The 116,737-nt window shown below is 32.6% G+C and overlaps 7 protein-coding genes across 16 annotated transcripts; 5 read left to right on the top strand and 2 right to left on the bottom strand.

The window, feature by feature from the left end:
• Positions 1–640: 640 nt before the first annotated feature.
• LOC148274910 (dnaJ homolog subfamily C member 28) lies at positions 641–11,979 on the top strand. 3 transcript variants are annotated; one of them, XR_015824164.1, is made up of 7 exons: positions 641–748; positions 6,341–6,584; positions 6,748–6,853; positions 6,932–7,156; positions 7,934–8,424; positions 10,731–10,878; positions 11,577–11,979. XR_015824164.1 is itself a non-coding variant. In XM_088236418.1 (7 exons), exons 2-7 carry the CDS (start codon positions 6,580–6,582, stop codon positions 11,961–11,963), a joined length of 1,080 nt encoding a protein of 359 aa, XP_088092544.1. In that variant the 5' UTR covers positions 641–748; positions 6,341–6,579; the 3' UTR covers positions 11,964–11,979. The 3 variants fall into 3 exon arrangements, 2 of the variants coding, with proteins under 2 accessions (XP_088092544.1, XP_088092545.1); XM_088236418.1 differs by having other exon boundaries at positions 8,216–8,424; XM_088236419.1 differs by lacking the exons at positions 6,341–6,584; positions 6,748–6,853 and having other exon boundaries at positions 728–748; positions 8,216–8,424.
• Positions 11,980–13,299: 1,320 nt separating this feature from the next.
• On the top strand, positions 13,300–43,707 carry LOC148274909 (uncharacterized). The gene is made up of 13 exons (XM_088236453.1): positions 13,300–13,462; positions 17,566–17,699; positions 18,610–18,878; positions 20,588–20,726; positions 21,372–21,595; positions 22,378–22,535; positions 23,360–23,622; positions 32,718–32,831; positions 33,673–33,935; positions 41,366–41,504; positions 42,334–42,557; positions 43,021–43,178; positions 43,441–43,707. Exons 1-13 carry the CDS (start codon positions 13,445–13,447, stop codon positions 43,591–43,593), a joined length of 2,256 nt encoding a protein of 751 aa, XP_088092579.1. The 5' UTR covers positions 13,300–13,444; the 3' UTR covers positions 43,594–43,707.
• Positions 43,708–44,985: 1,278 nt separating this feature from the next.
• LOC148274908 (glycoprotein-N-acetylgalactosamine 3-beta-galactosyltransferase 1-like) lies at positions 44,986–51,710 on the top strand. 2 transcript variants are annotated; one of them, XM_088236413.1, is made up of 8 exons: positions 44,986–45,156; positions 45,473–45,597; positions 46,778–47,043; positions 47,146–47,193; positions 48,051–48,189; positions 49,032–49,255; positions 49,813–49,970; positions 51,222–51,710. In XM_088236413.1, exons 1-8 carry the CDS (start codon positions 45,145–45,147, stop codon positions 51,486–51,488), a joined length of 1,239 nt encoding a protein of 412 aa, XP_088092539.1. In that variant the 5' UTR covers positions 44,986–45,144; the 3' UTR covers positions 51,489–51,710. The 2 variants fall into 2 exon arrangements, with proteins under 2 accessions (XP_088092539.1, XP_088092540.1); XM_088236414.1 differs by lacking the exon at positions 47,146–47,193.
• A 444-nt stretch (positions 51,711–52,154) lies between these two features.
• On the top strand, positions 52,155–68,113 carry LOC148274907 (calpain-7-like). Its single transcript, XM_088236425.1, has 12 exons — positions 52,155–52,506; positions 52,651–52,793; positions 54,406–54,607; positions 55,116–55,426; positions 56,116–56,292; positions 57,627–57,773; positions 58,851–59,078; positions 60,749–60,993; positions 62,396–62,598; positions 64,520–64,725; positions 66,349–66,581; positions 67,789–68,113. The coding sequence occupies exons 1-12, from the start codon at positions 52,311–52,313 to the stop codon at positions 67,931–67,933; spliced, it is 2,436 nt and encodes an 811-aa protein (XP_088092551.1). The 5' UTR covers positions 52,155–52,310; the 3' UTR covers positions 67,934–68,113.
• Positions 68,114–70,303: 2,190 nt separating this feature from the next.
• kraken (serine hydrolase like 2 kraken) lies at positions 70,304–81,816 on the bottom strand. 2 transcript variants are annotated; one of them, XM_088236410.1, is made up of 2 exons: positions 81,678–81,816; positions 70,304–73,453 (listed from the first exon to the last, which is right to left on the bottom strand). In XM_088236410.1, the coding sequence occupies exons 1-2, from the start codon at positions 81,739–81,741 to the stop codon at positions 72,555–72,557; spliced, it is 963 nt and encodes a 320-aa protein (XP_088092536.1). In that variant the 5' UTR covers positions 81,742–81,816; the 3' UTR covers positions 70,304–72,554. The 2 variants fall into 2 exon arrangements, with proteins under 2 accessions (XP_088092536.1, XP_088092537.1); XM_088236411.1 differs by lacking the exon at positions 81,678–81,816 and adding an exon at positions 79,193–79,640.
• On the top strand, positions 77,677–90,479 carry LOC148274905 (uncharacterized). 6 transcript variants are annotated; one of them, XM_088236403.1, is made up of 11 exons: positions 77,677–78,314; positions 82,644–82,769; positions 82,915–82,999; positions 84,510–84,583; positions 84,721–85,114; positions 85,741–86,203; positions 86,281–86,393; positions 87,184–87,450; positions 87,725–87,827; positions 88,535–88,757; positions 89,767–90,479. In XM_088236403.1, exons 1-10 carry the CDS (start codon positions 78,182–78,184, stop codon positions 88,715–88,717), a joined length of 1,941 nt encoding a protein of 646 aa, XP_088092529.1. In that variant the 5' UTR covers positions 77,677–78,181; the 3' UTR covers positions 88,718–88,757; positions 89,767–90,479. The 6 variants fall into 6 exon arrangements, with proteins under 6 accessions (XP_088092529.1, XP_088092528.1, XP_088092530.1 ...); XM_088236402.1 differs by having other exon boundaries at positions 88,535–90,479; XM_088236405.1 differs by lacking the exon at positions 77,677–78,314 and adding an exon at positions 82,212–82,365 and having other exon boundaries at positions 82,631–82,769; positions 88,535–90,479.
• On the bottom strand, positions 89,408–109,553 carry Hpd (4-hydroxyphenylpyruvate dioxygenase). Its single transcript, XM_088236409.1, has 10 exons — positions 109,472–109,553; positions 108,457–108,546; positions 104,443–104,547; positions 102,860–103,075; positions 99,215–99,315; positions 97,730–97,834; positions 97,551–97,638; positions 94,704–94,823; positions 91,363–91,602; positions 89,408–90,593 (listed from the first exon to the last, which is right to left on the bottom strand). Exons 1-10 carry the CDS (start codon positions 109,472–109,474, stop codon positions 90,519–90,521), a joined length of 1,143 nt encoding a protein of 380 aa, XP_088092535.1. The 5' UTR covers positions 109,475–109,553; the 3' UTR covers positions 89,408–90,518.
• Positions 109,554–116,737: the final 7,184 nt, after the last annotated feature.

The raw sequence follows: 116,737 nt of genomic DNA, 5'->3' as shown, positions 1-116,737 counted from the left end.
ATATTATAATATTAGCTTTTCATCAAAATATAACCTGAATCATAAGAAGACGTGTGGTAAAATTTTGTGTATAATTTTTCTTGATTTAGTTAAGGAAAATGAAGTATAAAAAATACTTTACCTACAGTCAATCATTTACAATATGGGTCCAATCAAACTCAAATCTTCGGAAGGTATAAGTTAATGCTTGATACTTTATCGGCGTTGCCAACTCTACCGATTTTTCGGTAAACCTACTGATTTTGGGAACGGTTTTGAAGATTTGGAACAATTGTCAATTTTCAAAACATAATAGCAGCTACTCCCTCTTCCCACCGCTCCCCACGGTTTTTGAACTATTTCTGATATGCGAAACTGTTTCGTAAAAAAAAATTGTAGAGTAGCGTGGTAAAACTGTAGCTGCCAGGTAATGTGAAACTGTTTTTACCAGTGAAACAGTTAAAACAGTTTTTAGAGCAGTCTGACAAAATCGTAGTCACCTCCTCCCCCTCCTCCTCCCGTGAAAATAAAAAAACTCTATCTTACATAATAGTTTTTGGCAGCGCAGCTCGTCACAAGTCACAAGTAACAGTTTTTGTGAAACTCTTCTACCTGGGCTGGTATTCCGAACGCGTTTACAGCGCGCTATAATCCGTATTTAGTACGTAAAAACGCGCTATACCGCGCTATAATTTCGTTTGGAATACTAGCCCTGATAACGAATCTACCGATTTATTTGTCGAAATCTAGCGATTTTAGCTTGATGGAGGTTGGCAAGGATTGTCTATGACTAACAGTGGTGGCGGTCGTTTTTGTTTGTCTTAGATAATAATTATTGTGTTTTTTCCTTAAAAAGTCGAAATAATTCACTAATTGGGTTAAAAAAAGAGTGGTGTACATACAATTTTATCTATTATTAAGTGTTTTCAGTAGTTTGTGTTTGTTTTCGTTCTCTGTCCCGAAACCTAATAACCAGGTAACAATTATTTTTTCCATACACGTGTAGCCAAATTTTTTTTTGGTTTTTACAACTTGTTATAAATGAACGATAAAGAGAAACCTCCGGATCCACCGGATGGATCTCAATTAGATTCGTCGTGCGGTACAATGGACACTGTTCCAGATCCCGCCGAATTTGTTACAATAAGGCCTAAATCAAAAAAACTCAAACTTATAAATTCGGAGAGGAAATCGAGTTCTGAGTCAGACCGCCCCCTCCCACACAAAACACCTAGCCCCCGACCCTCAGCTTCTACAAACCCAGGTACTCCAGAGGTCACAAACACTTTATCGCCTATTACCACACCTACCAAAGTCCAATCCCGCATGTACAATGGAATGGATCGTGCTCCATTTATCGTACATGTAACAAAAGTACAAGTAGACGGCGTCACCCAAACCAACTTGTACGATATTGACTTCGGTCGATTTCTTCATAGAAACAATATTCGGACTGCCTGGAACGGAATCAAGTCCGTCGGCCGTAACCGTATTTCTGTGGAGTTTAAGACGGCAAACGAAGCCAATACGTTCGTAAAATCAGAAATAGCTAAAAAAGATAATTATAACGTTTTCATTCCGACTTTCCTAGTAACTAAACAAGGTGTTACCAAAGGCATCCCTTCGCACTGGTCTGAACAGGACATTGTGGAGAATGCCGAGGTACCTCATGGATTCGGAAAAGTAATCAAGGCTCGACGACTGAATTACAGATCGAGTAATGGTGACGTAGTCGAATGGAAACCCTCCCACACGGTGGTTTTGACCTTCGACTCAAAATCTCTACCTTCCCACATTTCCATCTTCAATGTGTCCCTCTCCGTAGAACTCTACGTATTTCCGACAATTCAGTGTTTTAAATGCTGTAAGTACGGACATACAAAGACTGTCTGTAGATCCCTTGTGCGCTGTTACAAGTGTGGCTCCTCACACAATGGGGAATCCTGCACGGTGGCGGCAGAAGATATAAAATGCCTCAATTGTTCTGGTAACCACTCTGCCACCAGCAAGCTGTGCCCTGAGCTTAAAAGGCAACAAAACATAAAACACACGATGGCTGACAGAAACATTTCATATATTGAAGCTTCTAAAATGTTCGGAAAAGCGACGATTTCCTATGCAGAAATCGTCTCTAAAACGACAAAACCGAATGTCAATGTTGTTATGCCCGCGCCCTCCGCGCCAATATCCTACAAAAAATCAGTAGAGAGGAAGTCGAGGTCAAAAAAACTACCTTCCAAACCTAATGTTCCTCATCATGACCCTTCACTTCTGTATTTCCCGAATGGACAACTTCCATCTGGTTCTAATGGGAATGCTTTTCCTAGCACAGTCCCAACATCGAACAATACAATTATATCTACCATATTGAGTATTCTAGTATCGATCCTTCAAAACAATCCACAAATACCGTCCAACGTCGCCCATCAACTTCTAAATATAACCTCCCTACTTAACCACCACCATGGCTCCTCAGATGAGGATTCTGCAGTGGAACAGCCATAGCATTTTTAATAAAAAAGAAGATCTCTTGCATACATTGCAAGAAGAATCTATTTCAATTGCGGCCATTTCGGAGACGTGGATGGTCCCGGGATCTACTATTAGATTCCGGGGATTCCACTGTCTGCGAGATGATCGTGAGGATGGGAAGGGTGGCTCTGCCCTCCTCATCAAAAACTCCCTTCCCTTTATCCCTATTAATGTCAAGACTGATGGCTGTCCTTTCCAAGTGACAGCTGCAAAGGTTAATGACTTGACCATCCTTTCCATGTATATCTCCCCAACCAACAAACCCTCAAAATCGATACTTTTATCTTTGTTCCAAAAATTGACCCCTCCGTTCCTTATCCTTGGTGACTTTAATGCTCACCATGCCCTGTGGGGTGCTCCGACATGCGACAGGTTGGGAAGAGATATTGTTGATCTCTTGGATGATCTGAATATGTGTGTCCTTAATGATGGCTCCGCGACGCGCCTTCAGCTTCCAAATCAGCGACCCAGTGCAGTGGATCTCACCATCTCCAGCGCTGCAATGGCACCATCTGTGCAATGGTCAATTAAGGATGACACTATTGGTAGTGATCATTACCCTATAGTAGTCAGCCTCATATCCAGCCATAGATATTGCCAAAGTGGCCTATCCCCTGGGGGAAGACGAAGACCGAGATACATTACAGAAAGAGTTAAATGGAGATACTTCTCTGACGACATTGAACTTAAAGTGAACGAGCTGCCCACCCCGACGAAAGAGAATGTAGTGAAGTGCTATGAAGCATTGTCATCATGCATCGTCGAAGCAGCAGACAAACATGTCCCTGTAAAGGAGAAAGGCAATAGAAGTAAACCCCCCCCTGCCCCATGGTGGGATAGCGAATGTGCGGAGGCAGTTTTGAAAAGGAAAAAGCAAGCTAAAGTTTACTCCTTAAACATGAGCCTAGAAAACCTGTTGAGTTTTAAACAGGTTGAAGCTAAAACAAAACGCCTCTTAAGAGACAAGAAACGACAAGGATGGAAAAACTTCTGTTGCTCTTTATCACGAGACGTGCCTATATCTACTGTTTGGAGCATGATACGTCGATTTAGAGGTTCTTTCACTCCACCAGTGAGACGTCCTGAGACCCTAGGGTGGGTTGAGGAGTTCGCCAACAAATTAGCCCCGCAGACCGCAAATAACTGGAATGAGTCTCCCTATTGGTACCAGTTTACAAATAGAAGCTGGTTAGATCATAGCTTCAGTTTAGATGAACTGAAGACTATTCTGACCCGGCTCACAGACTCAGCTCCAGGGATGGACGGTATACTGTATAGTTTTATCCAACATAACAGTGATCCTACCCTCTCCTACATCCTATCATTGATCAACATGATCTTTGAATCAGGAAACATCCCCCCTTCATGGAAAACCCAATCCATTATCCCTATCCTTAAACCCAACAAAGACCCAAACTTTGGGTCTTCCTACCGCCCCATAGCCCTCTCCTCCACACTGTTGAAAGTGGCGGAACATATGGTGAGACAACGCTTGGACTGGTTTGTGGAGAGCTCGAAAACTCTCCCCGAGTCTCAATTTGGATTCAGGAAAAGAAAGAGCACTATTGAAAGCGTGTCGGTTCTGACATCTGATATCAGAGCCGCTCTTACTAAGAAAGAATTTCTTATAGGTGTCTGTCTGGACATAAGTGGTGCATATGACAATGTTATTATCCATATTCTAGAAGCTAAAATGCTACGAATTGGAATCCCGCGAAAACTCACTTCCTTTATAGCAAATTTGATTCTCTCCAGAAAGGTAGAAATCAGTGTTCGCGGTCATGCTGTGGTGGAGAGAGAGTTGAGCAAGGGACTACCTCAGGGTTCTGTCCTGAGCCCGATTCTCTTCAATATCTATACGCATGACATAAGCGGAATTGTTCCCTCAGAGACAAGTTTGCTTCAATACGCGGACGACTTCTTCATGTATACATATGGGAAGGACCCAAATAATCTAGAAAATACTCTAAATTTAGGTATGAGAAACATCAGGAATTGGTTAGTGGAACATGGCTTGGATCTATCGACTGGTAAAAGTAATGCCATAACCTTTTGTAGACAGCGAAAAATCCCAACCATAAAAATTCAACACGGAGATGAGATAGTACCTTTTACGTCCCAGATTAAGTTCCTGGGAGTAATTCTGGACACTCATCTTACATGGAACTCATACATAAATCATATAGTAAACAAGTGTCAAGCCGGATTGAATACGTTAAGAGCAGTCTCGCGAGTATGGTGGGGGAGCCACCCTTTTATACAGAGACTTTTTTATACTGCGTATATCCGGAGCCATCTAGATTATGCCTCGTTCCTTTTAGAACCTTGTTCAAAAAAGAATCTCCAAAGACTTGACCGGATCCAATCCCAAAGTCTGAGACTAGTCGTCGGAGCCATGAAGTCATCTCCAATTAACGCTTTACAAGTAGAAGCTTGTGATCCCCCACTTGGTATGAGAAGACAATACTTGGCGGATAGATTTCTTCTAAAATGCTCTATCCAAAAAAACAACCTGCTCCTCAAAAAGGTACAATTTCTCTCTGACTGCGTGACATCCTCATCTTTTTGGTTTCATAAACCACCCCCTTTACTAGTCAACAGTTTTCATTTTTACAAATCTTTCAAATCTAACATTTATCCTAAAGACCTTCTTCCCCTTTATCGTTTCCCATTTAAAACTTCTATTTATGCCCCAAGTATTGAACTCACATTCGGAGTCGAAAGCCACCTACAGCCCCGGTGTACATTCAACCGTATTCGGTCGTCAAGATGGATAGGTTGGAAAATTATCTACACTGATGGATCTCGGTCAGATTCGGCAACCCATACGGGTGCGGCTATATATTGTGAAGACAACAACTTTCAAAGATTGTACAAATTGCACAAGAATGCATCTGTATTTACCGCAGAATGTATCGCAATCCGAGAAGCTGTCAAATACGCCTTAAGCTCACAATATAGCAAGTTCCTAATCCTGTCGGATTCCTTGAGTGCCTTACAAAAAATCAAATCCCCTCCATCCTTTTATCCCGAGGATGAGCTCTGCGTGGAAACTCGATTTCTTCTTTCTATATCAGAGGCATCCAATAAGAGTATTGTTATGTCCTGGATCCCTAGCCATTGTGGTATTCCCGGTAACGAAAAAGTGGACGCGTTAGCAAAGGAGGCGGTCCACTCCGGGGATCCTGCCTATAGTAATTTACTACCACTAGGTGATCTCCTTGTTATGACGAAGGAGAAGCAACTTCGCGCATGGCAAGAATATTGGGTAGCCTCTTCCCAAGCCAAGGGTAAACATCTTTTCCAACTGAAACCAAATGTTACAGAAAAGCCTTGGTTTTCCAAAGTGATTCTGAACAAGTTTGAGACATCCTCCATATGCAGAATGCGCATTGGGCACTGCTGCAATGGTTCTCACCTGTTCAGAATCCATGTCCGGGACTCTGCCATTTGCGAATGTCAGCTAGATGAGGAAGATTTAAACCATATTTTTTTTGGATGCCCCATAAATGATTGTTATCCTGATTTCCTATCCGACCTCTCTGATATCAATATCCCATTCCCTATTCATATTCTAACTCTCCTGTCCCCACCCAATAAACGTGTATTTAAAATCCTATGTAAATATCTAGTTGTAAATGGTGTAAAGCTGTAAATATGTTTTATTATTATATGTATACATTATATTAAATACTAACATACTAACTTTTACATATTATATTACTAACACATGTGTATATATGTAAAAAAAAAAACAAAACTACTCGACACTGGCCAGAACACCCAAGTTGAGATGTGAAAAGGCCATGAAAAAACGAAGAAGAAGGAGGTTGGCAATACTGTACAATACAATAATATTATGATATATGATCAAACGTCAAACTGACAAAAATCTTCCAATCATAGTTTTTGTAATATTCGTGTGATTGGAATGTATAAAAACGTTATTTTATGAAACTGTGTTAATATTGATCATTATAACTTTGCCATCTTTATGACATTATTTCTTCTAATTGATCATTTATTAAAATTATTAACAAATATATTTCGTGGTTATCACGATATCTAATGAGGTAAATCTAATATATTACGTAATTTATTTTACTGTGTTTATTATGTAGAGCTGGTAAATGTATATTTATCACAATTTTTATACATTTGTGTAGGGAAAAAAAACAACATTTAATTTAAATAAATACTTATGCTTTTATATACCTACTTCTCTTCTTGTTGCAGATTCCAAAAATACTTAGGTTTTAATAGCCTTTTACTCAAATGTGACAAATGCTTTTTTGTAAATAATTATTTTAAATCTAATTATCAATACATAATAAAACTCAAAGTAAGGATCAAACAAGTAACTAATGATAAAATATTGCAGATGAAATTTAAATCTTAGTGTATTTTGGTGTGGTTTTAGCAATGCTATGAAGTGCTTAATGTTAGTGAGAATAGCGACCAAGAGACCGTCAGGAAAGCATTCCTCGATTTGGCCAAAAGGTTTCACCCAGATTCGGGATCTCCGGAAGCTGATGCTGAGAAATTTAAAAATGTTGATTCTGCCTTTAGATTCATTAACAGGAAACATTCCCAAGATAGATGGGATGTAGATGAAAGAGTGCGAGCTAATGAGTTTGATATAAAGGTTTATTTCCACTTTTAATTCTTAAAAATAACCTAGTCGTAGTAAAAACTTTTAATAAATTTTGAGCATAAAACAGTTTGTTTACAAAGACAATAATATATTTATTAAGGAAATAAAAATAACCCAGTCGTAGTAAAAACTTTTAATACATTTTGAGCATAAAACAGTTTGTTTACAAAGACAATAATATATGTAGTGCAATCTCACTTTGTCTTCAAACATTTCATGCCAGGAATCGAACCTAGGACCACGAGCATGGTAGACGTTAACAACTACCGAATTATTTCCAACTGTCTTTAAGACAAAATCAGATTTTCTGTACAAGAATGTGTATATTTATATAAACATTTGAAGCACATTCCTCAGTAACCTGTAAAGGAAAATGTTTCATAAAAATAATTATATTGAGATTTTATTATTATTATATTAATGATAATAATAATATATATATATTTTTTATATTTTTCATACATAAAGTTCTATTTTACATATACAATTCAATTGTAATGTGGGCTTTGGTTATATTTTACACCAAAAACTGAAGGCTTATTCTGTCAAAATTTTATTTTGTAAGTTTGTTCATCATACTTATATCCATCCTACTCTAACACAATCAAAATCGTATTTCGTTCTCGTTCCCTCTCATATGATACAAAATGAATTAGTTACAGAATAATGCCATCGTATTATTTATACGCCTAGACACAAACATAATGAATTATGTTTATAAAACATATTTATAATTCACAATGATTAACTACTCACATGTTTTTTCAGAATGAATCATATCATTTATAGATAATTATTATCATACCTACTTAAAAAAATGTACATGTATCAAACAAAAAGTATTTTGAGTGTTCTTAATAAAGAAATGTGGAAGTTACATAGGCAGAATAGTAAATGTAAGAGGGTATGTAAAGTTCTCAAATCGGCCAATAACAGGTCATCAGCCCAGTAAATATCTGTACTTTCATATTCCCATTCCCTAAAAATGTCTTTATCTCTTGAGATACCAGTTGTTTATTTAGACATTTACATGTTGATTGTGTTCTGAAGCATACTGCACCGCAGCATCGGCAGTACCTAAGTTTTGAAGGAGTTGGTTTTGGTTCACCAGCTCAGAGAGAGAAGCAATGGCTTAAAAAGCGAGCGATACAAGCTGCCATTAATGTAACAGAACACAGAATCTCCAAGTCGATTGCCGGTGATGGAGCACTTACAAAGAAAGAAGAAAAAAATGGCCCAAAACACAATATAAAAACACAGTAAGTTCTTTAAAATCCATTGAAAATAAATTACTGTAAATTTCTAAACTCTACTTTATATTTCATAAGTAATAAAATGTATATTTCATAAATAAGAAGGGATTAAGTATTTATAAACTGTCCATATAGAAACTAAAATAGGACAATACAATGGAGTATACATGTAAAATGACCTATAATATTAATAATAATATTTGGACGATTTATATAGCGCCATTTTTGTAAAAAATTATCTCAAGGGGGCTTTACAATTGTATACCTAAACTTACATTCTAACTAAAATAAAGTAATATATTATATTTCCAGATTTAAAATTGAGGGTATGATAGTCTAAAGAAGTGGGATTTTAGTTGGGATCTGAACTGACTGGGACTGTCGATGATTCATAAGTTTGAAGGCAATTGGTTCCAGGCAGGGCCGGCAGCGGCAAAAGCACGATCTCCAAATCCAGTGTTTGGGGAGTGCCGGATTTCGACAAGTTTTCCTCTTCCTGAATCAAATGCTGACCTAGGAGTAGATTTTCTTTGACATGTATTTTCCCTAATACAAAGGTCCGATAGGTATTTTGGAGCCATTTCATGAAGGGATTTGAATACTGTCCAGCAAAGCTTGTATTTTATTCTCTCTGGGCTTTTTAACCAATGCAAATCTCGAAGATGTTATGAGAAATTGGAGATCGGTCTAAAAGGTGTTGTCGCTTTTTTGTCGCTGTCAATAGAAGCTCAGTTTTAGATGGATTGAGTTTGAGTCTGTTTGATGACATCCAGTTATTGACGGTTTGGATGCATTGAGACATACGATTTTTTAAATTGTTTATATCTTGAGGAGAGCAGTAAAAATAGATTTGTTGGTCATCCGCATAACAGTAATCTGAATGAGTGACCGCACAGACTGAAGTTAAAAACTATACAGAGATTCAACACTGAAGTGAGATGCATTTTGAAAACTTCCTGAAATCACATGTATCTATTTACAATGCTTTTAAAAATAATATAAACCTTACCAGGTTTCCAACAAATGAAAAATAGTCAAATGAATAAGGAATACATTTTTTTCTAATAGTATAAAATGCCAAAAATGTGTTTTTGTGAAATAATTTTTATACTTAAAGTCTGATAATATAATAAGCAACAAATTGAATATAAATATTTAAATTAAGAAATAAATTAATATTTGTTTTGCTTTATCATTTTCTATGTCACTAATTCTGATGGGTTTAGAAACATAATCTGTACCATTATTGAGGTACTTGCTATCCACTAAATCTCTAAATGAGTTTTTATGTTTACATTTTCAAATTGATATTAGATTGTTAATTGCATTAATTGCCATTATTTGTAAAATTATTAGTATCTAAAGTTTTATGCTTTCCAAATGACAAGAATAGGAAATAAAATAATTGGGTTTATAGGATCTTGACAAAAAAAGTGTACATACATATTCTAATACTGGTCATCATAGGTATAACCTAAGTTATTTTAGTGGTTTTAAACTTGTTTTAATACAAATAATATTTATTTGAGGGGAATTATTTAGCTTAATACAGAAAAAAAAATTTATTTTAATTAACACAGTGTACAGAGTTTATTTTGTAAATAATTAGGGTGGCAAAGGTGAAATAAAACGAAACAAGACAATTTTCTACTTACCTCTGTTTTGATTACTTGATGTTCCTTCCAAAATTATCTATATCATTAAATTACACAAAGTAATTGTTCAGTAAATTCACTACTAGATGCTTTAATGGGGAAGTTCAGTGGTTTTTTTTATTTGTAAATAGACTATTAAACTAAGCCAATTTATTACGTTTATTTTTTTATATCGTATTATCAGCGCTATGACTTTTTAAAATGTTGTGTTTTTGAAATTACTCCGCCTGTGATGTCTCAAGTTCTCTTCCCCTCGGTGAGTTCTACTGATTAGTCAGATGACTTACCGTAAACCGGAAATCTATTACAACTATCTTATCATTGGTTGATTGATGAGAAATAGTGTCGTCGTCCAAAGTAGTTTTTTTTTTCATACATTCTCAAGCAACATTGCCATACAATTTAATGCTCTAATTTTTACCACACAATAGAAAACAATTTTTATATTCAATTTCACGTAGGGGTGAACTTCCTCTGAAGCTATTTTGTAAACAAAAATTGTAATGTGGACAGTCAAAAATATCTGATGATAATTTTTTTTAAAGTTACATTTGTACTAACTTTGTATTTTTTTCATATTAAACTATAAACTTAGTTTATTTTATTAGTTAGTGATTTAAAAAAAAGTGTTCTCATTATTGAAAAATTACATTTCAGAGTTGGCTTTGATCGACTGGTTGAGGATCTTATACAGGAAGCAATGTCGAAAGGGGAATTCAAAAATTTACGTGGCTCCGGTAAACCACTTTCGTCGTATCAAAATATTAATCCATATGTTGATTTTGTTACACACAAAATGAATCAGGTACCTAATAAAAGTTTTCACCATTTACAGTTACCCATTTTTTTTTACTACTTTCCCACACATTGTGTTGACAATTATGTATAATATGTCTAGAACGCCCCAGATATCAACATACAAGGTGGCTGACTTGTCACTCGAACTATTTTTTAAATATTTTTAGGCACTATATTTTTTTAAAATAACTATGTACTGAAAATCTATCTTCAGATTATGGATTAAGCTGTTTTAATTTTTATTATTAAAGAAAACTTTTTATAATAGCGGCCCCATTGTGTAGTGGCTAAGACGCTTGCATCAGTTTCTGGTTTCGATTCCCATGAGATCACAAAATTAAAAAGTGATTTTTCTCACGCTTGGATATTCTGTCATAATTATCCACTATTATCTGGCCTCTTGGCCTTTTGGCCTGTTGTGTTGAATGAAAATAAAATTGTATTGCTTAAAATTGGTATAATAATTCATGTTTTATTATTAATTAAATTATTGATAATGACTAATACTAAAATAATACAAATTACTAGTATAAATTAATAAAAAAAAATCACTTATAAAAATTATCATACTAAATCATTTTTTTACATTGACTTTATAATATTTAGAATACTATTTTATTTTTTTATAGCAAAAATGTATTTCTGGATAAATATGTATTTTTTAATAAAAGGACATTTGGAATAATGTTTTTTTTACCATTTAAGGTTTTGATTGACAATGGTTTTACACCAGAATGGATTACATTGCAAAAAGAAATAAGACAAGAAATAGACATCTTGAGATCAAGTCTTCTAAGTGAACGGAGTCAGTTGGGTCCTCTTCCACTAACACCCCCTGAAGAACACTCCTGGATATTGTCTTTGGAAAATCACATGAAATCCATTAAAAATATAAACACTAAAATCAATCATTTTAATTTAGTTGTGCCTATTCTTAATAAACAAATGTGTCTTATTATAATTGAAAAAGAAGCAGAACGTGCCCTACAAATTGGATTAGATAATACAAATAAAATCAAAATTAATAATGATGAGACACAAATTCAAAAATCTGAATCATTACTTGGAGTACTTTTTTCAATTTTCAAATAAACACAATATAATTTTACCTTGTATGTGTTTTATTTATATTAGGGATGTGTAGTATTAATCAAAGGTTTACAAGATAATAAACAATACCGAGACAATACTTATACAAAAAATTTAACGCTCTATGTGAGATCACTTAATTAGATAAATCTGGAGCCTGGTAATAATGGTTACAGCCCCCCATAACAAATTCATTACGAACAGATTTATTGGTTTGTACATAAATAACATGGTTGTAAGAGCCCAGTATTTTTAAAGAGGTCACCTTCACCTTTCATTGTACCAAAAAATGTACAAAAAAACTGAACTGAAATAATTTTATAGTCCTTCAGTAAGAAAATCAAACATAAATAATACACAGGTACAAACTTTGATGGAACCACCCTTGATACTTCTTTCTACTCATATTCTTACAAAGACAAAAGTCAGGCTATGTAAATATTTCATTATTTTCCTTTTTACACCAAGTGGTGCATAGAGCACTGTATTGGTCCTCCAATTACAGCGTATCTTATGCTTACACTACTGGTGCCAGTCTAGGAATAATAAAATATTGTAGTGTAGGACTACCTTTAAAACCAATATTTCATGTCCACCCAAAAGTCACATCCAGGATCTCAAGCATGGTAGGTGACACAAAAAAGTGTACAAAATAAATATTTATGGTACTTGTGGAAGGGGTGATATTTTTTACAAGTATGAATATACATAAGCTAAAAATGTAAAACGACATTCATAAACTTATGAAAATCTTGTACAAAAAATAAGGAACCTCATTGAAAAAGTAATGCTTTTATGTTTTTACTGTAGAAATTGTGGCACCTTTCATAATGAGCAATTCGCATAGCGAGCAAAAAAGGTTATGAAAAATGTGCTCCTTAACGAGCGATGTTTTGCATAACGAGTGACGCAGAAAGGAGAAATCCTATCTTTACGTCACTCACTTGTGAGCCGAGACTTCCACGCCAGTGCGTCAGTCTCTGGTTAGCACGATATTGCTGCATGTGATTACACATTTTTTCAAACCTCTGTTCAGACATTATTTGCAAAGTTAACCCTTGCAACCATGTCCCTGAAAAAAAAGTCACAAGAAGACAGCCATAAGAGAATGAAACCTAAAATAATAATAAATCAATAAATAAACAACCCCATGTTCATATGACTTTTTTCCTTCTATTTTATTCCCCCCGTGATAACTACGATTCTGAAACGAATCATTCTCGTTATGAAAGGTTCCACTGTATTCTGATTAGATAGTTGATAAAATATAGTTTTCATAGTGATTGGTGAACGTTTCCCTAATGATCAACTTTATATATTTTATCTATGGTAATTAATTAGTCAAATGTCAGTCAAAACTCGTCAGTTTTTAATATTTTTTATATCTTGGTTATTATTTTTTATAGGTACATAGTTGGTTAATCCATTATTATTAAGAAATAACTTTGCTTTCGATTTGTGCATTGTGCATGTGATGTATTTTTATGAATATGCGTTTTGCAGTAAGTTATTTTGTAATTTGTAAACTAGTAAAGATTGGTTTTCTAATAATATTTTTTAATTTGAATAATACTAATATCTTGGTGTCATAATTTATGTTGTTCTTACATGTTGTATTACATAGATGCGTAATTAAGCGCATGTTCGTATCGAATCCAATGTTTATTTGGTTTTGTTTTTACTTGGCATACACCATATGAAATTTACAGTAAATTTAACAATACTGTATTAAGAGTCAGGGATTTTTGTTATTGTTCTACACTATGTTGTTGGCACTATCGTATTGTCCCAAAATTAGAAGCGGGAAGAAATTATGAACTAACAGGGTTTTTATCGGTGTCGGCGATGTGATTTTTGCCACTTGATGGCATTTTTTGGTTTGCCAGAATTTTTTCGAAAAAAACTATTTCTTTTACCTAAGAATAGTACTATATAATTCTATATTTACCAAAAAAATTAGGTTTTTTCATTTGAATAACAATAAACATTGAATCATTGTGATATGGCAATGAATAGGTTGTCCAATTGTAATTATTTTTACAAAATAATTATTTATTTTAATTATCAGCGGTATTGGTGTAGTGTAATCTAAATAAACAAAAATGTTTGCTATTAGTAAAATTTTAAATATGATTTGTATGCCAAAAACATGGTGGTTCAAAATGTGTCGGATATTGAATAATAATTTATGGCAAATACTTTTCTTGAGAGGTGTTTAGTCAGAAGGCGTCTGATTAAATATTTTTACTAAGCATTCTTAGAACTCAATTGAAATGAAAGTGTTTAAATTGTTTCCTTGACTTTTGGGCATAAAGGTCATTCATGTATTACGACATTGATTTGAAACTACATTAGTCATTGATCTATCAAGATGGACAAAATATCTATGTACTTAAAATATAAAGAGTGACTTATTATATGAGTTGGCGAAAAGGGAAGATGCTGTATTTATTTTAGTATTGCCAAATTAAAATATTTTTAGTTTTTCATGGTTATTCAAAATGAGAATACATATTATTTTATTTTAATTTTTATTAACAAAAACAAAAGAAATTGTAAAAATAAATAAGTAAAAGTAAGTAACCGTTTGAATACAAAAAGATAAAGAGATTCTCGTGGTTAGGAAGGAATCCTTTTTTTAAGGAATATATCTAATAGTTTTTACATTAAAAACATTTTTTTGGTGTTATCTGTTAAATATCACTTAAACAACCAATGACAGGTCATACACCATGTAAATGCCTAGACTTCCATAATCTCTTCTTAAGGTTCAGAAGTAGTAATCTGTAGAAATATCTGTCAACAATTAAATTTTTTTCATAGTATTTATTATTTTAACCTTTCTTAAGAAACTAAACCAATAGTCAATTAATGATATATTTTAGCAATTTAAAAGTGCATCTAGTTGAGTACTTTCTTTACTTAGCAAAAATTAATAAATTAAAAACAATGTTTTAGCGTGTGCAATATAATATCCACTATAGTTAACTATAGTATTAATGACCATGCAAGATTATCTATGCCTACTGATAAAACTTATCTCCATTTCATTATACATTCAACCTTTTTGTGTTGATAATGTTCACATGTTCAATGTATAGTCCCATTGCTATCAGTATTCAGAGATGAAATTTAATTGTGTAACATAAAATAACTCGCTTCCTGCCTATGTGTTTTGTGGTACACAAAAAAAAGATGCATAGACAGTAAACTGTGGGAAAATGCTTAAACCGGATTATTGCAATGATAAGAATATTTATCATAATATCTCTTAGGATAAAATTCCGATGTTTACGGTACCCAATCCCAAATTTCTCTTTTGTTTAACGGACTAATTCACTGATATTACTGACGAATATTCTAGCCAGCATTTAGTTCTGGTCTATCAAATTATTATTTATACTGTAATTATGTTACTTATATCTACACGTCACATGCATAGATCCGGGTTGTAGTCCCGCGGTAGTATTGTGGACTCGTGGATCATAGGTCCGAGGTTTAAACCTTTTCTACCATGACTTTTTTCCCATTTTCTATCACAGTTATTTATGACTTTTAGAAAATGGCGATTGTACATTTAAAAAAAAATTCTTCAGATATTTCCATAGAGAATTTAAAATAGTAAAAAAAGAATGTATTACTTGAATGGGGAACGTTCAGTCTCCTACTCTGTTCAGAGAAGGTTGAAAAAACAGTTGACACCCCCCAGCCCATTTAAAAAAGATTTGATCCAATCATATCAACAAAATATTACTAGAGACGGATATGTTAATGTTGTACTGAGATAAATACCTAGAGATTAAATCACATGTGTATTTTTTTTTTTACCATTGTGCTTTCTATCAATTAACCTTAAATCAATCCTCGCAATTACATGCTCGCAGTCAAGATAATCATATTATATTTATTTTTTATACGTAATGCATGTCTGGCTACGATCAAGATTATTATTTACATGTGTTGATTACATATAATTAAATAATATAAATGCAATTATGTACTCACATAAATGCATGTGGAGTAACTATTAAATTTTAATTATATTTTCTTTTCTTGTAAAAACAATACCAAATCAAGAATTGTAGATGAGCAGTCATATCACAGACAGTATTTACTTATTTCGTGTAAGCTTTTTTTAAGTGATGATTAAAAATATTTCAATTTGTTCATATCGTCAGTATACTGACTAAAAACCCACTAAAAGTACCTTTTTTAAAATGTTTTCTGGTAAAACCATTAATCCCATTTACCAGATTTTTTTTTCAAAATCTTATCTCTTGAAACATTTTAAAGAAAATAAGATGGGTTCATAAGTATGTACCATGTCCAAATTGTGAATAAGGAAGACCAGTAATGACTTCTGTTAAGTCAGACATTCAAATAGATTTTTCTCAGTTTAAGCAATACCGAACACGGTGAAAGGTGATCTATTTAATTATATGGTCATTGACTGAGCCTACCTACCTCTGTTTTAAGACAGTATCTGGGAAGTGTGTTTACTAGGGATGGAATGACTGAGAAAGATATTGAAAGGAGGGTAAGTGCTAGGAACAGAGTGAACGGTGCACTTATATTGTATCACTGTCAATATTCCTCCCTTTCACACAACATTTGGACAAAGGTGCAAGAATTATTTTTCTGCCAATTTATTTAATATACTTCCACATAAAATTAAGTTAACTAATAACAAACAATGTTTCGAAAGATAAATCAAAATCAGTCTTTAATCGGCTGTCATGAAAAGTCGATGTTTTAAATATACAATAGTCTACTTAATTGCCATCGATATTATGATTGTGTTTTTCCATTATTTATAATACATTCATAGACCAGTTCATTTGTAGCATCCTGATTTTATTCATAAAAAAGCTGTTAAAACATTGTCTTTCATAAGGTCGTGCGCTGTAGCTTTCAACTGTGCTAACCTAACCTTACTTTACATTTCGTTATGCAGGTATTATTAGTAAATATTAAAGATGTAAAAATAAAATAACTTTCATTGAATGTGGAGCTTTACGAATGACAGTTAATGAAATTTACTAAATCAGTGAGGGAAAATATTTTTCAGATTTATGTGATATTCTATAAAATGTAATATTCTGCCTATGTTTGAATATCCACATTTCCTCAACTCTTCCATCTGTTGACTTTGAAATATAGATTTTTAAACATAGGCATAATGCTGAATGTTACACAGTGTGTAAAGTTATCACTTAAACCAGCCAATGATATGACAACAAGTTGATGCCTTGACTGTTGCAATAAATTTCAATCTTGGCTTCTTAGGGACTGGAATCTAGTCTTGTCTACAAATGTTTGGACGGTTATTGACTTTAACCCTTGTGTGGCTATAATGTCACATGACTCTGCAAAGAATGCAAGACTTGATATATCTATCTTATTTTTTCAAATAATGAAGTCGTATTTTGCTAGAATAGTCCTAAATTATATGTTGTTTTTTTTTACAAATTATGGAAAATATGTGTTAACTTTTTGTTTTCACATAGCTGTATTTTAAAATATGTCATCTTTGCTTAATGTAATGCGATGTTACAGCATGTTTTTAAGAGTTAATCCAATACATTTTTTAATCCTTTTTTTGTAGTGCCTTTTCGGGAGCCGACCTGCAATGAATCACAAATTCATCCTGACTCTCGCCATTGGCGTATCCACCGGTTTTAGTTTTGCTTATATTCTGCTTATCTCTAGTGAATATAGTTCGAGAAATGGTTGGTTTGGGTAAGTTTAAATTATTTATTATATATTTTTTTACCATCGAATCATATGATGAATGCCGGTATTTACTATCATCATTATCGAACCCTTATTCGTCGGTCCATCGAGTCAAAAACATTAATCAAAAACATTCGGTCAATAAAACAATTTACAGTCGAACTTCGTGTTTAAAAACATAATTTTAGAAATAAGAGCCTAGTAACAAAATACAAACAGGCAGCTAACTTATGACCGATGCAGCTAAGCATCTGGATCGGATTACGTTTATGACACTATACAAGTGTCTAAGTACCTAATTGGTGTTTTCGCTGACAGTATTGAAAAAGTATCACGTATATAGTTGAAATTGCCAAGCCTTAAGTACTGGTTGGACACCATATTACGATTTACAACTCCTTTTGAAGTTTGTGGATGACATTCAACAATATTTTGAGTATGTCCAAATGTTTGCAGACTGGCTGGATTTTCTCCCTAGAGAGTTATTTAGATCTAAATTTCGTGCAACAGAGAGGGAAAATATTTTTGAGAAGCGAATATTTAAATCTAGGCATTTACAGGGCTTATGACCTGTCATTGGCTGGTTTAAGTGGCCAGTTTACACACTGTGTAACATTCACCATTCTGCCTATGTTTTAACATCCACATTTCCTCAACTCTTCCATATGTTGATTTTTGTGAAGTAAAGTAAGTAGTAAAGTAACTATACGTGTAATTAACTAACTGGTAAAAGAAGAAGTATAAAAATTGGAAAATTGTTTTCAGGCGTTGCCTAGTAGTGAATTGGTTCAGCCGGATGAAAAAAAAAAAAATTTGGCTTAGTTTAATAGTCTATATACAAATACTTTCTTTTTTTAAAAACACCGAACTTCCTCATTAGAGGTTTTTACTTTCTAAAATATTATTTCTTCTATAGGAGCGAATGCTATTCGCACGATCCACACAATTCAAGACACCAGGATAAGGAAGGGCAGGTGGAAGGAACGTACAAATTTGGAAAACACGAACACGATGAGGAGTTCCACAAGTTTGAGGACACGTCTGTAGCTGATGCGATGGCTAAGAAAGTGAGAGTTCTCTGTTGGATAATGACGGGTCCCAATAACCACGTAAAGAAGGCCTTACATGTGAAGAGGACTTGGGGACCGCGCTGTAATATTCTTCTCTTCATGAGCTCCGTTGCTGGTAACTATTATTTTGATAAACATTTATTTATTCCAATCCAACCGATGGAAATCAATATGTTATTTCTCTTTATTATAATGTATGCACTCTTTATACCCAGGTAAGATTTTTAAGATACCGTGCATCCAGTTAAAATTCAGTCACTGAAAATTGTGATTATTTACTAACCAATATTTTTTATTTATTTAAGTAAATCAACATTTCAGGCACAATTCTCCTACCTTTAATGTAAACAATCGAGGTTTCCTTAACCATGCTATTTATTAGCTTAATAAGGCTACATATTAGAATAAGTGACTTCACAAAAATTATAGTATATAATATATGTACATACATATAAAAAATAATATTGATGTTTTTTGTAGATGTTTCTTGATGAAACTCCATAGTTAATAATTTTAATACACGGATAATCGTATCGACAACCAAATGCAAACTTACAACACTTTCAGTCAATGGGATAATTCAAATTTGCAACCTACTTCCCCTGTCCATTAAAATAATCAGCAATGAGAAAATATTTTAATAGGCTATAAAAAATGGATAGTGGAATAAAATAGATTGTGTCACTCGGCCAAACCAATTTTGAAATATCTGCTCTACTATAATACTAAAGTAAATGTTTGTTTTTATATTTCTTGTACGTCTTGTAATATAAATAATATATAGGTTTACAGAGAGAAATTAAATACACCAATGGTGGAAAGGAAAAGTTCTTTAGCGACATGCAACTAACTTTGAAGCAGAGGCAATGAAAGTATTTTTTTTAATTAATAAAGAATCTCTTGCTTTATTTTTTTTTTAAGTTATGTAGGAACCCCGCAAAAATAAAAGGTATTTGTCGGGTTTCTGGAACAAGTTGGTAATTAACATTTTACTAATTGTGAGGTATTGCACTTTTAAAGTTAAAAGCTCATCCCAAATCAATAATTGAAATAAAACAGGATGTTAAATATTATTTTTTGTATTCATGATATATTTTTATTTACTTTTAAAAAAAAAAATATTTGATGACAGTTATGAAGACATCTAATCATTTTTCGAAAATTTATAGTTACCAATTTGTTCCGGAAACCCGATGATATTATATGAGATTTTTTCTATTAATAAAAAAAAACTTTAATTGGCTCTTCTGTAAACCTGCTACATGTCACTTAGTAACTTTTTCCTTTCCACCGTCGATATGTATAGTAATTACTGTGGATTTTTAAACTGTTTTATAATTTGTAATTCTCCTTGTAATTTTTTTTTATTGGATGTATGTTGTTAAGCATTCTCGCGAGGACGTAAATCTAGTGAGAACACATTATTTCTAAGGTTTCATATTTCATATAAGGCTTCTTCTTCATCTTCTTGTAGACCTGACGATCTGTTCTTCTCAGACTTTCCAGTCTCCAGTGGTGAGGCCCAACTATCCTTACATCGCTTAGGGGGTCTTTCAGGTGGGAGCCGTCTGGAAAGCATTTTTTGGCTGCTATGGACACTAGTCTATCGCTGCTCATTCTGTTTATGTGGTCTTTCCAGAATCTTTCATGGGACCTGCTCAAGTGTATATTATATAATGCAAAAAATGAATAAATAAATACATAAAAAAATAGTATCTAAAATTAAGACAATTAAATTAAACTTAGTAATTTGATTGATCATTTGTATCGTTATTTTACATTTTTGATTAAGTTTATTAAAATATAATTTCATATTCCTTTCAGATGACAGTCTTCCTACGGTAGCTCTTCCTGTCAAAGAGGGACACAATCACCTTTGGGGTAAAACTAAAGCAGCTTTTCAATATGTTTACGATCACTATAGAGATGAAGCGGACTGGTTTCTTAAAGCTGACGATGACACGTAATGCATTTTAATACTTTAATTATTTTACACATATTGTTGTACTCCAAATTTGTATTTTGTATAGCATCTCTGTGTAGACTCATTAAACCTAGCTTTTTGCCTATGCGTAGAATATTTAATGTTTTGTTGCTATCTTTGTTTACTCTCATACTACTGGCAGCTAATGGCAGCTAATGACCAGAAGTGTTACTTTCAAAGAATGATTTTAAAACTTATTTCACAAACAACTTTGCTGTAGTGTCGAAACTATTATTTATAAAATTTGATTGTATGATATGACTTCAAATTTTAATGATACAAGATACAAGGACAATACAAGTACGGGCCTTAATCGCCCGTCATGATAAGATGATGCTAGCGGTCAGCAGCTTAGTTTTTTGTGTCACAGTGACATGGCTGAGCTAATGAATTCCGAAGGGTATTTGAGATCTATACACGATCTGTATCTATCGACGAAAACATTTGAAAATTCTTAATCTCAATCATAATGTTTCTTAGGTACACAGTCTGTCAAAAACCACAAATTTGGTTTGACAAATGCAGATCTTAAATACCGATCACCTGGCTGGCGTCCTTTCTATCTGTTCTATATGTTCTCATATAGATATCTAGTACTGGTGTTGATTCTGTATTTATTAACAGGTACGTGATAGTGGAGAATTTGCGGTACATGCTGTCTGCACACAGCCCCCAGGAGCCCGTGTACTTTGGTTGCCGCTTTAAGCCGTTTGTCAAGCAAGGATACATGAGCGGCGGCGCCGGATATGTGTTAAGTCGCAGCGCTCTGGATAGGTTCATTACTAAAGCCCTCCCCTCGGCAGATCTCTGTTCTCAAGGCATAAGCGGCCCTGAGGACGTTGAAATTGGTAGGTCTTTTCACTTACATTCTGAATAATGTGTTCTGACATATTAATTACAACAAAAAAAAATGTATGTATAAATATTTGTCTACAAGTACTGGATTGAACTTGATACTCATAAAGAATCTTACTAAGATATGAGTTATCTTCTTAACAAAGAAGGTTATGTGAAAGCCTAAGTATACAAGGTATGTAAACTAGAGATGGGTGTTTCGGTTATTTAAAAGAAGTAACAGTAACAGTTACCGATTCACAAATTAAACAGTTTTAAAACACCGTTTCTAAAATAACAGCTTAGAGCAGCATAGGCAAAAAATAAGGTCGATTAGCAGCTGAAACTGTTTCACAAAAATAAATAAAAATGTTTTTGCAACCAAAAATTAGTTAAGATATTTTAAATTCACAAATTAAAATGATTTTTCAAACTGTTTTTCTTTACAGCAAGAGTTAAATTTATTTTTGTGAAACTGTCTCAGCTTTCATGAAAATAACTGTTTTAAAATATCTGTTTTTTTTTTTACCATCTCTAGCGTAAACAAGTTTTACTTAATTTTTTTCATATGTTTAAAGTGTAAAATAATAACTTTAACCAACTAATAAAAAGTCTTGATGTACTATTAACTCCTATATTTACTTAGGCTCAAGAGAGTTTACAATGTTGAGAACAAAAGCATTGTTCCTTCCCAATTTTCCAAGATATTTATTGCATTGTAATTATTTTAAAAAAATGCAAATATATATTTTTTTTGAAAATATTTTATTTTTGTTATCATTCTAATTGATTATAGGCAAGTGTTTGTCCAACGTGGGAGTGAAGGCGGGAGATTCGAGAGACCCCCTTGGCAGAGGGCGATTCTTTCCATTTGTTCCAGAACATCATCTTATTCCAGGTTCAGTAGATAAAAAGAATTGGTATTGGAATTACATCTATTACAAAGCTGAAGAAGTAAGTACACACTTTTTACACTTAAACCATTGTCATATTTAAATTTTGATACAAATTCTCTTATTATCTTACATCAGTGCTATATTTTTTTAATTAAATACTTGTAGGAACTTTCCATATTAGTTTACAATTGAGTTATACGTGATCAAAGATGGTAATCTGTACTTTGGTTCATTATGAGAATTAATTGTTTTATTCAATTACCTTTGTAGACTGCGATACTGCACAACCTGCTTTCTTTACAAAAATGTTTTACTGCAATAAATTCACTGTAGAATTCACTTCTCTCTTTTCTCAATCCAATGAAGTACATATTATGTATTTCTTGATTTCTCTCTTTTAGCACAAAGATGCTAAGGCTACCAGAATACAGAGAGCGCCTTCGGGCAGCTTTTCTTGTTCGGCAATGAGCAAATTTTCCGTATATGTGGGCACCGCCAAGGAGACTTATGTCCTCAGATACGGTGTGCGGTATGTGGTGGGCAAGCTGCAATAAATTCACTATACGGACTAAAATAATGATAGGTTTTCTGATGTGGTATTTCCAGCGGTATTTTTGGTTGATTAAAATCATAAGAATTATATTAACAGAACGCTTTTTAGGTTTCCTTGGCAAAAAAATAAATGATCGTTACGCGGTATTGCAGTGTCACTGACAATAGGTCGCATTTGAAATAAAGTGCTAATGCATATTATGAGAGTTAGTTTTGTCCCTAATTTTGGTATCATATACTTAAATATATTTATTGAATATGTTTCTTTTTTGTTTCTTTTTCTCATAATCTAAAGATTCATATTGGTATAACCATATATAAAATTTCTAGGGTTTGGAGTGTTGTTCAGATAATGCTGTTTCCTTCCACTATGTTTACCCGAATGAGATGTATGTTCTTGATTACCTCATCTACCACCTGAAGCCTTACGGGATCAACTACCGGATGGAAGTTACTCCAGACTTGAATAAGAAAGAGGCGATATTGAAAGGAGCGCATTTTGTTTCTTCTGTAACGGCGCACAATGATATTTCAGATAGTAATGTAATCTCTATTCCAGTCTCAAATGTTACTCAAGCTAAGGGTACCAGATAGTGTATCCTGTGATTGAGGTCAATCATACGAGAAACAGACAGTCAGAGAAGTATATATGTATGTATTGAATTTAACTAGTTAATGAAAAATATAATTAAAACATTTTGAATGCCCAAGACACAAACTAACAGGCCACCGACGCTAGGTATTTTCTGTACTTGCACAGTTCCACATCCATATTTTGTGATGCGAAGTGATGTTTCTAATATCTGACCCTTACAAATACGTACATATATTTTCTTATCACTGTCGTAAGTTTGATGTGACCTGTCTAAAACTGTACTCTGAATCCTACCAAATTTAGGCTTAATTAAATAAATATTATAGTTCTAAAGCTTCTTATGCCATCATTATATAATATGTATATTTTTTTGTATATTAGAATAAGTAAAATATAGGATAAATATATTTAAAACAACTTAACATAAAAAATCATTTTTTTACATATAATAATAATTGTTTTTGTTTGTACTTCTCAATTTAAACAGTGCTATAATAATTATACGTATTTATAAATTAATTACTAGTCATAAAATGAATACTCAAATGAAGGAATTTGAAAGCATTTTGATTGATTTACATATTATGCATAAGTTTGGAATGAATTAAGATGTGTTTTTCTTCTAAACATGCTTAGTGGTGCTTGTTGTACACTGCTTATTTTCGACATTGATTCCCGAGTTACTTATTTTGATTTATTTTATTGGTGAACATGGCACAAATGCATTTTTGGAAACATATTATATATGTACATTGTAACAATGTTAAACAATTTAATAACATAAACCATTTATTTTTTAGAAAAAAAATACAAAACAAAGTAGGTTTCAGTCATTTAAATTTATTTTTAGTATCATACTTAACAATTTGAAGATAAAGATGCAAGTTAGCAATTTCTCGCAAAATTAATCTACTCAATATGTATTTTCCCATTTTTCAAATCTATTAATCAAAATCAAAACTTTGTTATTAGTGTTACATATGTAAGTTTGTTTTATTAAAGAACACGACTATAGTTTCATGTGTAATGCTAATAACAATGTTTTTATTTTAATAATTTATTATGAAGTGAATGCCGTTTCAATCCATAAAACAAAATATTTGACAATGTTTTGAGTATGTCCAAATCCTTGCAGACTGGCTGGATTTCCTCCCTAGCGAGTTATTCATATCTAAATTTGTTGCAACAGAGAGTTGCATTTCCCCTCTCAAAAATGTTTTCCCTCTCTTTTGCAACAAATTTAGCTAAAGCATTTGAGTTCACCATTCAGATTAAGAAAGACAAATAATGGTGTTAACATTGGTCAAACCTTGATGTTTTTGATTTGACTCGACAAAATCGACGCGAAATATTAAAAAAAAAAGGTGTTTTATCACCACAGCATTTCATAATCCCTGAACGTGATCTGGACTGATATTCTTGCCAGTGTGTAGTAAATTATTGAGCTACGCTGCAATAGATGCCCTATGCACCATTCGGTGTAGATAATGGAATAAAGATGATGTATTACCAGTTACGCTTAAAACATACATTTTATTTTATGCTGTTTTTATTTTCTCAGAAAAAAAGGCATTTGGTTATTTATTGGATCATTTGTAATATGATATATTTTTATATTTATCTTCATTTCTTTTTTGTAGAATCATTCTGGATAAAATTATACAAATATTATATAAATAGACGGAACAATAATAAATGCACAACTTGAACTTTATGTGATAATATTGTGGGGTAATTACTTATTACCAGGTAACTTCAAAATCAGTATTTTTGAGTTACCCACTTAAAACATGTATTTGTATATTCCTTCATGAATGCTACAAATAGACAAGTTGTGATTCATTGAACCATATATTGATGATTTGAATGCATTACTTGTCTATTTGTAGCATTCATGGAGGAGAATAAAAAAATGTGTTTTTAGTGGGTAACTCACAAATGTTGATTTTCAATTCAATGCGGTGTTCACCATTCCACTCACGGAGATATCGGAGATTAATTTATAAGGAATGTAGAATAACTTTTTTCAACTGTAGGTACATCTTGAATCTCGCTAGTAAAAAAAAATGGCTGTAAAAAATACTTAGAGCAATCAGTTATGATTATACATTTTAAAATACAGTAAAACCCCCTTTTTACGTTTTTCAAGGGAGCAAGAAAAAAAGTGTAAAATTGGGGAAAACGCTAAAGTGAGGAAATGAAAAATGTATGGAAAAAATAAGAATTACATAAAAATTAAAAATGATTTGCTACACTATAGTGTAAATATACTTCCAGAAAAATGTAAAAACAGTGATTAGTGGAAATTGAAAAAAAAAATTAACTTATTTTAATGATTTCACTAAAATTATTTTTATATTTTTCAAACAAAGTTATGCAATCTATTTTTTTATTTGATTTAAAAACAGCGTGTTAAAATTACTTTATGTGTAAATAAAAAAAAAAACGAAAATAGAATTTTGAATTTGCATAAAATGACATACAATTTTTTTCCCCCTAAATGTTGGGAATTTTTTTTATATGGTATCACTTTTTTCTATGGCATCACTAAAAACAACTGTCATATAGATCGCGGAAAAATTGTTTACACTTTAATGTCAACTTTTTAAACCATCTTTTATAACTTTAAATATTCTTATTGTTATGTTTTAAACATCGCAATTTAATGATTTAAAAATTGTTTCTTAACGTTTGTCAATTGGGTATCATGGTTTGTTCAAGTCAATACGACGTTTTTATTTAAATGAAAACTAAGACAACCCTAAAGGAAGACACTTAAACAAAAAGGTCAATTACACTGAACCTGCTTTGAATTTAGGTTGACAATAATTTATCCTTTATTAGTTGTTTACTTGTTTTTATTCCTCATTCGCGTGGCACACGCGGTGGCGCGCGGGCCGCGGCATCATTATCACGACATAATTTGTCTTTTTTGACACATCAAATGAATTCCGAAAAATTTTAAGCGTAAAACCGGGGTGATGATAAATGTAAAAAACGTTAATTGGGGGGAATATTTGCTTGAGAATGTATGAAGAAAAGTGAGTCCTGAACATTTCGGTGTAAAAAGCGGGAAAACGTAAAATCGGGGAATGTAAAAACGAGGTTTTACTGTACTATTTATTTTACCGTATTTTTTTTATTTGATGATGTATTTACCAAAGTAGCATAAATCTTGCTGTTGGAGTTTAGGGCATTTTAGTAAATAAGTTTATGTTAATTTATAGCCAATGTTTTAGTATATTGAGCGTCTATTCCATTAAACATGACTTAATTAAGATTAGTTCATTGTATTATATCGATTTAATGTTACCAAGTTTTTTTATGTGCTCATTTTTACTTTTTGTTTATTACTATACCAGTTCTAGAACATTGATATAGATGTTAGTGGTGCCCATTAAGGCCCATCATAATCAAAATTGAAATCTCAATTTCTTCAATATTTTATTTAAAAAAATTTAAACCGTGTCCTAGGTAAAAAAATAAAATAATGTATTGCAAAAAAATAGGTAGTGAGGAGAACTTATGCAGATAAATTAGTTTTATCTACAAAAATGTAAAGGATAAATAAATCTACCTAAATTTAATTTATGAAATGTTTTAAAGATATATACATTTTAGAACTGGTTATGAGAATAACTAACAATTTATCTACTAGTTATTATCGGTTATAGCTAAATTATTATTCAGCTATGGAAAAATAACCAGTGAATAAAATAAACTATTTGGAAAAATCTTTTTCTTAAATATATAACATACGGTAGAACTTCGTTTATCTGAACTCCAGTCGTCCAGATTGCCAAATATCCGGATTGTTATCAGTAAATCAAAAAAGGAAGGCGATGTTATAATAATAAATAAAAAAGGCCAATGAGTTTCTTCATCAAAACAATTAACTTTGCTGGACATATTTAAGTTTTTAATGTGATTCCAATTTGCTGTATTATTTCAAAAGCAACAAAAAAGTGATCTCGGAGTAAATTTTGTATTTTCTTTCAAAACATTGCCTTAATTTAATGGTTAATCCAATATCTGGATAACGTCTGGCACTCATTAATCCGGATAATTGGAGTTTTACTGTATATTATAATTATGTGATATTGTCTTTTCAAAAAATATAATAATTATGGAAAGCTTTTCAATATTATATTATATTTTATTTTTAACATCTTTTTTATGTGCTTACTTTTTTCTTCTTCTTTGTCTAGTCTTTACTATTTTTTTTGTAATTGTACTTTTTAGTATAATGTAGAAAAAAGTGCACAACAGACACCAGCCTTGCTATAATAGTTATGAATAAATGGAATTAAAAATACAATTTTCTTCCCGTACAATTTAACCTTCAATGATCACATTAAGATTTAGACAATACAAGGCAAAGAAACTTAATGCTCACATAGTTTTAAGTCCTTTCAACAAATAATTATATAGACGGTGGAAAGGTAAAAGTTCCTAAGCGACGTGTAGCAGCTTTACAGAAGAGGCAATCAAAGTTTTTTTGTTTAATTTTTATAAAAAATCTCATGTATGCCTATTTTTCGGTGTGCTTCCTATATAATTTAAATAAAAATAAAAATATGAGATTTTTTTATTAATTAAAAAAAAAACTTTCATTGGCTTTTCTGTAAAGTTAGGTCACTTAGGAACTTTTTCTTTCCACCGTCGATATATATCTTCAACTCTCATTTAATATGAGTTTATATAAACACTTGGAAATACTCTTGGATTGTTGTCAAGAAAATCGTAGATTAAAAAGATTGTACTAAGCAAAAAATATATATTATAGTAAATAAATTTGGTCATTAATTGAGGACATATTTATAGGAGCATATCTCATTTTTAAGTGTGTTAATTAAGTAAAAAGGCTATTATCAGATTAGAATTAGTTTGTACCAGAGAGAAGGAACAAAACTTTTGACATTGTTTGATATTTTTAAACATTATCACGAAACAGTAACCAAGTTATATTATTTTGATATTTATGAAAATCTATTACATTTCAACGCTATTACTTATTTACTAAAGACATCAATTTAATTCAATTCCTTTTTTTAAATCCTGGGGAGGAATTTGCCATCAAAATTTAGTCATTTAACCAAAAAAGAAACTTATTGGATTAGAATTTAATTTACATACGTATTGTATGTATGTTTATACTTAAGAAATCGCAATTTTTTTGTGTTAAACTGAAACCAGAATCTCCACTGTTTTATTTGTATAATATGCATTATTTAGGTTTGTTTAAAACGAGTAGCATTTGATAATTTCCCAATTTATAAGTGAAATGTTTACTTTGTAATCAATTATCTCTAACTAACTCTGTACCTACATACTGTCGCTGCAGATTTGTGCGAGTCATATATTATTTTGGGGTTAAATATATTATTAACTTATACTATTAATGCTTTTGGGCAAAATCTATGATTGATTACAAAGATTGGATAAGTGTTTCTCATGATTGTTCTCATATGAACTCACATTATTATGAGAAATATGTCATTGAGTTTTCACATTCACATTCACATTTCACAATCTCTTTATTTATACCAAATATCACTTTTACCAGAATTGTTATGGTATTATAAATTTGCAGCGACAATATTTAGTTAATACATATTTTAATTATAAATCTGATATTAGTTACCAAAAGAAACATTTGTGAATATTTTGAGTGCCATTATTTTATTTTTTAATTTACTACAGGACTTTAGTGTGATTTGCCACATATCCTGTATTAAATTGATTAAAGACCTATATACATATTTATATACATTGAGGCTTGCTAGGGGGGGTTCGAGTTACTAAATTGTTAGTGAACATTGTGACTGAAATTGAGTTATATTATATAACATCTCTGAGAATTTTAAGCTGCGTCATATAAGCCAACACCCATGGATATCTGACGCAAGTTTTAATGCTTGCATCAAAAATCCTCTTGTAAAACTTTAATACAATCAATGGATTTATATCACACAAAATTAAACTTATGTTTACGAATTGTCGGTTTTATATTAAAATCTGTTTTCGGTATTTATACTACATAGCCCTAATAGTTTTATATAACACCTGTCCTTACCTACATTGTTTTAGAATTATTGATTCAAAATAAATAAAAAGTTTGTTGATTTTTTATTAAAAAATATTTTATTGACTCTGTCATTTACTCTTTTTACTTTTTACCGTCAATATTTTGCATTCTCTTTATGGCGCCCTTATTAAGCGTTGAAAATTCTTATTTGAAAAATGCATCAATCTGCATTACATTACATAATATTGTATATTAATATTGCTGTCACAATAAATATTTAAAATACTAAATATAGTATTTTTTTGAAAAAAGGTATCTACCAAATTGCATCACCTTTTTATTTTTAATGTTTTTATTTTTATATACATCTTTATATAGAAGGTGACTGGAACTGAATCCGCCATAGTGAATTCGCACAGGAGGTTATTTGTTAATTATAGGATCCCTCTTTCCTGATTTGGTTGGGTTTGGGAGATATGTCAATTTTTATACTTTATTGATATTTTTTCCAAAATTTGACCTTCAAGCTGTCAGAACTTGAAGTTTTTTCATTATTTAAGTATTTTTATACTATTTGTTGGTAGTCATAAACATTTGTGATTGAAATACGTCGGAACTTCCCTCAAACTAGGGTTAACAAATAAGATATTACGCTTTTAAAATAAAAAACTTTACGATCAAATTAAACCTGAAATTTAAAAAAAACTAAGGTGTTTCAATAATTTATTCTACTTTAAGTTAGTTCTCTAGTTCGTCACCTTTTTTTTAAAAGCATAATATCTTATTTTTTAACCTTAGTTTGAGTTATTTTGACTACCAACAAATAATAAAAAAATACTAAAATAATGAAAATTCAAAGTTCTGAATGCTTGAAGGTCAAATTTTGGAAAAATCTCAATACAGTATAAGTATTGACATATCTCCCACACTATAAAACTTTAGCTAAATAAAGTAAGGTCCAATAATTAGCAAATGACCTCCTCTATATGTGAATTTGCTATGGCGGGTTCAGTTCCAGTCACCTGTATAATATGTCTTTATATTATTATTTTTAAATTTTTTTTTCTATTTTTCATTTTATCAAAATCTTGTTTATATTTTGATTATGTTATTTCTATGTGTGTTGAATGCGTTCTGGGTGTAAACCACTTAAAAGCATTGTTTTAATTTTAATTTATAGTTTTTTTTCATACTGAATAAATAAATAGTAAAATTCGTTTTTCCCCGTCCTTTTTCTCTATACAATACTTAGAGTATAAATGCTGATAAAAAGTTAATAATATCATATACTATCCTTATTACTGAATCTTATTATTTATCTATTTTATCTAAACACTTTATACACATATAATAAGAGCGGGCATATTGCCTTGATGCAAATTCTTCCTACCTACCCAAAACTAATTTGAGAAAATCAGTGGTGTATGAACATATTGTTGGTATATTATAATATTTTCACTATAAAACAAAATATTGAAAAACACATATATTAAGAAATATATAAAAAACCACTAAATATCTACACTATACTATGAAGTGAGGAGGGGGGGTAAAGAGGGAGGAGAAAGAAAAAGTTCAAATATCCAGGAAGTGACATTTCATATGTGACATAAAGAAGGGGCGACTCTGACGTTAGTGGGTAGATTATTCCTTTATCTAAGGCCTTCAAATGCGAAAAGGAAAGTAAGGTAAATAATAACCAATGTTGATATATAGTCAGTTCAAATTTCCTATTTAAAAATAATTATGTTTTAGATACATACCTACATTATAATTTTCTAAAATGACATATTTTTATTTTTTTTAAAAAAGAGAAATACTTGAGTTCTTATTATTTACTCAATGATTAAATTTTCAGACCATTTCCTAAAAGTCATAAATAACTTGCGCTGGAAAATGGAAATCAAGTTGTGGTAGAGTGAGATTTGAACCTGGGACCTTTGGTCCATGAGTCCACAATACCAGAGGACCACAACCCGGTTCAAAAATATATTGTATTGTCATATCCCTGTATGTTAGCGCATTTAACTTAACTTAATAGAGTTCTAATTGTTACTTTTAAAAACAGCATTATCTGATTTTAACAAAAAATATTTTTTTCTCAAAATATTTTGTACGTTGGTGTGGAAAAATTGCCGACATTTTATCACGATGTGAGCTCGTGATTCGCAGGTGTACAGCGCCCCAGTCTTAGTGAATAGGATATGCATAAAAAAAATCATCAAAAACTTGCGGCTTTATGTTAGATAGAGAGGGAATTATTCAGAAATATATTTTCTGATAAAAAAATGAAAAAAACATTTACCTATTATGGCATTTATTTTTAGTCAGATTTTCAGTAAATTAAGAACTTTTTATGATTAACCTATCTTGAGAGATTATTCAAAAAAATTATATTGCCTTCTATGATATTTGATAGATTTAATATATATACATAGTACAAAATGTCAATATTATTTTGAAAATTGATAAAATAAATTATATTGTTATTAATAACCTTTTTTCAGTAAGTTATTTTGTGATTTGTAATCTAATACACATTTGAACCAGGTTGCGGTCTTGTAGTAATATTGTGGACTCACAGATCAAAGTTAGATAGGCGGCCTCCGTGGTGTAGTGGTCAAGACACGACTCATGCACGAACGGTTCCGGGCTCCATTCCCGGTGAGAACACCAAAATTTTATGTGATTTTTCTAAAGCCTGGGTGCTTTGTGTTGTAATCCACCACTGTAATTGGGCCTCCTGACCTGTTGTGTTGCTAAAAAAAGTTCAATCAAAAGTCCAAGGTTCTAATCCCACTTTACCATAACTCGATTCCCATTTTTCCAGCACAAGTTATTTACAACTTTGGTCTGAAAATTGTAATATTTGGGTATATAATAAGAACATAAATATTTATTTTTCTTTTATTAAAACATTTTTTTGGTTAATTTTCTATGATAAATAACCAAAATAATTTCTAAGCATTGTATTTTGGTGATGCAGTAGATCTCATTGAAGTTTTTTAATTTTTTTCAATTACTTAATAATATTTTCAATGATTCTTCTAGTGTCCTTTTGGAAGTCGACTGACTATGAACCAAAAATACATTTTTATTCTTGCCTTAGGTGTGTCAATTGGTTTCAGTTTTGGTTATTTTATATTCTTCTCTTGCGAAAATAATTCACAAAATGACTGGTAAGTGACAGTAAATTAAGTAAATCAAATTATTATAAAATATTCAAAAATGAATACAATCGAGCCATTTGTTCCATTACTTGGACCTGGGTAGTCCAATCCAATGCTCTTTTCTAAAGTTTTACTTGCCATTAACTAATTTGATGTATTCAGCCTTATTTAAAACCATATTTAGATTGAGCCACCTAATCACTATCTATTCAATTGTCAACATTTCTTTACATTTTCGAAAAACAAGTAAAAATGCTGAAGACAGCAACTTGTCTGCTTGAAAAAAATTGTTTGTGTTTTATTAGGTAATGAAAATTAAAACTTAAAGGTCGATATAAGTATCAGACAATTCTCTGACCAAAATCGACAAAATTTTACCTTTTTTAACTTGTCAATCATTTTATTGTATGCATCAGTATTCTTATTGCGGTTTGAATATTCTTTACTTTTGATCTTCCATAAAGGCCGGTAACGATTTATACAACTCAATAAATTAGGTTAGAAATTGTTTCGAAGAGCACCGTACATAAGATATGATAATAGCTACTGACTCGAAGAAAATGTGTCACAACCGAGCAGTGGATATCTGAATGAAGACTGAAGACAGGGCTCGAACCCCTTCCACACAAATACGTACGGTATTTGTTGTACATACCAAATCGTCGACATCGCAGAAATTGCACAGGCCGCGCTTTTAGGACCGCGCGGCATACTGTCTTCCCTTCCATATGCTTCGGTATACAGACCGGTTTGTGCAGACAATACTTAAGTAAAGTCTGTACATGTACGAAAAAAGAATGCGCTTTACTTAATAGAAAAACCAAATTCACATATGTATTTATTATTTAAGTAGTGAAACCTATTTGCGTCATCAACACAATTCCAAATTCCACAACAAAGAAGGACAGGTGCAAGGAACATTCAAATTTGGGAAGCACACTGATAAGTTCCACAAGTTTGAGGACACATCTGTAGCTGATAAGATGGCTAAGAAAGTGAGAGTTCTCTGTTGGATCATGACGGGTCCCAATAACCACATAAAGAAGGCCTTACATGTCAAGAGGACTTGGGGACCTCGTTGTAATATCCTTCTCTTCATGAGCTCTGTTGCTGGTAACCATTTTTTTTCATGTATTTATTCCAGTCCTCAATGTGGAGGTTGGTGTTTGAGATCTATACTACAATATTATCATACAAATGGGTTTAATATAGATATAATCTTGCATTAAGCAATTTTTTTCAATTCATCCCGATTTATTCAAAAACAACAAAAAACTTATGCATGACTGTAATATGGCAACATAATAAATATTAACAAAACCAGTAAAATAAACTTTTTTTAAAAAACATATTAAATAAAAAAGTCTACACCACCTTTTTTCAGTCACAGGCATTAATCTAAAAATTAACTTTTTTTTATTTTCCAATTTCTACTAATATAAAAAATATGTTGCCGACGTAAAAGTACATGCACCAACTTGGCGGCCCTTCCTGGGGTTTTAATGTAGCATAGGAGGCTTCAGTATGTGTAAGCGATCTACCACCTCCTCAATAAAGACTAGTATTTGTCACTTTCGGGGGTGGTGATCGCCATACTGAAGCCCACATATAGATTAGAATTCATGAAAATATTTGTATGCCCATAATGTGTTTTTATGTTGTTCTGTATAAGTGTTGATCGCCGCGCGGTCGGCGGGGAACTGCGGCCGGTAGCGGGAGGGTGGGGACCTTATACGTGGCGCGAGAGAGACCGATAGAGCCGGCAAATGTGCTCGCTATCTCTCTCGCCGCGTGATTGGTCAACCTAGCACCGCCCGCTATTGGCCTAGCCCACCGCCGCACGGCAAAATGTTGTATATATAGCCCCGCCGGGGAAAAATAAAGTCAGTCATCTCACCACACTACTAAGGCTTTCTACTCTCCACTTCACCTCCCTACCTCGCTTCAAACCGGACCTCATCGCCACCTGGATTCGAACACCGCTACCCCCCTGGACTTGGAACTCGGATACTCTTTGGATTGGATTTTGGACCCCGGATAATTTGGACCCTTGGATACTTCCCCGGAACACACCCCGCCGTTCCCACCGACGGAGAGATACCGGCCTTACAACCCGGTTGCCTGACTCAGGATTGCGGCCGCCAGCGCTACTCGCTAGCGACCCCGCAAGGGATCTCTAGGCGACGATACCTCCCCCGGAGCTTATCGTTCGTCGGCCGAGGCCCGCCTACGCCCGGCCACTCTGCGTTTGACACCAGCACCTATAGAAATACAGTTCTTGTGACGGGCGCGATTGCTACGGACGAAGCAGTGATCCGCCGCGTCTGTTACAAGTTGGTCCTTCGAGAAGAACCGGATATTCATCGCAGAGCGCCTAGAGATGACTTCGAGAACCCCTTCACTCCGCTCGGGTCGAGGAGGCACGGAACCGAGAGAAGACCCTGCTACAGATCAGGACTCAGCCGAGTCGGACACATCCGAAGATACAGTCCAGCGGCTGAGGACGCAGGTTCGAACGCTCCGTGCTTCACTACACGATCAAGACCGACGCGTGCCCTTGGAGACGAATCCCGAGCCCGCGCCGCGTACTACGGATATGGACGGCATCATGACGGTGCTGTCAAAAATGGCGATTCTACTAGAGGCTTCGCAAGGAAGAAGCCCGACTTCAGCCCCAGAGGACGTTAGCAGAGTCGGCGCCATGATAGCGCGCCAATCTACTGCCAAGGACCTACCCGCCTTCGCCGGAGAGCCGCAGGAATGGGCTACTTTCAAATCGCAGTACACTCAGTCGACGGAGATGTGCTGCCTTTCGGATCCAGAAAACCTCCTGCGTCTACAGCGTGCGTTAAAAGGACGGGCAAGAGAATCTGTGTCGTCATTACTAGTGGATCCAAGCCAAGTGAGGGTGATAATGAAGACGTTGGAGCTACACTACGGCCAGCCGGACATTGTAGCGTCTTCCTTGTTGGAAAAAGTGAGAAGGCTCCGCTGCATACAGAACGACGGATCTACGCAAGCATTAGTAGATCTGTCTAGCGCAGTTCGGAACGCGATAGCGACCTTAGAAGGCTTCGGTGGCGATTACATGTCTACGCCACAACTACTAAGTGAACTAGTGAGCAAGTTACCGCTGTGCATGAAGTCTCTCTGGTGGTACAGCAGAAGAGGAAACCGGGTGAGGCCCTCCGCGAAGGATTTCGCGCTCTTCTTGGAAGATTTAACGGAATCTTCGATGATAGGCGGCGGAATAGAGCCGCAAGTGTACAGCGGAAAACAACGCGAGAAGCCACAGAAGCGAGAACAAGTGCATACAGTGATTTCAACAGAGGGAAACGGGAAAAGTGTAGCGTCATGTGTTTTGTGCGGACGAGGACATTTACTACAAACGTGCCAGGAATACATAGAGTGTAGTATTCCGGAAAGATGGGACATAGTGAAGCGAAAGAATTTGTGTTTTTCGTGTTTATCGAACACTCATCGGGCGATAAAGTGTAGAAATGTAAAAAAGTGCGGCCTCGATGGATGTCGCCGAACACATCACAAGACATTACACGACAGAAATAGTGCCGATATCAGTGAAGCTCGGTCTAGCGCCGATATACGAGCGCCAGATAATAATGCCCGCCGCAACACGCCTGCAGCGGCGGGCGCCGGGGGAAACAGACCGACCGCGAACGAAACCCGCGCCGCGAGTTCAAATGAAAGAAACTACGATTACGGCCACAGTTCGCGGACGAATAATATAGTGACGAGCACCTACGCTCGGGAGGAACCGGTCCTCCTAAAAGTGATTCCCGTCATGTTAAGTGGTCCGCGAGGACGAGTGAACGCGTACGCGTTACTAGATGAGGGATCAACCGTGACATTGATTGACGCAAAAATAGCAAACGACATCGGCGCGCCGGGAGAGACTCGAGGATTAAAAATCCACGGTGCCGGCGGAATGTGCGTAACAGATAGTGCATCAAGAAAAGTCACAATTAAAGTGCGCGGAGTTACGGAAGATTTATTCACTCTCCGCGCAAACACAATACAGAAGCTGAGTCTGCCGCTACAGCCCGTGATTGAAGGGGAAGGCAGGATGCGACAAGTGTGCCCGCAGTTACTCATCGGCCAAGATAACGCCTCTCTCATAGTGACGAGAGAGGCACGGAGATGCGGGGAATACATCGCCTCAGTGACAGCCTTAGGAAAGGTGATACACGGTGGGCGGACACGCCAGACTAACGCCAGCATACTAATGGCGCTTAGTACAGAACAGAGACTAGAAAATCTAGTTAAACAAAATTACGCCGTCGACGCGTTAGGTATAAGTTCGACAGCCAAGATATCGCGTCAGGAGGCGCGAGCCACAGAAACCATGAGAGCCACGACACGTTTCCTACCGCAAGGACAGTACGAGACAGGGCTACTGTGGAAAGACAATCGAATATGTTTACCGGATAATCGCCGTACAGCGCTGAATCGATTTTTAAGCATAGAGAAAAAGTTCAGTAAAAACAGTGAATTCGCCGCGGCTTACAAGTTAAAGATTAAAGAATATCTAGACAAGGGGTATGCCCGGGAACTGACGCTGGCTGAAAGACAAGACACTGCGAGTGGGCTTTGGTTTTTGCCGCATTTCGCAGTGACGAACGTGAATAAACCGGATAAAATACGGATAGTATTTGACGCCGCCAGCCGCTGCAACGGGAAGTCATTGAACGACATGTTGGCCAACGGCCCGGACCTTCTCTCATCGCTTATGGGAAATATAATGCGATTTCGCGAGGGAAAGATCGCGCTGGCAGCAGATATAAGGGAGATGTTTCTCCAAATTAAAATAAGAAAAGAAGACCAGAGGGCGCAGCTGTTCCTCTGGCGCGATAGTCCCGAAGAAGAAATTCGGGAAATGATTATGACGTCGATGACGTTCGGCGCGGCGTGTTCACCGAGCAGCGCACAGTACGTGAGAAATCAAGTCGCAGAAGATCACGGGCAAGAGATGGCCGCCGCCAGGGATGCTGTGCGAAATAAATTCTACATGGACGACTATATGGATGCCGTAGACAGTGCAACAGAGGCGATACAACTGCGCCACGATGTCAGCGAACTACTACGGCGGGGCGGATTCATCCTCGCGAATTGGGCGAGTAATGATCCCTCCGTAATGGAAGCGATTCCTTCAAGTCTGAGAGGGAAAAGCGCACGCGAAATAATTAGCGGAACCTCCGTGACAGAGAGGGTCCTCGGCATCAAATGGGACCCGGTGACAGACGAGTTTCAATTTAAATTTAAAGTGTCACGGGAGGTTCCAACAGAGAGGCCTACAAAACGGCAGATGCTAAGTGAAGTTATGAGCATTTTCGATCCACTCGGTTTCGTAGGGTGTTTGACAATACGCCCGCGAATACTGCTACAAGATGTGTGGCGCTCCCACATAGAGTGGGACGAACAAGTGAATGAAGAACACGCAGAGAAATGGCGCACTTGGGTGGACATATTACGCAATACCGAGTGCGCTATACCGCGGCGCGTATCGAGCGCCAATGGCCAGCCAGTAGAGCTGCACGTATTTTCCGATGCCTCGGAGCAAGCGAGCTGCGCCGTAGCCTACATCGTGGAGGAGAACGCCGCCGGAAGGAATGCGACGTTCATGGCTAGCAAGTGCCGAGTTAGCCCGCTACGAGCGCTATCAATTCCACGCCTGGAATTACAAGCCGCGCTCATGGCCGCACGACTGGCGGCCACAATCAAGAAAGAATGCGGAAGTAATATACGCGATACCTACTACTGGACAGATTCTACTACGGTGCTGTGCTGGGTCCAGAGTGATTCGCGCATCTTCACGCCATTTGTAGCCCACCGCCTAGGGGAAATAGATGAGCTAACGAACGCTCAAGAGTGGCGGTGGGTACCAGGAAAGAAGAACCCCGCTGATCTCGGGACGCGGGACGGCGAGATACCAGACATCTCCCCGGCCGGCATGTGGTTCAGTGGGCCGAGTTTCATAAAGAAAAATAAAAGTCAATGGCCGCCGCTCAAGGTAATAACGGCGACCCCGGATACAAGCAGTGAAATAAAGTGTGCGAACAGTGCCATCGTGATGACAGCCCTCCCGGACGAAAGAAGATTTTCCTCCTGGCGGAGACTGATCAGGACTACAGCGTGGGTGTTGCGCTTCATAAACCGCTGCAGGAAAAAGAATACAGGAAGCGCGACACTCATCGCCCCGGAACTCAAGGCATCAGAGAGGGCGTGGATACTCATAAGCCAGACAGACAGTTACCACGCCGAGATAGCCGCAATTAGACGGGGGGAGTGCCTCCCGCGGAACAGCCGCCTGCTGGGCCTCACTCCCTACCTCGATAAAGATAGCGTCCTCAGAATGGGGACGCGAATTATGGAAGCCCCCGCGGTGAGCGAGCAACTAAAGGCGCCCGTCATACTGGACGGAGCGCACGCCTATACGCGTCTATTGATAAGGCATTATCACGAGTCGCGGCAACACGCAAGTACAGAGCGGACACTCAGCGAACTCAGACAACAGTTCTTTATAACACGATTACGGACAAATATAAGGAAAATTATATACGAGTGCCGCTACTGTCGAATACAGAAGGCCCGCCCGCAGCCTCCGCTCATGGGACAGCTGCCTGCCGGCCGACTCGATCATCACGTAAGGCCTTTTACCCACTGTGGGGTGGACATGTTCGGGCCCGTATACGTAACTATCGGAAGACGCCGGGAGAAACGATACGGGGCCCTGTTTACGTGCATGGTTACGAGGGCCGTGCATATTGAAATTACACCGTCGTTGAGTACTGACTCGACGGTGCAGGCCCTCAGAAGGATGGCGGCCCGCAGAGGACATCCGACAACGCTCTACTCGGACAACGGGACGAACTTCAGAGGCGCAGACAAAGAGATGGCGGCCGCCATGAAGGAACTAGCCCACGATCCCGAACTACAGAACGAGGCGACAAGGAGAGGGATCAAATGGGTGTTCAACCCGCCATCGGCGCCACACATGGGGGGAGCCTGGGAACGGCTCGTCCGGTCGATAAAGGGGGCGCTTATGGTGATTCTAAAGGAACAAGCCCCCCGAGAGGAAACGCTAATGACAGCGATAGCGGAGGCCGAGTACACAGTAAACACTCGGCCCCTAACCCACGTCTCGCTTGATAGCCGAGACGACGCTCCGCTGACTCCGATGCACTTTCTCATCGGGTCGAGCGGGGCCCAGCCGCATCTGGCCGATTACAGAGACACGCCGCCCGAACTGTGCCTCAGAAAACAATGGCGGGTGGCGCAGAAACTAGCCGACGCATTTTGGAAAAGATGGATGAGGGAATATCTCCCGACGTTGGCACAGCGACGGAAGTGGCAACAGGCCGCCACACCGATCATGGTCGATGACCTGGTCATAATAACGGACGCCGCCCTCCCGCGGAATGAATGGCCGCGGGGACGCGTCATAGCAGTCACACCAGGGAAGGATGGACAAGTCAGGAGCGCCCGGGTCCAGACAGCCACCGGAACCTACACACGACCCGCCGTCAAGCTCGCCGTGTTGCAAATCAAGGACGACGTCGGCGCAGAGATGCCTCCTCGGCAGGGGGGAGTGTTGCCGACGTAAAAGTACATGCACCAACTTGGCGGCCCTTCCTGGGGTTTTAATGTAGCATAGGAGGCTTCAGTATGTGTAAGCGATCTACCACCTCCTCAATAAAGACTAGTATTTGTCACTTTCGGGGGTGGTGATCGCCATACTGAAGCCCACATATAGATTAGAATTCATGAAAATATTTGTATGCCCATAATGTGTTTTTATGTTGTTCTGTATAAGTGTTGATCGCCGCGCGGTCGGCGGGGAACTGCGGCCGGTAGCGGGAGGGTGGGGACCTTATACGTGGCGCGAGAGAGACCGATAGAGCCGGCAAATGTGCTCGCTATCTCTCTCGCCGCGTGATTGGTCAACCTAGCACCGCCCGCTATTGGCCTAGCCCACCGCCGCACGGCAAAATGTTGTATATATAGCCCCGCCGGGGAAAAATAAAGTCAGTCATCTCACCACACTACTAAGGCTTTCTACTCTCCACTTCACCTCCCTACCTCGCTTCAAACCGGACCTCATCGCCACCTGGATTCGAACACCGCTACCCCCCTGGACTTGGAACTCGGATACTCTTTGGATTGGATTTTGGACCCCGGATAATTTGGACCCTTGGATACTTCCCCGGAACACACCCCGCCGTTCCCACCGACGGAGAGATACCGGCCTTACAACCCGGTTGCCTGACTCAGGATTGCGGCCGCCAGCGCTACTCGCTAGCGACCCCGCAAGGGATCTCTAGGCGACGATACCTCCCCCGGAGCTTATCGTTCGTCGGCCGAGGCCCGCCTACGCCCGGCCACTCTGCGTTTGACACCAGCACCTATAGAAATACAGTTCTTGTGACGGGCGCGATTGCTACGGACGAAGCAGTGATCCGCCGCGTCTGTTACAAAATAAAAGGTCAGCTTTCTGCGTGAAAAATCCATCTCTTTTTTCTTTTCAGACTACATCCTTCCTGCAATAGAACTTCCAGTTAAAGAAGGACATGATCATTTGTGGGGTAAAACCAAAGCGGCTTTTCAATATGTTTACGATCACTATAGAGACGAAGCAGACTGGTTCTTTAAAGCTGATGATGATACGTAATTTCCATAATTATACTTTTCTAAAATTTATGCTTCTTGTGCTATGTATGTATGTATATATATATTTTTTTTTAATCATGACGGGTAGGTAAATTCTGCTATTAATATTGTTTATATTTTTCCATGAATGTCCAAAACATCACATGTTAATAGGAACCTACCAAATTACAATGCTACAGTTCATTCAAAACTTTAATACCCTCTGCTTTATGTGTGACTAACAATAAGTTTTCATAAAAATAATTTTAGTGTGCCTACTAACACAAAAGAAGTTAGTATGTTTACTGGGTTCACTGACAGGCAATAGAATAGCATAGGGTTATTAAACTAATGTACTGTATTCATGTATTATTCATTTTTATGTAGCAAGTTGACATATACTGGGTTCGATTTTACCTGGATATTTACATAATCGTTTATTAACACACATTAATTTACCTAGGGAAATTTTATATTCTTGGCAGTATCACTATACTAGGGAATAGTTAATTCAAATATTGTGTTGATTCATAGAAAGTCATATTTTACTCATCGATATTTAGCCAATTATCTAAGTGCTTCAGATTTTTTATGTGTAGCTGCATTCTCTGTGTTATTGTTTATTACACATTTTTTATGTTATTACTACAGAATAGAGGTGGTTGTAATAAAGATCTCCAGTATCCAGATCTTCCATATCCATAATAAATGTGAATATGAAATCTGTTATTTCTTGTATTTTATTAAAAGACAATGATTTATAATGAATAAATAATAAGTGTTTCTAGAAGTCAAAAATTGCTTAATAAATAAAGTACCTAAGTGTTAATTATGTATTTATTAACAGATATGTGATAGTGGAAAACTTGCGGTATATGCTGTCTGCCCATAGCCCCCAGGAGCCAGTGTACTTTGGTTGCCGCTTTAAGACATCCGCTGACCACGGATTCATGAGCGGTGGTGCTGGATATGTATTAAGTCGAAGTGCTCTTGATCTATTTATAACCAAGGGTCTTCCCTCATTCAATATTTGCTGTAAAAACGAATCAGGTGCTGAAGACTTTGAAATTGGTAATAAATTTTGGTGATACCTATACATATGTATTTATTTCTTAAGAATTTCATTGATATAAAAATATACATGACTTCATTATAATATATTTCTCACTGGGAAATACCTTGTCTAGGAATACATTTTACAAGTTATTTTTTTTTTACAAAGAACAGTACCAACAAACTTTGTAGATGTTTACAGTATTGTAGATAGTATTGGACACAGCAATGCTGTATTTTTACACAGCAAGGTTTATTATTGACACACCATAAAACCACTCTTAAAAATTCTACCATTTAAAAATATAATACACTTACTTTTACCTGCAGCTTCGCTTGCGTGGTATTAGGGAGAAATTAGTTTTGTTGTTTAACAATGAGAAATTTAGATTGCCGGTCATTTCCTTAAAATAATTGTGCATATCAATCAATTAGTATTAAAATATTGTGCAAATTATAATAATCTTTTCAATTATTTAAGGCAAATGTTTGTCTAATGTGGGAGTCAAAGTTGCAGACTCGAGGGACTCTCTGGGCCGAGGGAGATTTTTCCCTTTCCCTCCGGAACATCACTTAATTCCGGGACTAATTGGAAAAACTAGTTGGTTTTGGCAACATATTTATTATAAGCCTAAAGAAGTAAGTCGTAGTTGAAAAATATTGATATTTGATTTAAATTTTCGAATAATCATTTTTTTTAACTTGCATTTTGTAATTGATTATTTTTTTAAACAAAACATTGTTAAGCTAAATGAAAGAGCTATCTAGCAAAAGTTTTGATGTCCTACATACAGTTTTTTTTTATTTATCCAAAACTTTTTTCATATTTTATAGAATTTAAAACATTGGCTTGGCAAACAATTATTTTTATAAATTCGAACGATAATTACTTAAATTTTAGGGTTTGGAGTGCTGCTCAGATAACGCTGTTTCCTTTCATCATATCAATCCCGGCGAGATGTATGTACTAGAATACCTTATTTACCACCTGAGACCTTATGGCATCAGTTACCAGGCAAAATTAACTCACAGGAAGAGTGAATTAGATAAATAAAATTTATTTTATTCATGACTAAACAATCGAATAGTAATCAAATTTCTGTTGCAGTCTCAAAGGTTACTCATGTTGAGAGAAGTGATTGTTGTCTGGCGATTCAGAAAAAAAAAATATTTTACCCTGAAAAAAGACTGGACCAGTCTGACGATGTCGGTCACAACGAAACCCGGTCACTGGTAAAAAAATTATAAAATAATTATAAATAAAAGTGGAATAAAACTATAAAGTATTTTTATTATTATAATTAAAATGCAGTTCCACCAAGAAATGTCAGTAGAAAAACTCAATATATTAAATATTATTTAACATAAAAATAAAAATATCCGTTTTATGTAAAATAAAATTTGTTTTATATTTTAAGTTTAAAGTTCATTAATTCAATTACTCTTCTTAAATGACCCTTTACTTATCTACTCTGTTGTGTCAATCAATGTTTCCACGTGCACAGTAAAATTTTAGAGAAATTATACATTTGTGTTATGACTTTTTTTCCCACCAAGCAACATTACGCTGTGACCTCACGAATGCGCGCGGCGAAAGTAGGGCATAGTGGGGGAATTATTGGACACAGTCCGATGTATTCAAATATGATTCTACGCTCCTTCTGGACTATTCTTAATTCTATGGCTCCGAGTCACATGGCCCATATTTGATGTGCAACGACGATGTATTTAAAAAATATAAATAAGTACCTAGATACATATACTTATTTATGATTTATATTCTTAAACTGAAAGAAATAAACTCACTCTATCTACGATAAAATAACAGAAGTAGACGAAATGGGTTTATTTTGGAAAATTATTAGTTCTATGAAATAAATAGCATATATACGGACTATCTATAGGTATAGTAGGACCCATAGAATTATAAGTCTTATAATTCTATGGTAGGATCAGATCAATCTTTGAAGAAAAAAAATTATGTTTTTAAAAAATTGACCATTTAACAATGATTACAAAAAAATCATCACATTGAATTTGAAGATAAAAACAGTTTTTTTAAATTAATATCACATTTAAAAAGTTGGATGATACCATGCTGATACCAACTTGAGAAAAGAATGTCGTGACCTTGAAGTAACCAATCACAAAACAAGCCACATGTAATTCAGTATTGCCAGCTTCAAAATCAGTTGTTGATCAGATTATTTTTCAATCTCATTTCCATTTTAATTTTATTTTTATGAAAAATATTTCCGAGCTCCTTTGTTGATGATGGTAATAAATTATTTTGTTTCTGTTAGTTTTTAAAAAAGCTTTCCACTTTTTATAGCTATCAATAACATAAAACAAACATTAAATTAACATGGGTGGTTATTTAAGAAAACTTTTTTTTTAAATTAATATTCTTGAGAACATATTTAAATTCAATTTTCTATTATCGTCTATGGTGTATGAAATTTAAATCATTATTATAAATCCGGAATCAGTATTATTTTCATCCCACTTTAGCTTCTTACATGAAATAATTTATTGATTGATATTGACAAAATAACATACATAATATGTGGTTTTAAGTTTTGTACATGCAATCTATTTTTAAAATATGCGTTTTGCTGTAAGTTTGTGATTTTTTTACTTGGCAGAAAGTGACCATCAACATTAATTTGTTATTAAATTATTTCACCAGTAATTCCAGTAAGAACATTTTTAATGCAAGAAAAATGTTACATAACATTTCTAGATATTTTAATTATATGCATGAACTCAAAATCTGATCGATGCCGATAGATATGTACTAGTCACATTTATTAATATTTTTAAATCAGTGTAATATTTTAATCTCAGTGATTTTAGCCACTAAAGATAAATATTTTAGCTATTTTAATAGCCTTAATTCTAGAATATATGCATTTTCTAATTATTTTTTCTAGTGGTTTTTTGGAAGCCGTCCAACAATAAATCCTAAATTTATATTAACTCTAGCGTTTGGTGTGTTAATTGGTTTTGGATTGGCCTATTTACTATTTATCTCTAGTTTACAAAATGGCTGGCTGGAGTAAGTCTTTACTTTCTTTTATTTTAAAATTGCTATATTCGAATCTTTAAGGAAAGGCAAAGAATGGAAAGGAAAAAGTATTAGTACTAGAATTTAATAAAATGGAAAGGAAATATATGATTATCAACAATATTTTGAGTTTAAAATACTACAAGTAGGTAACTTCGACACCAGCATTTTTGAGTTACCCACAATAACATACATTTGTATCCTCCTTCGTGAATGCTAGAAATAGGCAAGTCGTGATTCATTAAAATTACATTATGATGATTTGAACGCATAAAATGTCTGTTTGAAGCATTCATGGAGAAGGATAAAACAATGTTTTATAAGCGGGTAACTCACAAATGCTGATTTTGATGTTACCTAGTTAAAGTTATTACCCGTGATATGTTTGTATTATCCTAATGGGTTTTTATTTTAACTTATGATATTTTGATCTACTTATGTTTTGGTATTTTGTATGTGAAAGCTTTTTTTTTTGGAGATCCAATTACAGCAGTGAATTACAGCACAGAATACCCAGGCTTGAGAAAAAAACACTTTTTTTTTTCTCACTAGCAATCGAACCCAAATCCTTCCATGCGTGAGTCAAGCGTCTTAACCACCACACCATGGAAGCCTTATAAGATGATATATATGTATATATTGAGTGTTAACATAAGTTGTGTACATTTTTTTCCACATTTAAATGTGAGCAGCAAAAGTAAAAAAAAACGGCAAAGGTTAACCTTCGCCGTTTACGTCATTCAAAAGATAATTTTTTGCTCTACAGGATGTTGTGTTTGCTTTTACGTTACATGTACTATTTTATTTGATTATGAGACTTCAAAATGGAATTTCAAGTAGACGAAGGTGAGCATTTGAGGGTATAAAGCTGAGGGTATAAAGCTGTTCGCAATATTTGCACACTGTGCGGAAAATGTACCATTGACTTATTTGTTGTGAAATAATAAAAGAGAATATTACTAATTTGTTGCAAAATAATGAAGGAGAAAAAGGTGTTTACTAATTTGTTGTATTTTTTTTTGTAGTGCCCTCTTGGTCTCTTCATTTGACCAGAAAATCCATGTTTTTTAAAAAAATAAATACTTAATATGAAGTTATAATATTATATTGTAATATACCATGCCTCTTAATTTTTTAAACTGACAGTGTAATTATATTTTTCTTCTAAAAGTAACTGCTATTTGCGCAATCTCCACAATTCGAGGCACCATGACAACGGAGGAGAGGTGGAAGGAACATACAAGGTTGGGAAACATGAACATGATGAGGAGTTTCATAAGTTTGAGAACACGTCTGTAGCTGATGAGATGGCTAAGAAAGTAAGAGTTCTCTGTTGGATCATGACGGGTCCCAATAACCATGTAAGGAAGGCCTTACATGTGAAAATGACTTGGGGACCGCGCTGTAATATCCTTCTCTTCATGAGCTCTGCTGCTGGTAACTAATGACATGTATTATTTTTATCTTATACTTAAAGTGAGAATACAAGATTGTAATGCAATATTATAATGTTCATTATCATCTCCATTGCCTTTCTAGGCATAGGACTTTGGTACACCGAATGCAGATCACTTTTGTTTCATGAAGGTAAAAGTATGAGTCTTACACTTTTTAAACACCTTTTAAAATAAATATTTCATATCAAACATATCAGGAATCAAACTTGAAACCTCTTACATAGTAGGCAAACATGCTGACCATTTGATCACAAGACAGACAAAATATATATATATTTTTTTAAAGTATTAGGATAATAACTTATTTTACTGAGGTGTCCACACTAAGGTAAAAAAATTCTATTGTGTTTTTTAAAATAAAATTTAAAAAAAGTTTTACAGAGTTTATTGTCACAAATATATTCAGTTTATTCCTTTCATTTCAATGTTTATTTATTTGTAAGAAATAGAATGTTTACAGTGAAAATAATCAGGTTTCTGGAACAAGTTTGTAACTAAAATTTTTCAAAAAATTAGATGTCTTCATAACTGGCATCAAATAATCTTTGTTTAAAAAGTAAATAAAAATATTTAATATTATATATGTACGAAAAGAACACTTTATATTATTCAACATGCAGTTTTATTTTAATTGTTGATTTGGCATGAGCTTTAACATTAAAAGTGCAATATCTCACAACAAGCAAAATGTTAGTGTGTTATCTTGTTCCAGAAACCCGTCAATATTTAAATGTATTAATTATAAAATGAATCATACATTCTTTGCTTACTTGATTGACCTTCATACTCACAGTCACATTGAAAAATATTAGTATTCAAAAGAACTACTTGGTTTGTTTATTTGTGCACACCCCACTTCCATCACACATTTTTTATTTCTGTTTTAAATTACAGCAATTTTGTTTATTGTTTTTAAAGACAGCAGGAGTCTACACTTTAATAGAGAACAAACCGAGTAAATAATGTATATTTTACTGTTCTTTCCAGATGAAAGTCTTCCATCAATAGCGCTTCCTGTTAAAGATGGACGCAATTTTTTGTGGAATAAAACCAAAACGGCATTTAAATATGTTTATGATCACCATAGAGACGAAGCCGACTGGTTCCTTAAAGCTGATGATGATACGTAATCCTTTTTTTTAGTTGAATCAATATATAAGTATGCATAAATTATATGGATGTACTCAATGAGAGTCCACAATTTGTAATATTTTGTTATTTTTAAAAAGAGTTTGACATTTAAAAAACATTAGCTTGCTTGAAAGTGCAGAAGTACAAAAATTTACATAAATATTTATAAATAAATATTTATATTTCAATACCTTGTTACATATATTATGTACAGTCCATTAAGAAATAAATCATACGAGGATCCCTTAGGGAGCTTGGGTTAAGTTCACTGGAAGAGCGGAGGCAGCGTGGTGACTTGATTGAAATGTTCAAAATCTTAACTGAGCAATATAATGTAACTAAGTTGAAATCAATGTTCACTATGAATAAAAACCGCCATCTCAGAGGTCATTCATCCAACCCCAGGAAGAATTTCCTGACAAACCGAGTTGTGGAGAAATGGAATGGCCTTCCCGAGAAAGTGATTGGTGCTAATTCAGTTAATGTGTCTAAAAACCATCTAGATGCACACATCAATTTATAATGTTTAATAACCATGTACACTTGATATACACGCATCAGCTTAATAGCTGCTAGTGTATTATTAATAATAATACTTTGCTTATGTGTGCGTGACAGAACATTTTCAAATAAAATATATATATATTTTTTTTTATTAGTGCCTATTGACACAAAAAAATATATGTTTATTTTGTTCACTGACAGGCACTAACATATTAACATGGGCTTAGTAAACATTCACATGCACAGTACATTAGTATCAGTAAAAAGGAGTTAATATAATAAAAAAACAAACCGTTAATTTGGTGATGTTAATTGATTTTATTTCATTAACAGGTTTGTGGTAGTGGAGAACTTGCGTTACATGCTTTCTACACACAGCCCCCAGGAGCCCGTGTACTTCGGTTGCCGCTTTAAGCCATACGTGAAGCAAGGATACATGAGTGGCGGTGCTGGATATGTGTTGAGTCGCAGTGCTCTAGATAGGTTTATCACTAAAGCCCTCCCCTCGGCAGATCTCTGTTCTCAGAATTTAGGGGGGGCTGAAGATGTTGAAATTGGTATGTGTCTTGTACAAAAATCTAATATAAAATTAACTTACTAAGTGCTTCTTCTGCCAATTAAAAAATTATCTTACGTAAAAAAGATATCTTTACTTTTTATTTTATTAATTTTTTCTATTAATTTTTTTTTCTGATTTATTTTTCGGTGCGTCCAGGTGAATAAAGAATACAGTTCTGTTTGCGAAATAAAACCACAACTCTGGCCAAACAGGGTAAATGGGAAATATTGATTTCAAAGGTTTATAAAACTGCAATACTTCATTGTTCCTGGACTGGCACGTGAAGAATAAGACCACTATACCTTCATGTAATGATGATCTAAATATGCTGCATTTAGCTTACAATTTCAGTGTCCTATGCACCGCTGGGTGCTGAAAAGAGGAATGATATATTTCGGTGTTTCATTTTGTATAAATATCATGCTGTGGACAATTGTAATAGATCACTAACCCAGTAATGTTTTGCTTTGTAAAATATGTCATTTTATCACTAGAATATCAAAGTAGTGTATCATAAAAGTATCTTATTTCTATTGTTTTTCCAATTGATTTTAGGAAAGTGTTTGTCCAATGTGGGAGTGAAGGCGGGAGACTCTAGAGACCCTCTCGGTCGAGGGCGATTCTTTCCATTCATTCCAGAACATCATCTGACTCCAGGACAAATAGATAAATCATTTTGGTATTGGAATTATGTTTATTACAAACCTAAACAAGTACGTTCTCACTTTTCTTCAGTTTATTTTTAGCTTTTTTTTCACTTTAGATATTCTTCATAAAATCAATGAAGGCTTGATAACAGGGGTTTTTATTAATTGTTACTGTTAACAATGTCAGTTTAAATAATTAGATTTTTGCCAAGTTTTCAGGCTTTCGTTTCTGTTTTTAAATTATACATACTTCTCTGTGTTTGCCATCACTTTAATTTTTACGATAATTTTATATTCAAATACAACAAATCATTTTTTTTTAGAAAGGTATCAGAATTATTATGTATTGTTTATTCATAACATACAGCAAAATCGGGTTGTGGTCCCGTGGCTAGTGTCGCGGACTCATGGACCAGATGTCCGAGGAACTCCACTCTAATATAACCTCATTCCCACTTTATAATAGCAAGTTATTTACAACTTCTACTTAGCCTCAACACTTGTTGTATAGGGGAAATCATAGGAATGCAAATGTTTATTTAAAAAATTATACAAATAATATGATTCCAATTTTTTAAAATCACATTTGGACTGACATCAATACCTAAACATAACATTTTTATATTAGTTTCAATTTGAAATATTTTTGCGACTTGAGTTTTTCAATATTTTAAAGAATTTTTATGGTACCTATGGTATATTATATCATTTATGCATTCAAATTTTTAAGAACCGGGTTGTGGTACTATGGTTAGCGTCGCGGATCCATGGATCAGAGGTTCAAAGTTTGAACCACAACTTAATTCCCATTTTCTAATAGTGAGTTATTTACAACTCGTTGAAAATACCCCCAAAATCAAATATTTATTTTTAAAAAAAAATTAACAATAATAATAATCGCCATAGAAAAAAATATTATCAAAATATAAGATTAAAGTAAGGCATAGCTTATACTACAGGGTTGCTTTTATAGTCCACGTTGACATAGTATTAATATATAATTCACAAAAGAATGTAGATTTAAAATAAATTTTAATGATCAAAAAAGCATTTTCAAAATAAAATATTAAATGCCTTTTTGGCATAGGGTTTGTCTGTGCTAAACAATGAAAATTATTCGAACTGTGTACATAAATTTACTTTATTATGTACAAAAACAGTTATTGTAAATATCTTTTTAAAGATTTGAATGGGTTTTTAAAAAATGGCAAACATAATAGAATGAAATTATTAGACACATAAGTTTTTTTCCTGTTTTATTATTAGTGTTATAATGAAGCTGACCAATATCAGTTTTATTTTGTCATTAAATTTCAGGGTTTGGAATGCTGTTCAGATAGTGCTATTTCCTTCCATTATATTAACCCAAACCAGATGTATGTTCTGAACTACCTTATCTACCACCTGATGCCTCACGGGATCAACCACCAGATGGAAGTTACTCCAGATCTAAATAAGATTAAAGTGGTATTAAAAGGAACGCGTTTTGTTTCTTCTGTAACGGCGCAGAATGGCATTACAGAGAATAATGAAATCTCCATACCAGTCTTTAATGTTACTAGTGTTAATGGCACTTATGGTTGAAATCTATAAAACTATGTGCCTATTTGATTATGCTACTTAATGATCAACAATATTTTGAGTATGTTAAAATGTTTGAAGACAAGTAGGTACATGTTTAAATATCCACACTGCTTCACAAAATTCAACGGATGGAAGAATTTAAGAAATGTGGATTTATTTATAATTATTTCAGGTTATCAAGCTAAGTGTTTTAGAGTTATATAATTTAATTCATTATTTTCAGTTAGGTAATAAATAAATTATCTATATAAATAAATTGCCTTTTTATTTACTTCTCCCCCTCTCCCATTTTAAGTTTTCGAGTTAAGGGGTAAAATTTATCCTATTACTATAAAATTTTAAGTGAATATGTAACTTATTATTGTAAACTGAAATTATTTCATACTAGAACTGATAAAAACTATTACCTGCTGGTGGCGAAAGAAAGACATAAAATATACATTGCAGTGCAATATTTTTTTACTTAAAAAATATTTAAATACTTTTAATAAACTTCAAGAGGATGTTACGTTAGATCATAATATTGAAAAGTTCAAATTGAACGATCAATGTTTATGAACGTGTCAAATGTCACATAGAATAGTACTTATGAACAGAACCCTTTACCATTTTTTTTTTTTTTTAATGGAACGTGCTCTAAATCTGAACAGGCAACATAAATAATCTATGACTTAAACGTCATTTATAGTAAATATGATCTGTAGTCTGTGATAGTAGCTGTCATAGTGACATTTTAAGGTTTATGTCGTTTGTATGTTTTTAATTTAACAATGTGCTTTATAAGAACTCGGATTACAAATTAGAATATTTAAATAACAAAAAATGGCTTCTTTCGAAGAAGCTGCCAGATTTGCTAATGTCGCTGTGGAGTTAGATAGAAGTGGAAATGTAGCAGAAGCTATTAAGAATTACCACAATGCTGCAAATTTACTAGATAGTGCCATAGCTCGATCAAATGATTCACCGGATTCCATTAAAGTGAAATCTCAGGAATATCGCACACGAGCCGCTCAGTTAGGTAAGATTATATATTCATTTAAAATTAAACTCCTTTGCATATTCATGAACTTATTTAGGCTAATACTGATAATAATTGTATTGTAAGAATTCAGTTGTGTACACATTTTTTTTCTAGATAATATTGTTTAATTTACGATTTTAGGAATGGAAAAACAAGACGAGGTAGAAAGGAAACTTCACCGGTGTTATTTTCTGTTTGAACAAGCTTTAGACGCAGATGATGAAGAATTGGTTGATACAGCTACTGAACTTTACACCCAAGCTGTAGAACTAGGAATTACCATAGTTAGTATTGTATAAATGACATGTTTTTTATTTTTAAAATATTTTTTAATCTGTTGCAAACTGGATTGCGTTAGTAGTGTCACGGACTCACGGATCAAACTACAATTATCTATAATAACAATATTTATTTACGCTTGTGCAAATACATTTTTATTTATTATTAACCACAACATATCAGTTTGTTTATACAGACATTGCCTTTATCAGAACCAATAGGTCTGTGTACAAATATTCTACTGAATTACATGGCTTCGCCTGTTTGATTTATTCTCATAGCAATATCAGACTAATTGTAAACAGCTGAAATTGTATTAATTTTTTTTATTTAAGTATTTTTTTTTTAACCTCTGTGCTTATATCACCAACCGTAGGGCCATAAAATTCCAGTCAAATATGAATGGCCCCATGGTTAGGACGCGGTATTAATTTCACTTATATTTTCTAATTATGTTAAGTTTTGAGCTGTCACTAGCACCTATGAATGATATATGAGTGACCTACATAGAAAAATCATTAATACTAAGAATTAAGTTTTTCTGTTTTACAACTTCCACAGTGTAAAATAGAATGAGTAAATTTTTTATTTTAGAGGTTTAAATGCCAAACAATCGCATTTAATAGCCCCGCTACACTATGCTCCTTGTGCTGCTCATGCTCATGCTCCTCGCGCTGCCGCTCTCTCGCCCGATGTTGCCCTCTCCACACACTGCTCTACTCGCACAATTGATTGCGACGTTCCGCACTTGTCATTTGTCTTTCTATACAATGAACGATGAAACTGTGGCAGCGTGTGCGCTATGCATTTTTAGTACAGCTAATTGTATCAATGTATATAGAATATTTTTATGTTATTTTCATATTTTTTATTTTCTTTTTTAATTACTATAGTACCTTATAATCTTTTACAGGATATTTTCTTTTCTCTCTCTTATATTACACAAAAATATTATAACCGTCTATTTATTATAGGAGCAAAAATTCATAAACATTTCTTGTACGAACAGACCATGCCTTTGTGGGATTTTTTGTTTACTATTTTTACTGTTAATATATATTTCATTGCTATGTAATTATCCTTTATTTTTTTTTATACTTTGTTTCACCTCTTATGTATTTTGTAAATAAAACAACCAAAAAAAAAAAATTATAAAAAGTTATAAAAAGAAATATACGTAATTCAAAAATGACGCGTGCGTCTTGTGCGAGCACTCGATGCGTACTGCGACCGCGCGATTATGTGGCCACCAACTCGCGCTCATATTGCCGGTCCTTTGACTCGCGCTCAAAAACTGACAAAATAGGGAGCGGGTAGGTACGACGAGGAGCACGGCGTGCGGCATGACGAGTAATGTTGCCACACTACGTCTCTGCCTCCTTTCCTCGCTACTTCCCATTCCATTCGTCGAGTGTGTGGCAGGCCCATAACACAAGCTTTAAAGTGTAAACGGGAAGTAAGTTTAAACTAAAACATTAACGCATAAAAAAAAAACATTAAATAAACTAAGCAAAGGGAAATTTCCATACTCCTATATCTCTAAACAACCGTATTTCATTTTTGACAGACTATTATGTGCTTTTATGTTAATAATTTATGCTTTTGGTAATTTTTAAGCAATGTGAAGATCAAGAGAAGAAGAGTAAGTTAAACACAGTTTTGAAGGAAGCATTAGAGAGGGCAGAGCGCTTGAAAGGTCTACCACCTCATGTTCCCAAGGATAGCCCTCCTGATGACATTGTAACTGACCTGAAGAAACTATCCATTCTCCCTGGGTCTTCCACACATACACCCTCTGTCCCTGTCAGATCTACTGCGTGTAAGATGAAATAATTTACAATATGTAGTTTTAAATGCATATAGGATGTTTGACAGACAGTTTTCGGTGATCATTTTGCTATTGAATATTTGTTTTGGTTGAAAATGTTATTTTATAATTATTTTATATAATGTCTGCATCCGGGAAGATAAAGAATATATTTGTGTGTGAAATAGAATCACAATCTTGGATGAGTGTTTTTAAATCATGTCTAGTTTGAGGTTCGATTCCTGATAAACCTGATGTGAAATATGGTTAAAGAAGGTGGTTTCACACTGCAGAATTTAACTGTCTTTGGATTGGTACTTAGTGCGTAAGACTGATCACATTAGCTTCACGTAACAGATGATGGAAATACGCTGCATTTGCATACTTATTCACCATCGGTATAAGGGTATGATAATTGCTAAGAATTGCGTGTGGTCAAAATTTATACCCTTATGATTTCTAACGGTAGACAGATTATTTCTATGACTTTTTTATTAGCACAATGTATTCTTCTTTGCAGCCAAGACACTTCACAGGGGCCACAGCGCGCATCTTAAAGTGTCAGCCGGCCAAGCAATGTATACAGAAGAGGAAAAACTCGTGCTTACCAAGACGTCCCAAATCAATAATAACCAATTTGTGCCTTTTATGGAAATAGATTTGACTGAAAACTTTCGTTTTGCATTTACATTTACCGACAAGGATGGATTATTGAGTCTGTCTACTAAACAAAAACAGAATTTCAAGGATTGGGTCCGTCCGGATGAGATTTCGTCAGATCCGAAAATGATTGTTGGTTCTCACGTGGATTGTTTTAGCATTAAACAAACTGTAAGTTATCTTGTTATTTATATTTTTTTTTTTGTTTTGTGGTCTAGAAAAATTGGAATTGTTCCAAGAGGAAACTCATTTTCAATTCTGAATTAAGGTACATACAATAATTTATCAAAACATGTTTTATAAGCATAGATTAGGCACTCTAAAAAAACTCGATTCAACGAAATATTTGCAAAGTTGATCATTTTCTTTTTCTTTTTTTACTGACTTGTTAGAATATCTGGGTATTTATTAGTACTCCTCCCCTTACCAAGAGGTAGGTAGTGTACTTTTAATGTTTGATAACGATAAAGCGGATGGAGGCGGATCGTAACGACGTGCTTCCCTCCTGCCAATGTGACCACGACTGTTCTGCCAAGAGCAATCAACAAAGAAGAAGAAGAAATGATGTTTTGTTAACCGTTTTCTTTACTTATTAGTTGTATTAATATGTTAAAAATAAATTTAAGTTAAAAATAAATATATTGACAGACACTCTAACATAGATAGAGAATCTCATTGAGAAGGGAATCGCTCTGTAGCAGCAAATCAATATATATAAGCAATATGTGTAAGTAAATACATATAAATTTGCTTCCTTCCAATAAAGTTAGCTATTGATGAGATCTACGAGTAGAAGAGTCATGAGGATTGGTCCTATCTAATGGTTATTAATAAAAGCACTTTTTATTTTTGTTTTACAGGTAATATCCGATTGCTCCTTTGTTGCATCGCTCGCCGTAGCTTCATTGTATGAGAAAAGGTTTAACAAGCGCCTTATAACGTCAATCATTTTCCCAAAAAAACGAAGTGGTGAACCAGTTATAAATCCATTTGGCAAATATATGGTTAAACTACATCTCAATGGCGTTCCAAGAAAGGTATTATTAATGTTACTCTTAACTATGATTGTATTAGGAATTTCAACTGAGACTTAACTATGTAAATAATGTAAGCAATAGACACCACTACTAATATAATGTTTTTACTGTTGTGTGTTTTCTTGACCTTTTATTTATTAATTTAATTTTATATTTATTATTGTATTTTTTGTTTGTTTTTTACTCAGACTGTAAGAAATTGCTAGTGGCAATAAGTCTGCCGTTTAACCGTGTATACCTTTGCTTTATTCATTTGTATTTATCATATTGTATATGTTATGGTTTATAAAGATTTATTATTATTATTATTATAATGGTCAAGTAAAGTATGCAATTTTTTATCATGAAATGGTAGCAGAATAGAAAAGCAATAGGGACTTAAATAAGTTCTCGCTGTTTCCCAACAGATGGTGTTATCTTAGCCTTTTTACATCGGGCAATTAGACTTGAAATGACAGTATATGTTATTCTGCCGAAGTGTAAAAACATATTTTTTTAATAGTGTTAAACATGGCAAATTTCATGCGGAAAAAAAAATATTTGCGGGGAATTTTTTCATTACTTTTTTCAAAAAAATCTGCAGCTGAAGTACATAGAACTCTTGTGAAGACTTACAGTGACCGTGATCTGTTGGAACATCACCAAACATCATCATCATTATCATCATCATCTCTGCACCATGATCAGATGGGTGTAGAGATTATGAGCTCCTCAAACTCAACGAAATCGTCACGAGAGATCGTTATCGACTACAATTGATGCATTTGAGCCGAGCATTGAAAGAAAAATGGCCGCATTACAAGGAGAGACGCGACAAAATAATTTTACAGCATGACAACACTAGGCCCCATGTTGCAAGACCAGTCAAAACATACTTGGAAACGCTCAAATGGGAAGTCCTACCCTGCCCGCCGTATTCATCCGACATAGCTCCTTCCGATAACCACTTGTTCCGATCGATGACTCATGGCCGGACTGAAGTTCTATGAAAATGCCAAAAAATGGCTCGATTCGTGAATAACCTCAATGAGAGTCGTTCTTTCGAGATGGTATTCGTATGCTGCCAAAAAGATGGGAGAAAGTATACGCTAGCGATGGTCAATTCAAGGATATGTTCTTTACAATTTTCTTTAAATAAAGCATTAATTATCTCTGAAAAACAGCAAAAACTTACGAAAGTCCCCAATACATGTAAATTAAACTACAAAATGACAGATGAAATATTTTTTGACAAATGAACAATTTAAAATTGAACAACCATGAACAGATAAAGTTTAGTGACAAGATGTTTTTAATATTATTTTTTTTAAAATTATGAATGATATTTTTTCCAGATTATTATAGATGACTTGTTGCCCGTTAATAAATACAATCAATTGCTGTGTTCTTACTCCAACAATAAGCATGAATTTTGGGTTTCTCTTCTGGAGAAAGCTTACATGAAAGTTATGGGTGGCTATGACTTTCCAGGGTCAAACAGTGTAAGTGTCTACATGTCATTCATCACAAAACGTAATACATGTAAAGGGTACAAGATATAAAGGACGAATGTTAAAACATGAAGTTTTAAGAGATCATTTTTTAAGTTTTCAAACCTCTTTGACGTTAAAATAAACTCATAAATATAAAAGAACCTACTTAATGTAAGTAGCCTATACTGTTTTATATAATCTAAAATGGTTTACATTCGTATTGAATTATCGCTTTTTTTCCGGTATTTAACTGATATCCACCCTTTTTTATTAAACTGAAATGTAGATCATGTAACTGCCGTCAGATGCCATTATTAGTTTAAAATGTCTAAAGATTGACATCTATCCTTTATATCCTGTACTCTTCATATTATGTTACTATTTTCTTAGATATATATTTCCAATTAATCATAAAAATACTAACAGGTATTGCAAAATTAAAGAACATTCCTTAAAAGTAAATATTTTTCAAAACTTGTATTAATAAGAGTTTGTATTCGAAACTTATGTTGAAATTGTAAAACACATATCGTCATTGCGGCTTGGAAACCGGCTATGTGCATTCATTTTACTAAATAGGTTTTTTACGCCGAAAAATGGCAAAAATTATTTTTATCCACAATTAAAATGATAACGTACCAATTTTCATAAACTTACTACAATTAAGTATTCACTAAAAAATAAATCAATGTTATACATATCAAGATATATAGATGGTTTTTGTTTCTCTCAATTATTTTTGTCATATATTAATATTTCTCTCGTGAAAAACATTTATATTTCCGAGGCGCAATGACGACATATTACTTTTCTTTCTGATTGAGTTATGTTAGTGTTTTTTCAAAAGTTCTACTAATAAATATCACTAGCAGGTAAGTACATGCTAGTATATTCGTCTCGTTCTCAATGAATCTGCCCTCTTGTGAATACCCAGTATCGAGGATTTTTTTTATTCTCTAAAATGTTCTCCATCCCTGTTGTAATTTGTTTACCTTTTACGAGTTGACGAATTTCATTCTACAAAATGATTTCGTTCAAAAATAGAATAAGTTTATATGTAAATGTAAACATAATTGATATTTTTAGAATATCGATCTTCACGCGCTAACCGGTTGGATACCTGAAAGAAGCGCCATCAGAGAAGATGCTTCAGATTTCAACGCAAACGCTTTATTTGACACAATAAGAGTAAACTTGGAGCAAGGAACATTACTGGCCACTGTAGCAACGGGAGAACTTTCACCAGCGGATGAAGAGCGCACTGGTTTGGTGCCGACTCACGCATATGCAGTTCTGGATACAAGAGTCGTTAATGTGAGACTCTTATTATTGCATTCACTTTGAAACTTTATTCAAGAAGATTCAATTAATATAGCTCTCTAATATAAGTTGAGTGTGTAATATTGGGGACTTTAGATCCCATTAGTTTTTTCATATATTTATCGGAATTTTCCAAACACATTTACACATCACAATAAGTACAAAAATTCATTACATTATTCTCTTAATTAATGAGTATTGCATCGAGTTGTGATTTATAATGTTATTATACCTTGATAAACAAGCTTGTGTAGCTTTGAAACCGGACAGTAGAAAAAAAAGTGGTGGAAAACAAAGATGTTTTATATTTATTTTATTATAATATTACTTATTATATAAATAAAAGACGAGTGATACTTTAATCCACAAATTTGGAATATCCAGTGACCGGTTTCATCGCTTTCGCGACATCTTCAAGACTGGTATCTTTATTAAGGAGTTCAATGCATTTATACAAAACAGAGGTAGGGATAGAGAATTCAAAATTATATGAAAGTAAATTAAATAAAGTTATTTTTATCTTAAAGATCACTATCAAAAAATTTTCAGGTTAACTAATGAGTTGATATAATGTTATTTTAATGAGTTTAAGTATTTTATTTTTAGTGTCCTATTCTTCGTGAGTGTGATTTTTGTCAATTGTGATTTCTGAAAAACAAAGGGTAAAAAGTCGTAAAAATATATTACAATGGGTATAGTAATGGAGAATGCATGTGTGTTATCTGTTCATTAAGTAATTCTACTTTATTTTATTTTTTAACCTATTAATTTCGAGAATTTCTATTTTGTCAAGTTTATGGCCTTTAGGTGCAATATGAATTATTTTTACATTATTTTTTAAATCAGAGGAATGATTATTTTCTAATTAATGATTGGCAAAATTTGAATTATCTTTATTATTAGACCATGATTGTATGTGCTCTTTTATGCGTGTTTTAAAGGCTCTACCCGTTTGGTCTACGTAGCATGTATTTTTACAGATATTACAATTAATTAGGTAAGTTCCTGATTTAAATTTATTTCAACAGAGAGGGAAAACACTTTTGCAAGCATTTGGACATACTCAAACATTGTTGTAAGTTCCTGAGTTGGAAAACTTATATTTTTTGTCTATAGTATTAACCAACAAATTACCTAAGGAATTATTATTGTAAAAGGCTGCGGTGCATTTATTTTTATTTATTATTTGTCCAATTTTATCACTAGTTTTTCCAATATACGAAAGTTTTGCCCAACGCTTTCGGTCTTTATTATTATTATTTGTTTTCAAACTTTGGGTTAATTTATTATTTACGAGACGCTTTTGTTTCTTTCTTTTTTTTATTTATATAATAAATTACAACGAACTTCCATCAAGAATTTTCACTTGCAAACTTAATTTTTTTTTATAATGTTACTGTTTACAAAATATTGAACTTTTTGATAAAAAACATAACTTAATTCTCTATTTTTTAAGTAACTTAATGTCAAACATCTACATAATAAAGCATTTTGCTGATACTTGCATATCATATTTCAAAATGGCTGGATCAAAAAAAAAATTGTAATACCTTTTTTGGAGGTTATCTGCTAGTTATTTGATATACAAGTTATATAAACACATTTTACAATCATTTAACATTTCTTTCATAGGCATCTAATTATTATTATTAATATTTATTCAGGGTGTGAAACTAATAAAGCTAAAGAATCCGTGGTCACATCTCAGATGGAGGGGAAATTACTCGGAATTAGATACTGTTCACTGGACTCCCTTCTTAAAGGAAACCCTTAACTTCAATCCCGATACAGCTGCTGTTTTTGACAACGGAGTTTTCTGGATAGACTATGAAAGTATCTTGCACTTCTTTGATGTATTTTATATCAACTGGAACTTAGAACTTTTCCAATACACATATTGTTTACATCAGTAAGTATAACAAATATTTTACAGAGCAGAATATGTTATAATTAATTTGGTTGGAGTTTTTAATCCTTGTAATGCTTAGCATGGCACACATACGCAAGGGAGCATATAATTTTATATATCTACAGTGAAGATTTTAGTATATATAGGGTAGATGGATTGTTGCATTTTTATTAAAATACTTTGTATCATTGTACTTTAACATAAATCAATAATTGGAAGTTGTATTCTAAGAGCTTGAATGAATTTAGTGCCTACCTCAAATGAAGTGTTTTTTTATCAGAGTGAATTCTTTATTTTCAAACGCACACTGGAAACACCTATTGCTTTATATTTTATGGGGATTTGAATCACAATTTTTATATGCCCTTTTATGACTGGAAAGAAAGAATTGTTTGATATTTTAAAAACTTTAAAAAATACAATGGGTGTCTGAAAACCTACTTGAATTTTGAATTTCAAATAATTTTCGTTGTGTCAAACATGGAACGCAGATATTTTGCAGTTGTCATCAGCAAAGTTTCAGGTTAAGTCATGCAGCGTTTTTCAGTCGAGCAACGCATAGAATTTGTCTAGAAATCTTTAGCCATGAGGTGCACTTCCACTTTGATTGGTACGTCAATAAAGAGAACTGTCGAATTTAGGAGACCGAAAACCCACGAGTCAGGACTGGCGGAATCATTGGCCAGTATTTTTTCGAAAATGCAACCGGCAATGCAGTTACCGTCAATGGTCTTTGTTATCGCGACACGTTAACTTACTTTTTGTAGCCCGCGTTGGATGAAATTGTTGTCGATGACATTTGATTTCAACAAGATGGTGCAACCTGCCATACTGCGGCAGAAATAATGCAGTTATTTGCAGAAGAAATTTCCAGAACGAGTTATCTCGCGGTAGGGAGAAGTTAACTGGCCACCAAGATCTTGTGATCCGACACTTCTGGACTTTTTTCTTTGAGGGTTTCTGAAGGGAAAGGTGTGTGCAAATAATTCACAGATAATTCCGGAGATCAAAACGGAAATTTGACAAGTTATTGACGAAATTCATCCACAATTATGTCAAAATGTGATCAAACATTATGTGAAAAGAGTGGACGTTTGCCAACTAAACCAAGGCGGGCATCTGTCGGATGTTGTGTTCCATGTCTTTACATTGAAAAGAAAACCCCCTCAAAATTCAAGCGAGTGTTGAGACACCTATGTATTGTTTTTTTTTGTTTCTTTTTCAATTAAGTTCCTTCATAATATTTTTGCTCCTAACTTTTATTATCTTTGTTGTTTTATTAGATATTAAAATTTTGTTATTCTTCTCCTGGTTTTCATTCTATAAAATTTAGAAAAATATTATTATAATAATAAAATATTTGTTATGATGGGCTATTTTAATGAAATTTTGTTTGTTTTAGATTATGGCATGCAACATCTGGTCCAATTCGAGATGGTTACAATATTGGAGATAATCCACAGTTCAGCCTAGATGTCCAAGGGCGCGGTGACATTTGGATTTTATTAACTAGGCACATTACAGACATTGACGATTTTAGAGAAAATAAAGAATACATTACAGTTCTAGTTTACAAAAATGAAGGCAGAAGAGTTTATTATCCTCGTTAGTATTTGAAAAAAATATTTGATAGAAACTTATGCTTTGTATATATTATGTCGAGATCCGTGCATTATGTAAGTCTGAGACAAGCATTATTGATAAAACCAAGTAAAGAGTGCCGAACTGGTTTGGACATGTAGAGCAAATTGACAGCAAAAGAACGATTACAAGGATTTACGATGCAAATGTTATTGGATGCAGTAAACGAAAAAGACATGGCATCACCAAATTCAACAAACTGTCATGATCATAGAAAAACGACGCATGTGTATTCATCAACTTTACATGAGTGGTTAATTTTTTTTGACAATTTGTCTCCCAACTTGATAAGTACAAAAGTATATCCTTTGATACTCAGGTTTTTTTATTTTTTTATTTCTTTTAATACATTTTTACAATTTAAAAAAAATTTTACTTGTTATATTTTTACTAAAACTAAAATCCCACCAAGCCACTTTCTGTAGCTTGTAATTATACCTACATTTTTACAATTTAAAAAAATTTTCACTTGTTATATTTTTACTAAAACTAAAATCCCACCAAGCCACTTTCTGTAGCTTGTTGGTGAAGATTATATTTATACTAACTTAATAATATTATTTACATATAAAAACAATGAATAACAGATAAAAATTAACAGCCGGAAAGATCAGAATAAACATGTTTATACAAATAATAATATATAAATTAATTTTTTAAATACAAGAAAATATATGAAAAATTAAAATATTTACACCTAAGCTACTATTCATTTATAAACTTTTGATCGAGTAGCCACTCTGTTATTTTGCTCTTGTTACAATGTGAGTTAAATTTAAGTTCTTTTGGTAATAAATTAAAAATTCTAGTTATATATTCTTAGTTATATATTTTGTTTTTTCAAAGTTGAAAAGATAGCCAATGTCGCAAAAATCAAGTTGAGATTAGTCAGCCTCGCGGTGTACTGGTTAGTGCTTTTACCTACCATGCCTGAGGTCCCGGGTTCCATTACCGCCAAGATTGATGTGAAATGTTAGTTTATTGGGTATTTTTTGACTGCGATATTTCATGGCACCTGAAGCATGCGACTGCTCATCTTGCCTTTGTGTATGTATATTACTAAAATCGCTCATACGCCGCAGAGTATCAATGCAGTGCTCTAAACACCCATTATATGCGAAAAAGGAAATAATGAAGATGATTTATTAGATTCTGAGTTGAGTTACAAATTAATTTGGTTGAAAACTAAACATTTTGGATAAAGATGATAAATTGATTTTTGCTAGCCTAAAGGCGCTGCATATTTGTTAGGAAAAGAGATGACAGCTACCTTATATTCTTTTCTTGTCCTTTAGGTAACCAAATGTAGAACTTTTAAGATTTTTTTTTTTTTTTTTTAAAGGAATGAAACCACTGCACCATTTATTTCTTTAATATATAGGTACTACTTTATATATTTTATTTGACATTTTTTTTTTTATTGGACCAAAATAACATTACAAATAAAATAAAATATTTAAGGTCTTTAATTGGGACAACAATCAGGCCGAGAACCCTTAAGCAATGCTCCGATATTTTAAGGGCACAATACTCTCCAGTAGCAAGAGTATTTGCCTTTTAAACATAGTTTCACTGATGTTAAAGATGTCAATCTCTAATGTGATCATGTTCGACTACCTGACTGCTCCTCCTGTCGGCATGACCAGAGGCAGGTTGGTTCTGGAAGCCGGGAGGTAAAACAGTATTTGTTGACGCTGTTGAAGATATCCATCCAGAGTATAAAAATTCTTATTCTCCAAAATGGGGGAGTTCTCAATGAAAAAATGGGTCAGTGTGAACCCATTCATTCTTGCAAACTGTTATTACCCAAGAAATATTAACATGGATGATTAATTAACTAAAAAATAACAATCGCAATCTGAATAATTGTATCATTATTTTACAGATGACCCCCCACCATATATTGATGGAATAAGAATCAACAGTCCTCACTATTTGTGTAAAATAAAAGTTGGCGCCGAAAGCAGTACTCGCTATACCCTTGTTGTTTCACAATATGAGAAGATGAGAACTATTTACTACACCATCAGAGCGTATGGCACTTGCCCCTTCAAATTACGAAAACTGGCATCGTATCCTGTTTCCAAAAAGGTATTATCAATCTTATAGTGTAATTACTGATTAGAAAAAAAACAATCTCATCATCTCATTTTATACAATCATTCATATGTTCATAAGACCTAATGTATCCAAGTTTATACCCTCTGTGTCCGGGCGGATGTGGAATACAGTTATGTGTGTGAAATAGAACCAGAACTCTGGACAGGTGTTTCCGGCTCGATGGCCACTCTCGGGTAAAAATCCTGAAAAGGGAAATCGCTTGGAGATAAGTTCGCCTCGTAGTGAAGTGGTTGGCATCTTCGCCTACCATTCTTGAGGTCCTGGGTTCGATTCCTAACAGGCTGGATGTGAGATATTGATTTTAAAGGTTGTTTAAACTGCAATATTTCATTGTTCCTGGACTGGCACTTGATACGTAGGATTGATCACCTCACCTTCATATAATAGTCAAAAAGAATATTGAAGTCTAGGTGTAACATCTGTCATCGGCTGGGTTAAGCAATCAATTTACATATTTTTAATATTTTCTGCAATAACTTTGTGTATCATTTTAAATTAAATTTGGAGAAATAAAACTTATACTTTGTTTTTTGACACACTCACTTTATTTTTACCAACTAGTTTCGGTAACCAACTGTTACCTTCTTCAGTTATAAAAATACCCTGAAGAATGTAACAGTTGGTTACCGAAACTAGTTGGGAAAAATAAAATGAGTGTATCAAAAAACAAAGTATAAGTTTTATTTCTCCAAATTTAAATCAATTTACAGACTGTGTAATATTCACCATTCTGCTTGTAGGTAGTTGACTTCCGTGTTCACGGGCTAGCAATATGTTAGCTTGCTATAGAAAATGGAAGTATGGAGAAGTGTGTAAAGTGATTTAAAGGGAACTTAGCCCAGCCGATGACAGATCATAATGCAGTTGGAAAAAACCTACTCAAAATATATACAATAAAATAAATCCATGAATTCAAATGAATTGCCTGAATAAACCAAAATACTTTGTTGTACCTGCGCTCTTTTAGTACTGTTAAAAAATCCTATTAAAGATTTATGCTGTTGAAAATTATCATTTACACATGTAAATGATAATTTTCAACAGCATAAATCTTTAATAGGATTTTTATACATATTTACATACATATGTACTACACGTGGCATTGAATTTAACTTGAGATGGGGTAATCGCACACTCAAATATAATTGAAAAAGTGGTTTATTTTACTTCTTTTTCTTCCTCTTGGTCTAGATCGTATGACCTATTTGTGATGGTGTGCTGTCCTGGGATATAGAAGTCTAGCAGTCCTTCCATCTTTTCGGCTGCTTTCCTGGTAATTTCCCGGTGCCAGGGCTTTTTAGTCTTAGTAATTTTCGGAAGTCTCACAGACGCAATGGAGATCTCCATGGAAGACTCCATGCGATCCACATGGTCCCTCCGAAAGCGCCTTCCGCTTCTTTCCCACCTCACTATGTCTACAACACCACAGACAGACCTTATCATCTCATTTCTGATCCAATCTCTAAGGGTTCTTGCCTGCAATGAAGCGAAGGGTTCTCATTTCCGCCACTCTAAGAAGGCTTTTTGTCCTGTTTATTTACAATATAGTATTTTTTTAAAGTGCATTATAATATCATCAACTATAAATTTTAGGTGATTGGGGAATGGAAAGGCAGCACTGCGGGTGGGTGTGCAAATAATCCAGAATCCTACCAAAACAATCCACATTACTTGATAGCATTAGGAGACTGCTCTGCCGCTAATCACTTAGTGTTGGAACTGAAGGGACCCAAGGAGTATCAAGTTGGGATAAATGTTTCCGTACATTCACTAGAAGATCCGTCGGTGACAGCTCCATTTGTCACTAAATCATCGGGACCTTATAGGTAATCAAATACAATTTATACCATTTCTCGTCAACATGTTTGTAAATGTTGGGATGTTTTCAGATGTATCCAACATTTGACGATCGTCAAGCTGGGAGAAAATTTAATAAAATATTCATATATGAGGATATTAGAAGCAAACTTAGAAATCTCCATTGAAGGAGTAACTGAGATATTTGCGAAAAACTTTGTAAAAAGAATTGCGAGATTTCTAATTATGCTCCACCAACTCAATAGAGAATGCTAAGTTTACTGTGTGAAGTAGTATGATTAAAATCTGTTTTTGCAAGATTAAGAGACGGTTTTGAATTACAAGGTGTATCTATTGTAATAAAAAATAAGGAAATTAAAAAATACAAACACAATTCTAATTCTATTCTATTCTAATAATAAAATATTTCGGTAGTCAGATGGCAGAAGGGACCATCTGTAATTTTTAAAAATGTTCAGGAGAGTTGGAATAAGACTCAATTTCAAGATTTTAACCCACAAACTAAAACATTTTAGAGTTGCTTTACAATATTAAATTACCATTCTAAATGATGGTGTGTTTTTTTTCTCCATGTGTGTGTAATTACTGAAATATTAATTGAAACTTTTGAAAACAAAAAAAAACAACAAAAAAAAAGATGGTCCCTTCTGCCATCTGACTACCGATTTGAACCATTTAAGATTTTTTCAAAAGTAAATTTTATTATTGTTTATTGTATCCTTATTTTATTTGACAAAATGGTAACAAGGCTAATTCACTATTGGACCCGTTTACACACATTTGTTGCAACATGTTTTCATCACCTGAGCCAGAGCCTTCCGCATACCTCTTTATGCCTACTGAGTAATATGTACATGGGAGAGGTGTAGAAAAGTTAAAAAATGAATACATATTATTATTATTAATATTTAAAGCATTAACTTTGTGGTCAAACATTTGACTAAATGTTGTAAAATATTTGTATATAACCCACTAACCGACTTTTCTATGCCTACCGCTTTCGATTAATGTTACGCATTGTTATACTGATAATCAAAAAAACATTTTTTTTGCACTGTGTTATTCCAAAACCGTGTAAAATGTGAGTCCGATGATACATGCGTCACTAACCAGAATTGAGGTTTTCTATTTTATTATTTTTAATTAATGTTCCGAAACTATCAGTATTTTGGAGTTCACATTTACAAGCTCATAAATTCCTTTTTCACTTTGCAGATCTGGTTTTGTCATAATGGAGCTTCCAGATCTTCCATCGGGAAAATACAAAGTGATGGTTTCCACTTTTTACCCGGGACAAGAAGGAGCGTTCATTCTCAATGTTAAATCTACTGCAGATGTAAAAATATCTTTGATAAGCTGACTTACCATAATTACATAATATATTACTAGTACATGTTTATATAATATTAATTCCGCTTAAATTATTGCTGCATTCTGTTAAGTGTTCACATCACATGCAATAAAATATTTATTAACATTGTTTGAAATATATTTTATGAATTATTGAACGTTAAATTATTAAATCATTTATCAAACACTATTACATGTTTTTATTTAGCTTTACAACTTCGTTATTTTGTAAAACATTATTAATAATCACTGCAATAGCAAAATATCACATTTTTTAAAACAATTTAAAGTGAATAAGGGTCTATGAAATACCGTAGTGTAAAAAAAATATTTTTTTTTATACTTGTCAGTCATCATTATCATTCCCTTTCCGCACCTAATGGTGCATAGGATACAGAATTGGTACACCGATTGCAGCGTATCTTGATCATTTTTGTTACATGAAGGTAAGGTGATCAGTCTTACGCTTCAGGTACCAGTCTAGCGACTATGAAATATGCTAGTGTAAAAACGCCCCTTTAAATAAAATTTTATATCAACCATGTCGGGAACCGAACCCGAGATCTCTTGCATGGTCGGAAGATGCGCTGACTATTACACCACGAGGCCAGAAAAAATAATTTTAAATTTATAATTTTGAATTGCCGCAAAAATGGTTCATTTTTTATTTACAAATATATTGCAAAAAAATAATATACATACTTAATAACAGGGAATCTATATAAAACCAATTTATGTAAAATGAAAACGGAGTGTTCTCTGTTTATGATAGTCTCCATCTAACATGACACAGCATTGGCCACGCCCCTAAAACATGTAGATAAAAGTTTACAATAAGGTCAGTCCATTCACTCCATTTCCTTATTATCCATTTGCGCTGTGACATTTACAAAATTTAACATACCCGCTGTCGTGAACTAGCTCATGCTTCGACAAAAATCCACTTGTGAAATATAAAAATTGTACATTATAAGCAAGGTCAATAATACTGCCAACTCTCATATAAAAAATAAATAATTAAAAAGCCTCGAAGTGCAGTGGTTTGCGTGTTTGCCTACAATACTTGAGGTCTCAGGTTCACTTCCTGAGAAGGTCTACATGAAATATTGATTTGAACGGTGGTTTTACACTGCAATATTTCATTGTTCTTGGACTGGCACCTAAGCCTTACCTTCCTAAAATTTGTCATTATGAATATACGCTGCATTTGGTGAGCCATTTCCCTATGCACATTAGGTGAGGATGATGAACTCACGGGAACTCATTAGTTTCACAGGTATTCATAAATTGTTTCAACTCTATGCCTCAGAAAAATAGATAATATAATATTTGTCATCCTGTCACAAAGATAAAGCTAGGTGGAAAAAGTTTATCTTTATTCAAACAAATCAATAGAATATCAGTGCTCGGTATTACTGTAAGTTTAGTAGTTCTAGTTTCCTAATAATTTATTTTCCAGAAAAAAAAATAGTATTCATGTATTTTTATAAAAGTTGACACACATTTTTTTTTGAATTTATTAGAGGAATATAATAAATTCTCTACTTAATTTAAATTGAATATTTTGAAATCAGTTTCTCAGGTTACATTGTATTCAACAATGTTTTGAGTATGTCCAAATGTTTGTAGACTGGCTGGAATTCACTCCCTAGGGAGTTATCAAGATCTGAATTGATTCCAACAGAGGGAAAGATTAGTGATCACTAGATTACCCAGTCTTTAACAGGCCAGGGTAAACTGAGTGCAAAAAAAAAAGTTTTTTAATATTGTTGATTCCCCTTCGTCTGCTGCAGATATCCTAATCAGTCTTCTGAACGCATCCTGTGGTTTCGTCCCTTTCCCTATGAATATGAATGGAGCTCCTTGCTATTGTCCGTGACCCTTTTATAGGTCCTGTCTCCTGTCAGATATATAGATCCGGTGTCTTCCAAAAAGAATTTCAAGGCTTCTAAAAAGTTTTTTAATCATTTTGGCGAATTGATCATGTCATTCAATTCACTTCTCTCTTTTCCTCAATCCATTGAAATATATATTTATTATGTACTTCTTCTGGATAACCTTCTAACAGCTCAAAGATGCTAAGGCTACCGGATGACAGAAAGCTCCTTCGGGTAGTTTTTCTCATTCGGCAACGAGCAATTATTTCTTGTATGTGGGCACCGCCAAGGAGAAAAAGTCCTCAGATGCGGTTTTTGGTGGGCAAGCTTTATAAAATTCTCAAAATTTTGCTTATTGTCCCGATTAATGTACTATACTTCGAAATCTCTTTATTTTAAGGGACATTTTATTTATTTTTTCCCATCGAGCAACATTACGCGGCGACATTACGAATGCGCGCGGCGAAAATAGGGCATAGTGGGGAGATTATTAATAGCGAGAATGTGTTTTGTAAATTTAATAAAATGTTAAAAATGATACAGAGAAAAAAAGTTGAATAAATATCATATCTTTATTTAAAAATTGAAAAAGTAGTGGATTCTGACAAACACTAAAAATATCAGAAAAAAATATTACATAAAAAGATATTAACTAACAAGCCAAAAGCTGATTTAACCCATGTCTTGGCAGTATGAAAAAATATTATTTTACACATTTTATGTTTTTCAATGTTTATTATGAATCATGATAATCAGTTAGGAAGGGAAAATATGGTAAAGCAGTTTTAATTGAATGCTGTTTTACTTGTGTTTTAGTTCGTGATAAAAATGAGATCATCCTACAGGATACATTGCCAGAAAAAGGTTTTTTTTTTATATGTTTTTTGAGATTTCAATATTGTCAAAATAAAGATAATATGAATTATCTTTGATGACCAAGTAAAAATTATCATAAATTGTTATTAGTAGATCAAAAAAGATATTGATAATTAATAATAAATCACATTCGTGTAATATTGATTAAAAACAGATGACATTAATGGTATAATACGTAGCTACCATTACACTAACATTGTGTTTACATTATGTATTAGCGTGTTATCAATTCTGATATGAAATAAAGGTTAATTTGGTGGGTGATTCTAACCTTGGATATATAAACAGCTGTATACAAAAAATATGCATAAAATGTAATTATACAATTATTTATGTGAGCAAATTATAATTTAGATAGTACAAGCTATCATAGTGTGTATATATTTGAGCCAAGCTCAAATTTATTTAAAAAATCAATGTTCAATGTATATATTTTTTTAGTAAAAGATAGCAACTTTAATTAGAAAACTCCATTTTGTTTTTATGTAAAAATAATTTTCCGATGGTCTTATAAAAGTTTATAAATAATCTGGTTGTGTTTGAAATTAATTTTATGATAAAAAATGGAATATCGTTACTTGTTAATAACGACATCTTTATTTACATGTTTAAAAAAATACATTATGTACTACATATTTTAATAATAGTAAAAACTACAATTGACTTTTGCAACTGATGTCAGAATTTTCCTAAAATAATGTTTTAGTTACCAAAATAAAAGTTTTATTAAATTACAATAATATTGAACAACATTTGAATACATACATATACATACATAATATAAATATTGTGACAGTTCAGGTACTTCATAATTTAGTTAAATAAATATAAGACAAGCACATTACTTTAAATGCTGAAATGTAGCCTAAATTTACAAATTAATAAAAATAATGATTTAACTATATTAATTATCACAATATATATATCGTACCTTCGGTGAGACAAGGGCACAATTGTTAATTTTTTTTTTAATGAGTTAAGTGTGCCAATGTGCCTTAAAAACATTCTTGTATCTGGAGGAACAAATCATTCATTATGTTCAGTCTCATTTCGCCAGAGGGCCATACTGCCTTTGTCACATTGGTGCGTTTTTAAAAATATAATAGCGCGACAAAATCTCATTGGTCAGTTGCGGCATTTTCATTTGCGATTCTGGAAGGACAAAGTCACATTTTGTGAACTTGTGCCTAAATTATGACTACATATTGGAGGAACAAAGTCGTCTAAGTTGTGCCTTTGTATTATATTTAAACAAGAAGTGTTTAAATATAATACAAAGGGCAGACTCTGTTCATTCCGTCATTGAGAAGTGCGTCAAACGAGCTAAGAAAGCAGGACCTATTAGTTAAACTAAGATTAGAAAATTAGAAATTAAGATTGATTCCAAAAATACTATGAATAGTTAGAAAATAAATAATTTTTGCAAAAAAGAGCATTATTTATTTATAATAAATCATCTAAAAATAATGTGTTACTAGGGTTATAATTCCAAAGTTATTTAAATTTTGGTGCAACAAGGTGATTTATTAGCAAAAATAATTTATTCTAGTAAAGAAAATACCTAAATTCACAAAAGTGTAGGGCATATTTTAGGCAAAAAAAAATAATTTAAGATCAATATAGGCAGAATAACACGATATGATTCTACAAAAAGCTTAAAATGTCACTCGTGAAAAATTACAAAACATCTAATTGTGCCCTTGTCTCGCCGAAGGTGCGATATGTATAAAATAAATCTGAAAATCACAAAATTAGTGCTACAAATACTAATTTAAATGAAATAACTACTTAACAGTAATATCCATTAGATAATGTTTACTTTCACTATGTGATGCTTATTGCTAATGGTATGCAATTTGTCTAGTTTTCAAAATTTGACTACTTGCGTAAAAAGTTTATTATATAAGGTAGAATTTTTTCTGGTTCGTTCAAGTGAACATGGTGAGAACCTTCAACTTCGCAACAGACCAACAGAGAAGCGTGGCTTTTGATCTTGTCCAATACCATTCCGTAATATTCGGGATTATCCCAATCCATACCCGGCTTGGCTTTGATATTCAGAACTTTGCATCTAATTTTTGTTGCATATTCTAAAACATACTCTATGCTGAACATTCCGAGAGTGGCCACCTTGAGCCTGACGTCCCTCGAAAAGTGGTATCCGTTTTTGTTTTTGGTTCTTTTCATTCCACGTTCCATTAATTTTTTGCACGACTTATCTGTAATAGACCCTTTGTAGGCGTCCAAAACGAGCTTAATCATTTCGTCGTATGAATAGCAAGGTATTTTATCGTCAGTTAGATTCTCGTATTTGAGGAATGTTTCTATGCTGGGTCCTGTGCTATCGGCGATTTTTTTCGTGTCTTTGACGGAGGGGCTTGCAATATCAACGCTGATGTAGCGGTCGACGTCATCAGGAAAGGACGCCGCGTACATGAAGCTCAGGGCCCCGCCGAGAGAATGTCCCATGAGGGTGATTTTCTGCCATTTGAAATGCTTGACGATTCTTCTTATCAACGAGATGCCGTCCCAGAAGATGTAATAGTGCACGCCGGGCGGGTAGTGTGAAGATAGGCCATGGCCCGGCAGGTCGATGGCCAGTAGGGCGAGATCGGCGGGGAGCAGAGGGGCGAGGGAGTCCCAGGTGCCCGCATTGTCCTGCCACCCGTGCAGAGCAAGGATGGGCTGCTTTTCCCGGGGGCCCCACCACTTGCCACTGACGTGCCCCCATGGCACAGGAATATTTATTTCAGCAAAAGATCTAGAATCTGCTTCATCTGGAAAAAAAACTTCTGTTTGTTATCTACATTACAGGAACTCAACTTGGTATATATATAGTTGGATAATTTATATAGCGCCATTTTTGTGAAAATCACCTCAAGGGCGCTGTACAATTAATAAATATCCCAGTACGTCTTGCAGCTACAGAGCGCATGGACGGTTGGGATTCTAGTTCCTCGTTTTCAATAACAATAAAAAAATAAAACAGATAGGAGCTAGATTACAGGACGTCTTGCAGCTACAGAGCGCATAGACAGTTAGAAATTTAGCCCCCATTTACACATTTTAAAAATTGACAAATAAATTAAGTGTATTAATGATATTTAAAAAAAAAAAAAATATGAATAATAAAAAGGAGTAAGATTACAACACGTCTTGCAGCTACTAAGCGCATAGACGATTGGAATTCTAGACCCCATTTACAAAATTTAGGTATTTTAAAGTTGAAATATGAAAGCTAGATAACCAATCATCGTGCAGCTACAAAGCGCATGAACGAGAGGAATTCCAGCAAAGTTAAAACAATATCAATAAATTTATAAAAAATAGAGCATAGTAGTAAATTGGTCAAGTGTTCATGCCAAGAAGTGAGCAATAAAAAACTAAATAAATCAAACACTGTTTCAACTCCATGGTTAACAAAGGGAGATAGATGTCCGAAGAGAAGCTTTTGTAGACAGTAGGTAGATACCGTCGCCATGTGGCCCGCTGGCTGCTAGATAATTTCTGGAAACGCACGTGTGTAGTGTTGGTAATAACACAATATATTTTACGCCACACTAAAATATTCGGTATTGTAGTTTTTAAGTGTGAATTCAAAAGATGTAAAATTTTATTTTTTTAACTCTAGTGTGGCTATGACCTCACATGTCTACATAGAATACAAGACTTCAAATAATGAAGGTGTATTTTGCTACAACAGGCATAAATTATATTATTATGTATTTTTATAATTATGAAACAGTATGTTTGTGTTAAGTTTTTAAATAAAGGTATTTAAAACCATGTCATCTTTTACTGCACCGTTTCTAGATGGAATTTTTAGCGCAGTCTTTGAAGAGTTAACAATCACATTGCTGATTTTGATAAAAAGGAACTACTTTGAACGACGTCACTAGTTCTCCGAAATCAACCAATAATACATTTCCGGGAAGCCAGCTGACCAATCGGCAGAACTGACAGACAAGAACTTAATATGTCACAGGCAGAGTAATTTCAAAATTGCAAAACTTAAAAAAGTCATAAAACTAAAGGTATAAATAAATGATATAGAAGCCAAATACATTAAAAACTCAAAATCGTCGATTTGTGGGTTACGATATTATACGTAGGAGGGGTAGATAAAATAAAATATTTAGTATCAATTTCTAAGAGAAAAAAACAGGTTTTTCTATTTCAATAAAAATTACTGAATATTAAGAAAAATATATTCCACTATACACCTAATAATATTACGAGTTGTTTTCCTGTTTCGTGAATAAGATACATATACATAAGTGATTTAACATAAACTGTGTTAGCCTCAAAGGTGCTGAATCATTGTGATTTACTGTTTCTACCCAAGTAGGATTTAACATTTTGTTAAATCCTACTTGAGTAATACATAATGATGTACAAGTACATAGTTGAATCTAATACTCATATCAAATGGGTTTTTAAAGTATGTCATATATTTAAATTATGCAAAATAAAGTTGAATGACAAAGATAAGTATATTTTTAATTCTGTGAATTTACAACACGCGGTTTATGCAAATAAAGATTAAAAAAACATGTTTTTTTACGTCTGATTCAATAAATTGATATTTGTATTGATAAAATCACTGACATAAAATAAATAGACACATTATTGCAATACTATTTACATCTAAGAGAGTGTTTTTCAACCTTTTCGAATACGCAACCCTCTTATGGGTAGAAAAATATCTTGTCTAAGCTCGTGTGGCTTTGAAACCGGTCGGTAGAAAAAAATTAAAAATAAGTGGTTAAAAACAAAATGGTTTTATGTTTATTTTATTATAATGAATAACCACAAAGTTAGTGCTTCTAATATAAATTTTTAATTAAAGAAATATTGATCATATTTTAGAAATATTCTGTTTTTTATTAACATTCCATTCAATTCAATTTAGTTAGATTTAAAAAATACATAATACAGAGTACACACATTTTTTGTGAATATCTCAAAACAAAGCTAGATGGACAAGATGAGCATTGGAAATGGGCTCACTTATCAAATACATTGGATTTTCATGAATGGAACAATATTTATTTGAAAACATATTTTTACAGTTTTTTGTAGTTGTGCTGTTATTAAAACATTGTCTAATATCTGATTATGGCGAAAGTCCGATAGATATAGAAGGCAATTACCATTTGATAAATCCCATTTATATAGAAAATTCATTCTGTTGACAATAGATATATATTTTATTTTGATGTTTTAAAAAATATGTAAACTGTTGAAATGTTTTAATTTTGTTTTTGACCAGAAATTTTGTCAAAGTCTGTTATATGCAAAGTCCGTTATTTCAAAGTTCTGTTTTATAGTATTTACAATACAACAGTTATTTAACACCAACTTTCAAATAATATATATACGTACATAAGGATACATAATAGTAAATACTGTAAGCGTACCATTAAAATAACTAATAAATTTTGCCATATTTATACATTGGTATACCGCATTTAAAATTTTCCCAATATAATAAAATTCTTTTATAATTTTTTAGCTATGAATTTTTTAAAAGATATTTTTGTCTGTTTTCGACTAATTAACCATTCATTTCCAACATTTAGAATATTCACATTAATCACTTTTATTAAAATTACGATCATATTTTAAATTTCGTAGTAGTGTCGTGAACTATAGATCAGAGGTTTGAGGTCTAATCCCTCTTTACTATAACTTGATTCCCATTTTCTAGCATTATTGACAGCATGAAAATGGCCCTTAAATTAAAAATTTTGGTAAATCACAAAAATTCAACTTTTAATAAAGAAAAACAAAATTTTTCAAAAAATTATCGTATGGAAAATGCGAATTTACTATATTGCCAAAAAATATTGGTACATCTTTTACAGTCTCATTGTATTCTGTGTTTTTACATTAATAATACTTACATAATTATTATTTATTATTCAAATTAATAAAGTAAGATGATTGGCACTAAGATTAAAGCATTACTTCCGCAATTAAATTAATTGGATATGATAAGAACAAATGTTTATTTTTATTGTCACAATACAACCCTCCATCTCATTTTTAAATATCGACGTTGGCATAGTATCAAATCAAATTTACTTATTGTTTTCATTGAAATATTTATTGGAATGATTTATAATTAACTGTAAGCATGAAAATCTAATTAAAATGTAATATGATTATGTGCATACATTATCATGTTGCTATGAAAGAGTTCATGAGAATTAATTCATAAAGAAAGTTTTTATATAATGTAGGTACTTTTAAAGCAGTCTAATAGAAAGCAAGTATTTTAAGTTTCTTTAAAATGTATATTACAAAACAGTTTTTTTTTAATTTACACATTACAAAATTTTATTGTAGTAAATTTGAATGTAGTATTTATACAAATATATTATTCATTATATGACGTTCATTTCTCATAGGATCCAATCATACGGACAGATATAATAACTTTCTTATTTTGTTTTAGTACGTCACTTTTCAATTGGACCGTAGTTGAAGGTTTGAAGTAAAGATGCGAAAAATTGAGTTTGTCAGCTAAAAGAAAATCGACTGCTAAATAGCCATAATACTCTTTATCAATGGAGAAATGTTACTTTCCAAGGATATCACGGGCATAGTCATCTATGACGCCGTATAATAATATTATTATTATAACGCAACAAAATAATATCCGCACAGCGCAGCGGGCCTCTCTGATGGGCAGTTTATGCCGGACTGAATAGAAAATGTATGAGAATATTGACAACTATTGCCGTCTTTTTCCCTTGCATAGCACAAGATTGGCATTCTGTTGAATTATCATCTTGTTTGACCAACACACGACGGGAGCACGCCGAAACAATTCTAATGATATACTAATTGATGTGTCAGTTCGGAGAAATCCTTTGAGCTAAACGCACATGGGTTTGATTTTTTTTTTTTTTAATATAAGGCAAGATGTGGGACTGTGTAAGTACATAAAATACCTAGCATCAGTGGCCCACTGATTTGAGTCTTGGGCCTTAAATTGAAAAATAAGAACTGCTCTCTTAAGAAAAGAACACATAAATAATACTTAAAACAAAATAAAAAGTAGATGAATTATTAATGAAACAGATTTATAAACATTTTCCTTATTAAAATAATACATCAAGTTATAAAACTCGTTAGTCACAATTTGTTAGTTTCTCTTTGAACAGTGTATATTGTAAATAAATTATTTGTTATGTGCATACAGGTTTCTAAATGACTTAAAAGTCAAAGTGAGAACATATTTGCGATAATGTTTTTTTTTAAACTTTTTAAAAATAAATCAGTAGCGCTTTCTGAATATATTTTTTAATATTTAGTAAATGTGGTATTTTCTTCGCTTTGGATCATATATGTACAATAATGAATCTTGATTGGAGAGCGGTGAACAGTGAAAATGTGGGTGAATTTTTAAAGTGAGAATTTTGGCTAAAAACATCCATTTTGTTGTGCATTTTGCGCCACTATCAAAACACAGTATTTTTTTCAAAGTTCTAAAAGTAATGTTGTGGTTCTATGGTAGTGTCACAATCTCTGCATCAAAGTTTCAAGGATTGAACCATACAAAGTCATTACTGGATTATCATTTTCTAGCATTGTTTATTTTATTTATTCAAGTTAAAAATAATATTTTGAGTAAGTCTAAATATTTAATCCCCTGTGGAGTTTATCAATATTTTTAGATGTTTCAGTAGAGATGGAAAACTTTTTGAGAAGAAAATATGATTTTTAAAAGTTGACAGATTTTCATCTTAATTCCAGTAGTCTCTTTTACTGAACGAAAATCAACATAAATATACGCAAGAATTTTTAAAAAATGAGGATTTTTAAACAAAATCAGAACTAAGCGTAAAGTAAAGATTAAAAGAAGTCACATAAACCAGCTAACGACACGTTATACATAAGCCTTGTCAATGCCTAGACTTCCCGTTCCCTTCGCAAAAAATCCATCTCTGTTGAAATATCTATAGTCATGAATAGCCTCAAATATTTATTAAGTATTTTTGATAAAAAATAAAACAAAAAGGGCAAATCAGAAAATGTTCAATGTGTAAGATTTTAGGAAGAAGCATATTTTTGTACAACATGACTCCTATTTTCTAGCATCACTATAGCGAAAAAGTTTTTTTTCATATTGAATGGTAGATCATAAAAAAGCTGTTTTTTTTTAAAAGTAATTGTGTACCTTTTTAAATTAATAGTTAAAAAGTGATCATGTTTACCAATTAAAGTTTGAAAATCCTTTACCACGATGGCATTAGTAATTTTACGATTTCAAGTGTAAGGAATAAAGAGAAAGCTGTCATATTTCGATAGTCATAAATGAATATTGGTACTAATGAAATACATTGTGCAATTGCAGTACCTACCAATTTATTATTTAGGCATATTTTCAAAAGATATGTTAAAATAAACATAAGAATATACATGGACTTCATTTTTCATAAAATAGCGTTATTTATAATATAACTAACTTAAAGATTTTTAACAAACTAATAAAATTATAAATTTACCTGACGGTGTAAAAATACCATTGCTAAAGGGAGCTTCCATAATTCAAGAACAATAAATTATTGCTTCAGTGGTTGAATGAAGTTAAAATTTTTTTCCACTTTTTTTAGGTTTATACAATCACTATAACTATCACAGTATAACCAATCACCGTGTGTTACACCAAATCTAATGGTGATTGGTGATTTAATGTTGAAATAATGGCAAACTTAAACATTACACTTGACTTGGGATCTAAGTTCCAAGTTCGCTATGAAAAAATATATCAGAAGGAAAACTCGGATACCTAACTCAGAGAACAAACCGGTTTATTCGCAATTTGAAAACGTTCTTTCGTATTCGTACCCACTTCGCATCCGCTGGTATCCATAATCCATACCAATCCATACTGTCAAAAAAAAACTCTTACGTCACGTCATGTCAGCTGTCAGATTTAGTGTTGTCAGTATTAAAGTTTAAACATAAACTGTAGGGTGAAATTAATCAAATAAACTAACCCTGAAAACCAACCAAATGTTTAATTTCGCATTTAATACATAAGTCGTTTTTTTAATGAAATAAGTAACGTAATACTACCGCGTAACACATTTGACTAAGAACTGGATAAAACGGTAATTGTATAGTGATATAAATGGTGTTTAAAATAAACTTTAAAAAATCTAAATAGTATTACAAAATTGGTTTTTGATCAAAGGACGTACCCATTTTAAAATTACTAAAAATAAATAAAAAGGTCTCAGAATAATATAATCAATAAAATGATGTTTTTTTTTTATCACAACAAACTAGGAGGTCCAATTACAGTGATGAGTTACGGCACAGAACGCCCAGACTTGAGAAACATCACATTATTATTTTTTGTGTTCTCACCGGGAATTGAGCCGAAACCTCCCGTGCTTGAAGCTAGTGTCTTAACCACTTCCCCATAGAGGCCATCAATTATAAAAAAGTACTGACATAATATTAAAAGAGGAAAATTATTTGAAATAACAAAATGTTACAAATATTTTAATAAGATCACCAAAAACATTTTTGATTTTATCCAAATACTTATATTACGGGCCCTTTCAAAACACACTAATTTTAATAAAATAAATCAAGCAATTAAAATCGGTATACGAGCATAAGAGGTAAAAGTCCAAAAGATTTTACTAAAGGTCACGCAGGTACATATGTACTTATTCTTGCATTGATTGCCTATTAAAGACAATAATGTATGTACCGTACCGTAGACATGTTTATTGACATTTTTAATTTCCCACTGTCCTGAATGTTTTAATAGTTTCTTAACCTTTAAGTTCAAGAAATATTATAATTAGGTTGATTTGCGCTAAAAAAATAACATTGTTCAATAAAATAAAATGAGAATGGTGCCGTTCATGAGAAGCATATTATTGTAAAATAACACAAATTATTGCCCTTTCACACTCATTAATGGTGCATAGGGCACTGCATTCGTACACCAACAGTAGTGTATTTTGACGACTTTTGTCAAATGAAGGTAAGATGATGATGAAATATCATTGTTTAAAAATTAACGACGTTCCCCGTATACGTCATTGGTAAAAAACAAAAAAATATTTATTGTATTTTTTCTTTGCATTTTACAATAGGTATACTCGTACATAAGTTACAAATGGCGGCCTCCGTGGTGTAGTGGTCAAGACGCTTGACTCACACACGGAACGTTCCGGATTTGATTCCCGGTAAGAACACAAAAATCAAATGATATTTTTCTCAAGCCTGGGTATTCTGTGATGTAATTCACCACTGTAATTGGGCCTTCTGGCCTGTTGTAGTGAAAAAAAATACATTAAAAAATAAAATAAAAAACTATTACTTTAACACAAAAAAAATATCCCACAAAAGCATTGCCTGTGTGTGGCATGGCATGTTTCATGTCAAAACCATGTCGGTAATTGAACCCGGTAGGTAAACCGGTTCGCATAGTAGGCAAACACGTTGACAACGTTAACATATTACAAGAGAGATGAAGAACATTTTAAAGAAGGCAATATGGATGTCTAGGCATCTACAGGGCTTATGACCTGTCATTGGCTGGTTTAAGTGGCCACTTTACACACTGTGTAACATTCACCATTCTGCCCATATTTGAACATCTATATTACTTCAATTCTTTCATCTGTTGATGTTTGTGAAGTTAAAGAGCTGAAACCTTTATTTATAAACGATAAACGTTGACAACGAGTTTAATAAAATAACAAATTTATTAAAATATTTCGTCCGAATGTTTTGACGTTTACGGATTAATTTGAAAAATACATCATCACTATTCCCTTATCTATACCAATTGGTGCACTGAGCAAGAATGACCAACTGTCCCGTATTTTACAAGTGTCCTCATTTTGGCTGTGTTTTGTACTTAAATGAGATATCGATCAATACAGGACCTTAATTATAAACTATAGGTATATAATGTAATCGATATATTTTTATAAATCAAATTACCGACTAATTTCTTATTACCTTGGTCATGAAGAAATAAACTCCGTCTTACATGATGAGCAAATGGTAACTTCAAATTTTGCATGAATTTTTTTTAGGTTCGTACAACAAGAATTTCAATAACACTTAATTTGTTACTACACAATCTCTGACAATACAGTCGTCTTAATTATCTTTTGTTCTTTAAAAAAATGAAAATTCAACGGGTAGGTAATTATTTTTTTGTCAACAATAGGTACCTATACATATTAAAAACTTAACCTACCCACTACCTACAATAAAACAAACTGTTCAAAAATCAATCAGAACCAATGCACTAGTCTAACATTAGTTACAGTATATATTTAACGATTTCTTGAATCAGTTATATTTCATTTTTATGAAACTCTAAACATAATTATTTTATTGTTGAACCAACACCTATTAGATCTAGTCCGAATCGACCTATTTTGTAAAACGACTGCGCGTTCCTGCTCATTACTAACATAAGTAATCTGTGAAAGGCGTGAAAATCTATGGATTAGATATATCTGTAGTCTGTGGATTAGATTCAAAATTGACAGAATTAGGTTATCAAAAGTTTAAAAGTTGTTTATTGCTGAAATAAAGTATCGTGTAAAGCCAATTTTATGAAAATAATGTGTTACGTTGCAGTGTTCTTAAGTTTAATTTGTGTACCTTTCTTCAACTGGAAAAATTGACCTAGGAGGTGAATTTTGTTTGAACTTTTTGATTTTTGACAGTTACAAACATAAACGAAAAAAATAATGCTTTTTATCAAGTTAGAACTTGTTCCAAACTAGAAAAAAGTAAAAAAAGTCTGGCGTTGGAATTTAAAGCACTAGCTTTGTTACATTACACCATTACACCCGATGAGCTGATAATTCGATCAATGTATCGAATAAATAACCAAGAAATTATAAATTCTGACGAATTTTCTATACCTTTGGTTCTTAATTATTTAAGTTTCTAAGGATATGGTTGCAGATTTCATTGGCACAATGCCCGAAGAAAGATATCCCAAACTGAAATGGGAAGTAATAGATTCATGCGAAGACGAGTTATTGACCGATTGCGCTAATTTTATTTGCCAATTGATAAACAAATTTAATGGTAAGTAAATTTTACTATGTGAATAAACTTGTATCATGTAACTCTAGCAAAAGGTTTACATTGACATACTGAATAAATTACGTTCCTATCCTATAATCCTTTATTTCTCAAATATTGATAATTCATTAAATTTTTTTTTTTGCAGGAGTCACAGATTCTTTTCAAAAAGTTATATCTAAAAGAAAAAGTGTAGAGAAAAAAAATGCTAAATTGACTGAACGTTATTTGCAGTACGTATCATTCATTACATACATAAAATAATGATTGTATTCTGTATTATTCATGAATATTTGATATATAAGTTGTGTTAATTTTTACAAATGAAGAGTATAAGATGCCACAACATTATTAAAAACTACAACATATTAGTCAATAATGTATTCTCCTTCATAATTTTACAACAAATTATTCAATAATTCATGGCATCTTCACCGTACATTGCTCATATATCGTGAGCTGCTTTGGCAGCTTTATTGCCTCGATTGGACACAAAAAAAACTAGGTGTCGTAAATGCTCACTTTCGTCTACTTGGCATTCCATTTAAAGGCTCGTAATCAAATAAAATAAATATGTAAAGTAAAAGCAAACACAATATCTTGTAGAGCTGAAAATTTTCTTTGAATGATGTATAAATTTTACCATTTTGTTTTACTTTTAGTGGTCATTTTTAAATTTAGAAAAAAAGGACACAACTTATGTTAAAACCTAATATTATGTTGTCGGAGAAACTGAAATACCGCATAACTATCAATTGTTTTTTTGGCAAGGGAACTCAAAAAGCGTTCTGTTAATATATTACTTACAAAAATACCGCTAGGGTATCAGAAAAACTATCATAATTTAGAGTAAGATTAGCAATAATAAAGGCTTTTAATACCTATAGTATAGTAAGTAATTTGTTGCAGTAAAAAAAAAAATTGTAAAAAAAAAACAGGTTAAGTGGTATTGCAGTATCACCGACAATATTCTTTAAGGAAAAGGCGTAAATTTGTAAAGGAAGAGAAATAAAAAAAAAATCTTGTTTTGTTTTTTTGTTAATATATGAATAGTTAAACACTAGAACAAACATTGTGCAACTCATACAAAAACAAGAATTACACTGGTTGGCACATTTGACTACCATATATGAGGTCTCCCCGCAAAGGTTAACATGAAAATTTAATTTTAAATATGCTGTTTGATGCTATATATCATAGTTTCCTTGAACTAGCTTCTATATGTAGACAAGTACCAAGTAAAATCAGCTAGGGGTTTTATCAATATGGACTAGGGGAAAATCAATACATAAAAGAGTAGGAGAAATGTAGATGTTCAAATGTGACAGAATGATGAATGTTACACAGTGTGTAAACTGATCACTTAAACCTGTCAATGACAAGTCATTAGTCCCCTAACATCTATCCTTCCAACTTTGAAAGGGAATGACGATGATGAGGATTGATATATTTGACTCCTACTTCTTCTTATTAGATTATGATAAGCAGTAATATGGTGAGTGTGTTTTTGAAATTTCATTAAAGAATAACTGATATTTTAGGAGATTAATGATTTTTATCAAAGTAGTTTTTAGTATATTGTTTTGCTGATTTTTCCCGCTGCGTTTGCCTGTTACATTGAAGCTAAGCCCGCATAAAGTGTGTTAATTTGCTTAAAAATATAATCGTTTGTGTTTTTTAATCATCGCTTTATTTTCAGATGAATGTTGAAGAATAGTATTTTTTGTAATATTTTCGTTTCAGGCTTGAGAATTGTCAAAAATGTGTGACATTGCAAAAGCATCTTGATGATCAAAATTCCAAAATGCAGACATTGGGTAAGACATTTTCTGTGATATTTTTTTAATCACTCAGTTTCGCTACTATTTTAAAAAAATGTATTGTTTCAAAGGAGTTTCAAACGAAGATTAATTTACATAAGATGTTTTATATTCTCCCATTTTATCCCTTTCAGCCCAAGTTTTTGGACAGATGTCCAATGAAAATTTTGAAAAATCAAAAGGCAAATTGGAGATAGTTCACGAAATGTTTACTCAAATTGTTGATAACAAAAATTCTCCAAAAGCAGTTGAAATAATTACAAATAATGATATTGTTTATGGGAAGCGACGTTTGCAATCTATTGAATCTCCGGAAAAATATAACACAAATATAACTCAAGGAGGGTGTTACAATACTCCAAAGAAGAAATATCGCTCAGGTGATCAAAAGCCACCAGTGTTGAACCCTGATTGTGAAGTCATAAAAAGTCAGTGTGATTCTAGTCCTATTTTAGGGAAAAATAGACAAAGAGGTACTATAACAAGGTCTCAAGAATCTAATCTGCCACCTGCAAATTTAAGTAACAGGTCTGAAATTATTTTATTTTACTGTTGGATTTTCTATCTATGTTATTTATTTATTTAAATGTATTGCATATACATACATTACAATTGCAGTGGGAAGTTGGAGCTATCTTCAATTGTTTATATGTAAAATCTAATTTTCTGTATGAAAATGTTTATAGTTGTATGAAAATTTGAATTATCTTTGCCAGTAATCTGTAATTAAATACATTTTTAATTTTTTTAAATATGAATATTTAATTTTTTATACAGAAAAGTAGATTTTACTTTATAGACAGTTGAAGTTAACTTCCCTTTGTAATCGGGGCTCAGGAAATCTATATAACACTAGAGCATTTGAACATAAATATGGAGCGTCCTCTGCTTAGGTTAGTCTCCATCTTACATGGCTCAGCCTGTTCCAAGATCGCTTCCTGTTATTCATCATTAGTTGTGGTCTTGTGGTTGTGTTACAGACTCCGAATCAGAAGTTTGGTGGTCACTCCTTGCTCTACCACAGCTAGATTCTCAATTTCTAACAAGTTTATTAATGACTAACTAAAAGTGGTCACCGAATTGAAATAATTGGTTAACATAAATTCTTAAGATTTTTGGTGCAAATTTTAGTGGTTATTTTTTTATTGTCACAGGTTAGATATGTCTGTTACATGTATCAACGCTTCTCCGAAAATGAATTCCCCACCAAAAATTGAAAATTCCTCTGAAGCATTCAGCCCATCGCTGCTTGCAAACGAATTGGAAGAAGATGAGAAATTATTTTCAAGTTTACCGAACAAATCTCCTATGGATGCTTTAACAGAAGATGGTAAACGACAAGTTGAAGAAAATAAAAGAGATTCTTTAAGTTTGCTTCAAAAGAAAGTGGTGAAAAAAAATACAGCAGAAAATTCAAGTAATCAAACAAAAAAATGTGAAAGGTCACCAAAATCTAAGAAACTTAAACAAGCGAGGCTTACTTTCTCTCACATGAAAACGAAAGAACCTTCTGATATTTCTTTACAAGGTTCGTTCTGCGGTGGTCTGCGAACATTTTCAACTGACTTGGATTTAACTAAAGTGGATGATGAAGAAATGCTTAAAATTGCTGTTCAGGTAACCGATTACATCTCTGTAGTTACATTGCATTTAATTTTGATATTTTCAAACTAAGTTATGTATTTTTCTTCTAGCTATCCCTTAATGAAAGTGTCAAAAGAAATCTGTATGAAGATGGTGATATAATAGATGCAAGTCCTTCTCACCGGGAAATGGTCTCTTATAATAAAAGGCTTCGGAAACAAAAGTATGTATGTCCCAAAAATAATTTGTAAATACATGTCATTTTACAGATTTATCTTTTGTTTATTGCAAACTCATCCTCTCTTTGGCAATATACTTGAACACTCTTCTATTTTGTATGCATTTGTATTTTTATTGAGTAAAAGTTTATATAAACATATTGATTCTTTTAACCCCAGCTTATATTGCATATAATGTGCGATCAGTTACAACCAAAAAAACAATAATTATATTACAATATTTTGAGTTTGTCCAAATGTTTGTAGACAAAATAATAGATTTCACCCACTTCCATTTTTTTTTTTCAACTCAGCTAACATCTATTGAGTTTAATATAATTGGGCTAAATTAGCAAGTTTATAAAATGTCACTGAATATTCATGTTGAAATTCTCAAAGGTACAAAAAAATCAACAGAAAACTTGTATGAAAACTTTAAGCCCAACGAGTTTTCACATACATTAGTTGGGACAAATTATTATTGTTTTTGCCTTTGGTTGTGGAAGTACTGTTTTTTGTCTTTGTCTTGTGTTATGTAATATTATATTTGTTGTCCATCATTATGTCTGGTGGTGTGTGAGAATAGTCGTAATGTATATTGTCTTATGTCTAGTACTGAGAACTCTATTAATGCCTGCCGGTAGAATATTGATATAACTTTTTGTTGGCTACTCTCAGCAAAGCTTTTTGTGTTTTGACCAATAGTTCTAGTGTAGTTTTGTTTTACCCTATCCTATTATTCCGTTGTTGATAATTGATTGTGCCAGATTATAATTATTTATGATATTTTCACAGGAAGCACAATCACGTAACAACCTTGCAAAGGGATCATTTACTCAACATAACTGATGATGAAGACACTATAATGTGTACACAGCCTTCGACAACAAGAAGTAAGAAAAGATCAAGCAAATCACCTTTAAAGAAATGCCATACAGTTACATCTGATGAATCACATAGTAATAAAAACTATGCATTCTTAAATTCACAAGAAAAAGAAAATGGTGAAAATAAAAAGGGACAGCAAAAGAACGCCTTATCACCAAAAAGTAATCCACAGCAGTAAGTGATTTATTATTATTGTAAAAAATTAGATTCAATTTATTAATGAATTCAATTAAATTTTGCAAAACACCGCAATACTTTGTCGCCTCTTAACTGGCACCTGAAGTGTAAGATTATCTTAACTTAATAAACTAAAATAATATAGTGATACACTGCAATTAATGTACCAATGCTATGCCTTATGCACTATTAGGTGAACAATGATGCATAACATTACTTACTTAGTTTGTGTAAAATAACTAAATTAAATTTAATATTGTATAATTTGCAGGTCTTTCTCAAAAGAGCCAACATTTATTTATAAGGAACCCGTATTGAGAAAGAAAACTGAAAAAGCAAACTTGCCAGGATGGAGCTGCAAAAAATGTAAAGATGTAAGTTTGCAATTTTTTTTTTAACTAGAATATTAATATTTTTAGTGATTTTCGATATTACCTAACCCATAAGATTTATCAACTGTCTTATATTTTACTTGACTAACTTTTATGTGTAAAATAGAATGCCAATGTTTTTATTTATTAACCTTTTTAACAAATAAATCAAATTCAAATAATCTAGATTTTATAGTGAGACTGGTAATTAAGAAATAAAATATTTTGTAGTATAATAGCAATTTTGACAAATTGGGAATAAAATCATTGTATGAAAATTACGTTTTCATTTATGATTTTCAACGAGGACATATAAAACAGTCGCCGTTGGCGTCACGTCACGTTGATGTCATCTGTCATCCCCGCTGAATTCGCTTCTAACAAGAATTTCGTACAACTCACTAGTGTGACCCGGATAATGTCTCATTTTCAGATAATTCTAAATATGCATATTTTAAACCTTTGTAGAAAATCAATAATACTATTTCTCTCCATTATAAAACATAAAATCAACTAACTTTTAAATAAAAAATATTCAAAATTAAAACTTTTTTATTACATTTAAAAATTGAAGGTCGTGGATGAAACCTTTCAAGCAGCCAGTGATTTAGATTCGTCTTGAAGCTGTTGCATGATGGAGTTGATTCTCTTTTGGAACCATATTATAAATGTTAAAACTGAGATGCTTGATTAATTTATGTTTGTTACAGTTTTATGAAGCAGCTTTCAAAGGAAACAAAGATTTGATCAAGGAAAAGATGAACGAATGCTCCAAGCATAGAGGAAAGTTCAATCCAGAAAGGGCAAACACCCCGGCTGGCTTTTGGGATCTTAATATGCCCCCTACACAACTGGACACTGAGGCATTTAACAAAATAAACAATAAAGATTGACATCATATCAATCAATATATAATTGCTCATTAAGAACCAGGTGAACATATCTACAAAATAATGCTTTGGCATAAAAATTATTTATGACTGAAAATTTTATGAGAAATGATTTTATATGCATTTGATTTGCATCGTGGTCTAGTGTTATGTGCATTGTAGATTCTCATGAAAGTTGATATGAAATATTTATGTAAAATGTTTTTACACTGCATTATTTCATAGTTCAAATTAGTGCCGGAAACGTAAGATTACATCTTGCCTTTGTAATAAATTATCGAGATACGCTGTGATTTAACACTACTTCAGTGCCCTATGCATCATTATATGCAGTTAATGGATTTATATGATATTCCTCTCATACAAGCTTGTGTTTATCTCATCCGCTTGCATATAAAGTAGCAAAAATTTAATGTACACAATATGGACATCCAGTTCTTAAGTAGGCAATATACTGTAAGGAAAAAACTAGTTTTTTTAATAGACGTAAGGAGGATTAATAAAACATAGTATAAGGCAATTTTGTACATTCTAGAATTAAAGATGATTATTTGGCCTATTAAGTTTTATGCATTTTGAATAATGTAAATATTGTTTATTCTTATGTTGAGAAAACCTTTTACATTAGTAATATCCAAAACAATATATTATGTAGTACGATGCGGAGTACAATGTAGGTACACATTGATTAACTTGGTAATCAATAATAAATCCTAATACTGACATATTATACTGTTGATATCTACTGATTCACAATGTATAAAGCGGTGTTTTTTTTTTCATGATAGGACTTTCAATTGGAAATACTGTCTCTTTTCAAATTAATGTTTTTTTTTTTACATTTGCACTCCGTAACAATATTCAAATTCATAATAGAACGTCTTACACTCGAACAACACTTGCAATTTGTGGGAATTTACTTTAAAAATCAGTGTTCTGTTCGCTAAATGTATTTATTAATTTTTTCCCATTATAAACAGGTTATGGGCTCTTTGTGAAAGCATGAATTTACTACGTATTTGTGACAAATTTGGCGACAACTTTATTTCTAGAAATGGTCTTCTTAACTGCCCTCCACGATCCACGGTTTAATTTGATGCCACTGGATTATTTCCTATGGGACTACATTAAGTCAATGGTCTATGGAAACAAACAACCACTCTTAAAGCATTAGAATCCAATATAACACGCACCATTTCAGAAATAACGATTTGTTATTGAACATTTTATTGAAAATGGCCATAAATTTGACAGACAGAGTTGTATGACTGCTGGCCGGGGAGGACATTTGTCGGATATCATTGAATAAAAAAAATGTGTTTTTTTAGAACACAATAAAAACAAACTAATTTCAACAAATATTTGCTTTTTTTATTTCAATTTAAAGTTGTATCAATCTTAAAAAACACCCATTATAAATAATTGTTTATAATTTGGTATGTATTTTTAGCTTTATATCAACATTATAGTCCTGGTTGGCATATTAATATTTGTACATGATTATAAATAAGAGTCTTTAATTTTTTAAATATTTTGTTTATTATGATTTCTTGATGTATATTTTAAATATATGGTAAACCATACACCTTATTTATAAAAGCCATTTTTCTTCACCTAAAAATATAATAAATTCTAATGTTATGTTGTTCTTTTCATGTCACAGTACATTTCTTGTTACTTTATTTTGTTGATTTAATCAAATACTTTAATTTAGTTAATTATGTTCCTCACATTTTTTATACATTAAAAATATGTTACATTATTATTTAATTGTTTTTATTTTTTCCGTACATATTTTTCCAATCTAAAGGTTTCCTCTTTTGTCTTGTTCCATTTCAATGGATTCAAACAGGGCTTTAAAATTTCCTGCTCCAAAGCCCTAAAAAAAGACAATTTACATTTTTGAAACAATAAGATAATAATTACAATAAAATTTAATTAAAAACTGACGCCGATTTTCCACAAAATAGCTTACAGTACAAGTGCACGTCAGCACAATTTAATACTAAGAGAAGTGGTTAGATAGCTCCACAACTCTCAAAGTTTGCCTGTTTTGTTGTATTATTAATAAAACAAATTTATTCATAAATCCAGCAGTTAGGTTACTATAATATACGAGGGCTGTCTTTTTTGTTTTTACAAACGATCACTAGATACTATTTAAATGTGACATTAGTGTTTTCGTAAAATTTGACAGAATAAAATCAAATGAGTAGTTTTTTTTATAGTGAGCGCTTTAAAAAGCGGTTTTGAGAAAAACTTATTTCACGTGAAGGTCTACCTCAACAAAAATGCCTAGAATCATTTTGTTTAACTTTTAGTTAAATTTAAACTAATTTAATGCTGAATGGTATTAATGATAATATGAAATCAGGAAATACAACCAAAAATGCATTATTCTTCATTGACAATGCCAGCTCTCACACAGCACGTCTATAAATTGATCAATTAAATGCGAAAAATATTAAATTGATGTCTCTTTGCCCAAATTCACCAGCGAATTTCATAAATAAGCCGCAAAGCCTTCCAAAACCATGTTTTGGAAGATACCTACCTTCTCTATGGCCTAGGCCTTAAGTTTTTTCAATCTCTGTTAAATTTGTTCATCTTTTTTTCAATCGTGTTTTCAATAGTTAATCTTTACTTACATTGTGATTATTTCTCTGGATAACTTCTACAAAGAGCGTGGGTTTGTCTTGCATGTTTTTAGTGAAGATTTGTAGAAGGTAGCCATCATCATCGTAGTCTATCAAAATGTTCAGTTCTTGGAGTATGTCGATGCTCTCCTTGACTTTAACTGGACTCTCTGCCAATCTCTTCTTAATTATTTCATAATAAGAGCTTGGAATCGTCAAAAACTCCACACCTCGTTTTTTTAAATTCCTGATCTGAAATTAATACTACTTTGAGTTTGAATGTAGATAAATCTTAATTTAGGCATTTGTACCTCATATCTTCAATAAAAAATCTTAAATACTTATAAGTTTTATAAAGTTTTTCAAATACTGATGTTTTTCTCAGTTACTATGGTGAGTGACTCCCAATACTTCTAATATGTCAGCTTCAAATAGCATTGCAGCGTCCATCGTCAGCCCAGAAGATGGATGCTACAATGGTGCCAGAAACATCGGCAAGAAGCTTCTTGAAGAAGAAATTTTTAGCTGTATATTTCATATTAAATCATAATTATAATAATTGTTTCCCATTCTAAAGGCATTTAAAATTAAATGCGAAGATTATGTTGACTCAATTAAATTCAAGCAAAAATATATTCAGCAATATTTGAGCAGGAAAGTAACAAATTTTACCCACTAGCGATATATCAAAAATGACATCTTAATACAATATAAATCGAGAATATTTTTGAAGAGACTTCCATATTCTCTTCTTAAAACTGAGGTGTGTTAAAACAAATATGGTATTAAATGTTATTAAACATTAGTATAAAACCACTTATCGACTTTTCTATGTCTACCGGTTTCGAGATGTATCTGTCTCTTTGTCAGGACATCATTTAAACCAACATGCAAAACCCACTATACACTTTCACCATAGTTGTTGCACAAAAATATAAAACCAACATGCCATGCTTTTTAGTAGGTAATCCTTACATGCACTGATTAGGTTATGAAAATGTTTGATGTTGAGGGAGAAATAGTTGAAAAAAGAGGGACGGGATGAAAGCAGGGGTGTGAGTTTAATAGGTATAGGGTGATCAGTGACTATTACAACGCAATGGATCATTGTTATGTTATATTCAAATGGTACAAGTGGAACATGGTTGTGTAACGTATAAGGTTTAATAAAATTATGAAAATGTTTGACCACAAAATTAATGCTTCAAATATTTATTTGAGTAATGTGCAATAAGTTTTTTTAGTACTTTTCCCAGACTGCAAGTATTTCTCTCTTCCATTTTAGTAAATAATTGTTGCTAGAAGTAACTCTCTGTGGTATATCAATTGATAAATTATTGACTTATTTTTAACTAATTCATGGTTTTGGTTTGTTTTATAGTTTTTGTTCTGTGACATAGAGGAGACTTCGTTTGTTGTTGCAAATTAAATACATTGTGAGTCAAAAATTGGATTCATTTATGCTCCAAAACCTTTGCAGTTGTCTGTAGTATTTTTGTTTCCCTATCCTCTTATTTTATTTTGATTTTTTAATTCAATATAAAATACAAATACATAGTTTATAAAACAAAATGTTTATACAATAGGTACATTTAACATAATTTTATTTTTATTTATGGATGTAGCCACTCCACTGGCCCACAGGCACGTTCCGGAGTGTCAGTGTATTATTTATTTTATACATAATTGTACATACTTTCACATCAATTGTTGTGTAAAAATTCAAAAGAAATATGGAAAAAGATTCTAAAACATACCTACATCAATAAAACAAGAAAGAACTTTCAAGAAACTAAAATTAAATTCTGATATATGAAACATATTCCTCAGCTTCCTGTCTAGTCTTTTTAACAATCCATTTATGGACTCGAGTTTTGAAAATATTGTTTTTCATTTTGTTCACCAATATGTCCTTGCTTAAAAAGTTGTATAGCTTAGGGGCCAGAAAAGTATAAAGCCTTTGTCCGTAATTTGTTTTTTCTTTGGGAGCAGAAGTATTGTTTTTTGTCTTTGCCTAGTGCCGTAAATTTGTTGTCCGTCATTATGTCTGTCAGGATTTTGATGGGAATGTCTTAAAATTGTCTTTGTGTATATTTGTCTTATGTCTAGTACTGGAAATTCTGTAAAAAGTCTGTCTGTAGAGTATTGGTAAGGCTTTTTGTTGGCTACTCTTAGTAAGGATTTTTGTGCTTTCATTAATGGCTCTAATGTGGTTTTACTGGTTCCTCCCCATCCTATTATTCCGTAACTAATAATTGATTGTGCTAGAGCACAGTATGCATTATTAAATCGGGTTGTGGTCCTGTGGCTAGTGTCTCGGACTCACGGACCAAAGGTCTGTGGTTCGAATCCCACTCTACCCCCAACTTGATTCCATTTTCTAATAGTGAGTTATTTACAACTCGTTGAAAATGGCCCTCAAAATTAAATATTTGGGTAAATCATAAGAACGCAAATATTTCTTTTTTCAATAAAAAAAAAAAAAAAGTAGTTTTGCTTAGGATGTTTATAATGTTTTTAAATAAATATATCATTTTTCTTAGTTTGGTTGCTGTCTTATCTACGTGTATGTTCCACCTTAAGTAACTATCAATGTGCATACCTAAATATTTTGTATTATCGACCTTTTCTATAGTTTGGCAGTGACAGTCGCTGTTTCTTGCATTTGTACATTCATGAATTTTGAGGGTTCTTTCTATTGGCTGATTCCGTTTGTCCATACTAAAAGTCAGATATTTTGTTTTGTGCGCGTTAAGTGTAAGTAAGTTGGTAATGTAACATGGTAATCTAGCCATGTTTTCGTCTTTTCTAAGCCTTTCTCACTTTTACTGTACACTTCCTTCTAGCTTTTAGCATGGAATAAAAGCACCGTATCTGCGAAAGTTACAATGCGTCCATCAGCATTCAAGTTACATAGTCCATTTACATATATCAGAAATAATGTAGGCCCTAATGTACTTCCCTGAGGTACTCCAAAATTTCCGGTAAGATTTTCGCTAATTGTATGACCTATTTTTACAGTTTGTTTTCTTTTGAAAATGAAACTTTCGAACCACTTTAGACATAAACCTTTTATTCCATATGTTCGTAATTTCTTAACCAAAAGTATTTGTGAGACTGAGTCATAGGCTTTCGCAAGGTCAAGGAATACTGCTAAGGTTTTCTCATTTTGGTCTACGTTTTGATAAATGTATTCAGTTATGTCTAATATGGCATCTTGCGTTCCTATTCCTTTACTTTATTTCCTATCCATTGCCATAATTAACTCATTTCAGACCAATGGTGGAGATTGCCGTCTAGTATTATTACATGTATTTATAAATACGAGCCGTTTAAGCATATCGCTGTCTTACACTTGTTATAATATCCTTGGTGTTGAGAGCAATGTGCTGCACTCCCGGCCCCCCGTGATACTCCACATACTCTTGGATCTGGCTTTTCTTTTTTCCTAGAGCTGGTTCGTTTATCGGCAACTGTTGGACAACAGATTATGCAATAGATCGTCAAAAATTTAAGGATTTTTTTAAAAGTAAAAATATGCATGAATTTGAGGGTATTATAAGCAAACTTAGAAATCTCCATTGAAGGAGTTACCGAGATATTTGCGAAAAACTTTGAACAGAGAATAGGGAAATATCACATACTACAAATACCGATAAAATGTGTGAAATGGATTAAGAATAATTAATTGTATTTTCAAAATCAATTTGGAGATTATGGAGAAATGTTTTCATACATAAATTTAAGAAATGTATTTTTTTAAATACGTCACTAGAAAAACGCGAGATGTTTGGCATTGACAGTTGTGACGTCAAGATTCGTGACAATGTTCTAAACAATTGTGAATGATCAGGAACAAACAAAATGAATCGTGACGTATTAGAGGCGTGGCCAATCGAATGGCCGTTTTTGCGGGAATTCAAAATTACGAATTTGAAAATATTTTTTTTGCTATTAATAAATAAAAATATTTTTTTACTGGACAGTATTTCATATACCTTTATTACTTTAAAATATGCTTCACTAACTCAATGGAGAATGCTAAGTTTGCGGTGTCAAGTAGTATAATTAAAATATATTTTTGCAAGATTTAGAGACGGTCTTGAATTACGCTATTATTTAGGTAGGTAGGCTTTTATGTGTAGTTTATTTTTGCATTAACTAATTTTCTAATTTTCCGTTTTTGGTGGAGATTTCTAAGTATGCTTTTAATACCCCTATTTATAAAACAATATGCAAAGTACAGATATTCAAAACCAAATGTCTTTCATTTTTAACTAGCTATTACCCGCGGCTTCGCTCGCATGTTATTAGAGAAATTAATTACAAGTTTTGTCGTTTATCAATAACAATTTTCAAGATGGAATAATCTATTTTTTAAGATAGAAAGTAGCTTGTATCGATTGCCGGTCTTCTAACTGCCACTATCAAAATATATTACATTTCGTTAGTCTGTGGCGACGTATGATCGTTATTCTGTTCGCAAATCTAAAATCCTACTACAAAACCAAGACGTAAAGCAAACCAAACTAATCTCAGATAAAGCAAATCAATTATAGACATTTAAAGAACAAATTTCAAATTGATTCTTTTTGACATTCTACCTTACCGCCTCTTCATTTTCAAAAACGTTACTCATTTTTGTTAAATTATGTTTTTTTTAAAGTTTTTTTTAATTCGGTATGAAAAATAAGTGTGTCGGTGGATATCAAAATTGGTAAAAAAACGTTTTTCAAAATTGGTAAAAAAAATATTTTTTGTGGAAACACGATTAAAAATTTAGTTTTACATAGAATACTTATTTAAAAAATGGGAAAATCCAATATTATACTCGTACCATAATAATTGTTGTCAGAAGTTTGATTTTATATCAAAATCGGCAACATCCACTCAATAACACTTAAATAACACAATAACACTCAAAACAATTAGTTTTATTTATTTTTTACTTCGTAAAAGTGACAACCCTGACACAGACATTCAATGACAGATTAGATCAAAACTGGTTAAATCCACGAATTAATTTTATCAAAACGAGTTAAATCCATTCCGATATGAGTTACATCTAAATTATATATCAGTTTTACACGGAAACTAAGTCTAATCGATCAAATCAAATAACGTAGAATACTTTTATTACCTACGTCAGACCTACATATTGTCTAAATAATAATTTAGTCGAATAGCAATAATCAGTTTCAGAAAAGTGTTCTTTGTGAAAAAATGCTTATTCTGGATATATCCATTTTTTATGTTAAACGACACAAGTATCGTATTTTACTTCTTACCTCTCCGGCTATCCCTATGCAAAAAAATATGTCAATCGGTCGCTCCGTTGAGACGTGAAGAAAACACAAAGGAACAAACAAACACACTTTCGCATTTATAATATTAGTATGGATGTATATTATATATCATTGACGGAAATCCATCACCGCGTTACTCAAATTTGACAACTTTAGAGGAGAGAAATCTATGTTTTTTTTTTAACAATTAGGTCAATCAAATTAAGATATACCCAAATGTAAAAAAACCTGTAATTTTACTAAACACACATAAGAAAAGCATTTTTATCTTTTTTCTCTAAATTGGTCAAATTTGAATTACGCGATCATGGATTGCCGTCAACGATATAATATCTTACACCGTTTTTTAAAATTTATCTCTTTAGGCTTACTTCATCCCTATAATGATGATTTTTGGATAAAAAACTATGTATATCTAAACTTATGGATATTCAATACAAAATGTGCTAATATAAATTGTGTTGCCTGGGCCCCAATCATAATAGAAATTTAACAGAGTTATCTTCGACTATCCATAAAGGAAAACCGATATTTGTGTACGAAAATGAGTATATTTGTACGAACATTTAAAGTATCTTTGTTGGTAATCTAAAATTAAACATGTTTAGAAGAAAAAATGTTATGCATATTCTGCTTTTCATACAGAAAACTTAATTTTACTTTGTAGATAAAATTGAAGATAAATGTTAAGTTCCCATTACTAAATAAAAAGCCATTAGAATTGCGTTTCTATACACCCACTAGTTTCGTCACCTTTTCCTGTTTTATTCTAAATTTGCGTCTAAAATACAATGTTAACATTTCATTCCAATTTTATAAAAAAGGTAAAGTTATTTTTTTAAACTACATTAAGTTAAATTCGCATATTCAATGTTGTGTTGTTTTATAATTTACCTTGACTGTTTCCTCCCAATTACTCATCACAATGGATCTGAGGGATGAATACTCGGTGAAAATCTGCTTATCATCCACTGACCAAAACCTGGAAGATTTGATGCAAGCAGTGAACACTTTATGATAGGATTATTATGACTGTCGAAAAGTTTTTATAACGCAACTAAAATTGTTATAACCTGTGAAATTGAAGAATCCTCTCATACCAAGAGGCCGTCGATTCCATTTGACCATCAGGCATGTTACTGACAACATGATCGATAAAGCTCAACTCTCCACTGGGTCTGAAAATAAAACTTTAATTAATAATAGGGAAGAAAATATCTTGTAAGTCGAATCTCTTCAACAATATTTGAAAAACTTTGTTTGCTTTTGTCTTTTCTGTTTCGTGTGTTTGAATTGGGGGACTTTTAGCATTTTTAACTTGACTAGGAACATGTTAATTTATGAGTTTATTTTTTGATTCTGGGTCTCGAAAATAAATATGTGAAATACAATGTTATTTTATCACAAAGTAAAATACAAAAAAATGCCATAAATTACGTAATTTACAATATCAGTCTGAAGATGTCTGTTAGAGAGGAAAGTTTTTTAATTTAAAACTTATAAAAAGTTATTACTTCAGAGTAATAATGTGCTACAGCTATGGAGATGCCGTTACGCTCTATCGCATAGAACAAAAGCGTTGCAATTTTTTAGTTTAACAACATACGTGTAACAGACGGTTTCGTTGCTGTGCTTGCGATTCGCGAACTGAGTACCTACAGCTCATTGTTTTCTGTACAATATAGCTAACTTGGTGATTGATAATCCTATAATGTTTTTTTGTCCGTATGGGCGGCTCTATAGCGATAGCGCGTTATTAGGTTGACCTATTTTTTTACTACTAATTTATTGGTTTGTAAAAAATATTCTTTCTGTAATTGGTATATTTTAAATAATTGTTGATTTTAAAACACGCAATGAGGAATTCCACTGTTTTCTAATTTCTTTTTTCTATTAGCGTACTATTTAACTAAGCAAAATATATGTTTATAGTATATATATATATATATTTATTTACAATGATATGATTTTTTAAAGTTACATTGATCAAATACCGTGCCAAATGACTGAAATCAGTGTGTCACTTTTCAGTAGTGACGTCACGAAACGATTGGCGTTCCTACTTTCACTGACCACGGTAAGTTGTATTTCTCCAGCCAATAACAAAACTGACAAGAATCTATGGAATATTGCTTTGATTACTTCATTTAGTTGATCGTAATTTGCTCATTTCTATGTTATGGTTGTTTTTACGAACGTTTCGATTTATAAAAACCTAGAAAGTTGATATAATCTCTGGTTGAAATGTCAACAAAGTATTATTTGCCGGATTTCTATACTCTTTTTTTTCTATGGTCAAAACGTTCCTTACAAGGTGTGGGGGCTTTAAAGCGGAAACCGGAAATACTACATGTAGATATTCGGAGTGATGTCATTATTTACGATTTTAAAATGAATCCTATTTTTAACATTTTTTATTTATTTTTGCGTGCGTTTTAGAGATATTTCATCCTACTCCAAAATTTTTAAATATTCACGTGTACACGAAAACATTTTTAAAATTTAATTCCGGGTTGTGCTGGAATTCCTCATTGTATTTTTCTAGACAAAAAACTTACAAAATTCCAGCTAGTGGGTCCTTAGCCGATGCAACATAACCGGGCAGGAATACTCCTTTGTAATTTGCTCTGTCAACAAGTGTATGTGTGTTGGTTCCATACTAGAATAAAAAAATCATTCAAATTGCTCGGTTTTTTTTATCACACCGTATATATATATCATATATCTATAATAATCATATTTTAATACTTATTGATTATACCAATAAGAATGTAAGTAAACCTTGAACATACATGATTCAATTTAAGTTATTTATCGACAATTCTTGAATAATAATAATAATAATCAAAGTTTATTAACAAAAATGACAATAACTTTATCTATTACATAGGTAATAGATTTCTCTGGATCATGTCTAGTCTGCCTAACTAGGTACAACCTGTTTTAAGGCAGACATTTTTATGCAAAAATAAACAATAACATTACTACCTACTTGTTAACATACTAAACAGTTATACAATATTTATTTATTAGGAATTTATTTTTAGTAAATTTTCCGATTTTTCTCGACCTAAATCCAGTAACCATTTTTTTACAAATTTGTTAAATTGAATCCGGGTCATGGTTTTGCAATCTTTGGGTAAAATATTGAATATTTTTGGGCCCAGAAACCTGAAATTTCTTCGCCCGAATTCAGAATGTAATTATTAAATGACATGACATACTGATCAAGCAAATAATAATTGGACAAAAAGCTTTAATAAAAGTTATCCTAAGAGTCCCAATCAGAACTAGCTCCCTCGGTTTATTTGAAAATCTCAATGTAAATTCTATAAAACAACTTTATGCAAAAGATTTGTTACTATACGCGCGTAAACATTATTCTCTACCTTCCATTACAAATACAATAGTCACTAGATACTCCACCCTGATGCTGAAAAAAAATAAAAAAATAAATACAACCTTCGGTCAAAGAGGATTGACCTACAATATACTTCCATTATCCATAAGGACAATAACAATTACCAATAACAAGTTCTCAATATATAAAATTGCTATTAAGAAATGGATAGTGGAGGTGGGTTGCGCACGGATCAATGAGTGGATCAAGCCAAATATGTAAAATGTATGCACTGTTTATGAATTTTATTGATTAGTCTATATAAATTGTTTATGTTTTTTATGAATATTTTTGTTTTTTATTTTGTTTATTATGTTAATTATAATTAGGTTAATTGGTTTAATTACGTTTTTTTTTATTGTTCTTATTTTGTTAATTTTTTTAACTTTGTTAAATATATTTCATAACTTTGTTAAATATTATTATCTTAGGCATGTTTCACATTTTTGTAAAATGTTTCCCTCGGCACGGGACGAGGTGGGAACATTATTCTGTATAAAAAAAGAATACAAACAATGTAAAAGTATAAATAAAAAAAATATTTAAAAAAACTTATTTTTAAATATAAGTTAAAAACTAAAAATACTTGGAATCAAAAGATATTAAAATCTTACACCTGGAACATAAAAGTCCAAAGTTAGATATATTACAAATTAAAAAAAAAAAAAAGAAATAATAATATAATAATAAAAAAAATAGAATAGTTTTAATAAATCAACAGATAGAATATAAAAACTGTTTCATACTTAGTCCCCTAAGTTTGACCATGTACATTGGAAATAAAACAATAAATATTTTAATGTAATAAAATCCTCCCTTACTGTACACCCCCAACACATGCTTTCAATAACTTTGTCCCATTCTGTTTCATTGAAATACTATGTATCACCTTTGACTTGTTTTTTAAGTGTACCTTTACTTAAGATAATATTTAGTTTTATATAAACGATCCTTACACTGTATAATATTTACCGGTCTAAAGACTAATTTAAGTCGAGAGGGTGAAAACGCTAATTGGTCAAATATGCGGAAGTGTACCAAGTATTTTTAATAAATTGAGTTTTTCTACTGACATTTCTTGGTAGAACTGCAATTTAATTCTAATAATAAAAATATGTTTGTAGTTTTATTCCACTTTTATTTATAATTTTTTACCAGTGATCCCAATCTGACGATGTCGGTCACGACGAAACTCGGTCACTGGTACAAAATTATAGATAAAAGTGGAATAAAACTATAAACGTATTTTTATAAAGTATTTTTAATTTATATTATTTAAATATAAGTTATGATGTACGTTCAGAGAATTATATTAATTGTCAAATTCCCCGCGAGCAAGCAGGTTTTGTGGGAGGAAGAGGTACACGGGAGCAGATCTTAAACATTCGACAGCTGATTGAGAAGTGCCGTGAGTTCAATGAGCCAATGTTACTGTGTTTTATTGACTACCCAAAGGCTTTTAACTGTGTGTGTTGGCAACGTATGTTTGCGATCATGCTGGAGATGGGTGTGCCACAGCATCTCACATTACTGGTGAAAAATTTATACATGGATGGGTCAGCAAGAGTAAGGATGGAGAATGTACTGTCAGCTCCATTTAAAGTAGAAAGAGGTGTGCGTCAAGGTTGCATCTTGTCGCCAAAACTCTTCAACCTTTACGGTGAATATATTATGAGAAGAGTGCTGGATGGGTGGAATGGTGGTGTCAAAGTGGGAGGTCAACAAATATCAAATCTGAGATATGCAGACGACACGACACTGATTGCCAAAGATGAAACCGAGCTAGCAGAAGCCTTCAGACGGATAGAGTTGGAGAGTGAGGCTCTGGGTCTGAAAATAAATAAAAGTAAGACAAAGCCAATGATCGTAGATAGAGCTGGCAGTCTCCTACGGAGAAGACAGATGCAAGACCTTGAACTGATAGATGACTTTGTGTACCTCAGTTCGCTTATCTCCAACAACGGCAGTTGCAGACCTGAGATTGGTCGCAGGATTCAAATGGCCAAAGAAGCAATGAACCGTTTGAAGAAGATTTGGCGAGATTGAGGTATATCAATGAACACAAAAAAGCGGTTGATGGAAGCCCTGGTATTCTCCGTTTTCCTATATGGGGCTGAAACGTGGACAATGCGTGCCTACGAGAGGAAGAGGATCGATGCATTCGAGATGTGGTGTTGGAGAAGGCTGCTGCGTGTGCCTTGGACAGCCAGAAGGACGAATGCATCGATACTGGAAGAGCTCTATATTACAACTCGTCTATCAGTGGTGTGTTTGAGAAGGATACTGTCTTTCTTTGGACATATTGCTAGACGTAAGCCAGAAAATCTAGAAAAGGCAATAATGTCTGGCCGAGTTGAAGGTAGGAGAGAAGCCGGGGTAGAATCCCATATAGATGTACTGACCAAATAAAGGTGGCTACGGGGCTAAAATTTGATAAGTCAGTTCGTCGGGCTGAGGACTGACTGGAGCGGAACAGACTAATCAGAAGTATTCATGGTAAAAACGATCCTCAGCATTGAGGGACTGACTTGGAAGAAAAAGAAGAATGATATACGTTTAACATTCAGTTTGTGTATAATGTACATAAAGGTAATTTATTTTTTTAATTATATAGTTTTGTTTTGTTAAGACATGAAATATAATCTAGAAAGTTTTATGAATTACGAAACAATTGGCCAAAACAAGGGATATTTTTTGACCAGAAAATTAAGCGATATCAAATCGAGATTTTAAAGCAACATTTTTTTCTTAATTAATCATTCACAGTTGGTGGGTTTTTATTGAATTTCTTTCAACTACTTACCGTTCGTAGTTTTGCCATTCGCACAACACCGAAAGCGTCCTTCTCCTCCCAAATATCCCTCAATATAATAGCTCCCTTTTCCTTGGCGTGCTGCACAATGTGGTCCAAGTTTTCCACTTCGAAGGCGACATCCTTAACTGCATCACCGTGCACTGCCACGCTTGTATTAATATCATTCTCTTCAGTCGCGTAAGTAGACTCAAAGATAAAGGTCACCTGAATTGATGAATGACACAAATAATTATTTTCGTGTCCCGAGTCGCCAGATAAAGCTGTGGCAAGTAATGCACATACATAGATACATTTTTATAATATTATACTGACACACATATAATACAACAAATTAACTAATAATTAAAAACACAATTATTAAACCACACACTAACCACTGTAGCAGAATATTATTTTCGCCAAACCAAGAAAATTTAAACAATCTAACCATATTATAAAACAAAGCTTTTTTGTATTTAATTTTATTTAAGAAGGTAAACATGAACAGAAAATATAAAAGGAAAAATAATGAAACCCACTAAACCGCGAAACCGGCTTGTCAGCAGGTTTCTTATTTTTAGGATTTTTTTTGAAAAAAAAAAACCGATACACAAATGATGTTAAATGAATTAAAAGTGATAACATACCAGCAAATAATATTTTACAATACGTAGAAATTTGTATATAATGTTATTGATAAAAAAAAACACAGAATTTTGGAAAAAATATTAAAGCTTACATGAACATGATCACAATACTGAAGAAAAGATAAAAATTTGTCACCCATTAAGAAAAAAGGTGAAGTCACTAAATTCAGTTTTATTTTTATTTATTTTTTTATTGTATTTTTTTTACTATTTAAAAAATATTACGATGTAGAAAAAACATTTAGGAAGAAAAAAATTATCGAAATCGAAACAGAACGTTAAGAAATATGGGTAAAAACTTATAAATTAAATATAATATTTACTAAATGTTTAAATTTATTTCAACAGAGAGGGAAAATATTTTTAGAAGGTAATATGGAAGTCTAGGCATTTACAAGGCTTATGACCTGTCATTGGCTGGTTTAAGTGGCCACTTTACACACTGTAACATTCACAATTTTGCCCATATTTGAACATCCACATTTCCTCAACTCTTCCATCTGTTGACTTTTGTGAAGTAAAAGAGCTGAAACCTTTATCACGTGGGTGAGATTCATCCGGCTGAACCAAATCACCTACTAGGCAACGCCCGAAAACAATTTTCCAATTTTTATACAAGGTCATAAGCCCTGTTAATTCCTAGATTTCCATATTCCTTTCTAAAAATGTTTTCCCTCTCTGTTGAAATTAATTTAAATATAAGTAACTCGCTGGGGGGAAAATCCAGCCAGTCTGCAAGCATTTGAACATACTCAAACGCTGTTGTACTTAATGTTATTAAATATTTGTACTTACCGACTTTTTTATTATTAGAACACACATAGAATAATAAAATAAAAAAAGATAGTACAAAGGTTTGGCAATTTTTATATCTTAATAATTTCGTTTTTAATAAAAAAAACTTTCTAAAAAAATTGACGAGAAGAATAAAACTAAAGATCATACATTATTCTGTCGAACAACGTGCGCAGCTGATTGTCTGGATCCTGTTTCCAAGCCCCTGTAGGCTAAGGGCTCAAATCCTAGCCTCGATACATAATATGAAGCTGCCTAGAAAAATTCCATAACATATTAACATTTCTGTAATATTTTATTTTCTATTATCTGTACCTATTTGATCGAGTGCCGCATTGAATCGCATATAAATAAGAATTTAAGTTTTCCACAATAGTGACTTATTTTTTATGTATTTATACATCGACGGTTCAAAGAACCTTTTACAATTTCTTTTACATAAATAATCACAGCAGTGAACAATTCATTATGTAGTACGTAGTATGAAATATAATAGAATAATTAAAACTAAACAATTTTGTGAAAATGAAATTTTTTTAAATAACAACAAAAAGTAAAAAATAAACATATCTCTAAATAAAATATAGCTATTAACATGAGAAAATCTTATGTTCTAAATATAAATATAACAAAGTAAAGTTGAGAATGATTTAACATAAAAATAAAGCGGTTAATATTCAACCAGATTATAATGAAAAAATAATAGACTAATGATATTTTATAAAAAATATGTCTTTTAGAGCAGTACAAAAAAAAGAATTACCTGAATAACACCTTTATTTTATCAGTTGGTTGGAAGAAGTTGCCATTTGGCATTAAATTCACCAATGTACAATTTGTATAATGGTACAACACGTTAAAATAATAAAAAAATGCGTACCCAAGGAAACAAAACAAAGTTAAATTCAATAATATATTTAAAAATTAATCCATTACTTTAAAATGATACTTTTAAGATGATACACAAAGTTATTGCAGAAAATATTTAAAAAAATAACTAATAATAATCCATTACTTTTCTAAAAATAACGAGTAAGATTAGATTTTAATTCATCAACAGAATTTGTATTGAAAATATAAAAATATTTGTTTAAACTGATTTCAATACCTATGTATATGTAGGTGAGTTCAATATTGTAGGGAGTTAGATAGTTTTATTATAATATCTAATTCGCTACGTTACTGCGTATGAGAAATTTATTTTATTTTTATTAGTTTTAATGCTCATAATACTTTTACATATAAACTAGCGGACCCGACATTGTCCTGCCCGAACGTTGGCTTGCTTGCTATTAGCTTGGAAAAATACTCTTCATTGATAAGTTTAAGGCCTAGGTTTATGACTAAATTTCAAAAATAAAAATGATTTATATTCAAATATTGAATTTAAGTAGGTACCAAGTACTTGTTTATGTTTGAATTCCAAAACATAAAAAAAAATATTTTTAAATATAGAATTCTTTTTGCAAATTTCAATCTCGGCTCTTTTCACCAACACGGGTGCACTTTATATATGAATGCGGTTTTCAAAAATGTATTTAATGTCAATTAATATTATTTTAGTATTACCAAAAATTCAGTAAAAATAAATAAATGGAAATAAATTATAAGGAATGTAAGGAAATAAACTGATTGGGATACATAAAAGCGAATGTTGTTGTAAACATTCAAAAACAATTTTTTTTTAACACAATAAAATAACATCCATCCATTTTTTTTGTCTATGAATTCTCGTCGAATGCAACCCTGGTAGGTCGATGAAAAAAGATTTATGCTTCTAACTTTTTTTTCAGATTGGATTGAAAATTTTGATATCTATGAACACGGGCAGCGCTAAGATCTACATTTCGCTGAAAACCGCACGTAAATCGGTTAAGCCGTTTAGGAAAAATTTAGTAACATCACACGTACAGAAGAATTATATATAAAGATGATTTAAAACATAAGTAGGGGAGCATGGGATCACATGTTACAGTGAATCGTTTGTGATCGGGTTGTGGTCCTGTGGCTAGTGTCTCGGACTCACGGACCAAAGGTCTGTGGTTCGAATCCTACTCTACCCCAGCTTGATTCCATTTTTTAATAGTGAGTTATTTACAACTCGTTGAAAATGGCCCTCAAAATTAAATATTTGGGTAAATCATAAGAACGCAAATGTTTCTTTTTAAAAAAAAAAATATATATATATTACGCACACACGCACTTATGTTTGTTTAGTTTACACTTTTTCATACTCTTTTCTGCCACACTAGTCCTCTTCAAGACTTTAGAGGTGGAGGACACGCTGCGATGCTTCAGGAAATATGTAAGGACAAAACTGTTTTTTTGTGTATTTAAAAAATGTTAAGTTTGAAGCCTTTGAGATTTGAACTAGAGGCCTTTGAGATATAGTGTTCCAGAAGAATATTAGGAATTTCTTGGAGAGATCACACCACTAATGAGGTTTTCAGTAGAATCGAAGAAGGGAGGCACCTAATCAAAACCATCTCAGAGAGGCGAACCCAATAGATCGGCCACATTATGCGCCATGAGAGTCTCCTGCATGACATCATAGAAGGAATGGCTGAGGGGACAAATTATAGAGGGTGCCCCCGACGGGGGTATTTAGAATAAGTGCGAGGATTTGAACTGCGCCTTAAATGTCGAGCTTAAGAGGGCTGCAGAAAATAGAGTGCAGTGGAGGACGAGATGCAGGACTTTGCTGCAAACCAATTCCCAGGATTGAGACTGCAAAAAATATGTACAGCACAAAGATTATATAAAGCCTCTGTGGGAAGCTCCACATATCAACCAAAATATACATCTAATGCACTAGGATCTACTTACAAATCTAAACAAATATTTCATGTCGAAAATGTTGGGAATCGAACCCGAGACCTCTTGAAGGTAAACAAAATTTTATGTTTCCATTATTTAATTATTTACCATCGTAATATTATGCACATAAATTAATATTAGTTTATGTGTTTACTGTTTGTTGACGTAAACATTTGTTGCAAAAACAACTTAGGTAACTATGTATTTATTTCTAATTTCAATAAATACTAATAAACTGAAACTGGTTTTCTAACATAGATGGAATTCAAGATGGAGATATAATATTAAAACGACTTTGTTGTGATATCTTGATTAAATTTGAATGATAAAATAATAAAACTGATTAAATTTCAATTAAAAGCATTTAATCACTGTAAATTACATTTAACTTTTACTGCTCGAGAGCTTTAAAGAGAAGCCTAAAAATAATGAACATTATCGAAATATTGGTTTTCATGTTGAAATTCCAATTAATATTGTTTCAAGGTTGGCATAAAATTTCTCGTGTTTGGCAGCATATAAAAAATCCACCAACTAAGTTTTGAATACGACCTCTAATTGGTCAAAAACTTAGTAGGCTTTAGCAACAAATTGCAACTCCAAGGGTTGATTTCTATGCGCGCTCTCGCGGTGAATTTTGTCTAAGAATAATAACTGATAGTGCAAGTCGCCCCCGAGTGGCGTTTGGAGTAGCGCCTACTGATGTCACTTGACAAAAAGAACCTTGTTTTTATTGCAGTACCTCAGCTACGCTAAATTTCCTTACCATCACGTAGTCTCTTCTTGGTAGAGAAGCAATAACCGCGCGAAGAGTGTCACAGATTGACTAATCAGAGGTCGCATTCAAAACGTTGGTGGATTTTAGAATGCGCGATAATTAAGCTCTGTGTGCGAAATAGAAAAACATAACCCCGGACGACTGGCGGGACGGGACATATGTTATTGACTCCTGATTAAAAATTCTGAAAACGGAAATCGAGCGAGAGATTAGTCAGCCTCGTGTTGTACTGCTTAGTGCGATTGACTACCATGCCCGAGGTTCTGGATTCGTTCCCGGAAAGGTTGACGTGAAATATTAACTTAATCGATGGTTTTACACATTGAAATTTCACAGTCCGTGTCGTAATTATCATTACAAATACATATCGAATGTCGGAATAATCGGGGTGCGCGCATGAGAAGATGTTGGGCTGTAGAGAAGATAGATTTTATGTAAAGATTGAAATAGTGGTGTGGCGTTTTATTTTCTCTGCCTACCCCCATGAAAATGGCGTAATGGCCTGTTGTTGTTACGAGCGTATCAATAAATTATAGTTTTAAAAATATCAAATTATATTTTTCACCAACCTGCTTAGCGTTGGAAACCCAGAACGTGAGATGATCAAAGCTTAGAAATTGTCCTCCACTCGGTTTTTGTCCTTTGTCAGTATATGAGGTCTAAAAAAATAAAACGCAAATAAGTATTTACTTTCAACAATATTTTAAGTATGTTTAAAAAAAAATCAAATACATTCAATTAATAATTGGGTTCTATTAAGGCAAATTATTTTCCGTTCTAGGGGACTTACTTTATAAAGATACATACATATAAATGTGTATCCAATTAATGAACAATCAAACCGCTTTGGCACCTTATGGTTGGGCGTCCTAGATAGGCAACGCAATTTTAAAATCATGCATTTTTCAGCGATTTTTTTTCAGTATTTTTTTTTTGTAAATTAAGTCATGTTAATTTGGATAACAAAACCAAGTAAAAAACAAGTAGGTATTTAATAAAAAAAATACTTTACCAATTATTTTAATAAATGTGGATATATACAAATTAATATCTACTAACATCTATTACAATATTTTACCATAAAATTATGCTTTACGTATTTTTTTTTTACACATCACAAAAATCAACAAATGAGAAAATATGCATGTCAAAACATAGAAATAATATTACACAATGGCAGGTCTACATTTGTAAATGCCTAAACTCCCATATTTTCTTTTTAAAGAGGTTCTCCATCTCTGCTAAAATATATTCCAATTCTTGTTTTCACCCCGGTTATAAAGGATCTTCAAATAAGCCGATTTGAAAATTGTAGAGAACTGTTACGTATAAATGTATTTTTGAATGAATAAGTTATCTTCTATAGATTCTATTTTGGTGAAAATTCAAGTTTGATTTGGTCAGAATTGAGGCCCCAGTAGAAAACTTCGTTCGGCGTGTACAAGGTAAAAATCGCACGGAAAACACAATAGTGAAATTTTACATATTTATGCAATAATAATCGGGTTATCTTTCTAAAAACAACTGTGCTTAAACCGATTTTATTTTTAAAATTGAATAAACGGAAACAAGTCATAATCCTACCATAGTCACAAAATATTTCAATGTCACCGACGCTCTTATCGTCAGAGTAAACTGATAGAACCAAACTTCTAAGGCATTAGAAGATTCTAGTCTTATTTATATTTTCTATAATTTGATATATAAATTCATTATTACTGTGAACGATTCCCATTGGTCAATACGAGACACACACTCTTTTGGCGGGAGTTGTCAAGCTTACAAATAATAATAATAATTTTATTTTATTCTATAAATAGTGCAGAGCCAATTTCACCAAATATACCTTAAATGTATGTTATTTTTATTATAAATATAGATAAACGAATAAATAATAATATTATATTAGAACAATACTTTAACAATACGTTTTTTCTTAAAGTTTCATAAAAAACACCTGGTTGAAATAGAGAAAAAAGAAAATTTACAATAAATTGAACTGTTATTCGTTAATTTATTAATAAAAGCTTTAATTTATACTTTATAAACCATATTTATATCATAATTATTGCCACAGTTATGTAAACTCTTATGTTCTATTTTCGATAATGCTTCTATTATTTTACATATTGGACATAGAATTAAGAAAAGTCCAGAAACCGCATACACACATCAAACAGAAGGCGACTAAACTACTCATAAATGAGTAGTTTTTTTTTGACCCATTAGTTTCTTTGTAGACGTCGCTCAGGACGCAACTACTGATTTGAATTCAACTATGCCGTGTTGTGTCCTTTTAAAGTGTAGAAATACTGCAAGGATCTTAAAGAAACAGGATGCAATCACATTTCATATGTAATTAGCAAATGAATGTGTATGTAACAAATGCATTACTTAAAAACTTAATTATTTTTCCATCTGTCAGATTGTTAGTGTTGCCAGGGTAGTAACTTTTTTTACCCTACTTTGCTCATCTAATGAAAATTGGATCTCGGATTAAACAACTCTATCGTGGACATTTGACCGACATTATCTTTAAAACATAAAATGTTATTTAACATGATTTGAAAATATATGTTTTATGTAAACTGTTTTTTTTAAATATTTTATGTTTAAAGTTCATTAATTCAATTACTCTTATTAAATGACCTTTTACTTATCTACTCTGTTGTGTCAATCAATATTTCCGCGTATTTTTATCATTACATTCGTGTTATAATTATATTTTTTCCCATCGTGCAACATTACGCGACGGCATCACGAATGCGCGTGGCGAAAGTGAGGCATAGTGGGGGAATTATTGGACCCAGTCCGATGCATTCAAATATCATTCTACGCTCCTTCTGGACTATTCTTAATTCTATGATATTAGATTTTGTTTGTAACTTTGCAGGTAAAGTTTCTATTTTATCATAAAGTATTTAATGTTATGTCTTTGGATTATTATTGTGTAATATGTAATTATTATTCATGAAAAGTTTCCATATTTTTTCGTCGTCAATTATAATTGCCTTAAACATGCACAGCCTAAAAATAATAACTTAGTGAATGTGTTAAAAATTTGAAATGAATAAATAAATAATATAATAAAATAAACTCTGAATAGACGATAATGTCTTCATAGCTCACAAAATGTGCTAAATGTATAGCTAGGCTTGGAGAAATCTTTTACCTACCCTACAATAATAATTGTGAACATTTTAATGTACCATCAATTTACTTGAGTAGGAATTTATCGCATTTAGTGCTCTTTAAAATTAGTAAAATAACAATATTTATAATTTAAATGAATTCAGGTGAACTCTTGACTGCAAAATTTGATAATACGTCCGCGTAAAGGCTGTTCTGTGCTGGTTTCAGGCAAAGGGTCTAAAAATGCACATATGCTTAACCTAGTGTTTATAAGCAGTTCATTGATAATCTTCTTTTGCATGATTCTGTAATTCTTCTTCTTCTTCACGTGTTATGTCGGGTCCCCTCGACGTTGAAGACCACATGGGAGAACGGTTCCCTATCCTGAGTAGCGCAAAACAGCTCCTCCACAGTTCTAATCCTGGTCCATGCTTGGATGTTTCGAAGCCAGGAAAGCTGCTTTCTTTTGACCCCTCTACGTCCTTCGATCTTTCCCTTAATGACAAGCTGAAGTATGGCATATTTATCACCTCTCAACTCATGGCCAAAGTATGATATCTTACGGAGCTTAGCGGTGGTGAATAGTTCTCTATTCGTATTGGCTCTACGTAATACTTCATTGTTGGTTATCATATCGGTCCAAGATATTTTTAACATTCTACGGTGGATCACATAATATCATATGACAATAAATGGTTAAATTTTATATTATAACATTTAACCATTCGTGGTCTCAGCTTTAGGTTTATATTATCATCACAAAGAAAAACTTTCATTTTGTTAAATCCTGTTCGGGCCGCTTCTATTCTGTATTTTATCTCAGTGTCGGGGTCTAATAAAATTATAGCCTAAGTGCATTAAAACCCAAAACCCACTTAAATCATCACTGAAATTCGATCAAACTTTGGGAATATTTCGAAACGGTAGAGTCACCCGTATTTATATACATTTGTATTGACTCAAGACAGCCGTCAGCGGCAACGCGCCTAAATAATTATAAAGATTTATGAATTTATTTGTCAGTGCGGAGAAATACTTTAAGCTGGACGCACATCAGTTTGAATTGTAATTAAAATAAAATATTTGGGGAGATATAGGACTGCAAGTATATAAAATATTGTAAAAATAATATTGCGTTTGGTACCGCAAAAAATGTACAGATCTTTCTATAGGGCGAAAAGACAAAATGAATTGCTGGACAAAACTAAAGAAAGTTTTTTCTGTCCGCGAATCTTTCTTCTAAGATACATGACCAAGGCGATCGGCTATATCATCTGCATATCACGCGATTCTAATCCAATCTGCATTGAAATGTATTCCAAAAACCTGTAATATCACATCAGAACATAAACACATTTGTATAAGGATGTTTTCAATAGAACGCGGCGACATTTGACAATTTTATGAAAGGCAATGTCAACTGCCGATGGTACTTAATTAATTCAAAGAACAGCACATTATTGTTGTATAAGTTTATTGCTGCCACACCCCTGTTTACTATTTATATTACTTGTAATTATGTAATGAAGATAGTGACGAAGCTTATTACTTAATAAAGTTATACGCTTTGCTTAAAAGTCAGTAATTGTAGGAGTAATTATTGATACAAATTCGTACAAAGTGGAAACAGCATATTGAAAATATTACAAACAAACTTAAAAGACTAACGTATATATTCAAAACAATTCGAAATATAATTAATGTAAAAGAACTTTAAAAAAAATATTCTGCATTGTGCCAATCAATTTTGGAGTATGGTATAATCGGATGGGGTGGTGCGAGTGACACAGTTGAAAATTGTGTATTTGTTGGGCAAAAATCCATAATTAAAATAATACTTAGAGTCCCGATACATATATCTACTGAAGAAATATTCCACAAATCACAACTTATGACACCAAAGCAATTATACGCTAAAACAACACTCGCTTACATATTCAAAAATTATTCTTATTCAAATGAAAGACATAACCCCAACAATACAACGCATACAAATAATACATTCACTAAATCCTCAACACAAAGACATTTAAATAAATACAAACTGATACCACTTTCGGACATAGGGATTTTGAGTATTATGCAATTAAAATTTATCACCTACTTCTACTGTCCATTAAAACAATTAGAAATGAGAAAATGTTCAAAAAGGCTTTTAAAAATGGATAATGGAGCTGGGTAGAAGTAAAATGGATTATCTCATTCGCTTAAACCAATATTGAATAAACTGCTCCACAAATGTATAGTTTATGTTATTTTTTTATTTTAAAGAAACAAACAGTCGACAATGATTTAGTAATATTTTTAAAAAATACAGTTTAAAGACAGACCAGCAAAGTTTCTAAATAAGAATCATACGTATTATTAAATTGTGTTACAACAAAAGGGTGTGTTTATGTGTATTTGAATGAGAGTAAGTGTAGATGTGTATTTATGTGTATTAGTGTAAGAGTGAGTGTTCAGGTGTGTGTAAGTGTTAGCATCATTAAATAGTAAGTGGGATTGTATCGCAGCCAGAAATAAGGAGTCTTAATTTATTTTAAAATATTTTAAAATAAATTAAGGGGCATGTAAAATATATCTATAGATGAAAAAAATAGCATTATAGTTAGAGCAAGAACGATAGAGGAAAGAGTGTTGTGCATAGTTAGTGACAGATGGCAGATGGAACAAATACTTATTTCTTGTCACGCGAAAGGGGACATTGAGATTAATTTTGGAGAGTAGGTTAAAAGAGTCTACAATATTATTTATGATATGTTTATGTTCTTTTATTGTACGTTTTATAATATAAATATTCTAGGTGTACATAAATTAAATATAAACTTATATATGTAGTGTTTAAAACTGGCTGAATATTTTGTTAATTATCTCTGTATATTAAGTCTTCTTTGTTTATTCTCACATGTAAAAATATTAAAAAAAAAGTATATTGTTAAGTGTCCTCGTCACGGGCAACCTCAGTGAGGTTGCATTATTTTTTTTATTAATTATTGTTTATAATAGAAAAAAAAATACGTCCGTTATAAGCAAAACGGCAGTTGTTTGCAATATTTTGAGATTTAACAGTTTTTAGTATTTCTCAACTTACTACGAATTTGAAAAAATACTGAAAATAATCATAAGTAAGAATTACTTCTCTAATGAGTTATTTCACCCACGTGATAAAGGTTTCAGTTCTTTTACTTCACATAAGTCAACAGTGAAAGAACATTCCTCCACATACCCCAGAACCGTTTTAAAGACCGCGGATCTTAAATTTTGTCTAGTTGTATTTTATTCCAATTGTAGCTGTACATATTTTTTAAAAAGAAGAAATGTATTTACTATTGTTAAATGGCCCGAATAAGCACGTACATCAATAAATTAATATTTAGATCATCTGTAAAATTAAGGTAAGGTGATTAGTCCCACGCTTCAGGCGCCAGTCCTGGAACAGTAAAAGTACACTTCTCCACATACCAGAAACCGTCTTAAAGTCTTAGTCTTGGATAGGCATGGAAAAATAGATGGACACCTTCTTTAAAAAAAATAATTAAAATTTATAATGAAATACAGCAAATAAATCCTGTCTTTTGTTCTACCGGCATGTTTTTTTTTTCTTTCTTTGTAGTTATGTCATATCATATTTATATGCTATAAACTTTTAAACCATTAAAAAAGGAATAGCCCACGCTCAGACGCTGTGGTCTTTGTGGGTATTTTTTCCAAATTATGTTAAAGCATAATTTTAAGATGTATTTTAGTAATTAAAATTCTATGTGAATATATGTATGGAAAAATAAACAAATAAACAAAAAAAAGGACCTTGGGTCTTCTTATATGTTTCACTCATACAAAAAAGCAATGTTTTTTTATTTAATAAACTTATTACTCTTTTAAAACTATCAATTTTATAAATCGCAATTTCAATTGAACTTATTTATACTACTTTTACTGAGAGTTTGGCAAATTACATGGAGGGCCTTTGTCGAATATTGCGAACACAAATGGTAGAAAAATTGTACTTACTTGTATCACAAAAGCGCATGTCAATTATAATTATTTTATAAACTCAATAACATCAGATTGGGTTATTATTATCATAATTTTAAAGTTTCTTAACTCCGACGCCATTCATATAAGTCACCAAAAGATATAACCAACAATCATATTAAAAGTTAATAACTACATTAATTTAATTGGCCACAGTGAAGTGACATTAAAATAATGGAAAAAAGGAGATTTAAATAGATTATTTTTTCAATAAACTTTTTATATAATTTTCTCATTTTTAACGACACAAAAAAAGTGTTCTAATATTAGCACTCATTTTTTTACTTTTTGATATCTATCGTGTTCTTCCAGTAGACTTTATTTCAAATTAAAATAAAATGTGTACCCACACACGGGTCATGCTTTTGTAGGATTTTTTTTTGGGCTAGTGTAATAGTTTTTGAATTGGTACCTTGCAAAGAAAAAAACATTATAAAAATATATTTTTTTTAATGATTATTAGATTGGTAGGTACTACGTCTGACAATTTCAACACCAAGGGTTAGAAACATTATTTCCCTTTGATGAGAAAGGATGGTACAAAATGTTAGTTTAGTTCATACCCAGAGACATTGGGCTCCCTGGACAATAAATGAAATTTAATTTTAATTTACCAAAGTCGATAGATAGAATAGTGAGAAATTGTGGAAAAAGGCAGAATGATGAATTTGAGATATTTCTTTATTTATTTATTTGACACTTTATATACATATACAATATATATACATATAAGAGCGGGCATATTGCCTTAAGGCAATTTCTTCCTACCTACCCAAACCATTCAGTTTGAGAAAATTACATATACATGGACATATTGAATCTTACAATTTTACACAAAAATTAAAAGCAAATATTAACAAAAATAAACATATTTAAAAAAATAACACTATACTATGAAGAGAGGAGAGGGGATGGGAAGGAAAGAAGAAGGATAATGGAACAATTTAAATATTTAGATAGTGACATTTCAATCCTGACTTAAATGTAAATAAAGAAGGGGCGTCTCTAACATTAGTGGGTAGATTATTCCACAATCGAGCGGCTACTACTGTGAAAAAGGAAGCAAGAAAATTAGAGCGATGACAGGGTATTAAAAGGGTTCTCTCGTTACTAGAACGAAGAGATAGTCCGTGTTGTGAAAGAGGTTGGATGAGCTCTCTCAGATAAATAGGCGAAGTGGGATTATTTAAAATATTGTGAAGAATGTGAATGTTTCTTCTATGCCCGATAGTGTGTAAAGTACATACATGTACATAGTGTGTAAAGTTGCCTCTTAAACCAGCCAAATAGGTTATAACCTCAGTTAATCCGTAGACTTACATATTCCATTCTCAAAAATGTTTTCCCCCTCTGTTGCAACAGACACAGATATATTTAGCCCATCTATCAATATTTGGACATACTCAAAATATTGTTGAGTATATTTATGTGTTATTTTTCTCTTATTCACCCGTAACTAGTAACATGTCATCTTTCACTTAACGTAACTCAACGTTACAGGACTATTTCTAGAGAGATTTTTTAGCACAGTATTTTAAGAGTAAGAAGCATTTAAAACCAAAACTACATACCTACTCTTTTAAGAAATTGATATCCATCGATATTGGTTTATAAAACGCGGTTTGAGGAAATTAAGTACCGACTAGAAATGTATTATTATATTTTATTTTATTTTATTTTATT

Source organism: Micrasema longulum, unplaced genomic scaffold, assembly GCF_059751315.1.
Source record: "Micrasema longulum isolate JH-2025_06_02 unplaced genomic scaffold, ASM5975131v1 h1tg001557l, whole genome shotgun sequence".
In the NCBI taxonomy this organism is placed as follows: domain Eukaryota; kingdom Metazoa; phylum Arthropoda; class Insecta; order Trichoptera; family Brachycentridae; genus Micrasema; species Micrasema longulum.
This window is presented reverse-complemented; position numbering and strand designations above follow the sequence as displayed.

Coding starts and splice junctions, on each gene's coding strand:
- LOC148274907 (XM_088236425.1), top strand. CDS start 52,311: ATGGCTTCTTTCGAAGAAGCTGCCAGATTTGCTAATGTCGCTGTGGAG. Junction 54,608..55,115: donor CCCTGTCAGATCTACTGCGT/GTAAGATGAAAT, acceptor TCTTCTTTGCAG/CCAAGACACTTCACAGGGGC. Junction 66,582..67,788: donor AAATCATCGGGACCTTATAG/GTAATCAAATAC, acceptor TTCACTTTGCAG/ATCTGGTTTTGTCATAATGG.
- LOC148274909 (XM_088236453.1), top strand. Junction 20,727..21,371: donor CTTAAAGCTGACGATGACAC/GTAATGCATTTT, acceptor ATTTATTAACAG/GTACGTGATAGTGGAGAATT. Junction 23,623..32,717: donor CAAGCTAAGGGTACCAGATA/GTGTATCCTGTG, acceptor TCCTTTTGGAAG/TCGACTGACTATGAACCAAA.
- LOC148274908 (XM_088236413.1), top strand. Junction 47,044..47,145: donor CTTCATGAGCTCTGCTGCTG/GTAACTAATGAC, acceptor TTGCCTTTCTAG/GCATAGGACTTTGGTACACC. Junction 49,971..51,221: donor TTTATTACAAACCTAAACAA/GTACGTTCTCAC, acceptor ATTAAATTTCAG/GGTTTGGAATGCTGTTCAGA.
- LOC148274910 (XM_088236418.1), top strand. Junction 6,854..6,931: donor AATACATAATAAAACTCAAA/GTAAGGATCAAA, acceptor GTGTGGTTTTAG/CAATGCTATGAAGTGCTTAA. Junction 7,157..8,215: donor CTAATGAGTTTGATATAAAG/GTTTATTTCCAC, acceptor TGTGTTCTGAAG/CATACTGCACCGCAGCATCG.
- LOC148274905 (XM_088236403.1), top strand. CDS start 78,182: ATGTTGTGGTTCTATGGTAGTGTCACAATCTCTGCATCAAAGTTTCAA. Junction 82,770..82,914: donor ATTGATAAACAAATTTAATG/GTAAGTAAATTT, acceptor TTTTTTTTGCAG/GAGTCACAGATTCTTTTCAA. Junction 86,204..86,280: donor TGCTTAAAATTGCTGTTCAG/GTAACCGATTAC, acceptor TTTTTCTTCTAG/CTATCCCTTAATGAAAGTGT.
- Hpd (XM_088236409.1), bottom strand. Junction 97,835..99,214: donor GACCCACTAGCTGGAATTTT/GTAAGTTTTTTG, acceptor TTTTATTTTCAG/ACCCAGTGGAGAGTTGAGCT. Junction 90,594..91,362: donor TCCAGAGAAATAATCACAAT/GTAAGTAAAGAT, acceptor GTCTTTTTTTAG/GGCTTTGGAGCAGGAAATTT.
- kraken (XM_088236410.1), bottom strand. CDS start 81,741: ATGCAAAATTTGAAGTTACCATTTGCTCATCATGTAAGACGGAGTTTA. Junction 73,454..81,677: donor TTTATTTCTTCATGACCAAG/GTAATAAGAAAT, acceptor TTTTTTTTCCAG/ATGAAGCAGATTCTAGATCT.